The following is a 144,179-nucleotide window of genomic DNA, read 5'->3' as shown; positions in this document are numbered from 1 at the left end:
TCTATTCGTTAATTTTGACGTGATTTACTGAATGTAATCCCCTTAAGTCCGAGGCTGACCTCCACAGCATTCAAGCTTCCTGTGAGATCAAAAGGAATAATAAGAAACATGTTACTACTGTAAAATAAGCAAGACTGGTGGTGTGTGCAGGTTTGTTCCGATGTTGTCAAATAGACAAGCATGCAGCAAATACTCAGCAATAACAAAATAGATGTCCAGAGACCTTTTTCCAACCGACAAGCAGACAACTCAGCAACTTCAAACAGATGTTTTTTTCTTTGAGAGCCAATTCACTTGCAGTGTAGGCTGATAAAGCAGTATTAATCTCCTGCTTTAAATCAAGTTTCTGTCACTGGGCTCCATTAATCTCCCCCCTGTTATCAAGTGTGTCCATGGCAGGAAATTATATTTCTAAATTGAATTTTGTTCTGTTTCGATGTAGTAAGAAATATTTTCCAGACTACTAATAGGACGCATAAAGATTGTGACTCCGACAATACTGTTAGATAAATAAAAGCTATAAATTAAAACCACCTTCATTCACTAGCTAGCATAATAGCAAAATAGAAAGCATTGATTACCTGGAAAGAGTAATCAAATAAAAGATTTTAAATGAAAAGTGAGGTAGCAGATGGTTAACTTTTTAATTTACCTTTTTATAGCAATTGCCCATAAAGGTAAAAAGAAAAAAAAAATCAATCCAATGAGTCTCTTGGTGCTATTAAAACACATATTGATTCTTAGTGTGTATGCTTACTCTACAAAATGCTCAAACTTGGTTCTACCGTACCACAGGTAATGAAAGCAGATTCTGTTTACGAGCACCTCAGTGCAGGCAAATTTACAGTAAAGAAATGTCTTTGGGCTAGATTTATTATGAAAGAACAAAAACTTATAACCACAAGCAAGGAAAAGATTTCATTTTAGGGGCAGAGATTCACTCACAGTGAGGCCAGGGCAATTCAGCCAAATGGCAGCTCAGTCTCTAGAAGAAGTCTTCAAAATGACAGTCTACTTTTTTTGTTGGAGAATAATACAGTGATTTCAATGAAGTTCAGATTTCTTTTTCATTGATATAAATTGCTTTGTCTTTTCTTTTTTCACATAGGATTCTCTTTGACAGTAGCAATTTGGGGAAAGTCTCTTCAAAGTGTAATTGAAGGCATGGTCCCCAATGTCCATTTAAAACTTCCTACATTTAAGGAAACATTGCATGAAAGAGGCTTTTCATTGTGCACCAATGTAAGGAGTTGTAGAACACACGATTAAGGGTTCCAGTGCACCAAGATGCATGAAGGACAAGTAGGATTTGACAAATGTACAAAGGAATAGGGTCAGAAGATTTCCAGACAGAAGACAGGTGAAAAAAACACCTCTACCCTTTTCCCACTCTAACCTCTAAGCTACAGACCTTGGTCTGAAGAGGTGAGCTATATGGATCAAATCATCACGTTGTACTTAACTTCACATTCAGAACATCTCGAAGTTAGAATGCATGGTAAACAAGCCATGCTAACTTCATCAATTTAAGTATTTTGATGCTCCAGTAAATTAAACACTTAAAATTGATATTTATAATGGGCCGGGGGCGGTGGCTCATGTCTGTAGTCCCAGCAATTTGGGAGGCCAACTCGAGTAGATTACTTGTTGCCAGGAGTTCAAGATCAGCCTGGCCAACATGGTGAAACTCCAACTCTACTAAAAGTACAAAGTTAGCCGGGCATGGTGGTGGGCACCTGTAATCCCAGCTACTCGGGAGGCTGAGGCACAACGATCACTTGAACCCGGGAGGCAGAGATTGCAGTGGGATGAGACTGTGCCACTGCATTCCAGGCTGGGCGACAGAGCAAGACTGTCTCAAAAAAAACAAAAGAAAAAAGATTTTTATAATAGGTAAATGAATAATAATTTGAAGTCACAGATCTTAATGTTTACAAAAAATAAACTAAGACTTTGAAAAAATAAATATTAACCAGAACTGGAAAGCAAAATCAAGTGGAGTTAGTGACTTTCAGAAAAGAAGGAACTACAATGTGCTCTTTGATATAAATACAAACAGATAGTAAAAGAAAGTCAGCATTTGAAAAACACACATCCTCCTCCTTTACCCTTTGAGCAGATCTTACCTATATGCGTGAGAAAGAAGGAAACTGCCGCATGCCAAAGTAGAGGTCATAAGTCACATTCCTTAAGAGCAACCCACTGAGAAAGATAAGTTTAGAAAACTGTGAAGCGTAGTTTTTATTTTTACTGTTTAACATCATTTCGACAAGAGAGCAGACAAAAACACACTCCTGGGAGGAATGTCAGCAAATGAGAATGACAATTATTATTTTTCTATATGCTACAATGTGACAATGTATTTTGTATAAACAACCACACCAGATGTCTAGCCTCTGGACTCACTTTTTATTAGGATGGCCAGCCATCTCATCAAGTGCAATGTACACATCGAGGATTTACACCATGCTCTGTTTAATGCCTAAAGGTTTGGTAGGGTTCCACATGGAATTAACTTGATTCTGAAATTGGGACTGTTTACGGCCGTCCTAATTTTAAGCTGAGTCCATCTGCCAAAATGTTGCTTCAGACATGAAATGTACTTGCCAGTGGCCAATTTTCAAAAGCATCTGATAGATCTGATAGTCACTTACTGGTAACGTAAAATGCACAGCCTAATTGCTATTCATTAAGAGGGGAAAAAATCAACATTGCCTAAACGGATTAAAAACAGAAGTCACAAACAAAGGTGTAAAAGCACTTTGATTTTTCAATAGAGAGATTCTTATACTATATTTATTGGAGTTCTCCAGCATCAGTTAAGATTTTCATTTTCACCATTAAATGGTCCCTGTTTAAATGGATTTCCTTACTTGGCAAAACATATTTACACATCCAGTTGTGCTGGCTCAAAGGCTTCTAGTTCTAAACGTCTATAGGGAAAAAAGAGAAGTATGAAGAGGTGACTTCACCTTGCCTTTCCCTGAGATCTGAAAAAAGCTTCTCAACCACACACAAGAACAGCAGGATGTGGTCAGAAGCGTCATTCCTCCCCTGTGAGACAGTTTCCTCAGGAAGGAAATCTTAAGAAAGGTATCAGGAAACTATGGACTATGCCATTCAGCTGTAAAGGGCTTAAAACTCTTAAAAGAGCAAAATGTGGAACCATGCTCTTTTTCTGAATAGAGAAATCAAATCCCAAGATCAGCAAGTGAGAAAAAGAAAAAGATCAAAAGAGATATTCTATCTCTATCTCCAAAACAAATAACACTCATTTTCAATTTTTAAAATGTGAGTGTCTTTAGTCACTTCCCAGGATGGCTTTTAGACATGTTGACTGCTTTGCTTTGAATAATGGTGCTGGACTCAAAGTCATTTTCTTTGAATGTCAGATTGCCCAGGATGCTCCTTTATGGGCACCTCACTTCCAGAAGACACCAATCCTTAAAACTTGAGCTGAATAGGAGAACAGACACTTGATTTTAAAGTATCACTTCAATTTCTAGCTGAGTAGAAGGGACAACTCTCGGGGCTAATGAAAAGTGTCTTTGAAGATCCAACTGCGTATATGACTGGTTAATCACGTGTAAAAGTTTAAGGAGGGAAGAAAGTTCACTCACATAGCTTCTTAATACCCATCTGCTCCCACATAGCCTATATTTATATTAAAAGGCTAAAGCTAATAACTGTTTCCTGTTTATGCCAGTCTTAAGATACAGCAAGACATATAATCTCCTAGAATTACTTCAACTAAACTCTTCAGAAATATCACCAATCCACTGCATGCTGAGGACAAAGCAGGATACAAATAAACTAAAAGAACAGAGTCCTTGACGTTAACAGAGTTTTAAGAGTTTTCAATTCACTGCTTTCATTTAAAAATGTGAAGCTTTCCCACGAATATCCAGACTTATATTTGTTTGTTTATTTTAGTGAGAAGATCCAGCCACAGTGGGTTCTCGTTCCCATCTGGTAACAACTGATTGGCACTGAGTGGCTTTTGCCTAATCCTGGATAATCTCCAAAAGTCTTCCAGAAACAAAATCCTGAGTGTCTAAATATGATTGCAGCAAGTTTGTTGTTGAACTTTGAATTCAAACGGCATTAACAAAATAGACTTCCCTAGAATGAAACTTAGAATACTTCCATGAAGTAAAGTGAATTCCTGAATTATGGTAATTTCAAAGAATAAGGCTGCAGTCAGTAGTGCTACACAAGATTGGGCAAAGACACCAAAGAAACACACACAGACACTGAAATGTACTTCATTGGACCCCTTGATTTGATTCGATGTTGGAATGTGAGATCAAAATTGTGTCCTGAAGGACAAAGAAGAGGATGGACATAACCGGGGGATAAAAGGAAGGAGTAAGCAATCCTTATAAGCATGTAGAGAAAAAGAGGGGAAGGTTACATCCGGGAAGACCAATAAATGAGAAGAAATGCCTTCAGGAATTTTTGTTTGATTTCTGAATTAAAGCAAACTCTACACATAAAAATCTTATAGATAAATTATTATTATAACCTTTGTGTAGACTGATAAAGAAAGGAAAGACTCAAACTGCTAAAAATAGGGGGAAAAAAGATCACTATCAACCTTACAGAAATAAAAAGGGTTATGAAGGAATACTATGAAAAGCCATATACCAATAAATTAGATGACTTAGATGAAATGAAAAAATTCCTGGAAAATACAAACACAAAACAAGACTCAAGAAGAAATAGAAAATCTGAATAAATGTATAACAGGTAAAAAGCTTAAGTTACTAATTTTAAATTCTCCATGAAGAAAATCTCGGGACTAGATAGCTTCTCTGAGTGAATTCTATCATTAATTTAAACAATGCCAATTCTTTGCAGTTTTCTAAAAAGAACAAGAGGGGACACTTCCCAATTCATTCTATGAGACCAGTAGCATTATGATACCAGGATCAGGCAAAAGTGTCACAAAAAAGAAAACTATAAACCAAGATTCCTTGTAAATATAAGTCAGAAAACCTACAAAATACTAGCAGACTTATCCAGCAACATATAAGAAGGATTATATACCATAACCAAGTGGGATTTATCCAAGGAAGGTAAGTTAACAGAGTTTGTTTGCAAACAAAAATCAGTGTAATAAACCGTTTGAGTAGAATAAAGGACAAAGACCTCATGATCATTTCAATAAACATAGTAAAACTATTGTATCTAACATCGCTTCCGGATAAAACCACTTACCAAACTGGGAATAGAAGGTGTCTTAGTCCACGTGTGCTGCTATAATAAAATACCACAGACTGGGTAATTTACAAACAATAAAAAATTATTTTTCACAGTTCTGGAGGTTGGGACGTCCAAGGAGTCTCATAGTTCTGGAGGTTGGGAAGTCTGCATTCAGTGTCTGCTGAAGGCCTCCTTGCTGCATCCTAACATGGCAGAAGAGGTGAATACTGTATCCTCAAATGGTAGAAGGTAGAAGGGCAAAAAGTCCTGAGTGAGATGTCCCCCGGCCCTTTTATAAGGCACTTATCCATTCATGAGAGCAGGGCCCTCATGATTTAACCATTTCCCAAAAGGCCTCATCTCTTAATACCGTAAGAATGGAAGTTAAGTTTCAACATGAATTTGGGAGGACACATTCAACCCATGGCAGAAGGTATCTCCCTCCACTTGAAAAACAGCATCTATGAAAACCTAAAGTTAATGTCATATTTAATGATGAAAGACTGAATGCTTTCCCTGTAAGAGCAAGAACGGATGAAAATGTCCATCCAAGAAGAGGACATCCACTCTCACCACTTCTATTCAACATCATAATGGAGGTTCTAGCCAGGGTAATTAGGCAAGAAAAATAAATAAGACATTCATATTGGAAAGGAAAAAGTAAACTATCTCTCTTGACAGATAATATGATCTTGTATATATAAAATCCTAAGGAATTCACAAAAAGCTATTAGAAATAAAAAATGAGTTCAACAAATTTGCAAAGACTCGAGATCAATATACCAAAATTGGTTGTATGTATTTCTATATACTAGCAATAAGCATTCTGAAAGTAAAATTAAGGAAAAATTCCATTTAAAATAGCACCAAAGGACTAAAGTACTTAAGAATAAACTTAACAAATGAAATGTAACACTTGTACACTGAAAAACTACAAAACATTGTTAAAGAAGAAATGGAAAGACATCCCATATTTGTGGTCACTAGAAGATTTGTTATTGTTAAGATGGCAATATTCCTCAAATTTATCTACAAATTCAGTGCAATGCCTGTCAACTCTCAGCTGGATTTTTGGCAAAAATTGACACGATAATGCTAAGATTCATATGAAAATGCAAGGGACCTAGAATAGCCAAAACAAACTTCACAAAGAAAAGCAAGTTTTGATGGACTAACACATCCTGATTTCAAAATTTTCCACAAAGCTACAGTAATCAAGACAAGACTGGAATAGGATAAGAATATAGATCAATGGAATCGAATCGAGAGTCCAGAAATCAAATCATACATCTATGTATTGAATTTTCAACACAGGTGTCAAGATGATTCTATTGGCAAAGAACAGTCTGTTCAACAAATGGTCCTGGGATAAGTGAATATCCACATGTAAAGGGAAAGAAGTTGTACTCCTTCCTTAAAACACACCCAAAAATTAATTCAAAATTAATTAAGGGCCCAAATGTAAAAGCTAAAACTATAAAATTCAGAAGAACACTTAGATATAAATCTCTGTCCTTGGTTGACAATGGTTTCTTAGATATAATGGGTACAATGCCAAAAGCATAAGCAACAGAAGAAAATATAAATTGAACTACATCAAATTTTAAAACTTTTATTATGAAACCAATATCTTCAAGATAGTGAAAAGACAATCACAGAATGATAGAAAAATACTTGCAAATCATGTATCTGATAAAAGGACTGGTATTGAAGATATATAAAGAACTCTTTCAACTCAATAAAAACAACTTGGCTTTAAAACAAGCAAAGGATTTGAATAGCAATTTCTCCAAAAACAAAGATATAAAATGGCCACTGAGTACATGAAGAAATGTTCAACCAATGATATAGTTTGGATGTTTGCCCCTCCAAATCTCATGTTGAAATGTGATCCCCAGTGTTGGCAGTGGGGCCTGATGGGAGGTATTGGGTCATAATGGTGGATTTGTCGTGAATGGCTTGGTACCCTCCCTGCAGTAATGAGTGGTGATGAGTTCACATGAGATCTGCTTGCTTCCCACCCACCCCCAACCCCGTGCTTATTCCATTTCTTGCCACGTGACACACTGGCTCTCCTTTGCCTTCTGCCATGATTGTAAGCTTCCTGAGGCCCTCACCAGAAGTAGATGCCGCCGCTATGCTTCATGTACAGCCTGCAGAACCATGAACCAAATAAACCCTCTTTTCTTTATAAATTATCCAGTCTCAGGTATTCCTTTATAGCAATACAAACTGTTGTGTCAAGACTAACACAACCAACCTCATCAGCAACGAGAGAAATACAAATCAAAACCACTATGAGATAACAGTTCACTCCCACTAGGGTGGCTATAATCGAAAAGACAAATACTAATAAGTGTTGACAAAAATATGAACAAATTGGAATCCTCATACATGTAAAACGCTCTACCCCTTTAGAAAACAGTTGACCACTGCTCAAAAAAGTTAAAAATATAGAGTTACTATTAATATATGACCAGCAGTTACATTCTTAGGTATATGCCCAAGAGAAATGAAAACATACTTCCACACAAAAACATGTACAGGAGTGTTTGTTGCACCATTATTCATCATAGCCAAAAGTAAAACTAATATAAATTTGTATTAGCTGATAAATAGGTAAATAAAATGTTCTCTAATTCATACAATCAATATATAATTAGCAACGGAGGTGAGGCACTGTTACATGCTGAACATGGGTGAGTTATAAGAACATTATACTAAGTAAAAGACAGTTGTATCAAAAGGCACATCTTATATCATTCCACTCATGAAATGTACACAATAAGCAAATCTATGGAGGCAGAAAGTAGATTAGTGGTTGCCTAGGACTGGGGGAGGAGGATGGGGGTGACTACTGATGGATACCTGGGTTTCTTCTGGATGACGAAAATGTTCTAAACTTAGATCTCTGTGATGGTTGCATAACTCCATGAATATACTAACAGATGGAAACAGTAACAATGCTCTTGGTTGTGAGGGTAATGGATACCAAATTCGCTACAATAAAATTCTGTATAACTAATGTTTTCTGTAGTCTTGGTCCACGCAAGGATTATACTCCGGGGACCTTAGAGGAGAGGAGACCAACAAACTTGCTTATCTTCCCCGCTTTGAACATCCCAGTTAGCCTCCAGACCCAAAGAGATAAAGAAACATAAACATAAACGAAGGCTGTGATGAAAATGTGGCTATGTATGAAATCTTGCTCATACTAGTTTCAAAGCTCTGTTTATTTGATGATCCACTGCAGATAAGTTGGATGTCAGCTTAATGTCATCTCAGCTTCCATTTCATCTACAGCTCATGCAGGCCAGAAATGTAATTTCAGGCATTAGGCTTACATTTCACTGAAATCAGATGTTCCACTCAGCTTTTTAAAACAGGGATTAGATTTTAGCATACTGCTGTTTCATTCCCCTTGATGCTATTGTTTCTTCTATTAAATTCCTGAGTCCATTCAGAAAGAGGAAAGAGGGGATGTTTAGATTCCAAAATACCTTTCATTGTTCATCCCAGAAGACAAATCATTTCTATCCAGATTCTACCGGTGGTCAATGTTACAGGAACGTAGAGCAGAGTGGTACCTCAAACACTGTTATTGACTTAGCAGTACATTGGGCACAGATCAAGTTGCTATTAAAAGCAATGTACTCCCGCCTCCTTCACATATGCCTGGGGTCACTTGTGTTTGGCACTTACACTTCCTCATGTGATTATAAAATCATGCCCTGGAGTCTTGCTAACTCAGTTTTTTTCTTCACTACATTCGATGTAATTTTCACATGAAGGTGTTTCTATAGACTAGACAGAGTTAGAGTTCAACTTCTTCCACCCAAAGTGTTTAAATTTGACTAGACAGCAGCAATTGCTTTTTAATCTAAGCAAACTGATCTGTCAAAGACAATCAACTCAGGGAAGTTATTCCAGGAGGATCCTAATAATCCCGATGAATCACGCTGCCCTATGTGAAACTCAGCCACTGAACTCTTGACATACCATGTCACAAGTACTTAGCGGAATAAGTACATACAGCTGAACTCTGTGTTGACACACACACTCTAGCCTCCTGTGCATAAGTTAATGATCACTGCATTTAGTCTGGTGGAGGGGAAAAGTGTTGTGTGATGATGTCAATTCACGTTTAATGACGTTACAGCAACTAGGCTTCATGTTGCATAACCCAGTGTCCTCACAGGCAAAGATCAATAGTATGCTTGATTCCTCTAGATGAAAATAAACGGTGTGGTTGTTTTTTTCTTTTTTTTTTTTTTTTTTTTTTTTTTTTTTTTTTTTTTTTTTTTTGAGACAGAGTTTCGCTCTTGTTACCCAGGCTGGAGTGCAATGGCGCGATCTCGGCTCACCGCAACCTCCGTCTCCTGGGTTCAGGCAATTCTCCTGCCTCAGCCTCCCGAGTAGCTGGGATTACAGGCACGCGCCACCATGCCCAGCTCATTTTTTGTAGTTTTAGTAGAGACGGGGTTTCACCATGTTGACCAGGATGGTCTCGATCTCCTGACCTCATGATCCACCCGCCTCGGCCTCCCAAAGTGCTGGGATTACAGGCTTGAGCCACCGCGCCCGGCTGTGGTTGTTGTTTTTAATGATCTCCTGGCTTTTATTTATTTATGTATTCATTTCGAGGTGGGGTCCCACTCTGTCGCCCAGGCTGGAGTGCTGTGGTGCAAGCAGAGTTTACTGCAGCCTCAAACTCCTGGACTCAAGCGATCTGCCTCAGCTTGCATAGGTAAGATAACTGGCATGGGCCACCACCCCTGCTAATTTACTTATTTTTTGTAGATATTGGGGTCTTGCTATGTTGCTGAGGCTGGTCTCCAACTCCTGGCCTCAAGTGATCCTCCTGCCTCATCCTCCTAAAATGCTGAGATACTGTTGAACTCATGCCCAGCTGAACTACCATGCCCAGCCTCACCGCCTATCTTTTAAACAGCGTCTCCAACCTCTTAATAAAACCTGTATCGATGTAGGGCTTTATACTTACCAGGAACTTTAGGAACTTTACCTTGTTTAATTATCACAACATTGAGAAGTGTGTAGATGGTTACATCATTTACATCATTAGTAAATGACAGAACTAAGACTCAAATTTTGATCTGACAGTTTCAGATTTTAAGGTTTTTCTGATGCTTTAAATCATATTATTAAAGCTTTGGTTCTATTCTTAGGGTTATTGGATACTATGGTTTGAAGTTTGTTCTCTTCAAAACACGTGTTGGAAACTTAATTACCAATGCAACAGTGTTGGGGGTTGGAGGTCTAATGGGTGGTGGTTAAGTCATGAGGGTGCCTTTGTAAGTGAATTAATGCTGCAATAAAAGGGCTTTTGAGGGTGAGTTCATCCCCTTCTGTTCTTCTGCCATGTAAGGAACAGCATTTTCCCACTTGTGGAGGACAGAGCATTCAAGGTGTCACCTTGGAAGCTGAGACCACGACTTACTGGACATCAAACTTGCCAGTACCTTGATCTTGGGCTCCCTGCCCCTGTAACTGTGAGAAATAAATTTCTATTCTTTATAAATTATCCAGACTCAGGTATTCTGTTAACAGCAGCACAAAACAGGATAGGACAAGGAGGTAGGGAACAGGTAAGGGGATAGGGTGGGCTAAGAGTGTCAAGAGTCCTGTCCCTCCCACAGACAACCCAGTCAAATGTTAGCTTAGGAAATGAAGAGAGTGAATGGGGAGACAGCTTTCTGAGTGGGTTCTGGTTGGGGGCAGAGTTGAAAATTCTCCCTAGGAGTTGGGCTAGGTGTTATTTGAGAATGACCTCTTCTTATTAACACTTGGAGGATTGTTTTAAGAGAAATAATGATATATACTTAGTTCAATCAAAGGGTGATGAAAGAGTAGATTGGTTCAAAGGTAATCTTGAAAGAATAACAATAATTATACTAGCTAATTCATATGGAGCACTTAATATTTTCCATGAGTGTGGGTGCTTTCTATATATTAATTTATTAAATGCTCATCACAAACCTATGAAGTAGGTACTATTGTTCTGCTGACAAAACTAAGACAATGGGAGGTTGATCAACTTACCTATGACCACACAACTAGTAAACATTAGAGCCAAGTTTCCAACCTAGGCAAACCGATTAGCCAACCTGTGCTCTGATGATGGTATGATGCTAATAACGAATTTGAGATGGCTTTCTGAATTATGAGAAATTTCATTAGTTTTCCGACAATACAATAATGAACATTTTCATTTCAGGCAGTATTACAACTTAGATAGTCTGATTGACGCTTCCACTAAAAGCACCCCAAATTAAAGCACAAAATTAAAAGAAAAAACTTTTTAAAATGTACTGATAAGCTGGCAAGAAGGTAACGAACACTGAGATGCCTAAAATTACATGAAAATGTGGACCCAGAGAGGCATGCTGAACACCGAAGTCAGTTTTCACTCTAACTATGTGCATCGATGCATGATAACCCTGGCTCTTGTTTCTCATAAGGTCATAGGATATGGGGACACAAGGCAAAGTCCAGGGCCTACCCAAGCCAGGAGTCTAATAAGAGACCTCAATGTAAAGAATTCATAACAACAAAATAGACCTTCATTTGGGTTTCTAATGCAAATTCCCCCCAAAATTACAGATTAAGAATGTGGTTTAAAATGGTTCTTTGTTGGAAATGCACTCAGATATGTGAAAGTTGTCAACATCAAGATGGAATCACTTGTGTCAAACCCAAATAAAATAGGAGGTTAAGAAAAGAGAGCCTTGGATGGGAGCGGTGGCTAATGCCTTAATCACAGCAGTTTGGGAGGCCAAGGCAGGTGGATCACGAGATCAGGAGATCTAGACCATCCTGGCTAATATGGTGAAACCCTGTCTCTACTAAGAATACCAAAAAAAAAAAAAAAAATTAGCTGGGCATGGTTGCACGTGCCTGTAGTCCCAGCTACTAGGAAGGCTGAGGCAGGAGAATTGCTCGAACCAGGGAGGCGGAGGTTGCGGTGAGCCGAGGTCGCACCACTGCACTCCAGCCTGGGCGACAGAGTGAGAAAAAGAAAAAGAAAAGAGCACCTCATATACACAAGCCTATGGTAAGACTGAGGGATCTCATGCACATATACCTGTAACAAAAACTTTTGCCAAAGACTTTCAAAATTGCAGCTTGCTACATGTGTCACAGGACAGATAGTAGGATGCAAAAGAACACTTACCTGACACAGCATCTCCACTCATGAACTGACTTTGACTCCTAAAGTAAGCCCCAGTAACCAATGTTCTCTTTGTTTCAAAACAAAAACAAATTATGTGTACTCTCTCTTTTACCTTTAAAACCTTCCCCTTGCCTTAACCACTTTGGATATGACTTTGGCCCCCACAGGCCACAGATCCCAAATTTGCAAATCCCCTGCACATTCCCAAAAAAATCATTGTCTTTGGAGAATCTCTCTCTATTATTAGGTTGACAGATATCTGGCAGAATCAAAAAGCAAATCCACTGTAAAGGAGTCACACTTAAAATCAGTCATCAAACAATTCCCACAGATACACCACAAAAGAATAAAAGCTTAGAAAAGAATAAGCTCTAATAAAACACACAAATAAACAAAGCACCATGTGTAGAGCCAACAGAAATTATAATATAAGAATCAAACCCCTATTCAATTACATAATAGAGAATGAGAGGCATGACCTGGCAGTGCTTTGCACTTATTTCTTGCTCTGACCCTGCACTTCTCTGACAGCAGTTAGGAAGCCTTCAGAAATAATTAGGCACTTATACGTGTATTATCTGGAAGTATGGGGACACTGTCATCCCTAGGGCAACCTTTGATTGATGGGCTACGAAAGTTAATAGATAAGTTCCATCTTTCACTCTTGGTAGACAGTTCTGAGATGTCAGCTCTTCAAAAGGTCCTGATGAAATTAAGCCCCACTTGCCCATAGTGAACAATACCTATGTTCACTATGTGAACAGACTCATGTTGGCTTTCTCTTCTTGTTTCACTTTCTCCAGTCCCCTACTCCTGTTCCCTGGGATTACTTCAAGAAACCACCTGCTTGAGAATTTAAAATATGAATAAGGAACAGGAGACTATAAAACATGAACAGGAGTATCTGGAAAAAAGAACCAAATAGAACTTCAAGAAACGAAAAATCATTTTCATTTAAAATTCAAAGGGTGGTTAAACAAAAGAATAGATACAGCATAAGAAACAATTAATGAACTGGAAGGTATATAAAAATACTTTGCATAATGCAGAACAGAGACATAAGCCTATGTGAAATATGAAAAAAGTGGTAGAGTGCAAATATCTACAAAAGTCAATTTCTGTCCTTCAGGAATTCCATCACCCAGGTGCTAAGCCTAGTACCCAATAGTTATTCCTTTCTAATTCTCTCTAAAATATGTATATATTTTCATCCTTCTAATTTCAGCTATTTGTTATTCTTACGTCACAGGCTTCTTTTTAAAATACTTCATTGGTGGATTTAAAATTTTTTATTCAATCTGATAATTTTAACTTTTAACTAGGTTTATTTTCCCATTTGCATTTATTTATTAGACGTTTATATTTATTTCCACATCTTAATTTATGTTTTTTACTTGCTCAGCTTTTCTATGTTTTTTTCTTTAGCAATTTAGGATTTGTCAATCTGATGATTTGAGTCATTCGGTCTGGAAGATTAATCCATTATTTCTTTGAATATTGTTTCCTCAAAATTTCCCTTTTTTGTCCTTCTGGAATTCCAGCTGATATTACTATATTAATATCAGACAAAATAGACTTTAAGGCAAAAGGCAATGAAACTAAATAATGAAAAAAGGTTAAATTCGCCAGCCAGATATAAAAATTCCAAGCTAAGTTTTAAATAATATAACTTTAAGCTATATAAAGCAAAACTTAAAATAATTACAAGCAAAAATATATACATACCAGTAAAGCTGAAGATTTTAACATACCTCAGTGGTTGACAGCTCACTCAATCAAGCAGAAAAATATCAAAAGGATATGGGAGATTTGAACAATACAGTTAACAAGTTTTACCTGTTGACATATATAGAACATTTTTTTCAAAGAGTGGAGAAGCATTTTAAGCTGAAACAGTAATTTATAAAAATTGAATACATTTGGCCGGGCGTGGTGGCTCATGCCTATAATCTCAGGACTTCGGAAGGCCGAGGTAGGTGGATCACGAGGTCAGGAGTTTGAGGCCAGCCTGGCCAACACGGTGAAAACTGGTTTCTACTAAAAATACAACATTAGCAAGGCATGGTGGCAGACATCTGTAATCCCAGCTACACAGGAGGCTGATGCAGGAGAATTGTTTGAACCAGGAGCTGGAGATTGCAGTGAGCTGAGATCACGCCACTGAACTCCAGCCTGGGTGACAGTGCACAATTCGGTCTAGAGGGAAAAAAAATATTGAACACATTCTGGGTGACAAAACAAAATTCAACTGATTTTAAAGGTTTGATATCATACAGATTATATTCTTTGGCACAAAGCACTTCATAGAATGAAGCACAAATGGCCAGTTAATTATAAAAACGCTGTTTAACATTTTAGTAATTGGGAAAATAAAAATTAAAACATACAGAGATGCCAACTGTATTGGCAAGATTTTGTAAATCTGAGAGCCTTAAGTGCTGACAAGAATTTAGCAAAACCATGTCTCTTAGACACTGCTAGAGAGTATCACCACGTTGGAAAACAATTGGGATCATCTATTAAAGTTAGTTGGTGATGTACATTAACTAGGACTCAGCAATTCCACCAGAAAAACTCTGGCATGTATACAGATATATAAGAATATGCACAGCAATATTGTTTTTCTTTTTTCTTTTTTCTTTTTTTTTTTTTTTCAGATGGAATCTCACTCTGTTACACAGGCTGGACTGCAGTGGCATGATCTCAGCTCACTGCAACCTCTACCTCCCACGTTGAAGCGATTCTCCTACTCCAGTCTCCCAAGTAGCTGGGACTACAGGCAAGTGCCACCACACCTGGCTAATTTTTGTATTTTTAGTAGAGACGGGGCTTCACCATATTGGCCAGGCTGGTCTCAAACTAGTGACCTCGTGATCCACCCGCCTCAGACTCCCAAAGTGCTGGGCTTACAGGTATGAGCCACCGCGCCTGGCCACAATATTGTTTTAATAGTAAAAACAGGAGGCAATCTAAATGTCTGCCATAAATAAGGCCTCAATATACAAATAATAGTGTCCCCCTACGAACATGTGTAAAATTTCTCTGGGAAATGTGAAGCATGAGATGCTGGATCATAGGTACATACATGTTTAATTTCACTAAACTTTTTCAGAATTATTTTTAGAATGTCCCTACCAGTTAACACTCTAAACAGCGTGGCTCAAGACTTCTCATTGTGCTATCTCCTCACTAAAATGTGGTATTTTCTATTTTCTAATGCTGTATTTGCTATTCTGATATGGAATCTCATTTTTATTTTAAACTTCTTTTTTTGATTTGCATTTTTGCATATACTTGTTAGCCAGTCAGACTTATCCTGCTATAAAATGCCTAGCCATATCCTTTGTCCATTTGTCCGCTGAGTTTCCTTTCTTGTCGCTATGCAAGATTTGTTTATATATTCTGTATGTTAACCTCTCATTGGACTTAGACATTATAGATATCTTGCCCAAACTGCCAACTTCTGTTAACTTTGTGATATCCTTCAAGTGAGAAAAACAACTTACAATTTTGTAGTAATCAATTTTCACCCTAAGGTTTATGCTTTTAAAGTCTTATTTGTTTTTCCCCACTCTCAGGCCATAATTCCTTTAAGTAGTTTCAAGGTTTTATCTGTAGATTTTTTTTTTTGCATTCTTTGAGAGGTTATTTCTTACTTTACAGCTTTAGCCCCTATTGTAGGTAGTATCTAATTTCCAATTACATTTTCTGCTTGGTTACTGCCGATAAAGATGAATGCTATCATTCTTATCTCCCAACAGTTCTAACAGTCTGTTCATTCCACATATTTCTTATATATATAAAATCATAACATCTGCAAAGAATTTCAATTTCATCTCTTCGTTCCCAGCTCTGATAATGCTTAATTCTTCTTACATCATAGCATTGGTCAAACCTTCAGTATTATGTAAATTGGTAACAATCTAAATGAGTAGGGCAGTTTCCCCATTAACATGATATTTGCTGAAGAATTTGTGATACATTTTCTTTATAAAATCAAGGAAATACCTTTACATTTTGAATTTTATTATTTGAATTTTATTATAGTTTTATTAAGAGGGATTGAAATTTTATCAAGTGTTTATTTCTACAGCAATTGATGTAATCATATGATTTTTCTCCCTTATTCCAAAAATATATTAATAACAGACTATACTGATTTTCCAATGCTGAACCATTGTAAACTTCTAAAGTCAAACCTAATTCATCATTATTGGATTCAATTAGCCAATATTTCACTAGAATTTTCATAAGCATATCCATAAGTATAATAAGCATGCAGTCTTTTAAAATTAACCCCATTGGAATTTGAATCCGAATTGGCCTAGCCTCATAAAATGAGTCAGCACTTTTCTACAGCCCCTCTTTTATGGAATGACTTGAATTGGCTGTTTGTTAAATGTTTTGTAAGTCTCACTGTAAAACAGGATCATCTGTGAAATTTTGCAAGCTGAGTCTAAAATTTCTAAGGAAACACAAAAAGTCAAGAAGATCCCAAGAAAAAGAAGACAAGCGTATTTGCACTACTAGATATCTAGACTTACGTGGCTCTGGTAATTAAGACACTGTACAAGGCCAATTAACCTATGCAGCACAATAGAAACAGACCCATGCACAGATGGACACTAAATAAGATGACAGATCGATCAATCAATAGGCAGGAAACATGCTCCTACCTCACAAAAGATATAAATACCTATTCCAGGTGGATTATAGATCTAAATGAGAAAACCAAAACAATAAAGGTTTTAGAAGATAATATTAGAAAACATGAGTAAATGTTTTTTTAGAAAGATTTCTGACATAGGACAAAAAAAGCACTAACCACAGGGGTGAGGGGTACGTGGAAGTCATGGTCAAAAGGTACAAAGTTTCAGTTATGCAAGATAAAGAAGTTCTGGAGATCTACCAGACAGTGTAGTGTCTATAGCTAAGAGTATCCTGCGTATACTTATATCTGGTAAGAGGGTAGAACTTAGGATAAGTGTTCTTACCACACACACAAAAAAGTAATAATAAAGAGACAGCAGAAAACTTTGGGAGGTAATGAACATGTTTAAAATCAATTGATTTTAGGTGGGTAGGTCTCATTTCTTAACAATTTTGTTAACAAGGTGTTAATATTTTATGCGCAGAAATCCTGTCAGACAGATGTTACAAACTTCCTTTCTAGCTTATGGCTCACATTTTGCCCCTGTATACCTCTGAAACTTGCAGGCTTTTTCTGTTAATTGAGTAGATAGTTTTCTATTTTTTTTTCTTTTTTTTTGCTTGAAGTATAATTTATAGAAATAAACTTTACCTTTTATAGTTTAGTTTGATATCTTTTTACAAATGCACACAGCCATGTGACCAGTACTACGATCAAGATATAGAACATTTTCATCATTCTAAAAGGTCCCCTGTGTCCTTTTGTAGTTAAAGTACTTACTCCCCTCATCTTGAGGCCCTGATGGCAACTGATCTGGTTTTTGTTCCAGTGATTTTGCCTTTTCTAAAATGTCATCTTTTGTGCCTTGCTTTTGAGGTTCTTTTATGTTGTTGCCTGTATCTTTTTATTGCTGGATAGTATTCTGTTACACTCAGTATCTGTGGGGAATTGGTTCCAGGACCCTCAAGGATACCAAAATCTGTGAATATTCAAGTTCTGCAGTGGGCCCTGTGGAACCTGGGGATATGGACTTGGTGGACCGCAAATGCACTCCGGTCTTTAGAGGGAGCTGATGTCAAACTCAGAAATTCCTGGGCAGCCACGCTCTTATACACATGTATTTGCATTCCTAGCCCAGGCACCTTCCATTCCTAAGCCTCTTTATCTGAGACCTTGGGCAAAGATCTTCAGGTGCGTCTGTAAAAGCCTCCTTATGGGGAATAAGAAGGAAAAATCTTGGGCGGGGTGCGGTGGCTCATGCCTGTAATCCCAGCACTTTGGGAGGCCAAGGTGGCAGATCACCTGAGGTCAGAAGTTTGAGACCAACCTGGACAACATGGTGAAACCATGTCTTTACTAAAAATAAAAAAAATAGCTGGGTGTGGTGGCACATGCCTGTAATCCCAGCTACTCAAGAGGCTGATGCAGGAGAAACACTTGCACTCAGGAGGCGGAGGTTGCAGTGAGCCGAGATGGCGCCCCTGCACTCCAGCCTGGGCAACAGAGCGAGACTCCGTCTCAAAAAAATGGGAGGGGGGATCTTGAAAATATGTTCCCCCACTTTGATTCAGTCCCCAGTAGTTTTCAACTCCCGGCCCTCCCCCTTCACCCTCTTGCTCAACTTCTCACTCACTATCCCCAACCCCAGATTCCATAAAACTGCAGGGACTCCTTCAGCAATGAGACGACCCTAAGTCTGTACTCATCTACCTAATCCTCAAGCAGTGCACTGTTCCTCGAGGGAAATGGAACAGGAAGTCGGTGCCTTCTCCAGTTTTAGCCTCTTGCTTATACCGTCACAGTGATTTAAGACTTAACTGTTACATTTGTGGCTTGTTTTTTTTTTCCCCCAATTATTTATTTTATTGCATTTTAGGTTTTGGGGTACATATGAAGAACATGCAAGATTGTTGCATAGGTACACGTGTGGCAGTGTGATTTGCTGCCTTCCTCCCCATCACCTACATCTGGCATTTCTCCCCTTGCTATCTCTCCCCAGCTCCCCACCCCCCACCCCTATTGGCTGCTCTAATACCTGACAGCTCCTCTCTCTGGCAGCTCAGCTGAGCCCTTGACTACAGCTAATAGAGTCAAAGCCAGAGTTCAAATCCAGGTAGTCTAGCCCCTCCAGTCTGTGCTTTTACCCACGGTTCTCTACTGCCCTCTTTTGTGTTAGACTGTTGCAGTCTGAGGAACTGAATGTGGGTGGCTGGGACAAGGGCAATAAAGGTTGACTAATTTAAAATATATACTGGACAGGTAAGTTCAACAAGACTTGGTGATGGGTTGGACATACTAGATGAGAGAAAGAGATGTCATCTCAGTTTTTGGCTAGAGCAATTAAGTGGTACCCATTTGCTGAGACAGGAAAGATTGGGATGGGGTGACAGATCGCAGCTGACCACAGGGAAACAAAAGCTCCTCTCTGGACATATTTAAAGTCTAAGATTCCCAAAAACACATCCAAGTGAAGAAGTAAACTAGGCCACTGTATAAACAACCTTGGAATTTGAATACCAACTTATTTTTTTCTCTATTCCTAGATATTAGGGAAAGAGAAATATTACATAAAGGAATACTGTACACACACCATTTTAATTACTCCTCCCACTCCTGCAGGAAGCTTCTTTCAAAAAATAAGATTTTACCAATTTTCTAAGAAAAACATACAGCCAGCTCCAAATATGATTGCAATATGAACACAAAAGTCTCCAAATCATGAAAACTACCAGGATATCGAATTCTCAAGGAATGACCAGAATCTAGAACTCAGAAAGCTAATAATTCACCAATGAAAAATTTGAGAACAATTTGATGAATGACTGCCACACATTGGCCTTATTTTACTATGGTTATCATTTTTTATCCGTTTCAGTTATTTGTCCCATCAACAGGCTGATCAACTTATTTGTCTCTAGATCTAGAGAATAATGTAGTAATTCATTTATGCCAGATATCTGAAGCTGCACTGGACACAGCTTACATCAAGCCCCTCTTTCCCGCACCAGTGTTTCTGTAGCTGGTTTTTACATTTAAACATTTGCTATACTGCACAGTTTTTAAAACTGTTTCAAATATACTTTTCATCTACCCAGGTGAATTTTATTTCCTTTAAGGGTAGAGACTAAACTAGGCTCAAGTACATGGGAGGCATTAAATGGAATTTGTTGATTTGAAAAGTTTCCTGCACTAACTATGTATCCAGCACCCCACTCAGGACCGCTTTCCTCCATTTCAGTCAACTAGACCCGATTCATTCACGCAAGCACTACATATAGTAATAGTCATTAGATTCTCAGTTTATAGTTTAATGGTTTTGCAACATCAGATGCACATTATATTTTGAAGCATCAACTATGCTTGAAATTGAACATTTTTATAAAGATAATAAAAGTTAATGACTACCCATGATCTATGATCTGACAATACATCTGTTCTTTCTCATTTTGAGATGATAAAATACCCACCCTAGCTTGTTGTGGCACAATAAGAGAGAAGAAATACAGTCTATTACTCACTCTTAAGTATCAGCTTATTAAGTTATAGTTTCTCAGCAGGCTTGTCATACATGACTATTAATAGGCTGCAGGTGTTTCTCTAAAGTCTTTTTATAATGTAGTTATGTCATAAAAAGACAGCATGGAATAACAGAAACCCTAGTGGACTAAGAATCAGAAAATCTAAGTTTTAAATTCTGTTTGGTTAACAAGTATCCCAGAAACCTTGCACAAGTCACCACCTCTCTGAGTCTCCAATTTTCTCATCTGTAAAATGAAGGGACTAATTATAAATTGAAGAAGTATGTGCCAATTAACACCAGACCAGTAGGCAGGTTACAATAACTCAGTACCTAAGACTTTCACCAGAGACATTCTAACAGAAATCTGCTCACATTAAAATAGCTTAAACCAAACCATAAAATGGGGATTTCTGTTGCTATTGTTAACCTTAAAAGCGAATTTTGTTGCCCAAGAACTGTGGCAGTGCAGGAGACCAGAGAAACATGTTTCACATGAAAAAACCTTGACTACTCACACACACTGATATACCTTAAATTGTGAAGAAAATAACCACATTTGTATTACTTTTTTTAAATAGAGACAGGGGTCTCATTATGTTGCCCAGGCTGGTCTTGAACTCCTGGCCTTCAGTAATCCTCCTGCCTTGGTCTCCCAAAATGCCAGGATTACAGGCGTGAGCCCCACTGTGCCTGGCCTCAAAAATTTCATTATTAGCTAAGCACCTATTGATAAAGACAGCTATTAAACACTCTCCAATTGACAAAAGTGTTGTACCCCAAAAGCTTGTAAATCTAATTTTTGGAAAAATTATAAATGAAGGCTAAGTTCCTAGTTCAACTCACAAAAGCATAAATGATCCTTGACATAGCTAACTATACAATATATTATAACAGCAAATGCTCAAGTGCTGAGTCCTGTGAATGGGGCTTGTGTCATACAGATGAGTTTCCTGCCCGGTTCTTGGGTAAGAGACTGGAGGTTGGCAATGATTAAAATAACTGACTTTCATCCTGCAGCTTTGGCTCCCTTTCTAACCTAAACCCTGGTAGGGCACTCAGGCCTAACAGTGCTGCTGTCCTACCTAACAAAGGGTTCCTCCTTCCAACACCCCTTTCTTGAGCCTTCAAGCAGTAATTCTATGACCACAGAGCAACTGATGGACATTTCAACAAATAACCCAGGCACCATGATCACTCCTGTTATGTATAAAAGCAACAATATTAGAAATCTAAATGTTAATTTTAGAGACATAGTCAAATAAATTATGATGCATCCATACAACAGAATATTATACTACCATTCCACAAAATGTTTACAAACAAGCCAGGCACAGTAGCATTCGGCTGCAGTCCCAGCCACTAGGAAGGCTGATGTGGAGGGATCGCTTGCGCCCAGGAGTTTGAACACAGCCTGGGCGACATATAGAGAGACCTCCATCTCTAGAAAAAGCATTTTTTTTTAATTAAAAAAGTTTTAATGACTGAAAATGTTTAAAACAAAATGCTAATAAGATACTAAGTGCTATGTTCTTTATGAACTCAACTGTGTAAAAAATACATTGCTATAGAAGCAAATATAACACAATTGTGGGGTTAGAATTATAATTTATTGCTTTTTACCAGTTAGTACACTAATCTATGCTTTCCAGATGTTCCCATATCAGTTAAGTACCCCTTTTGTTATTTAAAAAGTTAAGAGAGAAGTGTTCATAAATCTTTAATTGGTAGAATTATAGAGAGCTAAAAACATTGCTCATTATCAGGCAATGTGGAAATGACCTTGTGGCCAAGAGAGCATTCCTTTTTTTTTAACTGTTTACAAAGAGTTTAATTAGACTTGTTTTAAACCTAAAATTATAAGTTTTATGACTATAAAAATACTGTTTATCACTGTTACAGCACTTTATAGATTCAAAAAAACCTATTGATATTCCTTTCTCGATTAAAGATAGTGGAAATTTATACACACACACACACACACACACATATATATAATACAGAAAATAGCAGGTATATAATTTAGAGAAACAGGGAAAAAAGTTATGAAGTGAAAAAGTCCATCCCACTACAAACTCATTCCCAGATATAGCAATAGTCTTATTCACATTCCCAGAAATTTTTCTTGCACATAATCCCATATATATTGTACTTTGCATTAGTCATTCTGCTATATACCTTATTTCATTTATACCTGAAAAACATTTATATATCAGTATGTATTAATCCATTGCATCCTTTGTACATACTTATTAGTATTCTGTTCAATGGTTGTAACACATTATTAGTCAGCTCCCTACTGATAGACACTGAAGTTATTCTCAGTTTTTCTCTATGATGAACAAGGCTTCAGTGAATATTACTGTACAAATATCCTTATGCACATGAACAAGTGGATCCCTAAGATATAAATTCTTAGGATTTTTGGGTCAGAGATTATGTGTACATTTAAAAAATCTGTGGTGCTACCAAATTGCCTTCCAAAGAATCTGTACCAATTTACACTACAAGGGAACATTTTTGATCAACATAGATTCTTTAAAGCAGACTCCAGTGCTTTCAATGGCTAAGAAGATAACATAAATTAGGGAAGCACACTGAGCTAAGAAAATGGCAAACTGGTTGGGCGTGGTGGCGTAATCTCAGCACTTTGGGAGGTTGAGGTGGGGGGAATCACTGAGGTCCCTAGGGGTTCAAGACTAGCCTGCCCAACAAGATGAAACCCATCTCTGCTAAAAACACAAAATTTAGTCAGGGGTGGTGGCGCACTCCTATAATCCCAGCTACTCAGGAGGCTGAGGAGCAAGAATCGCTTGAATCCAGGAGGTGGAGGTTGCAGTGAGCCAAGATTATGCCACTACACTCTAGCCTGGGTGACAGAGTGAGACTCTGTCTCAGAAAAAAACAAGAAAGAAAGGAAATGGCAAACTGGAGAGCACATTCAGTTATTCAAAGCAGCAGCATTTACTCAATTGCAAAGTACTAATAATGCTTTGTAGGAATATGCACCCATGTGCTCAATATTGTCTCATTGCTCAAAAGAACCCAAAACTACTGACTTCTGCATGAAATCTTCAGGTTTTGTAAAATGTTGGTAACTCATTCAAAATTTTAGAATTAGTACGACAAACAAAACGTAAGTAGGAATCATCTCCTGGGCCTCCAACTTGTGACCTATCTTTTAAAGCCTGCATTTCCCCCATATCCAAAAGACTGCCTCAATAGCAGAGCTGCATTCAGCAGATTATTTACAAGCTGGGATTTCCTTCTATTACATTTTGCTTTTGGGTTAACTAGAAAATGGATTTTATTAACTATGTGGTCACTATCCCCTCAAACTATTGAGATAACTTCATCTACTCCGCCCAGATATTTTTATTAATCAGTTTCCTGAAATACATTCCCTTGCTTTATATTTTTATTCCTTTCGAGTATTTTGTCTTCCTCTTTATATGAAACCACATTTTAAGAATTGAGTCATTTTCCTATTAACATAATCTTCTTTTACCCAAAGGAAAATAAAATCTTTCTAATCATTTTTTAATACTACCTTGCATTCAACATATCCATCTACATATAGAAGAAATTGTGGGAATGGAGTAAATTAAAAAGATGCTGCCTCTAAATAGTATTTTTAATCTTTGTAAAATCTCTTTATATTAACTGTACTCTTATTTTTAAAATGTGAAAAAATAAATCCTGAAACAACTAGATCTGTATTTTAAAATATTCTAATTTGTGGTTAAAATATATTTAATTTTTTTTTTTTTTGAGACAAAGTCTCACGGGTTGGAGTGCAGTTGCACAATGATGGCTCATTACAGCCTCGACCTCCTGGGCTCAAGCGATCTCACACCTAGCCTTCCCACCAGAGGCACATGCCACCATGCCCAGCTTATTTTTACGTTTTGTAGAGATGGGATCTTCCTAGGTTGTCTAGGCTGGTCTTGAACTTCTGGGCTTAAGCAATTCTCCCAACTCAGCCTCTCGAAATGCTGAGATTGAACAGACAGAAGCCATCACACCCAGCTATTTAATATTTTATTATCTATCTCTTTTATGCAACTACTTGTAAAATGACTAATATGAAAAAACCAATGTATTGTATGGTTAGAAACAGATACCTATAAACTTCAGTATTATTAGCAATGTAATATTAAAGGTGGTTATCTATTTGAAAACTAACATGGCAGTGACTTACAATTAAATTTTTAAAAATCAAAACTTTATACATTATTGGCTTCAGTTACTATAAATAAAGCATCTGAATCTTAATTTTAGAGCTAATGGTAATTTTTAAATAATGCCTAAATTTCATGTAATCTGTTAAGATATATTTTGTTAACATTTAGAAAAGTCAAGAGGAACAAGATAACCAAAACCAATGTATTAAAGAAGCTTTATAATTTAGCAAAACTTTCAACTTAAATGTCTCTCAAACATTACTGACAAACATAATGACTGCTTATGAGAAAATCTGTGTATGTCATTCTACAAACAATAATGTCATTGAATTTTCTATTTTTAGTTTACAAGGGAAGACCCTAAACATTACAAATCCTTCCGATGGCATTTCTTCACGTGTGCATGTTCCTACTTCCTGTTCAAACATATGCTGTAACTATTCAAGTACGTCTTTTCAAAAGAAAACTGATTAAATCACCCAAAAATTAAAAAAAACAACACTCAGTATTAGGCACATATCACTTGAACTTGACATTTTAATGACAAAAGCAAATTTAAGAAGTAAAAAAAATTAACATATTTAAATTGTAATCTGCACATCAGATTACTTCTTCAGATGTGTCAGAGCTCACAGATAAAAGTAATGAAAATAAATGTGGTAAAATACATTTTAATTTTACCTTCATTATAAATTAAAATGAGGCATCAGGAAAACATTGAGACCACAATATATACATATGGAAAACTGGCCACAAAGATGCAAATAATTCATACAATATACTGTAAGCTTTAATATATAAACTAGATGTCATTTCATCAGCGGTTAGTACCATCAGTCTAAATTTTACAATATATATTAAAATATTAAAATGCTAAAAAAATCATTGTAATATAGAATACACTGTGGGAAAATACATATTTGTGGCTTTATACACAATCTAAATTAATCCATTCTATACAATAGCTTTCTAAAATATAAATGGCACTTTACATGCAAAAGAACATACCAGTTGGATGAATTCATTTATCAGAAAATTAGGAGAAAACACCCTTTAACAAGACAGTTACAGAGCAGAAGTAGAATGTAGAATAAGATTTTGCCTTAATACAATCTTGGATAAAATTAATTACGAAAAAGAACAGTCTCTACTACTTTCAATTAGCATTTTAAAAAATAAAGTCTACTGTGATTGTGTATTTTCTAATTGTATCACAAACAGAGAAAACATAAAAGGGAAAAGAGAGAGAGAGAAACAGAAAACCTGATGATCCTTTATAAATCTGAAGCGTCAGCCCTGCCTATGGGTTGCATTTAGGCTGCTTTTCCGTTGACATTTTCCCAAATTACTTCTGCCATTCTGAATTGTGCATCAGCAGTCAGATGAGTTTTCCAGATTTCATTATGCCATTGTATAACCATAGCTGCCACAATGTAGTGCCACAAGAAGTCTGTCCTTGAGTATTTCTTTACTTGGGTATTCAGGTAACTTGAGCATGTTGATGCTTTAAAAGAAAAATACACCACCATTAAACAGGAAATCTATAAAATTTCTCATTGTTTTGTCTAGCAGTGAAAACACTCCTCATAATTAACATAAAACCATCCTCTCAAATTTGCATTCAAATTGAAAAACCCTAAAGTAGTATTTAAAAAGAAGAAAAAATCTGCTGCACTGCAGTTTCTTTCAGCATGCAAATGCAGTGGAAGAAAGTAAGTTCCTTACAGCTTAAAATAAATAAGCAATAGGGCAATTTCATTTGAAATGATGGTGTGTAACTGAGTGATACTTATGATAGTGTAACTTTAGTGATACTTGAACTATAGTCAACTAAATTGAATAGGACGTTAGGGTATCCACAGCCATTTTCCCTACCAAAAACAGGGGCCCAAAAAGCTACATAATTACTTATCGGTGATGCCAAAATCCTGGAGAGAGATCACAGCTGAGGTTTTCCTCTCAATACAGCAATAGTTAGACCTCTGATCATTCAAAATTAATCAAAACATTTGTAATGCATTTAAATAAACAAATTCAACATACCATGTGCTTGAAGTTGGTAAAAGATTTGGAGTATATGGTACAGCAGCGATTGTAAAGTTCTGTAATCCACTTCCACCCATGATATTAGCAAACCCTCCATGTGGGACCCTGGAACTAAGAGTTTATATCTTAATACATTGTAAGCATGAAAGAAAGATATCTGGGACAGATAAATTTCAAGTTTTAAGTTAGTGTAGGGATATATCCAACTCTAGGACAATGACAACATGACATTTTTTAGTCTACAAAACTCCAACTCATTACTGTAAGTTCCTTTGTGATGAGTCAGTAAGCTTTCATGGAGACATCCCTCAGCATTTCCATAAGCTATAGTATGCTTGCAGCTGGACACAGCACATACATCAATATTGCACTTAGCATGCTACATTCACAACTCTTTGCTTTCATGTATCTCTCTATTGAAATGGGGCTGATTTGAGGGCCCAAACATGTTATATTTACATCTATATCCCTGTGGCTAGCAAAATGCCTGGAGTAGACATTATTAAGTGTTTGCTGAATAGATTAATATTTGATTGATTAATTTGAGCAAGAAATGCTCTGACATGTAATCCAAATGATTTCCTTGTTTGTGAAAAATATCTAGGCCCTAAGGGTTTTTTGTTTTATTTTGTTTTTCATAGTGAAAAAACGGAAAATTCTTTATGTTCCTCTTTGATATCCAGAATATCAAGTATACTTTTCAAATATCAACTAACATAATGAGGCCACAGGAAGGCTAACATATAATGTCTAACACATCAGTAGAAAATTAATCTTGGGTATGTGGCTGTAGAGGACGTAATGACAACCTCTCAAGTTCTATACACATCAAAAAGAAAATTAATATTTCTTCTAAAGTTAGCTTGTGTATGTATCATGATTAAACTGATACTAAAAAATTCTATTGCTTTTTAAATGAGGTGCTGTAGTGCTTTTCGGGTAAATTAGAATAATGACAAAAGAACATTTAGTGTATAGATTACTAAAAACAGACTTGCAAAGATCTGAAGACTTAAGAGTATTTTCTAAAAAATATATGATTTGTAACATAAAGCATAGTTTAGTTCACTTAAAATTCGACTAGCCTAAACAGTCTTGAACAAAAAAGAACAAACATGGCAGACTCGCGTATCCTGACTTCAAAACTTATTACAAAGCTGTGGTAATCAAAATAGTGTGATATTGCCAAGAAAAGAGATATACCAACCAATAGAATAGAGGCCAGAAATAACCCCTCACATACATAGGAAATGACTTTCAACTAGACTGCCAACAACATTCAAAGGGGAAAAGACAGTCTTTTCAATGAAGTATGTTGGGAAAACTGGATATTCACAACAAAAATGAAGTTGGACCCTTACTTTATACTAAGTTGCTTAAAAACTAACTCAAAATGGATTGAAGACCTAAATGTAAGCGATAATACTATAAAATTCTTAGAAGAAAATATAAGGGAAAAGCCTCTTAACACCAGATTTGGCAATGATTTATTGAATATGACACCAAATTGATACCAGAATATATAAAGAATTTCCACAGCAAAACAAAAAACAAAACAAAACAAAAAAAGCCTGATTAAAAATGGGCAAAGAATTGAAATAGACATTTCTTTAAAAAAAAATGCACAAATGCCCAATAAGCACATGAAAAGATGCTCACATCACTATTTACTAGGGAAATGAAAATCAAAACCACTTCACACTCATTAAGATGACTATTGGCAAAAAATTTAAAAAAAGACAAAAGACAGAAAATCACAAGTATTGGCAACGATGTAAAGAAATTGCTGCTGGGAATGTAAAAATGAAATTTCCACAGAGGCTTTTCAGCCTCTGTGAAGAGTATGCCAGTTCCTCAATAAAATTAACAAAATTACAATACAGAATTACCATATGATCAGGCAATTCCACTTCTGGGTATATATCCAAAAGAACTGAAAGCACGGACTCAAAGAAGTATCTGCGCTTCCACGTTCATAGCAGCATTATTCACAATAGCCAAATGGTAGAAGCAACCCAGGTGTCCATCAACAGATGACTTAATAAGCAAAGTGTGGTGCATATATACAAGGGAGTATTATTTAGCCTTAAAAAGGAAGAAAATTTTGACCTGTGCTACAAAATGGATGAACCTTGAAGAACTTATGCTAAGTGAAATAAAGCAATCACAAAAGGGCAAATATTGTATGATTCCACTTATATCAAGTTCTTAAGAGTAGTCAAATTCGTAAAGACATAAAGTGGAAAGGTGGTTGTCAGAGACAGTGGGGTAGAAAGGAGGATGGGGAGTTGGTGTTTAATGAGTACAGAGTTTCAGTTTGGAAAGATGAAAAATGCAGGAGACGGATGGTGGTGATAGTCACACATTAATGCAAATGCAGTTAATGCCACGAAAGTGTACACTTAAAAATTGTTTAAATATGTTATGATATGCATTTTCACAAACATAAACCCCCCCACACACATACACACACACCCACCAACAGTTCAAAAAATGCACCAAGATTGTCTATTTGAAATCACTGATGATATGTATACATCCACAGGGGAAAAAAACATTTAACAATCCAATATAAAGCATCCCTAAAAACAGCAATTTTCTCTTCTATCTGGGAAGTCGTCTGGTTTGGTTTACTGATGAAATTCCTGAACTCACCTTAGTAAACCACGTCAATATTAAAAGTATGCCTGAATCTTGCTTATAAGACACTAATGCAAAAACAATTCCTACTTGCAGCAAGAGAATATATAAAGAAGACCTGGCTATATCTCTTCGTTAGTTGAAATAAAATTTAACATTAGTTCATTTATATATTTAACTTTTGCCTAAAAAATTAACAAGGTGACCAAACATGAAAAGGGATAAAAATCAAGCTGTTCTGAATTTCCTAAGATATAGAATTTCAAATTAAATGTAACTATTTTATCAAGACAAGATGAGAAAATAAATGTTGACATTGATTTTATACAAATTATGGCACAGTATTTCAATATCAGTATGATCAATCTAATGTCCTTCACACAAGTAAATTTTGAAAGGTAAGTTAAAAATTCAGAAGAGCCTCTAGTTTTAACATCTTAATTAAAATTATTCTATAAGCTGATATTCATGACCCATTCCTGAAACCTTACTCCTCTTTTCCTGCACTATGAGTAAATATGGCTGGCCCCATACTTATATCATCAGATCTTAGCATGTTAAGATCATAATTTACCAGGCATAAGTATGTATGAGAAAAATTAATAAAACAGTTTGGTTGAATATTATGACACTTAGATTATACAGTATAAAATAAGAGTCAACAAAAATGGCATACTTCTATTGTATTTCAAAAGAAATAGGGCGAGTGTGGTGGCTCATGCCTATAATCCCAGCACTTTGGGAGGCCAAGGCTGGTGGATCACTTCAGATCAGTAAGTAGATAGAGACCAGCCTGGCCAACATGATAAAACCCTGTCTCTACTAAAAATACAAAAATTAGCCAGGCATAGTGGTATGCGTGCCTATAATCCCAGCTACTTGGGAGGCTGAAGCAGGAGAATCATTTGAACCCGGGAGGTAGAGGTTGCAGTGAGCCAAGATGAAGCCACTGCACTCCAGCCTGGGCAACAGAGCAACTTCATCCCAAAAGAAAAAGAAAAAAAAAAGAAATAAGCCAGGCACAGTGGTTCACGCCTGTAATCCCAGAACTTTGGGAGGCCGAGGCAGGTGGATCATTTGAGATCAGGAGTTCGAGACTAGCTTGGCCAACATGGTGAAACTCCACCTCTATTACAAATACAATTAGCTGGGCATAGTGGTAGGCGCCTCTAATCCCAGCTACTGGAGAGGGTTGAGGCAGGAGAATCGCTTGAACCTGGGGGGTGGAGGTTGCAATGAGCCGAGATTGTGCCATAGCACTTCAGCCTGGGTGACAGAGCAAGACTCTTTCTCAAAAAAAAAGAAAAGAAAAAGAAAAAAGAAATCATCAAGTCTGATTCTTAAGGGATAATAAAACAGTAAAACATTTAAGATGGTCTTATAGAGTAACAAAATATTAATGTCAATACTAATAAAATATTTAAAAATCACTTTTAATTGTTGGTTCAACAATTGGAACACATTTGATTTTTCAGCAAGATTTCACTAACTTATACTACAGACCTGTAGAAAGATACTTCAGTACCCAAAATATAAACAAATACAAAATCAGAATTTTCCAAAAATTAAAAAAGAAAAAAATTTACACTTTTGGTTTTGAACAAGTACTACATCTATACTAATGACTCGGGAGTTCAAGGTAAAAGTTAAGATTTTAAAAAGCTTAAAACTTTCTCAGTCTGAACTTAAAATACAGGACTCTAATTAGACTCAATGTTGAAGAGTGGATTCTTCACTCTGAGGGTGGAGCTAGCTCTGTGGTTTCCCGCAGCTTCCTTGGCTTCTACTCATCACCCACATCTTTCACCTCTATTCAAGTGGATCTGCCACACTTGATGACCTCAGCATTGCTAACAATGACTGTTCTAGTTAAAGAGGAGAAGCCTTGTGCATTACTGTAAATTCTAGTGGTTTTTGTTTTTTGTTTTTTGTTTTTTTTTTACACTTTAGGAGCAGCCACCTAAGAGACAACTTAGTACTAAAAAATTTCAATAAGTGATTTCTGCATCTTAAAGACTCATACTGACCAAATCATGCGGAAAATATAATTCACTAGGTGGTGTTGAAGTATAAACCATTTAGGAAAAAATACTTAACAACATAAACCAAAATAAACTCCAGATGGCTTAAAAATTGGAATGTAAAAACAAATTATAAAAACTTGCATTAAGAAATTTATATAAACATATATATAAAATCTTAGGAGTAGGGAAGGGTTTACAAAAACCACAAAGGAAAATAATGATAATCAACTTGGCAATATGGTAATTTAAAACTTTCAAATTATAAATTTAAAACACATGGAAATCTGTATATTTAAATTTGGTAAACGAAGAAAACTATTTGCAGAGTTAATACCCCTAATATATAAAGAACACTTAAAACTGAATTTTTTAAAATAATTGTGGAATACCAAAGAATAAAGAAAGGTAATTTATACCACACACAAAAAAATTATATAGAAGAAATTATATGAAAATGAAAATGACTATACCCTGTGCTGATAAAGGAATAAGTTATCTCATTCTCTACTGATATCAATACCCTTCTTGTAGAAGATGAATGAATATGTATCAAGATTATAACAATTTACATATTCTCATATACAAAAATTTCCCTTCTAAGAATTTATGCTCTATAATCAGACTGCCCTTCAAGGATAGAAGCACAAGAATTCCTTATTTGTACAGCATTATTCATAAATAGGAAAATTTAGCAATAAAGGATCAATTAAAGGAAGCCCCTAAAAGAAAACTAGACAGCCATTAAAAATTACATAGATCTATAAATGGAACAATTTTAATAACATATTGCTAAATTCAAAAAGTCATAACAATGGTTTTTAAAGTAAAAATTATATATGTGGTAAAAATTCTAGAAAAATAACAAAAATGTTATCAGTGATTTTTTTTTTTATTTATTGCATTTTAGGTTTTGGGGTACATGTGAAGAACATGCAGGATTGCTGCATAGGTACACACATGGCAGCATCATTTGCTGCCTTCCTCCCCTTCCCCTATATCTGGCATTTCTCCCCATACTATCTCTCCCCAACTCCCCAGCCCCCGCTGTCCCTCCCCTATTTCCCCCCAACAGACCCCAGTGTGTAATGCTCCCCTCCCTGTGTCCATGTGTTCTCATTGTTCAACACCCGCCTATAAGTGAAAACATGCGGTGTTTGATTTTCTGTTCTTGTGTCAGTTTGCTGAGAATGATGATTACTTTTAGGAATACAGATTGGAGGTGATTTTTTTCTCTCCTATGTGAACTGTCAAATTGTCAACCTTCTTATATAGAAAATATAATTATTTTTTCATCCTTTTTATTAAGTTATTCAAGGCTCTGAGTATTTCTTGGCATTCAGAGGCAAATAACAAAGTAACAAGTTTTTCTTTTATATATTTAGCCCATAACCTGTTAATAGTTGTTTTATTTATTTATTTATTTATTTATTTATTTTTTGAGATGGGATCTCACTCTGTCACCCAGGCTGGAGTGCCGTGGCACAATCTCGGCTCACTGCAACTTCCACCTCCCAGGCTCAAGTGATCCACCCACCTCAGCCTCCCAAATAACTGGGACCACAGGCATGTGGCACCATGCCCTGCCAATTTTTGTATTTTTTGTAGAGACGGGGTTTCACCATGTCACCCAGGCTGGTCTCAAACTCCTGAACCTAAGTGATCTGCCCACCTCAGCCTCTCAAAATGTTAGGATTACAGGCACAAGCCACCATGCCCAGCCTATTTATTTATTCTTTAAAATTAGATCTATAGTGTGACTCCAACTATTTTTCTAATTATACAGCAAAAAGCCTTTTAAAAAAATGCAAGATATTAATTGTAGTTATCTCTGAATAGTGGGATCACTTAACAGGATTTTTATTTTCTTCTATTTTCTCCATTTTCCAAATTTTGTACAATGATTAAACACTACTTTTAAAATTTAAAAATATGGTTTTAGAAAATTATATATATAAGCATTCTAGATAGATATATAGCCACAGTTATGGTTTTTAAATATGCAGAAAAAAACACAGAAGTAAACACATCAAATTGTTTATAGTGGTTATTATTGATGGGCTGTGGTTTTTCTTGTTTTCTAACTTTCCTAGGAAAAATATGTACATTTATAATGAAAAAAGTGAACTAAGTTTTCACAAACAGCAGACAAAATTCTGTTATCAAAAGTGAAAATCAGAATATTTTTTACATCTTTCAGAAATATAAGCTAAAAGATGGTTAAATCATCTAGTTTTCAAATATCTATTATATTTAACTGCTTCTAAAAGTGGACTTTTCAAAGAAGTATAGTACCACAAATCATTTTTTAGGCCATGAATCTTGACACTTTAAAGTTTACTATGAATTACAGAAAAATAACTGTGTATGGGTAATATAAAGTATATGTATGAGTTAACCAGGATAAACTGAATTGCCTTACTATTAAACCAAACCAGTAATACACAGATGTTAAAAATTTGGCTACTATCACTGACCGACAGGCACAGCAAAAAGATTTCTAAATTATAAAGTACAATATTCTGATAGTCCTGATTGGAGATGCTTTTTAATATATTAAATAAACATGATGCATCACTGCTATAAATGTCTTATCTTTAATACTAAAATAAATCTTTCTTTAATACCTAAAACAGTGGAAAGAGTGGTAAGTTACTGATAACTCAGAGTAATAATTCCTCATTTTAGTCATTTCTAAGCCATTAAAAAACAGAATATATTGTTATTTCCACATTATCTATAAAAATACTTCTTACCTGCCAGTAACAAACTGCAAGAGAAGAACTCTCTCCTCTTGAGTAATGTCTTCCACAACTTCCCAGAACCACTAACAACAAAAATAACAACAAAAAACCCTTAGCTCATTTCAGAGCAAAATTGGTGGATTTCTCAATATCAGATAAATATGCAATATTCATAAAGCACATTTTATTCTATGAAACTTGTTTATCAAAAATGATTTCATGCAAAGTTTTCATATGCACTATTCCCACAAGAATAATTTAAGGAAACACTTTACTTTGTTAATTAATGTTAAGTTTTCATCCAACAGTGCTGAAAAGCTTACAAAATTAAATGGCAAAACTTAACTTCATTCTAAACTCTAGAGAAATTTTACCTGAATAACTGGATCTTCTCTTTCATAGCCACTTGTGTATTCTGTATTTTTTATCCAATCACTCACATCAATTTCTGGCATACCAGAAAGCAGTAGCTCCTTGGGGGTAGAAAAAATATTTCAATAATCTTCTTTGGGGAAAAAAGTTATTACATTTTAATGGTAAATTTGCCTTAATTAGAAACTAATCCCACGTAAAACTGATATATTTTTGTGACAGTTCCTGCATATCATCAGTAACAAGCATTACATGAGAGAGAATCCTTGAGGCTAATAATCTCAAATTTTATAAGATGCGGAGATGTTTCCACATTGATATAATTTCATTAAAACATGTTTATATGCAAACATATACAACAGTTTATATGTGCAAAAGTTTTATGAACATTATCTTTGGTTTACTTTATATTTTTACAATTCTTAGCAAATTTGTTAACTTCTGTAAGGAGACAGTATCATCAACATGAAAGTGACAACAAAGACCTGAATACATACTTGACTAAACAAAAGGAAAATCATCAAGAAATCCTTATCATGAGGAAAAAGGAGGTAATACAAAAATAGTTACCATTTGTAAAAAAGATTTAGGCCTTTCAGGAATTCTATTCTGGAATAATTTGGATCCTTTAAAGTCAATTTTCTCCAGTCAAAAAAATAAGCAATTTTCCTAATGACTAGGTAGGTTTGTTTTTTCTAGGAAGATCATCAAACAAAGGCACAAAATCTCAACCATATAAGTAAAAATGAAATTAAGAATGGCAATGTATTTACCTTTTTGTTTTCCAAGGGAAAAGAGGACATGAAAAGAGCTTGTCCACTTGTCTGAATCAGTCCATATTTCACAGTTAGATACATTTACATAGTCAGGGGAGGCAATGATTGGACTACATTTACACCGATAAGCCAGAACATCAGGATTTGTTATTTCAGGGACGTAGCTTCCCAGGGACTCAAAATCATGTCTTCTATAGTAACTACTCATAACATATACCTGACCTTGTACCTTGAATAAGATTAATATAAGGCAACAACTGAGAACTCCTGAGGGTTTCTGAGATCTATTCAGTGGGTCCATGAGGTTCTCCCTTTTCCAGCTTATCTGTATGAGGTTGGATTTTCTTCATATCTTCCAGCCAAACAACATATGACAATATATTGTACACAAAAGCAGTTATGAGGGCCCATTTGTCTTCTATTAAGCTAGACATTAAAGAAATTTGCAAAAATGTAAAACAGTACCAGTCTTCCCACTATTTTTGTTTTTTTCTGGAAAATGCAATTTTAGTTTTTCAAATGTTATCTATGTTCATATATAATGGATTATTTCATGTGAATATTTTACATTTCTGTTTTAATTTCAAGTATAATAAATATCCACTGACATAACCCACATAAACAAAAACTTTTTAGTTCTAAGGGTTCTGAAGACCAAAAACTTTTAGAACTGCTAGTATAGGGTGTGTTTTAGTCCTCCTAGTCAGAGTACTACAGAATCCTCTTCCTAGATGGTCATTAGTCTCCACTGTCCACCCCAAATACATTCTCTACCTTCCTTTGCACTTTGGACTGCCTGCCTTTTCCTGCTGGCCCTCTTGCCTGCTGATTTCGGGTTGGGTTTGGAGCCTGGGAAACACAGGCAGTTAGGCAGTTAGTCTGGAGGCGAGGGCATTCTAGGCTCCCTCACTGCTTCAGCACCTCTTTGCAGTAGCTACGGCTCCTCAAGTATGGCTACTGCCAGGTGGCCCCTCCTTGGTGGGTGAAGCTTCCACAGAGCTGTTCACAGGAATTCCTCTACCTGTCTCTTCAGTCCTAAGGATGATAAAGGCTTTCCCTGTTGCCAGTCTGTGGATGTCTCACTAGACCTTGCTTATTCTTAACACTGCCCATATCTCTATAATAGTCCCTTTGTTAAAGTTTCAATATTTGAACCATCTGGGGAAATTCTGTTCTCTGGCAGGACTCTGATACAGATCTGTTAAAAGGGAGTGGGATAGGCTTTACGCATGTCTTTTAATTCATGAGTTTAATCCTTTTCCCTTCTAGGCTGAAGATAAGCTTTTAATAATATTAAGTATGCTTTCATTATTCATAATTATGAATAAAAATGACTAATATTATATTCTCTTAAGAAATTTGAAGCACTTCATGAATATCACATTACTTGTTATGATTTTTTTTGAAGAAGAAAGGATCTTTATTATCCCATCCAACAACTGAGCAAAAAAGTTATTAAACTGACCAAAAACAAATAGATGAAATGAGAATTCCAGAATAAAAAGTACATAAAACAAAAATATTTTAAGTCCCAATCAATGTTTTTAAATACAAAAAAAAATTGAATTCTTCTGTTGGAACTGTGTGTAAGGTATATAACTCATACTAATAGAAACTGAATCATGTAAGTATTCATAGCCTTCAGCTTACCTAGTATTGCACGACTCAATGTTTTTATATTCTGATTCTATCATGGATAAATTCACAAGCAGCACAGTATGGAAGAACAGTCTACAATGGATGACTATACCTCCAGTTCAGGACAGTGGAGTTACTCGATACCTCCTCCTCACTAAAACTCTAGAATTTAACCTGAATCCTTTAACTCAGATGCACAACTAGCTTAGATGTTTACACCAAATTTTTTAAAAGGTTCCTTTCTCAGTGTAGCATAGCCCTCCCCTGTGAAAGACACAAAGTCACACAAAAAGTTCAAAAGCCAAGGCCCTCTGATTTCTCATGCCACCAAGAAGCAGACTGGCAACACTGATGGGATCTGGGGTCAGGGAACATGGGTTTGCAGCCTAGCACTACTATATTAAGATATGCCATGAGTGATAAATTAAAAATACTGATACATATGTAAAATTAAAAGAATATATCAGTATCTGTATCCATTTACTAAAATGAAAGGCAAAGGGCAAAACTAATTTTCTAACAGAATAAAAACCAAAGAAAACGTTTCCACAGATCTGGAACTTACTATTCCAAATTATAATTTTTTAGATAAGAAAGCAGCTATATCCTATTTAAGATACTGGGTTTTATTAAGATTTAGATAACTCAAAGAGTTTCAAAATAATTCTCCAAATTACCAAAAGAAAAAAAGAAAAAGAAAATGGAGAAAAATGCAGACATAAATCATATAAAATTAGAAATCCTGTTGGATCATAGTATAAGAAAGGCAAATTAAAGCAGCAAAACCAAACATTCATTAGGGACTAGAGGACAGCAAAGATGATGAACTCTATAGGTTTGAAATGAAGAATTATAAAATTACATATATGGCAATATAAGAAACTGAAGAAAATAATACTATACAATAAGAAAAACCTTCTTAATTCTTTTTAGAAGTTTAAAGAAGTTAGTATCAGCATCCTTTACATCATGTGGTCAAAGAAAGGATTCAGAAATAATGTAGAATACTGCATATAGGAAGGCTGGCTTTCAACATCTCCCATACAGAAGAAATAGAAATACATTTCATTTTTGTTCATCACCACCTCAATCATTTCACATTAAGGAGTTGTTAATCTGGTTATTAAGCTTAAGAGAAGCACATCCATAATCTTATATCAAATCTCTAAAAATGAGCATTCAACCATTTTGTCTCATTTATACATTTTTTTCATTCATTATAGTACTCCACAATTATTTCTGAATTATATCAACTAGAGTTTTGTGTTGTTGTGTAATGACATAAGAACTAATGTTTTTCCTTACCAATTCATATTCATCAAAAAGCTGTATGAGGGAAGGTGGAATGAACATATGAAAGCCCTGTAAAAAAGCATTGATCTGAGGCTGAATGGCTCTTGTCATTCGAAGTTCAGTAACAAGCTGGACGTACTCCGCCTATTGAAAAAGAAGTTTTCATAATGACTTTTTAAAAACATCTTACATACTTAAGATAATGTTAATATAATTATTTCTTATTTAAGACGTAAAAGTTTAAAACAAAATTGACACCAACACTCATACATCTCAGCAAACCAACAAGCCACCATTCGCTAAGCTGTTTAAGCAAAAATTCTAGGGAATCAAATCGTCCATGATTTCTCTCACGCTCTATTTCAGCTGATGCTTGCTATCAGATCTACCTTTAAAAAAAATTCTCAATCTGATCTGGTCTCACTACCACCATTTCAGCACCCTGGTTCAAGCCATCATCATTTCCCATCTGGATTACTGCAACATCTGGTATCCCTGTTTCCATTTTTGTCCCTGTACTGCTGCTTCTCCACACCTTAGTCAGAGTGATTTTTAAAAATATATATGTATATATAGACATAGAAATATATGTGTGTGTATGTATATGTAAATAACTCAGATCAGGCAGCTCTCTTGCTCAAAACCCTATAATGACTTCTCACGACATCTGGAGTAAAATCCAAATTCCTTCCCTAGTCTCTAAGGCCCTCAATGATCTGGCCTCTGCCTTGCTCTCTGATCTCATTTCTTTCCATTCTCTACCTAGCTCATTCATTCACTCAATTCTAGTTTCACTAGCTTTCTGGCTATTCCTGAAACACAGGCTTGTCCGGGCCCCAGTATGTTTATACTTCTAGTCATTCTCACTGAAATGTCTCATTAGAATGCAATCACTCTGTAGACAGGGGCTTTGTTTTACCAGTATATATACCAAAACTCCTAAAAAGTGACTCCCACTTTGTAAATATTCAAAAAGTATGTGATGAATGAATGCATACAATCATCAAGTTCACTCAACACATACTTAGAACTTGACAAAATGACTGTAGCATAGCCAATCCAATTCTAAGTTAAGCTATATTCACCCACTGTATTTTAAAATACATCATAATCACAGAAAATATTGTTACTTAAAATTTAACAGGTAATAAGCAGGGCATGGTAGCCATGCCTGTACTCCTAGTTACTAGGGGAGGCTGAGGTGGAAGCATTGCTTGACCCCAGGAGTTCAAGTCTGCAGTGAATTATGACCGTGCCACCATACTCTAGCCTTAGCAACAGGGCAAGACCCCGTCTCTTAAAAAAAAAAAAAAATGAACTGGTAATTTAAAAAATGTATTTTGGCTTAGAACAAAATGAATTATATACAGAAAGAGGAAAAAAAGTATCTGTGTTTATACATATATAAACTATCAGATGTTATCATTTATATATATTTTTAATTACTTGTAAGTGAAACTTTGTGAGTTAAAAGCAATATGCTGTAGAAGGTATATAGCTCCCACCTACTAGGAATTAATACTCTAACAGGGAAGAAGTCTGTTTTAGCCCTCTTCCTTTGTTCTTTTTTGGCACTAATCTGATGCTCTGTTCAAAAACAAAAACAAACAACAACAAAAACAAACCAAAAACAGGGAAAAAAAGACCCAAAAAAGGCATTGAGCCAGCAAGTTCTACATGACTGCTAGCTATGAATTCTCCATTGCTCTCAGAGCTACAGACCTGTCACAGTAGATTCCTCACACCCTCCTGAAACCCTGTGTGGCTCCTTGTACAATTTAACGCAAGGAAAGCTACCATCTCTGCTATCAATCTCCTCTCACCCCAAATCCTACTTCCCACCAACCAAAGGTGCAAGTTTTTCTCCACTGTATAGGAATTAATCAGTTACAAGTTACATACAGGTAGTTATTACAGAGAGGGAGACAGAAATGTGTGTCCAACAGTCAAACAGAAACATACACTAAATTTCCAGAGTCCAGCCCAAGAAATAACATATATAAAACATTTTATAGTGATTACAGAAGTATCTGCATTAGCACATGATTATGTTTTAGTTTACATCTACTCTCACTAAAACTGTTGACTGGATGCACTAAAAATTTTCTGCCCCATTCATATAATTATAGACCCACATTTTTTAAGACGCCAGAAAAGACCCTATTCTTCCCTAAAACTGACTTTTTTCCAAGAGGTTCTGGCTTTATAATCTTAAAGTGCGACTCAATAATCTCTGTTGAAGACTTTAACAAATCATGAATCATGAAAATAAAAGATTTTTGAATTGCTCATGTAAATGTTACCTATTTTAATTGCATTCCGTATCTATCAGAATAGTATATATTCTTTTTACTATTATTTCCTCCTACTTTCTATTTTTAAATTAATTTTTACAAATACACTCTTTCATCATACTTTTTCTTCTATTTCTTTTAATATTTATTATTTCCACATGTATTGCAGTAACTCAGTTCATAGTTATTGATACCAATTTGTGAAAATCAGCTCTTTCACATCCCAGTCTTCACGCTAATTAAGTAATTTAAATGTGGATGGCAGTTAAACAAAATTATTTTTCTTTTTTGTTTTTCAAGATAATTAAATAGTTTATTGATTACACACAAGCTTCATTCCCATCTATAATTTTATCTGGTACCATTATTCAATTTAGATATATTGCATAGGATGTGCCAACAATCATTTTTATAACCAATAATTCCACGATTTTGCTTGGGTAATCCCTTTTAATGGTGAACTTCAGGTCACAACAGTAACTATCAGTTTAACTACATCAAGGTTTCTGAAGACAATGGCTTCTCTATGCAAGCAGGTTGTATATAAATTCCAAATAGAACCTGGCATCACCCTGAAGGAATTCTAACTTCACACTGTTGGGGAAATTTACCAAGATGGCTTCAGAGTAGACTAACTTTACACTGTTGGGGAAATTTACCAAGATGGCTTCAGAGTAGACTAACTTTACACAGCACGTTAAAAAAAAAAAAAAGACATTTATTCAGTGTCATGATCAGATTATTACATTTGGCAATCAACAGCATGGGTGCAAAAAAAAAAAATCTGCATTAAAACCCTTTGTTGGAATGCTTTATACTTTCCACAGAACAGAAACTAAAATAACCTGTTATACAATTAGTCACAAATACAGTCCTCGAATTTTTTGCCCATACACATGAGTATTTGTCAAACTCATGTCTTCTTTGTAGTAGCTATGCATCTGTTGCAACCTGTAGCTTCCCTGTCACTTCTCTGGCTCTCCTCTCCTGCTAAAGCTTTGTTTCCTAATTAAAATCTTCTGCCACTGTCATAGCTACTACTGCTACTGGAACCGCCACAGTGACCTTGGTTTCATGGTTTGGCAAAGTATTGGCCATCACCACCATAGGGGCCATAGTTTCTGCCTCCAAAGTTTCCTCCTTTCATGGGTCCAAACTTTGAAGGCTGATTGTTGTAATTGCCAAAATCATTGTAGCTTCCACCACTTCCAAAGTTGCTTCCATCACTACCAAATTCATTGTAGCCATCCCCACCGCCACCATATCCACCACCGCCACAGCTGCCACCAAAGCCACCACAACCACTGAAGTTTCTTCCAAGACCAAAGTTGTCATTCCCACCAAATCCACTTCCATGACCACCACCAAAGTTTCCAGAACCACTTCAGCCTCTTTGGCTGGATGAAGCACTAGCCATCTCTTGCTTTGATAGGACTTTCCTAACTTCACAGTTGTGGCCATTCATAGTATGGTATTTCTAAATGGCAGTTTTATCCACGGAGGCATGGTCATCAAAGGTTACAATGGCAAAGCCCGTTTTCTTGCCACTGCCAAGGTCAGCCATGATTTCAATCACTTCAATTTTTCCATACTGTTCAAAATAATCTTTTAGGTGATGTTCTTCAGTGTCTTCTTTAATGCCACCAACAAATATTTTTTTCACAGTTAAGGGGGCACTTGGTCTTTGAGAATCTTCTCTTGAGACAGCTCTCTTTGGTTCCACAACTCTTCCATCCACGTTGTGTGGCCTTGCATTCATGGCTGCATCCAACTCCTCCACAGTGGCATACATGAGGAACCCAAAGCCCCTGGAGTGCTTGGTGTTTGGATCTCTCATTACCACACAGTCTGTGAGCCTTCCCTTTTGCTCAAAATGGCTCCTCGGACTCTCATCAGTTGTTTCAAAGCTCAACCCTCCAATAAACAGCTTTCTCAGCTGTTCGGGCTCTTCAGGAGACTCTGACTTAGACACGATTACGGGGAGAAGAGAGACATTAACAATGCTTCTTCAGTGGCATCCACAGGCAGAAAGGTATTTTTCAATAAAATAATGAAATCTAGCTATCATAAACCGTTCTTAATTTTTCTGTAATATAAGAGTTTTTCAAACAGTTAAAAGATAGCTGTGTTTAACAGATAAATCTAAGTCAAACTCTTTCTAAGATGTTTCCCTGCCTCACTAAACAGCACACCTTCAAACAGAATAAAACAAATTAATATTATTATGAAAATACAAATTTTACTAAGTACACCCAGTACTTTTACCCAGTAACACTTCAAGCATTCATGTTGTGTAGAAATACACTGGCTAATGGTTCTAAGAACAGAGTTTTGCTATCTCACTGGGACCGAGTTCCAAGGGTGAGGGGTGACTGCCTGATCGGCGGTTCTCCAGCCTGCTGGCTTTGGAGAATACAGGCAGTCCAGCAAGGAAGGGTCCCCCTCAATGTAGCACACGTGCTCTACAAAAAAGCAGCCAGACTGCTTCTTTTGGCAGGTGACTGGTTGAGATCTCCCAACAAGGAGTCTCCAGCCACCGCTTAAAGATGTGTGCAGGCCAACAACAGGTAAGTACCCCGTAGGACAGAGCTTCCAGAGGAAGGATCTGCCTGCCATCTTTGCTGTTTCATGGTGTTCACTGCTGATACCTCCAGGTATGGGAGAAACCAAGGCAACTGGGGTCTGGAGAGAACCCCCGGCAAACCACAGCAGCCCTACAGTAGAGTGGCCAGACTACTAAAAGAAAAACAAACAAACAAAAAACAAAAATATCAACAAAAAGACCTCACAAAAACCTCAGAGGTCAGCAATCTCAAAGATCAAAGGTAGATAAGCCCAAAAAGATGAGAAAGAATCAACACAAAAATGCTGAAAACTCAAAAACCTCTTTTCCAAATGACTGCAACACCTCTCCAGCAAAAGCACGTAACTGGTCTGATGCTGAGATGGCTGAACTGACAGAAATAGGCTTTGAAAGGTAGGTAATAACAAACTTCACTGAGCTAAAGGAGCATGTTGTAACCCAATGCAAAGAAGCTAAGAATCATGATAAGACAATACAAAAGCTGACAGCCACAACAGTCAGCTTACAGAGGAACATAACAGACCTGATAGAAGTGAAAAACAGAACAGGAGAACTTCACAATGCAATCACAAGTATCAATAGCAGAATAGACCAAGCGGAGGGTAAAATCTCAGAGATTGAAGACTATCTTTCCAAAATAAGACAGGCAGACAATAACAGATAAAAAAGAACAAAAAGGAATGAATAAAACCTCCAAGAAATATGAAACCATGTAAAGAGACCAAACCTATGTCTGATCAGGGTACCTGAAAGAGACGGGGGGAATGGAATCAAGTTGGAAAACATACTTTAGGATATCATACGGGAGAACTCCCCCAAATTATCAGGACAGGTCAAGATTCAAATTCAGGAAATGCAGAGAACCCCAGTAAGATACTCCATAAAAAGAACAACCCCAAGACATATAATCAGATATGTCTTCACATCAGGTTCTCCAAAGTCATCAGGTTCCCCAAGGTCATCAGGTTCCCCAAGGTCCAAATGAAAGAACTGTCTTATCAGCTGTTGTCAGTGTGTTTCTGAGGCAACAGCAACTAAACAGTGATGTTTTAACAGCAATACAGACTTGTTCTGGCATCAGATTTTCATCAGCAATGACCCTGGCAAATTCATCAATGAATTTCACCACTGTTTTGTGATCAGCAGATGCTCTATTGCCACAAATCTTTAAAAATTTAACATATCTTTTCTTAAATTACTGCAACTAGACTACTGAAAAGTCACAGTTCCTTTCCATTTTCACTTCATTATGAGGGAATCTTGGTGTGTGAAAAAAATATATACATGCAGCAGAAGGGGGCTAGGAGGGTTTCTTTTCCTTTGGGATACTGAATCAGCTATATGTTGTATGCTTGTGTTCTGAGTGCCCACTGGTCATATGAGATCAGAAATTTACCACTTATGGTTTCATGTCAGTACTCAAAAAGTTTCAGACTCTGGGGCACTCTGAATTATGGATGTTCAAACTCTATAATTTTTTCTTCCTTTTTTTTTTGAGACAGTCTTGCTTTGTCGCCAGACTGGAATGCAATGGCATGATCTCTACTCACTGCAACCTCCGCCTCCTGGGTTCAAGCAATTCTCCTGCATCAGCCTCCCAAGTAGCTGGGACTACAGGCACATGGCACCATGCCTAGTTAATTTTTTGTATTTTCAGTAGAGACGCGCACTGCACCATGCCTAGCTAATTTTTGTATTTTCAGTAGAGACAGGGTTTCACCATGTTGGTTGGCCAGGATGGTCTCAATCTCTTGACCTCACAATCCATCTGCCTTGGCCTCCCAAAGTGCTGGGATTACAGACATGAGCCACTGCACCCAGACCCTGTATACTTTTGTAGAGATGCATATAAAGAATCCACTTTAAGTCAATAATCTATGGATAAAAGCCTGTGTTTTGTGCTTGTATGTGCATTAAATGTGTATGTTAAATAAATCAAGCAAAACTAGCCATAAAAACTTAACCACATAAAACTAGCAATAAAACCATATTAAAATGAAATTGATAAAGTATACTAAATTTGTATTTGCTACTTTGTTGATATTCACTGCCTTAGTAAACGAGAAACCTAGCAGTTACACTGTTTTACAGATGTCCATTTAAAATAAGAAAACATCAGTTACAAGTTTTGTGTCCCTGGGCAGTTATTTAACTTCTAAAGAAATGTAGTGTTGTAGTTACAAGCAGGCTTGAGTGCTCACCTTGGCAGCACATATACTAAAACTGAAACGATACAGAGAAGATTAGGATGGCCCCTGCACAAGCAGTCTTGAAATGTACAGACTGCACTGAGAAAGCTATTTAGCTCCTATATGCTTCCATTTCCTCACCTGTAGAAAGAGGCATCCCCACCTCACAGAGTTAAGCACAACACCCATAAGTCATGTCAAACAGTGCCTAGCACATTATAAAAACCTAGTATCAAAATTTTTTAATATTAAGGCTATTTCCACACTGCAAAGAGAAACAACTATCTCAAGAGGCTGTTACAAGAAATGAGAAACACAAAGAACATAGTTCAGATACACGAAACACATAAAGTACTCAATAAGTAGTAATTACTATCACTAGAAAACAGAACTAATGATAATGAGGTTGATGAAGCATAAGAGGGCAACACTATCAGGCATTAGGTCGCCCAGTCCACAAAAGTGGCAGTCATCCTTGAGTTCTTCCTCTTTCACATCTTCCCAATTGATTACCAAGTTCTATAAATTATATTATTCTCATAAGCTTAAAAGCTATCCCATTTTCTCCATCGTCACTGCCACTGCCTTAATTCCTCATGCATGCTTCCCCAAACCAAAATGCCACAGCTTCCTCTCAGTTGCCCTAACTCCAGTACTGCCCCATTTCAACCCATTCTTCACACTCTAAGCTGATTCAGTTGTTTCTTGGGTTTTTTTTTTTTAACTGAAATTTGATCATGTCACTTCTCTCTTTAACATCTACTGTACCCCAAAACCATTTAATAAAAACAAAAAATCTGCAATCATCCCTACAGACTTCAGAATCATTTTCAAATTACTAATTGTGGATGCAAAGTCTTTCAGAATTTGGCCACTTTCTCCCTTCCCCACATCATCTTTTTCTACTTGCTTACTTTGCAACTTAAGCTAAGCTCCACAACTCTGATCTACTTGTGGTTTCCCAAACACATCATGCTCTGTGTCACCTCTGTGCCTTCCTGTAAGCCCAGAACATTTCCTTCTTCCCATCCTTACTCCTACCTGACCACTCAATGCTTCGCCTCTATAATTTAACTTCCATATCACTTCATTCATTCCCTGATATCCTGGTCCCACTCTACTATCTTCTTTTTTTTTCCTCCCAGCCTGGATGAACTTTATGACTAGTATTATAAAAGTGATGCAAACATTTAAACTCCTATAGCTTCAATTCTAAAAACTAGAACTGAAGATAAGAGCAAAAGAGGCCACATCTAGCTAACTTAAGAGCATAATATTTCAAATGTGGAACTAATATATATATACATTTGCCTATATTAATTGCATTTATTTATATAACATGCTGCTTTTTAAATTTAAGATATTTTCATCTATTTGGTTTCACTTTATAATCACCAAAGCCTTTTTAAAAAATTTGGGAATAAGTGACTCCCCCACGTGGAGACTGGTTTACATAGGCCCTCTAACAAGTTTAGCAAGTAATTTAAGTTTCACCAGCTCAAAATTATAAATTAAGTTTATATTTCTAATCAGATTTCTCAAAATGCATATGCCTAATTTATACTATCAGCTGAAATGCTCTAGACATTTTTAGGAATCACCTCAGCATAGCTAGCACAATTAACTAAATAATCCTTTCTAAATCAAAATTTAATATTTGATGGTTTTGTTAACTTAAATGTTTTATCTGTTATGAAACTATAACAGTAAAAGTTTTTCTACAAATACCAGAAGAACTTAGAGTAACTAGCAAACTATCAGGGCCAAGTTACAAACCATGGTTAAGGTAAAAACTGAAGTACTCACTTTGTTATTCTGTGTCACAAGAATACTCCCACCTCCAGGTTTCAAAGGCACCTCTTCCATTGCTCCAAACACATCAGTCTCAACAGAAAAAGTTAGTTCTAGACCCAGATCACTTATATCATTATCTAAAATCCATTGCAAATTTTTGGCATATTCTGGATCAATGGATGCCACATCTTGGTAATTTACAGGAATACCTACAAAATGCAAACATACAGTAGTTATAGTCTAAGTATTTCTGCCTCCCTTCTCTATTTAATGGTAAAATACTGCCCTCTACAGATATTCTGAAAAACTGCAAAATATTAATATAATCCTATTCACAGCATGTTTCAAATGGATTCCTGAATTTGAAAGTCTGTTAAATTAAGCCTGTGTTTCTTTCACATTGTTACAATGTAATCTTTCTTTGAAATAGCCATTCAGGAAGTTATTATAAACTTCAAAAGTGCCAATTATCTTAAGTATACTCATATTGGAATATATTCTTAGCATAAATATACACATACTAAAATTAAAAAAAAAAAAACTTAGCTAAAAATGTTTGGGGAAAAAAAGGTAGGTCATTTCTTTCTCCCTCAAACCCGAATGCCTTATATATACAGATGGCCTCCAATCAAAATAAAAACTATCTCATCCAAAATGCCACTGTTTATCTAGTTTTCCTCAAACTGAAAGAAAAACAATATAAATAAATGTCTGCATAAATAATACTGGAGCCATACCAAGAATGTGCTTGTAGAAGGATCGTGTGAAGTAAATATTGACCAGCTGCCTGTGGTTCAAAGCTAATCCCAAGATCTGCCCAGCAAAACGAAAATAGTTCAAGTGATCAGGATTTACGTAAGAGTTGCTATTAGGCTGAAAAGTTGTTCCTATTGAAGTAAATACAAAATATTATTAAGAATCTATATGCAGAAGAAAGATAATTTCAATCCAGATAAACTAATTCACATACAACTTCAGCAAAGCTAAGGTTTCATTATGTATAAACTTCCAGAGAAATGTTCTTTGTGGAATATTTAACAGGTGGTAAGCAGAATTGTAAGTACAGATGATAATCATTAATTCATACATATTTATCACAGTAAGTCTATGGCAGAGAGAAAATTTTAGAGTACTTTTGACTGAAATTAGTTGGAAGATCATCAGAGACACCCTGGAAATAATACAGCAAAAGATCATATGCACATGTGTGCACGTGCACATACACACACTTGTACACACATGCACATAGATACACAATTTCCTAGGCAGTATGGCAATAGGCTGTTCACTAGGACAGACATTATCCCATTCATCTGTATATGCCAGTGCAGTGAGTATTTGCTAGTTTCTGCTTCTTTAGGAGTAGAACACTATGAGAATAACTAAAAATTTTAAATTTACAACTGTTCTTAAGTGACAGACCTAGTCAATGAACTTGATGCCTGTTAACAATGATTAGAAAATCACCCCAGTCCACAAGGTAACCAGGTCTTCCTAATGGCAAACAATTAAGTTTAAACAATTACCTCAGGTGAAAGTAAAAATGGCAAGGGCAATAGTTACCAATTATTGAAAATCTAGTGCAATGGAATATGAATTCAATTTTATAAAATATCTAGATTAGGGAAATTTATAGATATGTAAAGTAGATTAGTAGTTACCTAAGGCTGAAGAAAGGGGAAATGGGAGATATTGCTTAATGGGTATGGAAGTTCTGCCTGGGGTGATGAAAAAGCTCTGAAAATAGATAGCGGCCAATGGTTACACAACATCATTAATCTTCTAATCATTAATCATTTAATCTTCTTAAATGCCACTGACTGTATACTTTCAAATAATATAAATGATAACTTTTAATGTGGATTTTACCACAGTAAAAAAAAATTCTCAAAAACAAAAAACTACTACTAATTAAATGTTAAAACCTAATGCCAAAACCTCAACTTTAAATAACTTTCTGTTCCTATTTTTCCTACTTTTCTGTGATGGCCACTAATTCATATTACGAATTCATTCAACAAACATATCATGAGCTTATCTACATACTACTATTGTAAACAACTGGGCTAAAAGAAAGAATAACTGATAAACCTAATGAAATAGTATCAAAGAAAAATAAAAGGTAGAAATGAAAAGTGAAATGTTTAGCCATTTAGCATATATATTTTGACAATAATTCACTCTGTGTTTCATTGGTCTTTGATTTCTCAGTGTTAACACAAGGTTAAACTGCTGACTAGTTTATTTAGATATAAGGTACCAATTTGGAAATCTATGGGAATAACTTCAGAAAGTCATGTGAGTCTCACCATTCACTGTTAAGGACCTCTGGAGAATAATTCCCTGTCATGAAGCAAGACCCGATATTAAAATCCAAAGCAAAGCTTTGTGAGATAAAGGCAGACTTCAAAGACAAATATAATCATAATCCCAAAAATATAATATTCTGAGAATAATCACAAATATTTTTTACCTGAAAAATAATGAATGATTAGGGCTATGGACCAACAAAGATTTCTGATGCCTCTATTTTCCTCCCCTGGCTCTGTGTTTAATTCCTTCTCTAATTACTTTCTGAAAAATCTAGATTCTTAAAAGTATAGATAAGAGATCGAGACCATCCTGGTCAAAATGATGAAACCCCGTCTCTACTAAAAATACAAAAAAATTAGCTGGGCATGGTGGCGCGTGCCTGTAATCCCAGCTACTCAGGAGGCTGAGGCAGGAGAATTGCCTGAACCCAGGAGGCGGAGGTTGCGGTGAGCCGAGATCGCGCCATTGCACTCCAGCCTGGGTAACAAGAGCGAAACTCCGACTCAAAAAAAAAAAAAAAAAGCGTCGCAGGAGTATAGAAAAGAAGAATTTAAAAAAAAAAAGGAAACAGGGAGAAAATCTTCAGAAAAGGAGTAACAGTTTTTAACTTGAAAATTAGTTTAAATAGAATTAAAAGTTTATGTCAAATTTTAAATTAAAAAAATACATAGCTATGACCCTCCCAATTATTTTCATGTTCTCAGAAACACACACACACACACACACACACACACACACACACACACACACAAAATTACAAAATACAAAAACTAGCTGGGCGCCATGGCAGCTCTCCCAGCTCAAGTGATCCTCCCACCTCAGCCATCCCAGCTACTCAGGAGACTGAGGTGGGAGAGTCACTTGAGCCCGGGAGGTCAAGGCTGCAGTGAGCCAAGATCATGCCACTGCTCTCCACCCTGGGTGCCAGGGCAAGAATCTGTTTCAAACAAACAAACAAACAAATCTTTATGGGTCTATGTACTTCAACATTTGCTCTGCTATAAATCTGTTACATTAAGGAAGTGCCTCAACTAATGATTCCACACCAAATCTGTTTTTGAGATATTGAACTAAATTGGCTTAGAATAAAGGATATAAAGAGAAGAAGTAAGTCTAAAATATAATGCTAGATCTAGCTTCAAAGATTAGGCCTAAATAATTAAACTCAGGGCTTAACTGAACTTGTCATTCACAAAGACACCAAATTCACCTCAGAGCAAAGAATCAAAGGTTACCAAGTTAAAGCAGGCAGTTCCATGTTCCTAGGTGATTTCAAATACTCAAGGTGTATCCAAGAAGCCCATCACAGGGATGAATGCCTGCAGCTGCCTAGCTCTATTGCAGCCCACTCCCACTTGCCTCCCCTAAAATCACCCTTCTTATCAAATGGGGATTTACTGCTAATTTGATTGGAAGCAATCAGAAGCTACAATTAATGAAGTATTCTCTCCTGATAAAAGAATGTAAACACTGGGGAAAGAAAAGATTTTTAGGAAAAACAAGCAACTGTACAGAGCATTTGAAAACTGAAATCCCACCTTACTCGGAATATGTCTTTATTAAAGTTAGAGAGTTCTCAAATATGCCTCACACAAATGAGGTGATAACTAATTCCATTTAGTTTACAATATCAAATTACAACTCTATAGGTCACAAGCACCATTTCAACAAAGAGAGTCAATTATCTGCATGATACGGTTAAATAAGAGCTTTGTAGTAGCCAGGTCTTGATCTCTTTAAATGACTGAAAATAGTTAGTATACATAAATAGATTAAGAGTTGAAATTTTACATCATGATTTCTAGGCTTTGGTTTTCCTAAAACCAATATATTTTAAAACTTGAAAACTCAAATAGGGTTAGCAAATTTTTATTTTTCCAAATAGGGACTTTTGTTTAAGTCCATCTACAAGCACCAAGAATCTATGAAAAAAAAATTTTACCTCAAAAAAGTAGACTAAAGAACAATACTTAAATTGAACAAATTTAGTTTTATTTTACAAAGGACTGACAAGAAACCTCCTTGGGGCCAAGAGTCAAATTTCACTTAGGATTCTACCACTTATTAACTCTGTGAATGCAGATAAAAACTCCGAATTTCGGTTTTCTCATCTATAAAATAAGAGCATCCTGCCTAGCTCACAGGTCTACTGTTCAAATCAAAGATAAAGTGTACTGAAATAATATGAAAAATGTGACTAGTTGCAGAAAATGTCATCTAGACTGTTCAACTTACCATCAGCTGACTGGGTAAACAATGCATAATCAGGATTGACTATCTCATTGGACAGAATATCAAACCATTCACGCACAACACCTTGACCCTAAATTCAAGAAAATAAAATTCAGCATCAACAGAAATATGTTATATCAGGAATTTTTTTCTAAATAACAAAATTTAAAGTTTTCTTCCTTTATCAACTAAATATCAAACTTTATTCAAAAGGCATTTCAATCTTTCTTCATATACAGTGATTTCTACATCATCTTCCTTTGTACCCACCATGCCTTCTTCTCCATGGAACCGTACAGCAATCCCTTGCTTTAGCTTTGCACAGTTTGCTTTTGACACAACTTCACAGCTACTCCTAAAAATAGAATCTAAATATGTAGTATTGGTTAATTTTACGTATTAAAATTTACAATAACAAGCACTTTGTGCTTCACACATATATCAGTGTCTTTGTTAAACATACCTCTATGAACCAGCAGAATATCATTTTCATTCACTGGCCTGTGCACCATGTCTGAATCTGGTTGGCCTGAATGCAAATGTTCATAAAACCATTCACAGCGATCTTTAAAAGGCTAGCTCAAAAAATAAGAGTAAAATATGTTAGCAATATATCAGTTATCTAATTACCAGATTTTGCTAGCATGCTAAATGCCTTTTCTACAAATAATCATTCTTAGATCTTTATGTATAATAAGGAATTACTAGATAATGTTTTAACATTTCAATAACTATTCACAAAAAGGCAGATCATAGCTGAAATAGTTGACTACCTAGAGAATGTATTTTTTTTTAATTCCTTCATTTTCAATACAAAAGGCTTGATACATTTGGTTATGTCTAAGAACTTAATATCAGATACATAGTTGAACACATTTATTCTCAATTTCTTTTAAATCTAAGTCTATTACAATGAATTTTCACACCCAGAAAAATCACATTGCATGTTTCATTTAATTTTTCATGAAAATAATCTCTTACGCCTAATTTTATTCTTTTTCCAGTTTGTTGTTGTTGTTTTGAGATGAAGTCTCATTCTGTTGCCCAGGCTGGAGTGCAGTGGCATGATCTCCACTCACTGCAACTTCTACCTCCTGAGTTCAAGTGATTCTCCTGCCTCAGCCTCCTGAGAAACTGGGATTACAGGCATGCACCACCATACACCTGGCTAATTTCTGTATTTTTAGTAGAGATGAGGTTTCACCATGTTGGCCAGGCTGGTTTCAAACTCCTGACCTCAGGTGATCCACCCACCTCAGCCTTTCAAAGTGCTGAGATTACAGGCGTGAGCCACCACACCCAGCCTATTACTCCTAACTTTATTCTTATTTCTATCCTTTAGAATATATGCAGAAACTGGAATGGAATTTGTTATCCCTTTTCATTCTCTACCCTAAAAATTAAAGAATAAGATCTCTTGAATAACAAAGGAAGTCTCTCCCTTTTGTTCAACTATCAGGTAAGCAAATTGTAAGTGATCTATAATTTTTGATTAATCAGGAAGTACTGACTACCTAGTATGTACCAACACTGCATGTAACATATGAGCAGTAAAAATCTCCATGAACTTGCTAAAAACTGTTTAATACAAACAGATGAGACTAACATAGAATAATGCAATGTGTATATAATATCAAGTTCTAAACAGTGAAGCATGAGCTACAGAAGTCCTGGGTACAGCAGCAATGAAGGGGAACAATGAAGTCAATCTGAGATACTACTCCTTTGAATAAGCATTAAAAGTAAGAGAAGAGGCCAGGTATGGTAGCTCATATGCTTGTAATCCCAACACTTTGGGAGGCCAAGGCAGGAGGATTGCTTGAGCCCAGGAGTTTGAGACTAGCCTGGGCAACAGTAAGACCCTGTTTCTACCCAAAAAAAAAAATTTTTTTTTTAATTAGCCAGGCATGGTGGTATGTACCCGTATTCCTAGTTACTTGGGAGGCTGAGGTGAGAGGACCCTTGAACCCAGTAGTTCAAGGCTGCAGTGAGCTATAACTGTAGCGCACTCGCTTTGTCACTCTAGCCTGGTGACAAAGTGAGAACGTGTCTCTACCAAAAAAAAAAGTAAGGAAGGATCTCTGCAGATAGAACTTATTAACAGAAATAACTTAAAGGGGAAAATCCCTTTCCCCACAACTTATCCCCATACTCCTAGAAGGTACTGGTGGAGATATAATAAGATTTTAAGTATCATGAGTTTTAAGATATTGTGGGATGTAACTATTAGGGATCTAGAAAGAGATACTAAACAGTGCTGCAGCTGAGACACTGGAAGTAAAGCCATGAACAAAGGTAAAGCTGGGGACAGGATAAGGTTTAAGAGATGAAAGATACAGAGAACAAACACCAAGAACAAAGGAGTTTATGATCACAAGTCATAACTGAGAATTTGCCTACAAATGTTACAGACAAGAAAAGTCAAAGGAGAACTAAGGTGGTGCAATATCATCACAAAAGCTAAGAGCTTCAGGAGATAAATATGATGAATACCATTTAACACCACAAAAAAGTTGTCTTCCAGGTAGCTTTTAGGACACCAATAAACTTCTTCATCTGAGCTAAACTAAACAGTTTTGCTTTAAAATATTCAAATATCACTTGTTATTAATTCTTAATAAAAACATTAATTAATGTGATTGAGAGATAAACTTCTGCCTTTTAATATTTGCTCTTTCAGTAAGAAAAGAATAAATGCTACTTTTTTAAAGTTAAATGTGTAATTTTGTCCATACTTTTAGCAGTCTTCCACATTTTTAATAAAGCACTCGTTACATGTTATATGTACTATTGTGCATATAAATTAAATATTTCATTTTTATTTAACAGACTGGAATATAAAGTACTTGAAATTCTAATGCTAATTATTTCTAAAAGTTTGGTATAAAAGGAGAGAAAAAACATTACACAGAAGCATATGGGCTTTGAAGTCAGATAAACAGGGTTTGAAATATTCTGTCACTTACTAGACTTAGCTTAAGGAAATTACTAATCCTCAGAGAATTTTAGTTTTCTCATCCGTAAAACAGAAAAGAATACCTACTTCAAGAGCTAACTGTTAGAATTAAATAATGCAAATAAAGAACATCATTACAATAATTATAATAATCATAATTATAATCATAAATCAGCAAACATTTATTAAGCACCTATAAGCCAGGTACTTTTCAAAGCACTTCACAATGCATTACCACATACAACCCTCACAACACTATGAGAAAAAGGGACTTTTGTCCCCATTTTACCAAAGAGAAAAATACACTAAAAGCATTTATACTAATGCTCTAATACTCAATACCTAGAACACTCAATAAATAGATATTGTTCTTACTATCATTCATAACAGTGTTAAAATTATTGTCAATAACTATTTAAAAGAAAACTTACTGCCCACTATAAGATATTAAACTATGTCCTTTACCTATGAAATGTGAACCAAAAAATAAAAACAAAAGGAAATCTTTTCAAGCAATTCAAGTGGACCATTAAAAGGTACAAACTGCTACCTTCAAAAGCTAATACAGTATCTCTAACATCAAGACACACACGCGCACACACACACACACACGCACACACACACACACACAAACACCTACATAGCCAAATGACACATTTTTGTATGTAAACTTTCTAGAGTACCTGCATTTCCATAAATAATTCACAAAGCAGGACTGATTATATAGAGGCTCCTCTTAATAGCATTCATACAGCAAAACAAAACGTTTCTCCCTCTAACCACTGGCCACCTGAAAACCACTAACAGAAGAAGTCAATCCCTTAGCAGAGGTAGTTGTTCTTTTTAACTTTCTAAAGGAGGACAATCTCCAAGTTCCAGAAAACTTCCAAGTACAGTAGAATATAAAGTACCTTTTTTTCCTCTGATGTGAGAGTAAGTTGCCAATATAATGTCCAGTCCCCATAAACACTTAGGTGTTTATTTCCTACAAACAAGGGAATTTCTCCTCCATAACCAGATATCAAAACAAGAAATTAACTCTGATAACGTTACTACATGTAATCCTTAGACCACATTTCAAGCCTTGCCAATTTTCCAATAATGTCCTTTTATTGCAAAATGATTCATGAACTGCCTTCAATTGTTTTGTCCTGTCTCCTTCACTCTGGTACATTGCTTCAATGTTTTCTTAATTTTCATAACCTTGATAGTTTTAAAGACTGCAGGTCGGTTAATTTTGTGCAAAGTCCCTCAACTGTATTTAGTCTGATGACGCCTCATGATTAGATTTAAGGTGTGCATCCTTGGCAGGAATATCACAGAAGTGATGCCATGGCGTCCTCAGAGCATCCTATCAGCTGGCACATTGCAATGTCTGCTTTCATCACTGCCAAGCTTCTCTACTGGAAGACCCCTTTTTTCCCTTTGTAATAATTCTGTTGCGAGATAACCTGAAACTGTGTAAACATCCCATCCTTCATCAAACTTTCCATTTATTCATTAATTTTTTGTGTGTGCAGATTCATAGGTTCCTATTTATAACTATGTTGCCATCATTATTTATTTTCATGTTCAAATTCTTCCAAATTTGGTAGTGGGAGTCCATTCAAGCTGTCCTCTGAGTCACGTTAACATAAACCCATCATTTGTTGAATGCCTTCTTACTTTCTCACACAATGTTTCAGGCTTATTTTATACTTTCCCTGATCTAGTCCTGGAATTGGCCATTTCTCCAAGGAGCCCTGGTTCATTGAGAATGGCATTGAGAGACGAAGAGCTAGATGCCAGGTTTGCTACATGTATCTATGTAGATTTAAAACTAAATTCAAACTGATAACTCCAATTCAAATACAACAGCACGAGATTCCTTTCTAGTTTCCTCCATTTTGTAACTCCTTTCGCCAACAATGAGAAGTCAGAATCTCACACTTGCATATTTGATCAACCTGCAATCCCAAATGAAGTTAGACTCTCATACTTGCTTATTTGATCTGCAACCCCACTCCCTTGATATGTAACCAATCTCCAGTCGCTGACATGGCTCCTCTACTGCATAGATGCCCTCCATCCCACTGGGGCTCCATCAGACAGCACTGTTCAGCTGCCACCACCCCCAACATGGACATGCTTATGCCACTCTAGCCCACATAACTCACACTGGGAACCTCTTCTACTCGGACACCCTTCTTATCACACCCAAACTCCAAAACCCCACATTAGGCCACCACTACACATGTAGACACCCTCCTCACCCTGGTCAGGCAACAAAACCCACCTCTCTGAGTCAACAAGGTGGATACCTAATACAGATGTTTTTTGACTAAATTGTTCAGGAAGGGGAGAAGGAATAGAAAGTAAAAAGTAGAGACAGTATTACGTTGGTGCAAAAGTAATTGCAGGTTTTGCCATTTTAATTTAACAATTTTAATTTGGCAATTAAAAGTAATTGCCAAAAACCACAATTACTTTTACATCAACCTAAAACAGCAGACTATCTCTCAAAAACTAAAATCTTCTTTCACCTATTCTCTCATTTGCCCACAACAGTATCACATACTGTAGGTTAACAAATTGAAGTTGGCCAGGTGTGAATTTGGCTCACACCCATAATTCCAACACTTTGGGAGGCTAAGGCGGGTGGATTGCTTGAGCTCAGGAGTTCAAGGCCAGCCTGGGCAACATGGCAAAATACTGTCTCTACAAAAATTAGCCAGGTGTGGTGGTGTGCACCTGTAGTCCCAGCTACTCTAAAGGCTGATCTGGGAGGACTGCTTCAGCCAGGAGGCAGAGGTTACAGTTAGTTGAGATCATACCACTGCACTCCAGCCTGAGTGACAGGTGAGACCCTGTCTCAAAAAAAAAAAAAAAAGGCCAGGCACGGTGGCTCACACCTGTAATCCCACTACTTTGGGAGGCCAAGGAGTTCAAGACCAGCCTGGCCAACATGGTGAAACACTGTCTCTACTAAAAACACAAAAATTAGCTGTGTGTGGTGGTGCACGCCTGTAGTCCCAGCTGCTCAGGAGGCTGAGGCAGGAGAATCACTTGAACCTTGAAGATGGAGGTTGCAGTGAGCCAAGATAGCACCACTGCACTCCAGCCTGGGCAACAGAGTAAGACCCCATCTCAAAAAAAAAAAAAAAAAAAAAAAGAGACAAAGAAATTGAACTTGAGAACCAGACAGACTTTTAAATTCTGGTTCTCCCACTTAGTAGCTGAATGACTTAAGTTACTTAACCACTTCAGCTTAGATAAAAAGAATAGCCATCTTACATGACAGTTAAGAAAATAATTCATGGAAGCAAATATATAGTACCTGACCTAAAATTAGCATTCAGTGAAAGTTATTACTACTGCCTTCTCTTGTACATTATCTTTATTAAAGATGTCAGAAGATCCCTCTATATAATTGTGTATAATTTTATAAAAATTAGTTCACAGCTTAACTTCTGAAAAGATAAATGTCCCTAAGAACATTAAAAACCACGTATGGTATTTATTATGACTACTAACCAAACCATTGCCTATAGTCTATCCTACATATCTGGCAAATTATTTTCTAAAATTTTGCCAGAATTATGCCTTTCTCCTAAAGTAAGCATACCAGTGGCTCCTAACAGTCTACCAAACAAAGAAAATTCTTCAATCTGGAAATCAAGGCTCACCATTGGATAAATTACCCCAATCTACCTACCTTTCCAGAACTCTATATTGCTCCTATCTACACAAAATTTCTGCTGCAACTACTGCAGTTTTATATACTTTCTGTTTACATGCCCCAGCCCACATGTTGGTTAGAATGCTCTCCCTCATTTATTCCCATCAAAATGTTGCATATTTTTTCAAGCTTTCTCAAGGTAACTTAAAATCCGCCTTCTCTGAAATTTCCCAACTACAGATGCCAGAGTCAGTTCTTCCTCCCTTTTAAACTCCTAAAGAACCAGGTAATATTGTAGTTACTATTTTACAGATATGTTTATTGTATCTACAGCTAGACTGAATCAGAACCCTCTTAAAGGAAGGGAGTAAGGTTTCTATCTCCAAAACAACTACCATTTATTGAGCATTTATCACAGTTATTCTTGACAATAGTTCTATGAGGCTGCTGTCATTATCTCTATTTTGTAGGATGAAGCAAACAAGGCTTCAAAGATGTTAGGAAATGTGCCCAAAGTTCACAGAGCTGGTAAGGAGCAAAACAAGCTTTCCTCCAGCTACCTTCACATAACATGAGATATATGGAATGAACAGGTACAAATCTGGAAGGAGAAAGGTGGTCAGGTCAAATAATTTTGGAGGATTAACAAAGCTAAATCACTATTTTTACTAAAGGGCTTCTCAAAGCCTTTTAACGTGCTGCCAATGTGATTTACAAATTTCCAAAGGGCATATGTTATGTAATTTCCCAAGTGTATTTGGGGCTAAAATCATTTTTCAAGAAAACAATCAGCCTTATAGGACTAAGGAGTTTCATTAAACTCCTTTCAGGAAATGTGGCAATGTGTTCTGCTGTTTTCGTACAGACCTCTGCACATAGTAGGCACTCAATACATATTTCTTGAAGAAAACTTACTCCTCATAGTAAAGTAACATCCAATCATTCCTCTTACAACAGAATTTCTGAAGTGAAGTGTAATAATTATTCCACTAAACAATATTAGAATTTTATAAATTAATTTCATTAGATAGAAAAAAAAGATGAAGAAAAATTTCTACCTGTGCTTTTATGATATGCATGAATCTTGACATCAACTCAGGACATTCAAGGAGAAAGTGAAAGTGGTCAAATATAATTTTGGGATTTCTAAAAGAAAAATGTATTTTGTTTAAGTGGACAGGAAGAATAAGTAACATTAAGTGAAATGCAAATTCAGATACACTGATACTGAAACAAAAGAAAAACACATAATAATCCACATTTATTAAAGTTTCATTTGTAATGGAGTATATTTTGAATAGTAAGAGAAATAACATTTTTTCTGTTTAGAAGAAACTGTAGGTAAAGAGAGGAAAGACTACCAGGGTAGTCCACAAACCCCAGAAAGCTTACCTATTAACAAAGCATTTTAAAACTTCATCATGTTTGCAGACAAATTCAATGAAACGAGGTGAAGTCATTCTGTCGGGGGTAAAAATCCATCAGAATACACAGGCTAAAGTTCGTGATATAATATAGCAAATTTGATAAATACATATTGAATTGGACTGGCTTCTAAACCAAAAAGAATTTGGGTTTGGGTCTTCTTTCTAAGTTTAGAAAACCGAAGCATGCCTAGCCAATTTGTAAAATGATTCTAACTTCTCATCAGTAGATGGTATCAAAAAGTGACTTTTAACATCTTGAAATTTGGTGCATTTCTGCTCTACACATTTTGAATACATAGTTAAGAGATTCTATACAAGATGACATTCATAATTCTTATCATATAAATCAATAATATATATCACTTGTTTAAAATTTAAATATTCCCTACTAGATCTAGATTAGTATATCTTAAAACAAGAAGAAAATAGATCTTTAAGTCAAAAAATTATTATTTGTTGTTTCTGAATTTACAAAAATCTCACTGCTTTTCATCATCTATCAGAGAAAAAAAAAAATAAGCCAAAACTTTCTTACCCTGGAGGCATCTGACAAGAACAGCACATGTAAAAAGCTTGAATGACAGCACTTAGCCGGTTAGCTGTCATAGAAATAACATCCTGACAATCTGCACTGGCTTCCTGTTTCCCTGCAAGAGCATCTGGTTTAGATTCCCTTGTGCCAGTGGACAGATTTTCATAGCTCCCAGGTCCTGAAGGTTCAAATGGAGGAACAGAAGCAGCATCTTGATCTTGGCCTTTTTGTTTCAGTAAAATAGAAGTGATCTCTGTTGAGTCTCTTTTGTTTTTCATCAATTCTGTAGCTATTAAAACTAGCCATTCATCTAATGAGTGCCAAAGCAATTCCAGCGGCTGCAACAAAAGTGTTTTTTAAACATCATTCTTAAACTACAGGATAAAACACACACACACACACACACACACACACACCCTCCTACCTCGACAATTATTATAAAAGAGAAAATTTACTGTAGTTATTTCTATCTTTCCAAATTAATGTGATGGTAATGCCTAAAGGTAAGTAACAAAATTATATGAATGCTATATAAATAGCATATATAAATGACAATTTCTTCATTTATGGCAATAATTTAGTTTGTATGTATGTATTCCTTGGAATAAAAAGAAAAAACTAAATCTAACAAAAAATGCACAATCTTTCTTCTTTTAATTTTCAAATGTTTAGTTTTAAAAGCACACATTACCATTATACATAATCATTCTTAACATTTATTGTATTAATATGATCAATGTCAACAACTTTCAATTAAACAAATAAGACTTTTTTCAATTAAAAACTGAGAATCCCTAAATATATATATAATCACTCTTAATATTTTCTGCATTAATATAATCAGTGTTAACAACTTTCAATTAAACAAATGTCTTTTTTCAGTTAAAAAATGAGAATCCTGGCTAGGCGCGGTGGCTCATGCCTGTAAACCCAGCACTTTGGGAGGCTGAAGCAGGCAGATCATGAGGTCGGCAGATTAAGACCATCCTGGCCAACATGGTGAAACCCTGTCTCCGCTAAAATAAAAAAAAATAAAAAATAAATTAGCCAGGCATGGTGGTGTGGGCCTGTAGTCCCAGCTACTCAGGAGGCTAAGGCAGGGGAATTGCTTGAACCCGGGAGGCGAAGGTTACAGTGAGCAGAGACTGAGCCACTGCACTCTAGCCTGGAGACAACGTGAGACTCCGTCTCAAAGAAAAAAAAAAAAGAAAGAGAATCCCTAAAGAAACTAATGAACAGGTTAGTTTACTGTACTCCTTTCTTTACATATAATTCCTAGAATTTTGATAATGTTTGACAAGAAATTATAAAATGTGGCAAATTTGTGTATATACACACACATATATACATACATTTACACACACAATCCATCTCTAATAACTACTGTTTTTTTAAAACAAGAAATATAATTACCAAACTTCTATTAAAATACTGACTAGCAGCTTGGGGATGGTGGGTAGATCACTTGAGGTCAGGAGTTCGAGACCAGGCTGGCCAACATGGTGAAATCCCATTTCTACTAAAAATACAAAAAATTAGTCAGGTGTAGTGGCACACACCTATAATTCCAGCTATTCGGGAGGCTGAGGCAGGAGGATCACTTGAACCCGGGAGGCAGAGGCTGCAGTGAGCCAAGATCACACCACTGCACTCCAGCCTGGGTGACAGGGTGAGACTCCATCTCCAAAAAATCCCTAAATATATATAATCACTCTTAATATTTTCTGCATTAATCATTAATATAATCTCAAAAAAAAAATACTGAGTAGCAAATTCTTAACTCCAAGTAAAGATCAACAGCTTTAAAAGAAAAAGAGATAGAATAAGCTATTTCCTATTATTATTATTCTAGCTGGGTACAGTGGCACGCACTTGTAGTCCCAGTTACTTGGGAGGTTGAAGTGAGAGGACTGCTTGAGTCTTGGGTCAAGGCTACAGTGAGCCATGATGGTGCCACCACACTTCAGCCTGGGCCAAAGAGTGTGACACTGTCTACACTGCCCACACCCCCAGCCAAAATAAAAGACCTGCTAGGATATTTTTAATACCAAATAAAGATTAATAGTTTACAAGTGGTATAGTGGTTAAACAATCCCTTCATCCTACACTATTTTAAATATTCTTATTGAGATGATGAGACATCTTTCTGCAAATAAATATAAAAGTTAATCTCACTTTTTGAATCTTATATGATCAAAGAATGCTACAAACTAGACCATGTGCTACAGAAAGACTCACCTTTAAAATATTTCAAGGAAAGAAATAATCTTTCTTTTAAAGACCACTATGGAAGGAGATTATAAAACCATATTTGGAACCTTAGAAAATGTTTGAATAACCATTATCTAACAAATATCTTCACTGTCATTTTTAGCCTTTCTTCAGATTTCTGTAACATTCCCTCTTTGAAAATATTTTACTTACTAAATTTGCAAATAATTAAATCACCCAGGCCTTCATTTACACATTAAACCAAAAGGCAGAAAACACAACAAAACAAACAAAACCACCACTACTATAGTCAACAAAAACACAGTTCACTCACTCAACCAGTAGTATGCACTAGGCAGGCAGGTAAGTACAATGTTTCCTTTTTTAAAATAAATTATACCCTCCTTTGAAGTTGAAGTAAATATCCCTCTCAGCCACAATAATGGTTCTTCCCAACTTATAAGGGCTGACAGATTTGGGGTCCCTGAACTGCTTAAGTAAGGGGAAGAAGTACCAGCTGCCATAAATACTGACAGATACCTTCACTGCAAATTCTAATCATGATCCATGAAACTATAGTTTCTCTTTATGAGCAAAACACTGAACCTGCTGTAGAAGATGAAAAGAACTATGTCAGCAAAACTATTTAGCTTTATAACAGAAAATGAACTTCTGAAATGGAAAGAACAGGTGGTGATATAAAACCGCTTGAAACAAAAAGAAAAAAGAATAATTGGCCTCTAAATGAGAAAAGATAAAACCTAGAAAATCAACACACTGAAAGGAGGTAAGGCCTAAGGCAAGAAATGACACAGCTGATCATGCAGATGAGCACTGAGTCTCAACCAACAGCAATCCTATTTTCAAATACTGACAATGTGTAAAAAATGAAAGGCAAATTTTGAGTGGTGTAGAAATAACACCAAGGAAAAAAAACATGGTATGTGTAAAAATGACAATAAAGGTATCAAAAGGCCAGAGTTTTTAATAAAGGAACACAGCAAAGAATTAGAAGAATGAGAAAAAAAAAATAAGTAGTAAGCCACATTGGGCCTTTCTTCAGTTTTCTCTTTTCTCATCTTTTATTTCTTCAATCATACATGCACTAAAACTAAATCCCAACCTTGAGGTGAGTTTACCTAGGGTTTTCTATTTGAAGATCTGTTCAGAAAATTCATTCTTCAATTACAAAAAAGAATGCTATGAAAATAGCTTTAATTTCTAACTGTGGTAGCAGCCACCAACAAAAAGGATTCAAATACATTTTAAAATTAAAAATAAACCATTGCATACTATATCTATAATGCTTTCTGCATTCATAAATAATGAAATACATTAAATAAGAAATACCATACATACCAATTGTTACTGAACAATGAGTCAATTACTATTGAAAATATTAGCAGGTTTCTTGGTACTGAGAAAATACTCCTTCATTCATTATTATTGAGTGATCCTTATCAAAGAATTATATTGTACAATGATATGACAATCATAAATGATTTATAAGCATTCTAAGTCATATTTTGAAACAATAATATACAATCTCAAACTTACTGAAATATTTTTAAAATTTCAAGGTGCTGAAATGAGGAATAAATCTGGCAGAAAAGTATTACTAACTTATGTTCATTAACAGCACCTTGATAGCCTGTTAATCTGACTATTCTTAACTTGTGATAATGTCAAATGCCACAACCCACAAGATAAGATCTTGAAGTTAAAAGTTTCACAATCTTTCTTGGTTACCAAATTTTCCAAACTGTAAGTCTATGTAACCATTAATAGTCACAGCCTACTATTCACAAAAAAAGAACACAGCAAGACTCAGGAAGCCTAAATTGTCTTCCCCATGTTCACTGTGCTTCGAAAATAAAAATGACCTTCTCCTTCAAATGCTCCAAAGTTCCCAAGGCACTAGATAAAAATCTCTTAATGCTCAAAGAATGGCTATGTGTTAAGACTAACTTAAAGAACTTCTAAAATAAATCAGAAAAGTAATAACAGGAAGTTAAACAATTTCACCTACCAAAAACATATGGCCTATAAACCCACTCATTCTTAATGGAAAACCCATTAGTTAATTTGAACAATAAAGTAGCATTAGAGTACCTTGTTAATGAAATGGAAATTAGGGATCAATTGCTACCTCAGACAAAATCTGGTAAGAATTAAAATGGTATTTCCAGTCTAACATCACAGCAACTCAGTAAATAGCAAAGATTTTTACAACTTGAGTCACCCCATAATGAACAGGAGACCTAACTCACATGGATGACAATGTATAGTTTCTATTTTTATCCTTGTAAATGGAAGGGCAGATCATTTTGCCAATCCCCAAAGATTCCATGTTTAATTCATAAAACTGGATGAAAAGAGACAGGTAAATTCTTTAAGAGTTAAAACTTATTCATGTGTTTAAAAACTAGCTGAGTTTTGCAATTAAAGTGTTTTACCAAAATGAAAGTTCAAAATTTAAGAGAAAATAAGTGATGAGAAGAAATTGTAGTTGTGAATGCTGTAGAAAGTACTACCTTAAAAAAAAATGAAACAAAGATACCAGAAGTATTTACATATTACATATATCATAGATATGTGACAAAACATAAAGTTTGGGTTCTATTTTTTAAACATAAGCTAAAAAGGAAAAACAGAGATAACCTCTTCTACTCTGTTATGTCTGTACTGACTGTGTAGGTAGAAAACTAACATTCAAACCAAGGATTAAATACCTACAGAGAGGCTACTTAACATATACTTTCTGATATCAGCTAATAGCAGATTCAAATTTTAACCAAAAACATCAGACAAAATTGAATATAATCCAACGCAATTTGAATAATGGTGACCACTTCGATGCCTGATTTGATTTTATATTCATTACAGGTCAGTAGAAAGGATGAGTCAAAGTCAAATCACGAGTAGATTCCCTCACTATCAGAGTGAGCCATGCCAGAAAACATTAAAAACAACTTTGTAGGATATGAATGTTTGAGCAGTAAAGCTTGCTTAAAACAGTACTGATAAAAAAAAAAAGTGGGTCAATAATGTAGATCAAAATTTTACAAAGACAGTAAGTTGTCACTCCTAAGTTCGAGGAAGTGGTATGTGAAAAGCCACAAGAATTACAAGAATGCATAACTTCATTCTTCCAGGAGGTGGCACAATAAGAAAAAAAGAAAACAAAAAATGCACACACACGTGCACACACAGGCATACATATATGGCTGAAAACTTTCCTTCCTAGACTGATTTTTTTAAAGGGAATAAAACAGATGGACAGACATTTATACATACTTTTCTAAAAGACTACCGTAAAGTATTAATCTATAGGGGCAAAGTTCTTGCAAACTGTTTATTTTTACCTTTCTGCAAAAATTCTCCATGTAAGAAATGAATCATTTAGTATAGAACATTAATTTAGCTTTGAATTTTACCTACAGCAAAGCTGTCAATCCTAACTAGTTTTCAAGGAAGTAGCACATAAAAACACTTATATCGCTGTTTTGATAAATAACCTGTATTTTATACTCAAATCATTGTTTAAAGAAATATAAGTTGGTTGGGTGCAGTAGCTCACACCTGTAATCCCAGCACTTTGGGAGGCAGAGGCAGGCAGACTGCTTGAGCCCAGGAGCTCGAGACCAGCCTGAAAAACACAGAAAAACCCGATCTCTACCAAAAAATATAAAAATTAGCCAGATATGGTGGCATGCACCTGTAGTCCCAGCTACTCAGGAGGCTGAGGTGGGAGCATCACCTGAGCCCAGGGAGGTTGAGGCTGCAGTGAACCATGATTGTGCCACTGCACTCCAGCCTAAGCAACAGAGTGAGGCTCTGTTTCAAAAATAAATACATGAATAAATAAAAAAATGAAGTTATTAAATTAAACATTTTTCTAAAATCTGTTTTTAAAATGTCATCCAGAAAACAGTAACAAATGTAATTATAGTCATATTCATTTTGTTTACTTCATAAAATTATAATTTAACATGAGTAGCAACACTCCCTTGGATTTTACATGAACTCATTCTTCCAAAGACTTAATCCATATGTGCTTATACAGAAAGGCAGCTGGAGCAATACAAAATGTTTTAAGAAAGTATCTCAACAATTCTTCCTTGCAGTGATCTCAGAAATTAACTGTTAGTAAATCCGGTAAATGAAAGTAACCTTACTTTAAAAACACATACACAGACACATACCTAACACACATATCATATTAAAATCTAAATTAAAACTGCATTGATTTCCTTCCTGATAAGACATACATTTCTTTCAAAAGCATGCTGGCTGCATATTATATTAAAAACCTATAACTTAATAAAATTAAGTTTAAACATTAAATATCTCTACCCTTTGAATAAAACACTAATGAAATTAAAAAGTTTATTTGTAAGAAAAATACAGAAAGCTCACCAACTTGCTGTTATTAGACAGAGAAAAGAAAGGTATGCCTAATTTTAAAAGTGATATGGCTATAAACCAAACTTACATCCTGTTCATGAGGTTCCTGATTAATGAATGCATGCTTTGTCAAATTCATCTCTTTTACGTCTGTCTTCCTAATAATGTCATCTACTTTTCTCACCTTGAACACCTGGCTTCTTGGAGTTTTATTCCCATTGTAGCCCATATCAATTCCATTACTGGGGGAGGATGGACCAATTCGAAAGACGTGACAAAATATTCTCACAATCCTTAAAAGGCTCTTCATTTGAGCATCATAATTGCTAGATAGGCTGAAAATAAAAATTAAAATATGAGATTAGATGGAGTAAAACAAATTACATCTTAAAATGCTTATTTTAAAACATTTTCATCCCACTGACCATCTGTTTCATATTATAACTGGAGTAAAATTCCTTTCCTATCATGATAGGAGATAGAACGGTTTAACAAGAAGTTACATTATTTGAATTGCATATAAATGAATTACTATTTTTTAAGCACCCAAAATATAACCAATGATCAAAACTTAAAATATGAAGAAAATCACTCCTTTAGAAGAGTTGGTTTCTTGTGGCAATAACTTCAAGGCAACTCCTAAACTTTTACTTTCAAAAGTATATTTGTAAATTAAATGTATTCTTTAGAACTCTTGATTATATTTCACAGAGACACAATGGTATAAATCATCATATTATTAGGCCAATCCACAACTGTTTTAACAAAGAGGCTAAACTGAACTGTCTGCCACTATATCCCTAATCTCATATCCCCTTCCCAACCCAGAATAGTAACCAATTGTTCACATATAGAACATTCACAAATTGAATAATTTTAAAGTTGCTGTTTACATTAGGTTTGTTCTCTATATAATGTGCTGTCTTAAGACTCTACATATAGATAGGAAATATACCCCTACAATGAAAAAAGAAAAGACTAAAATTAATTAACACTAAATCATATTAAACATAACATAAACTCACTTTTACTAATCAGAAAGCCCTAAGAATCCCACAGTACCTTGGGACTGAATACCAATCATTACCCTTCCACAGAAAAACTGTAGGAGCTAGGCTAAATTTGTATTGAATTTTATTTTTGTTGGTTGATGGTGGTTTTATTTTGATATCTCTAACATCAGTTATCTTATATAACAAATGTTGGAGCAAAGTAAAGAGTTGCATAAACTTCTGGGCAGAATGGCAGAAGCTTCTGCCCTTTTTAAAAATTTAATTATCAAAAGCTTACTGTCTCTTCTCTTATATATTTTACCCAGTTCACTGAAATCTTCCTTTATGATATTTATAGGTATTAATATTAAAAAAATAGTAAGATGATAATGGCAAATGTCTACTTTAAAGTATTTGTTTGATAAATGTCAAATTAGAGGGCATTTTCAATCCTGGTGACATGAATCAAAATTTCTTGACATTTTCACTTTAATATTCATGCTATTTTATCATTGTAAGACTCATGAAATTGTTTTAAAAGTCAATAAAAATTAGCTGTCAGCTACCAGTGTTCACAAATTATCAATAGCTATTGCTGTCCATACAGCTATAACACATTAGCAAAGCCTTTTTTGCTTCAGTAATTTTGAATCAAATGTGTACAGAGTGATTAATTTAGCTTGCACTGATTTTTACATATCTGTCTTTATGAAATAGTGATTCTAATTGTATATCATATGGAACTAACAAAATTAAAATGTAGTTTGGTTGTAACCATCGCCTTTTACAGTGTTGCAGCTTTTGGAAAAGTTAACTACAATGACTCTCAAATTCTGTAAGAGAGGTGTGAATTTGACTTTCTTCTGCAAAATTACCACATATACAAATATTTGTTTTAAATATCTGATCTAGGAAATACATCAGGAGTTATCTTACTTTAAGGTAAAAAGTATTTTCTTAAACCATGGAATCTGATATTATTAATTATAAATATAGTCTAACAATTTTGTATTACTTTACTCAATTGGAACTTCTTCCAAGCTGAATCGCTGCTGCAAAAAATATCATTTCCTCACTTTTCAACCAGTGAAGTGTCTCTTTTGTATTATATAAAAAGACTATAAAATCTAAACCTCATATACCCTTCTCCAGTTGATCACAAAATGATCATTTGTTCCAAAGTTAACATGTTTTAACAGAAAAGTTTAAAAATTAATTTCCTAACTCAAACCCCTATCACTGTAAAATCCTCACCTTTGGTTTATATGGGTATCTTCTTAGTGTCTTACTTAGCATATTGCTATGATTTTTGTGTTCATTTCCACATCATTAACTACCTTTACTTTCAATCATAAATATAGAGAAAGGAAGATAAATCTTTCATTTCAATATAAATATAACATTATATGCAAAAGTCTCAGTAATGTTTATTATCTTTAGCAAATATCCCTGAAATCAGTTAGATAATAGGCTACCAATTTTTCAATAAGTATGCTGGATAACACCTTAGTTGTCACTAATTAACATATATTTGAATCAGTTACTTTCTTAACGAAAATTTCTGTTAAAACAAAGGTCAAAATTACTTCACATAGTGGGTTAATAAACATAAAATGATTCACAAATAAATGAACAAAAGTGAGATCCTCTACAAAATTCATTAAACATAAATCAGCAAGGGGAAACAATCTGTATTTGAAATCATCTTAAGACATAACCTTTTTAACAGTACAATAAATTCTAACGAATAACCAATACTCACTACCAATCCCAACAATGAGATATTTACAGGCCAAAAATGGCCAAACTAATAACAGATTCTATAAAGCATTTGGAACACAGCATTGTAAGTGGTGAGACAGTACAGTTAAGCAGAGGAATTTTTTGTTTGTTTGTTTTTTGAGATGGAGTCTCACTCTGCAGTGGCCAGTCTCGGCTCACTGCAACCTCCAACTCCCTGGTTCAAGTGATTCTCCTGCCTCAGCCTCTCGAGTAGCTGGGATTACAGGCATGTGCCATCACGACCAGCTAATTTTTGTACTGTTAGTAGAGATGGGGTTTCACCATGTTGGCCAGGATGGTCTCGATCTTCTGACCTCGTGATCCTCCCTCCTCCGCCTCCCAAAGTGCTGGGATTACAGGCATAAGCCACCACACCTAGACAGCAATTTTTTAAAAACTACTATTGTTGGCCAGGCACAGTGGCTCATGCCTATAATCCCAGCACTTTGGGTGGCCGAGGAGAGTGGATAATGAAGTCAGGAGATCGAGACCATCCTGGCCAACATGGTGAAACCCCGTCTCAAATAAAACTACAAAAAAATTAGCTGGGCATGGTGGCACATGCCTGTAGTCCCAGCTACTTGGAAGGCTGAGGCAGGAAATTGCTTGAACCCAGGAGGCAGAGATCACAGTGAGCCAAGATCACGCCAATGCACTACAGCCTAGGCGACAGTGCAAGACTCTGTCTCAAAAAATAAAAACAAAAACAAAAAACAGCTACTACTGTTTTGGCCACAGATTCCTTTTTCCTCCCGTTTCCCCTGTCCCACTAACCACCCCGCAGCCCCCATCATTTTTAGAAGCTATAAATAGCAGATTTAGAACCCAGAATCTGCTATTTACTACTGAAGATACAAATCCAGGTTTATTATTAGCTTGGCAAATCATTTAACTTCGATTTTTTTATACATAAAATGGAGATTACATCTACATTATAAAGTTACTGTAAGGTTTAAGTGAAATAATATATTTCAATGTTCCTTAGCTTAGTACCTGCTTAATAAGTGATTAAAGTAAACTTTCATAGATACATAAAAACATATATGCTTTCTGATTACTGTGGAAGTATAAACAACATGACAAATATTTAAGAAGAAAAAATAAGTTTTCTAATGTAGGAAAGCAGGCTAAATAGTATTACAGGTGAACTTAAAATAATAACCATCATCACCTCTACTATATCATGGACCCCCTGCTTTGCATTTTACAGCATTATCTTATTTCATTCTCACAACTCATTAAGATATTTATTACCAGTTTCCAACAAAATGGAGTAAAATCCTGACTAGAATGTAATTTCAACACAGAGATCTTGTCTGTTTTATTCATGATCACCTCACAGATGGTCTAATGGATGGTAGGCCCCACAGATGGTCTAATGGATAGTAGGCCCTCAAAAATATGCATTTGGCTGGGCGCAGTGGCTCACATCTGTAATCCTAACACTTTAGGAGGCTGAGGCAGGTGGACTGCCTGAGTTCAGGAGTTTGTGACCAGCCTGGGTAACATGGTGAAACACCAACTCTATTACAAATAAAAAAAATTAGCCAGGCATGGTGGTGTATGCCTGTAATCCCAGCTACTTGGGAGGCTGAGGCAGGAGAATCACTTGAACCTGGGAGGTGGAGGTTGTAGTGAGCCAAGATTGCATCACCGCACTCCAGCCTGGCCAACGGAGTGAAACTCTGTCTCAAAAACAAAAAAAGAAAAAAAAGTATTAGACGGATGGGTGGATGTTGAAAGGAAACTCCAGAAAGTTAGTTGATAAAGTCACACAGTAAATGACAATATCTGGATTTAAGCTTGAGTCTGGCTGACTCCAAAGCCCATGCTTTTAATGAGCATATCTGAATCTTACAAGGGTTCCATGAAATACATAAATTACTGGGAATAACTAAGTGGGAGCATTATGGAAAGCTGGAATTCAATGACTGTTATAGACAAAGTCTATAGGTAGTCTCAAAGGTAGAAAGAAATAGAGTAATTTTTTAAATGAACAAACGGTATATTGGGTAGAATTGCTGAAAAAGGCTAAATGGTTAAAAGACCAGAAGAAGGTGACCTTGGAATCATGAAGCATAAGGAACCTAGCAAAGGTTCTTTTGAGTAAATAGTACAAAACGGGATTCCAATCTGAAATACATGAAACGTCCCAAAGAAGACGGAAACAAATGGCTAAAATAATAAATTTAATAATATAGCTGATTTAAAGAAAAAGCATGGCGTTGGGAGGAAAAAATTTCAGTGGCAACTACAGAGGTGGGATAAGATCATGACATGTCAATCCATTAAGAGTGGAAGTAGTTAGTAAAATGAATAATATGAAGGGGAAAGCATCCATATCAGAAAGGGGTCAAATTTGTAGGCTAAGAAATAATAAGACAATAATCATTTCTCAATGGCTGCTTATTCCTAATTGGGGTAGCCAGCCACATAGACAGAAGTGTAGCTGCAGGAAAACACTTCATATATAAAGTCAAGTAATATAAGGCATTAACTCCATGAACTTAGTGATGAGCCATTAAAACCACAGGACCTTTCAGAAAGAAGAAAGAACTTAAATGAGGGGAACAGTTCAGGGAAAAAACTTTATAAGGAGTCATGAGGGTACACTGAAAGGTTAAACAGTAGTTTATACCTAATTTTATTTTTATTTGATTAATTAGCAGTCAAGATTTCTGAACTTTCTTGATTATTCTTCATGTACATTTACTTACATGTCTAGTTAAGTAATCATTTCACAAAATTCTAGACGCATATGCTCAAATTCATTGCAGTATGTTCTATTTTTAGTCTCTTTATAGACACTAAAATCTCTTTAGCAATAGTTGATTACCCTGGTCCTTTCAAACAAAACAAACCAGAAGTCAGCAAATTTTTTATAACATGGTATCACTGACAAAAGGCATCCCGCAGAATAAACTACTCAGGAGGTGAAGCCAATAGACACTGCTACCTGTTGATTTCCTCCTATTCAGAAACACTTACCTAAGCAGTTTATGACCATTTGTTGTAGCAACTTCAGCAAGGCTTGTTAGAATCTTTAGGTACTGGCTTTCACTTTGCTGAGACAAATGCTCTAGAACTTGCCGTAACTAAATTTTTTACAAATAAAAAACCGTGATTGCATAGTAATCCATTAAATCTTATCAAACAATTAAGTACCTATTAATTCAGTAAGTATCTTAAAGCCAATTAGTCAAAATCAAGTCCTTTAGTTATTTTGCCTCACATACATTTAAAAGCTAATATAGAGATATAATGATATATAATAAAACCTTTGTTGAAAATCACCCAGGTACAAAACAATAATAAATATAGATAAAATTTAAAAATCAAGTATAGTTTTGGAAATTTAATTCTAAACTTCTAAAATAAAAGAGAAGTTTAAACTCTGCAATTTTTCTAAGACTAAAACTATCACAAATACATAGCTCAGTAAACTAGTGATTACCAATCATAACGATATTCCTCCGCAAATTATTTTCCTCTTGCCGTGGGAATATTCTTTTTTTAAAAGACAGAGAGCATCATGGTGTCGCCCAGGCTGGAGTGTAGAGGGCAGTAGCATGATCTTGGCTCACTGCAGGCTCAGCCTCTGGGCTCAATCCCTCCTCCCAGCTCACCCTCCCAAGTAGCTCAGACTACAGACATGTACCACTACACTTAGCTAATTTTTTTTTTTTTGTAGCAAATGGGTCTTTGTTGCCCAAGCTGGTCTCAAACTCCTGGGCTCAAGCAATCCACCCACCTTGGCCTCCCAAAGTGCTGGAATTACAGGCCTGAGATACCATGCCCAGCCTATTCTAGTTATCTTAAGGAGAGACCAAAGACCCAGAGGGCAGATTTATATGATCAAATATTAGCAAAAACCATATTAATTATTATCTAATATACCCTTATCTTATAATGCAGATAATCTAATTATTGGAACATTTGTGACAATAAGGAAAATTACTAAGCTAAGCACGTTTGTAAAATGTCACATATGCTAAGCATGAATAAAGCTTCTTCATCTACAAGCACAAACACATTACCATGTTTTCTCGGAGGTCTTCATTCTGTGTCATTTGAATAATAGTCTGAAAAAGCCTAGGGTGATATTGAATTAATACTTCACAAGTCTCTCCATAACCACCCTAAAAACAAGAATTAAAGTTATTCGGGGTTAAAAACAGTCCCTTTTAAAGTTCATACTTTTCACACAATAAAAAAACTTTGCACCTACCCTTTCATTGAAAAAAATAATAATTTTACCACTCTCAGTTTCTATTAAAGAGATAAGGGGCTCAGAATATAAATTAAAAGCATACCTGTACACATAAATCCAGAGGAGTTACTCCATTTTTATCTGGCAGATATTTGGCTCCTCGTAACAATAGAATCTGTGCTGTATCTCTCTGACCATGACTGTGTAGAAATAGAAACAAATTAAAAATACAATCTTTTTAAAGTCTTTCTCTATACATTGTGGATAGTTAATATGAGTCAATGGAAGAGTAACAATTTTAAAAATTAAGACAGGAGGATGTGAAACACAGAAAAATACTTTTCTCAGTGTTAAGCGCCATGCTTTCACTATGTAGACCAAAAAGTGACCTATTACATTTTAGAACTGAATTTGTGTCACATTTCCTAAAATAAGTCATAATATTTCGGGGATAAGTAACTACTACTCAGGCTTCTGCTTTATGTTTTTCTTACACTCACTTCCTAATCCCTCTCTCCATCTTAGCTTGACCATTTGCAACTCTAGGCTGACCTTCTTCCTACCACACACATCCAAGTCTCTACGCTTGCTAATCCAAAAGAACCTCAAGAGTCAAAACAAGAGAACATGTTACGGCATATGTTAAAAAAAAAAAAAAAAAAATTAAAAGGAAGGAAGGACAAAAGTAAAACTTTTAAGATTTGGGGGAAGGGGAATATGAGACAGGGTTACTACTCAAAAATACTATCTAACTTTCCACCTTCATTTTATCAACCCACTCAGTTTGGCTTCTGGAGATAGGTATTCAGTCTGTCCTAGAATGAACTCTCCTATTCACATGCCTCATTCCCTGATTGCTCTCTTTCTTATAGAAGCAGAATTGGTAACTATCACTCTGAGAAAAGACCAAGCTACTTAGGGGGTAGTAGCCACTGACTTCTACCAGTCTCTTATTCAATGAGCTCATCTGATCCTAGATAAAGGCAATAAAAAATAAGCTTAGAATCCAGGGAGATTAATGTTAAAGGCTGATTCTTTGGAAATGCCCAGGATCGGGCGCCATGGCTCATGCCCATAATCCCAGCACTTTGGGAGGCCAAGGTGGGTGGATCACCTGAAGTCAGGAGTTTCTATTAAAAATATAAAAATTAGCTGGGCATGGTGGCAGGTACCTGTAATCCCAGTTACCTGCAAGGCTAAGGCAGGAGAATCACTTGAACCTGGGAGGCGGAGGTTGCAGTGAGCCAAGATGGCACCACTGCATTCCAGCCTGGGTAAAAAGATCAAAACCCCAAGAAAGGAAAGGAAAGGGAAAAGGAAAGGAAAAAAGGAATGGAAGAGGAAGGGGAAGGAAAGGAGAAAAGAAAGAAAAAGAAGAGTAAGAAAAGAAAGAAAAGAAAAGAAAGGAGAAAGGGAGGGAGGGAGAAGAAAAGCAAGAAAAGAAAAGGAAAAGAAAACAAAAGCCAGGCCTAAATAAGTTGTACAGTTTGAAAGAGCATGAATCCAAAAAGTACTTTGTAGGTGAGAAAAGCAAGTAATCAAACACAGGTGAAACTACAACTCAGGCACCTGGGCTTCTAGACCAATACACTTTCCACAATGACACTACCTGAAGAGGCATGTCATGTCACAAAGAAAAAGACTACACATATTTCTCAGACACTTACCATGCCCGAGAAAAACAAAACACCATTTATTCTCTTTCACAAAATGGCACAATATGAAGAATAATTTATAGCCAATTGGAATTAAAGTTTTTTTAAAAAAAGAAACTTAATTAGTATCCTACTATGAATCTAGTGCCAGAAAACCATGCAACAGTTATTATAGATATATCACTCTCTTGATACTTTATTACACTGATTATCTTCCTTAATACCAATAAGACAGAACTTAAGAATACTATCTAATTTATTTTAGAAAAATCAAAAAAGTAAGTAAATCAGCAATCCCTCTGAAAGCAACAATAATCAGCTTTACTAGTATCAAGCAAGAAGTCCTCATCAAGCATCACTTGTCATTAAGCTGATAGTGTTGGTCAAGACGTTATAAACTATAGCTAATGGTTATTATTTTATAATTTACACTGTTCCATTCTTTAACGTGCCTAAAAATAAAGGCCAAGTGAAAAGCAACTAACTTGAGCTTAATTTACTTAGGGATATAGTGATACTTCTGCTAGTAGCCAAGGTTCTGAGGAATCCATTTTATAAAACTGCTGTGTTCAATTTTAATGATATCTCTTTCACAGTTCTTTAATATCCATGTGTCCGATTTTTTCCAATTAAATTGGAAACTTCTTGACAGTAGATTTGTTCCATAGTACCAAGCATTGCAGTTGTCTTATAACATGCACTCAGTACATTCAATGAATTATACTACAGGCTTTAACTTTCACCATCTATTTGACAAATAAGTATTAAAGACAGCACTGCACTATAGAAAACAACAAGAGACTTGAAACACAATTTATTTAAGATATACTAGGTCACAAGCATTATGCTCAGTCCTCTGTCCAAAGTCTAACTTAATACTGACATTGTTAATAAGCATCGTTAAATTAAGCAAACAGGAGGCCATTAGCCTGAGATTGTCACTATGCTTTTGAGTTCCTCTGTAACAAACTGCAACCTAACTTGGAAGTGTATATTTTGCAACAAAGAGTAGGTTTCAGCCAATCAGACAGCTAATGTGTCACACCACAACCAAATTAGGCAAACGTCTCAACACATCATGCCCAAATAAGGCAAATACATGCATAAGGGTAGCCATTCACATGATTTCTCTACTTTGCTTCCATATTCAGCTTATAAAAGCTCATTACTTACACACGCTGGGAAGACCTCTTTCAACCCCTTCTGATTCTGAATGATTCATGAATAGTTTATCATTTAAATAAACTTTAAATTTAACTTTTCTAAGGTTTTTCTTTTAAGAGTATTTACTCAATTTTTCAGTTGAGAAAACCATGGCTCAAGAGTATAACGAAGTTGCTCAAGATGAACAGTTACATGGCAGAGCAGAATTTAAATCTGCACCTGTTAGAAATAACACTTGGAGTCATAAGGAAAAATGAGCACTCAGACAAAGGATTTTTTAGCAAAGTAAATTTACTTTTGTGTAGAAGGGTGTCTTGTATGGCTGGTTGTCATGAGACTACTTTGAACAAAGCAGAGTAGAAGTTTTTATTTTTAATGTGACTTTTGTCTCTGTGTCTTTTACTTACTGGCATGTATGGGCATGTAGTAAAGTCAGAAAGAAGAAAAGGAGAAGAAAAAGTGGGGGTACTGGAAATTAAAGAATAAAAGGTTAAGCAGGCTCTTTGAAGAGAAAGTTTGCTTTATCTCACAGCACCAGTCTGACTCCAAAATCCTTCATCTATATCATGCTGCTCTAGCAAGATAAATAAACATAGAGATTGCCCTCTATGTTCTCTGCCCTCTAAAAGTAAACAATCTAGTACTCAAAAAACTACGGTATCAGATACAGGAGAATATGTGCTACGAGAACAATGCAATGGGGATCAGATAGGATGAACAGACAAGATCACCATGTATAAGCAGGACAATGTTAAATATACAAGGTAAATAAAAAAGTCTCAAAATAACTCTGTACCATATATAGCAAAAAAAGGATAATCAGCAGGACGAAAAAGAAATACTAATATAACATTTTTAGAAAGCCAGAGTCATTTCTAAAACTACACAGAAATCTCATTTATGATCAGTTGACATTTCATTTCAAAAATGGATTAAGAGCCAGGTGCCATGGCTCATATCTGTAATCCCAGCACTTTGGGAGGCTGAGGCGGGAGGATCACTTGAGGCCAGGAGTTCAAGAGCCACCTGGACAACATACCTTAACTTTATTAAACATAAAAATTTTTAAATTAGTTGAGTGTGGTGCATATCTATACTCCCAGCTACTTGGGAGGCTGAGATGAGAGAACTGATTGACCCCAGGAGTTGGAGGTTGCAGTGAGTTATGAACACGCCACTGCACTTCAGCCTGGGTGGCAGAACAAGACCCTGTCTCTAAAAAGTAACAATTTAAACATAAGAATAAGTTTTAAAATAGATTTTAAAACAATAAACAATAGCTAATAATATATAAAATCTGCACAACATGGTTAGGAACTCAAGTGCCTCATCTGTAATTCAATTAGAACAATCCTCTTTCAGACTGCTCAAAGTGTTGCATAAAAGATTTTTCAGTTTAAATAACTGTAAAACATTACTCAACAGATAATCATTCTTTATAAATGAAGTTAATATTTTTTGAGACAGTCTCAATTTTTTAATATTGATTGAGATAATACTCTCTTCAAGAAAATGCCTATGTATTTCATGAAAACTAAAAAGTTGACAAATATTTAATAAGAAACCTGTGCTGGCTTAGAACTAGTTTCTCAAAAACTTTCAGCCTCCTAACTTTAGACTCTTTCATCATTATAAATTTGAGAATTTGGCCAAAGTGTAAATAGTACAGGCAGTTCAAATATTTATTATTGGGAATGCCTTACGAAACAGAGTTCATATTTTCTAAAAGTCCCTTCCTATGCTAAAAGTTTACAATTTTAAGTCTAAGAACTCTTTTACATGGCTACTTTGATTTGGAATACTCTAATTGAAAGGAGTTGCTTCACAGTAGCTACAAATCCACATTCTGAATCTTAGCCCTTTCTGACTCTATTAGAGACCTCTAAAACTCCACTAATGTCTCACTAATTTTCTGTATCTATACAATTCCAACTAACCTTGCTTTTCCTAATAGAATAAAAGTTATCTACAGGTACAGAAAATACCTGAAAACCATTATACATCCCAACCTTCATTTGAAGAACCTAGTTGAGGGAATTGGGAACATCAGGATTGAATATAAAACCAATCTAGTAATTTCAGGATTTGAAATATTGGTAGCAATCACATAAAAGACCTAAAAACAAAGGTGTGTAAAGATGACAGAGAGAAAAAAATCAATGTGTGCCTAAATTTTCCTAACAGAAAGCATGAGGTATATAGTTTACATGAGTTACAATGTCCTGCCTGGAGTATTCAGATAAGAAAAGTGGCTGGAAAACACTTTCTATCATAACTTTAGGTCAAAATCCATCTGCAAACGACTCACAGAAGCACTACATTACAAAACAGGGCCAGGTGCGGTGGCTCACACCTGTAATCCCAGCACTTTGGGAGGCCAAGGGAGGCAGATCACCTGAGGTCAGGAGTTCGAGACCAGCCTGGCCAACACGGCAAAACCCCGTCTCTACTAAAATACAAAAATTAGCTGGGTGCGGCGGTGCACACCTGTCCTCCCAGCTACTCAGGAGGCTGAGGCAGAAGAATTGCTTGAACCTGGGTGGCAGAGGTTGCAATGAGCTGAGATTGAGCCAGAAGAAGAATCATTTCTTAGAAAGAAAACCCTGTAGAGCAAATAAATTAAATGAAGACAATACGATTTTATGAGTGAAAGAAGTGTGTGAGAGCTTAAGGAGCACCTTTCAACTACTAAGTGTTGAATATTCTGCAGAATATTAAACATCTGTAAAGATGACTTTACAGAAGTCATCACATTTAATCATCACAATAATCTCACAAGGCAGATATCTCTACTTCCATTTCACAAACAGAGCTTCAGGAGTCAAGAATTTTGACTAATGTTGTACAGCTTTGAGGCAGGGATTTGAATCTGCCTCCACAACCTAGGTCTTTCCCTTGTATTTTAATACCATTCGAAATTTAATTGCAAAATTCAAATACAAAGGAAACAGTTTCAGTAGCTGACACTTAAATATGACATAATATATTATACCTAATAATACTTCTCAACAAATAAAAACCATATATTCCATTTAACCTTTATCTTAGAGCCCTCTAATTTGTCTTGGGGGTTAACTTGTTCTATTTTCTATATTCCTTTCCCTTTAATTTATCAGAAACAATACATTGGGAATAATTTATATTTTTAATTTACACCTATAGCAAGATATCACAAGTAAAATTAAAAGTGTTCCTGCAAAAGAACTACGTTCCATATGTATTATTCTTCTACAACAATGAACTTGGTTTTTGGTTTCACATTTCATCACAGACTTACTTAACTATTTTTATTCAAAAAGATCTAATATTTGCTAAACTGAAACTAAGTGATGGGAATGTTAGGAGAAAGTATTTCTTAAAAATCCTTTTGCTATATCCCTAAGCTCAGACTAACTATTATAGGAATAACCCAGTTCTGCACAACACTAATATACCTCTATTCTTTCAACTATTATAAATGGCATTGTTTTTTATAAGATATTTTTCACAGTGATTCATTCATTCAAAAACATCTACTAAGCATCTAATTGCAAAACACTGTACCACACTTTGACATAAAGTAGTAAACAAAATAAATACAGTTCCTGCTTTCATCAAGTTTTCAGGCATGTAGGGAAGACAGACTATAAACAAGTAAATAAACAACTACAAAATAGGAAGTGCTATGAAAGAAATGACTGTGATACTGCAATCAAAAATTTGGGGAAAGGTGTACCTAGATTGTTCACTAAAAAGTAACTTAATTTAGCAATAACATGAATAAGAAGCAGTCAGCTCTGTAAAAAGCCTAGGGAAGAAGATTTCAGGCAAAACAAACACCAAGTAGAAAAGCCTGCTAAGCTGGTTGCATTTAAGGAACTCAAAGAGAATCAATGTGGTTAAAATACAGTGAGCTAAACAAGAGTGAAATCATGGAGGTCTCACACGCTGAGGTAGAACCTGAATATATCTGAAATGCACCAAAGAGGCACTGAAAAGTTTTACGTACAGGGCTTAAATACAAAGCGACTAGAGTCGGTTCTTTTTTTTTTTTTCTTTTAAGATCACTTTGACTGCTGAGCAAAGAGGTTAGAGGAAAACAACATAGGAATCAGGGAGTCCAGTGAAGAGATTATTGCAGTACTCCAGGCAAAAGGTAACAACTTTAGGGTGGTTTAGGTTGAGTTAGAAGTTGAGATTCCAAACATATTTCGAAGGCGTAATTTACAGAACTTTACTAATAAATTCCAAGTTGACAGAGAAATTTAAAAATAATAACCTAATCATTTCTAATTTAAACAACTGAGAAGATAAGGGTTCTACTGATTAAGATGAGAAAAAACTGGAGGAAAAGTTTGACGAGGAAAATCTGAAGCTCTATTTTGACACGTAAATATCTGAGATTCTGTGGTATTTCTAAGTGATGATGTAAATCAGACAGATGGACATTCAAATCTGGAGCTTCAAAGAAAGGTCTGATCTAAATAACCCTTCAAGATAGAATATGGTTTCAGAGAATCAAACGATTATATTATTCATAAATTCAGGACACTATGGAAGGAACAAGTTTTCTAGCCAAGCAACCAAATCATAAATATAAAGTAAGAAAATAGCTGGTATTGGATAAGATCTGGGAGTCTAGAAATCCAAAAGCCCCTGAATTCTTATACAAGATTATTAAATAGATGATCTGAATCGGTCTCATCAAAGGAACATCAGAGACCCCAACAAGACACTAAACAATAAAAAAGCAGATCTTTCAACCTAAAACCAACCTCCAATAAAATAATACAAAACAGGAAAAAAGAAAAAGAGAGGAGCTTTCTGGAGAGCTCTATATCTGAATATAAAAGCCTAAATAAATATTAAAATTGATATAATTTAAATCAAAAAGAGGAATCACTATACTGTTCTGTGAACTGCTCCTAATTGCAAACTACATTTACATAATATATAATATATATGTGTGTACATATTTTTATATATGTGTGTGGGTGTGGGTGTGTGACTGTATGTGTATAATTATACTGTTAGCTCCTTAGGGACTAGAGTTTATTACTGTATTATAACACCTACAACAATGCATGACACAGTGAGTGCTAATTAAACATCTGCTGATTACATGAATGAATAAGCAAACGAAATGTACACGTCAAGAAAATGAACCAATATGGAAATACAAAAATAACTTCATGTATAACAATATCTAACAAGACTGACTCAATATTTCTTTTCTTTTTTTCTTTTTTTTTGGTTATAGATACAGAGAAAGAAAAGACATGGCTCTGGAAGAAGATATATTCCAACAGCTTATCCCACTGGAAATGACCTGGTTACACAACAGTAAACTGTGGGAATGACCAGATTACTGATTTGTCTTTTGTTAATAAGTACTTAGTCTAAAATTGAAGTAATCAAGGAAATCAAAAGCTCCCACATATAACATAAAAACAATGGCAATTAAACATAACAGAAAATACTTTTCCTCATGCAGTTAAGTAATAGAACCATAATATCTCATTTTAAAAGAGAGTATACTTCATCTTAAAAGAGAGCACAGTATTTGTGGGACAACAAGAGAGATTTAGAAAATACAAAGAAATGTGTGTGTCTGGAAATAGAGTATATATACAACATTCTTTAATAGGAGCATCTGGAAATATAAAATATCATACCTGCAAGCAAAGTACAATGGAGTGGCTCCTGATACATTTGGCCTGTTAATATCAGCACCACTGTCTAGCAAGCATTGCACTGTCTGAGGGGAAAAAAATAATTAAAAGTAAGGCCAGAAGAGTCAAACAAAAGATACAGTTACCACAATTTTATTCCTTATAAGGAAAGTTCTTCCCACAACTTGAAGCTCTACATAGGAACTAAGTGAGCACGTGACAATTATTATAGCTGGGCAAACTCAACTTTCTGTAAGCTCTCTTAGTTTCTCAGGCACAACACAATATATGTGGAATTAACAATGTAATAGAAACTGTGTTAATCTGGAAGTCTTTAGAGCAGCACGGTATCATAAGTAGTCAGTAGTCACATGTGGCTACCAAGTACTTGAAATGTGGCTAAGTACAGCTAAGAAACTAAGTTTTTAATTGTATTTAATTATAACTAATTTGAATCTAAACAGCCACATGTGTCTAGTGAATTAGACCCCATTGCTTTAGATACCTGAATTTAAATTGCTTTAAATACCAGAATTTTTCACCTCTAAAACAAAAAATAAGCACCAGAGTAACAACTTTCCCAAAGTCAAGAGCATAATTTTTTTTTTTTTTTTTGAGACGGAGTTTCGCTCTTGTTACCCAGGCTGGAGTGCAATGGCGCGATCTCGGCTCACCGCAACCTCCGCCTCCTGGGTTCAGGCAATTCTCCTGCCTCAGCCTCCTGAGTAGCTGGGATTACAGGCACATGCCACCATGCCCAGCTGAATTTTTGTATTTTTAATAGAGACGGGGTTTCACCATGTTGATCAGGATGGTCTCGATCTCTTGACCTCGTGATCCACCCGCCTCGGCCTCCCAAAGTGCTGGGATTACAGGCGTGAAGGAGCATAATTATTAAAGTACAACATTTTAAAAAGCTAAGACGCCCTTCTGATATTAGCAGTAGCATATACAGGCTCAATTTCACTGACTGCCATTAATATATGCTTAGTCCCCCAAGCTCTACTCCTCCAATCATTTAACTCATACTAAGAGAGAGTACGCTAACATAAAATCTTAAAAATACATATCTGATGATTAAGGATCAGTTGAAAACCTTTTAAAAACACTTTTATGGTTTTATTCCTAAAATCCTCATTGAGTTTTTTCTGCTAAAAGGAAGAAAATGTAAAAACATAAAACCTGAGAAGGTAATAGGTGGCTTGAGACCAGTAGTTTGAGACCAGTTTAGTCTATACAGTGAGACCCCATTTCTACAAAAACATAAAAAAAATTAGCTAGTCATGCATGGTAGCACGTTATGGTAGTAGGCCTAGCTACTCAGGAGGCTGAGGCGGGAGGATCATTTGAGCCCAGGAGTTTAAGGCTACTATGAACTATATTACATCACTGCACCCCAGCCCGGGCAACAGAGCAAGACCCCATGTCTAAAAATAAAATAAAATAGTTTGAAATTAGACTGTTTTTTACTTCTGGATCGAACACATCTCTTCATCTTTATTGCTGCTTTTAAACAAAGCACAATATCCGTAAAATAATAAGACTAAATACCCAAAGGAAGAAGAACAAGAAAGAAAACAACAGCATACTAGGTAAGTCAGTAAGTTTTGGAAAGACAGCAAGCAAATGGAGAAATAGTAACTGACTTAGCAGATCAAAGAAAGCTAAAGTCTAACTGCCTACAAATGGAATTTCAACAATAAGCAACTAAATTCTTACTACAAAACATACACATTAAGGAAAAAAAAAGGAACAGAGGAATTGGAAGTACCAGGTATCTTGGAAAATAGAAATCGTTATGTAGAGCTAAAAACAGAAGGAATAGTTGAAAGCCAATAAAAGAAACAGACCCTCCCCTAGGACCTTTCTTCCCATCCTATCCAGTTAGTTATTATCCCTCTTTATACTGTCTTGGAAGATGGGAAGTTTATTCTCTGCACAAAGTGAACAGGGAGGCTCTAGACTGGTAGACAAGAAACACAGGTAAAGCAAAAGATGAGAAGCCATGGTAAAAACAACTAATTAAGTGAAAACCTTCAGCCTCCATGTTCTACTAGGCTCCCAGAAATCCAGCAGGCAGGCTTAAAAATCTCAAGTAGAAGGAATTAAAAGCTTCCTCTGGAGACTAGCATAAGAAAAGAATCTTAAAGATACTGGCATTAGAAAGTCCCCAGTGAAACAGCTCAGTTCGGCCAGGCATGGTGGCTCATGCCTATAATTCTAAGACTTTGGAAAACCAAGGTGGAAAGATCATTTGAGGCCAGGTGTTCAAGACCAGCGTGGGCAATTTAAAGAAATTCCATTTCTACAACAAAAGCTTAAAATTAGCCAGGCATGGTGGTGTATGCAAGACCTTATCTGAAAGCAAGACCCTATCTCTAAAAAGAAATAAAAATAAAAAATAAAGAAATAGCCCAATTCAGGACAATGGGTCTAGGGTAGTAGTCCCCAACGAAGGCTAAATTTTGCCCCTGGGGACATGAGGCAACTTTATTTTTATGACTGGGGAAGGGAGAATGCTATTGGCAGCTAGTGGGTAGAGGTCAGAGTTGCAGCTAAACATCCTAAAATGCAGCTGACAGCCCCCGCAACAAAGAATTATCAGATCCAAAATATCAACAGTGTTGAGACAGAGAAACCTTAGTGTACAATCAAACCAAGTAGTCAACAAACAAACTCAACCCATGTACATAAGGCTCCCAGTCAGCATTTGAGTACCTCACCATTACACAAGAATGAACAGACAATATTTAAAATACAACTGAAGCAGGCCTCTAACCTGAAAAACAAAAATTACAACAAACAGAAAAATGAAACTCAGAATAACAAAGCCAATAAAGGGAACTAAAGAAAACAACAAAAATTAGAAAAGTAACTGATAACCTCAAACAGAAAAGAAATTATACTATGGAATGAGAAAAGGATGTTGGGTAGAAAATATTCAAAGAATGAGAAATCAAAAATACAATGGAATAAATAAAAATTCAACAGAAGTTTAAAAAGAAAATGTTTAGGAATTCTACAAAGTAGAATAAAAACACAAAAAGTAAAAAATAATAAAGATGAGAAAATTTGTTAATCAAGGGAGACATATTGCAGAAATTGAGAATAAAGAAAAGGAAGCGGGTGAGGGACAAAAGGGGAATAACCAAGAAATAATACCAAAAAAGTTCCCGGAACTGAAGGACATGTGGTGCCAGGTATAAAAGGCTCAACAAGAGTACAGTCTATTAAATTAAAAGATCTTCAACAAGGTAAGTCAAAGTGAAATTTCATAACATCAGGGATAAAAGATTCCAGAGATAAACAGAAATCAGGTGGGCACTAAACTTTTCAACAGCAACACAGAAATCTAAAATGTGAAAAGCCTTCCAAATTGTAAGATAAATTACTCTATATGCAGAATTCTATAGCCAACTATACTATTATTCAAATAGATGGTTATAAATAAAAAACATGTTTATTTTATAAGATGTTAAAAATTACCTTCAATGCACCTTTTCTCAAGAAGCTACTGAAGTATCCTCCTACAAAGCAGAGAATAAACCAAAATAGAAGACGTGGAATCTAGAATATGGAGATTCAAACATGGGAGAGACACTAAGATTATTTCTAGATTTAGAGGGTGATATGGTTTGGATTTGTGTCCCTGCCCAAATATCCTGTTGAACTGGAGGAGGGACCTGGTGGTAGGTGACTGGATCAAGGGGGCAGATTTCCCCCTTGCTGCTCTCATGAGAACTGATGGTTTAAAGACGTGTGGCACTACCCCCTTTCACACTCTCTCTCTCTCCTGCTGACATGTGAAGAAGCTGCTTGCTTCCCCTTCACCTTCCACCATGATTTTAAGTTTCCTGAGGCCTCCCAGTCATGCTTCCTGTTAAGCCTGCACAACTGTCAGTTAAAACTCTTTTCTTCTTAAATTATCCAGCTTCAGATAGTTCTTTTATAGCAGCGTGATAACAAATTAATACAGAGGAGAAAAAAAGATGGAACTAACAAACTAACAAATCTGACTTTGTAAAAGAGAGGATATAGGATCATATAGAAGATGCTGATTCGTACAAAGAAAACTGAGCAAAGCCAATTATTAACTTCAAGAAAAATAGTTGAAGAAGAATATTATAGTTCACTACTTGACTGAGGAGTAAATAATACTTTCTTAACTGTATATATAACCAATGTTGTCTAATCAAAACTTATAAATCGTCATTTATGATAATAAGAAATGATTAAGTAACATTTAAAAGCCATAAACTGAGAAAGAGCCATGGAAGCTTATCATTTGGAAATACGTACCAAAGGAAAAGTTTAAAAAGTTGAAAGTTGCCTCTGCTGATCATGACTTGACAAAGAGGACGGCTGGTTTAAGGGACTAGCAATCTTATTAGAAGATTTTAACACTAATAAAATATTTTTTTAAATGGTATTCACATGTCCACCTAAATTTACTTCTATCCCAACATGAATTCTATAATCTATGTAATAAAAGCAGTATTATATAAAACTATATTATTAGCTATGTCATTCCTTTAAACTGAAAACAAGTGGTCAAGTATAGCTTTCAAATATAAGAAAAACACGTATTTAGGTCACTATTTTATAAGAGAAGGTCTATGTGGGCCTTCTAATTATGGCTTTCCTCTGATTATTGACCTAAAAGCTGTGTCTGTAAGGTCCCAAAATAGGAGTGAGATGGAAAGTAGCAACAGTGTTCACTACTGTTATAGAAATTATAGAAAATAAGTCTGCCAACCAAAAAAAAGTCAAGGACCAGATGAATTCACAGCTGAATTCCACCAGATGTACAATGAAAAGCTGCTACCATTCCCATTTGAAGTATTCTAAAAAATTGAGAAGGAGGGACTATCCCCTAACTCATTCTACGAGGCCAGCATTAACCTGATACCGAACCCTGGCACAAATACAGCAAAAAAAGAAAATGTCAGACCAATATCCTTGATGAAATTGATGCAAAAATCCCTAACAAAATACTGGCAAGCAGAATCCGGCAGCACATCAAAAAGCTTATTTACCACAATCAAGTAGGTTTCAATCCCAGGATGCAAGGTTGGTTCAACATACACAAACCAACAAATGTGATTCAGCACATAAGCAGAGCTAAAGACAAAAGCCACGATTATCTCAATAGATGCAGAAAAGGCTTTTGATAAAAAGTCAACATCCATTTGTGTTTTTTTAAAAAAGACCTCTAAATAAACTAGGTATTGAAGGAACACATCTCAAAATAATAAGAACCATCTATAACAAACCCACAGCCAATATCATACTGAATGGGCAAAAGGTGGAAGCATTCCCTTGAAAACCAGCATAAGACAAGGATGCTTTCTCTCACCACGCATATTCAATGTAGTATTGGAAGTTCTGGCCAAGGCAATCAAGGCAAGAGAAAGAAACAAAAGGACAAACAAATAGAAAGAAATCAAACTATCCCTGTTTGCAGATGACATAACACTATACTTAGAAAATCCCCAGAGTCTCAGGCCAAAAGCTTCTTAAGCCGATAAACAACCTTAATAAAGTCTCAGGATACAAAATCAACATGCCAAAATCATTAGCATTCCTATACACCAAGAGTCAGGCCAAGAGGCAAGTCAGGAATGAACTCCCATTCACAACTGCCACAAAAAGAATAAAATACCTAGGTATACGACTAACTAGGGAGGTAAAAGGTCTCTACAAGGAGTACTACAAAACCACTGATCAAAAATATCAGAGATGACACAGACAAATGGAAAAACATCCCATGCTCATGGACAGGAAGAATAAATATCAATAAAATGGCTATACTGCCCAAAGCAATTTATATAGATTCAATACTATTCCTATTAAACTATAATTGACATTCTTCACAGAATGAGAGAAAACTATTTTAAAACTCATATGGAACCAAAAAAAGAGCCGAAATTGACAAGACAATCCTAAGCAGAAAGAAAAGCTGGAGGCAACACGCTACCCAACTTAAAACTATACTACAGGGATACAGTGAGCAAAACAGCATGATACTGATACAAAAACAGACACATAGACCAATGAAACAGAACAGAAAACCCACAAATAAGATCACACCCTGAAAATTATCTGATCTTCCACAAACCTGACAAAAAAAAAGCAATGGGGAAAGGATTCCCTATTATTGGAATAACTGGCTAGCTGTAGGCAAACAACTGAAACTGAAACCCTTCCTTACACCATATACAAAAATTAACTCAAGGTGGATTAAAGACTTAAATGCAGACCGGGCACGGTGGCTCATACCTGCAATCAGAGCACTTTCAGAGGCCGAGGAGAGTGGATCATGAGGTCAGGAGATCAAGACCATCCTGGCCAACATGGTAAAACTCCGTCTCTACTAAAAGTTTAAAAATTAGCTGTGTGTGGTGGTGCATGCCTGTAATCCCAGCTATTCAGGAGGGTGAGGCAGGAGAATCGTTTGAACCAGGTAGTCAGAGGTTTCAGTGAGCCAAGATCACACCACTGCGCTCCAGCCTGGCGACAGAGGGAGACTCTATCTCAAAGAAACAATGTAGGCAATACCATTCAGGACTTAGGCACGGGCAAAGATTTCCTGACAAAGACACCAAAAGCAATTGCAACAAAAGCAAAAAAAACTATCATCAGAATAAACAGGAAACCTACTGAACAACAGAAAATTTTTGCAAACCATGCATCTGAAAAAAGTCTAATATCCAGCATGTATAAGAAACTTAAACAAATTTACAAAAAAACAACAAGCCCACTAAAAGTGGGCAAAGGACATAAACAGGCACTTTTTACTACTCACCATTTTGCAGTCTGCTAATTGTTGAGGTGAGTACATCTTAGGTTCCTTCTGTATTTGAATTATCTCTACTTGCTGTCCTCAGAGAAATGACTGGAGAGTTTTTTAAAAACTGTGATTAAGGCTGTCTGTGACTAAATTATACTGTTAAAACTATACATAAATAACATAAATAACACTAATATACACCAGTGTGCTAATAAGCATTTATCATTTCATTTACTGCACCTTGTGCATTAAATTTGTACCTCTTGTTACTTTTCTAGCCGATTTTAACAAATAAGGAAATTTTGTAGGTAACTCTTTAGATTGTAATTTATTTGTATTCCCTGTCTTTGTCTTTTTTCTTGCAGTATAAAATTATAAGGTCATAAATGTTTTGGTACTTGTAGATATTTATGTGCTTTTTGTATCCTAACTTTTAGAATCTCAATAAAATCAGAGGTAAATGTTAAAAAAAAAAAAAAAAATTGCATGACCTCTGCCAAGAGATCATACAATTTGTACCCCAACACATAAATAAACAGTGAGGCAGGGATTAAAGCCTAAGTCCAGCCAGGCGCAGTGGCTCATGCCTGTATTCCCAGCACTTTGAGAAGCCAAGGCGGGTGGATCACAAGGTCAAGAGATCGAGACCATCCTTGCCAACATGGTGAAACCCCGTCGCTACTAAAAATACAAAAATTAGCTGGGCATGGTAGAACGTGCCTGTAATCCCAGTTACTTGGCAGGCTGAGGCAGGAGAATCACTTGAACCGAGGAGGTGGAGGTTACAGCGAGCCAAGATCATGCCACTGCACTCTAGTCTGGGCCACAGAGTGAGACTCTGTCTCAATTAAAAAAAAAAAAAAAAAAACCTAAGTCCATGTTCATAATCACTATTCCATTTATCAAAAAATAGGCATTAGAATTCGTCTGAATTCAAATTACTATAGTATTATGGATAATCTGGCATATCTTCATAAACTACATTAATCATAGACAATCTACTAACTCTCTACTAAATAAGTATTGCAGAGTCAAGCTTAAGTGCCTAGACAGCTATTTGTGTATAGCTTTAAAGTAATGCTATTTTTATGCCTGTAATCCCAGGGCTTTGGGAGGCCAAAGTGGGAGGACTGCTTGAGGCCAGGAGTTTAAGATCAGTCTGGGCAACATAGTAAGACTACTATCTCTACAAAAAAAGTTAGAAATTTGTTAAAAATTAGCCAGGCATGGTGGTGTGTGCTTGTAGTCCTAGCTACTTGGGAGGCTGAGGCAGAAAGATCACTTGAGTCAAGGAGTTCAAGGTTACAGTGAGCTATGATCGCACCACTACACTCTGGCCTGGATAACAGAGTGAAACCTTGTCTCCAAAAAAAATAAACAATAAAAAAAAGTGGGCCAAGTGCAGTGACTCACACCTGTAATCACAGCACTTTGGGAGGCCAAGGTGGGCAGATAACTTGAGGTCAGAAGTTAAAAACCAGCCTGGCCAACATGGTAAAATCTCGTCTCTATGAAAAATACAAAAATTAGCCAGGTGTGGTGGTGCATGTCTGTAATCCCAGCTACTCAGGAGGCTGATGCAGGAGAATCGTTTGAACCCCAGAGGCACAGCTTGTAGTGAGCTGTGACTGCACCACTGCACTCCAGCCTGGGAGACAGAGTAAGACTCTGTCTCCAAAAAAGCAGTAATGGTATTTTTTAACCATATACTTTTTGTAGTGTTTCTGTATTTCTATTTATACTGTAGAGCTTACAATATAAAAACAATTTAGCCATTAGACTAACATATTCCTCTACTGTTCTCAACAAAGTGATGAAACAAACTTCAAACAAATCATAGAAAAAAAAGCATTATTTGCAATATAAACGGTCACAGCCTGCATTGTGAAAAAGTAATTGTGGTTTTTGCCATCACTTTTAATATATCCTACAAAGAAATTAATTTTTTTAAGAGAGAAACACTTGATTAAAAAATCAGAGACCGGATGTGGTAGCTCACACCTGTAATCCCAGCATTTTGAGAGGCCAAGATGGGTGGATCACCTGAGGTGACGAGTTCCAGACCAGCTTGGCCAACATGGTGAAGCTTTGTCTCTACTAAAAATACAAAAATTAGCTGGGCGTGGTGGCGGGCGCCTGTAATCTCAGCTACTTGGGAGGCTGCGGCAGGAGAATCGCTTGAACTTGGGAGGCGGAGTTTGCAGTGAGCCAAGATTGCACCACTACACTCCAGCCTGGGCAACAGAGTGAGACTGTGTCTCCACAAAAAAAAAAAAAAAAAAACTGAAATTACTTGTTCCAGCACTTTATTTTCCATTCATAAATCTTTCTACTTTTCTATTTTAACAGAATTAGCCCAATTAAGATCCTCAAAATACATACCTATTAAAATAAATGTATTTTTTAAAGTTTTCAATAATGCACTTATAGATTAAATGTTGCTCCCATCCCCCTAATAAAAAACAAAAACCAAAAACCAGAAAAAAAACCTACTTCCCTTAGAATAAGGATAAAAATGTATAAAGGAATTTGAAAGAATAAAAAATTGCCTTGCAGCACTGAAATGAGTGCAGTCATCTATCTTTGTGACTAAAAAAAAAGATGTTTGCTTGCTGTTTTCTTTTTGTAAAAGCTTTAAAACAGGAAGGGAAAGGACAATGCAGAATTCAGTCAATATTGATTAAATGACATAATAAGAAAAGCTGCTAGAAAGTCACAGACAACCTTAATTACAGTTTAAAAAAAACTCTCCAGTCATTTCTCTGAGGACAGCAAGTAAAGATAATTCAAGTACAGAAGGAACCTAAGACGTACTCACCTCAATAATTAGCAGACTGCACAGTGGTGAGTAGTAAAAAGAATAAGGAATATCTACCTTGTGTTAGGCTGGGGGAAAGAAGCTGTAACGCTTATCCAACCCACCCTATTACTATTCTGGCTGTTTCTACTGAGCCATGTTCAGAAGGTGAGAGTTCCTTATTACTGTTTAATTAGACATAAACTAGTGGGCAAAATGGATTCTCATTCTCAGATAATCCAGAGTAACAATATTTCAATGGTAAATCAAAAGGTCTAACCACAATAACAAATTATATTCTCTCTGACAATACACACATACAATATTGATATATCGTGAACGATAAATAGCTATATAGAACTGGAATAAGGTATTTACTGCCTGGTCTTAACAACTGGAATTTAACAACAGAGTTTCAAGACTCCACATATACTCTTCTGAAGTGCTACAAAATAATAAATGTTTTCCACTATGTGAAAACTGCTCATGTGTGTCCAAAGGTTAAAACTTAGGTAGAAGAAAATGTACCCTTGAGCATTTATTAAGTCATAATAAATACATAAAAGCTCTTGAATAAACAATACTACCTGAGAATTTTAAATTGTATCAAAATATAAGGTACAACATAATTCAAGAGAATAAATTCTGGATTAAACTTTTAAAATCCCTAAGGATTCTCAAAAGGAGAGATTTTCATCAATAGATACAAACAAATCAGATACAAACTTTTCCAAGAATCAGCACTATCAATATACACTCCACTTAAAGATACAAAAGGAAAAAAGTGGCAAACAAAATATTCAGAAACGCAAAGAAAATGGCAGAAAATATTGACCAAAATGATACTGCATTTGAGTGGTTTTGAGGCAGGAGAACAGGGTCTGGAGGCAGGGAACCGAAGGCCATTTCACGCTGACTTCCTAGAAACAAAGTGAAAGGAAAACCCTAACTTTCCATGCCTAAGTAACAAAAGGCCCAGAGACTACTCCCTATGCAAACCCCCACCTCTTTTTTGAGGCAGATGGGAAATGGAAAGTACCACTGATTGGTTGCAAAAGGCAACCGATAGGTATTTACTGCCTGGTCTTAACAACTGGAATTTACAATCAGACGTTTGCAATATAAGCGTAATCTTGTAATTTCATTTCAGCCCCTGATTGGTTGCAGATATCAACAATACAGAATACAGACTGACTGAGGGCCAAGTCTTAGATTGCACAGAAGTACAACTTTGTAACTTCACTTTAGCCTCTGATTGGTTGCTTCCCATAACCAATCAGATGTTTGCACAGGGTTATGATCTTTGTAACTTTCCTTCGGTATCTGATTGATTGCAGGGCCACCACTTCATTTACATGAGGTGAACACCTAGTGGCCAAGGGGAAACCTGTAGTGGGTATTTGGACCCCAGAAGATTCTGTATCCAGACGCTTGAGCAGCTGCTCAGGCCCGCTCCCACGCTGTGGAATGTACATTCATTTTCAATAAATCTCTACTTTTGTTGCTTCAATCTTTCTTTATGTGTTTTGTCCAATTCTTTGTTCAGAATGCCAAGAACCTGGACACCCTCCACTAGTTTCTTCCACCTTTCAACAAAAATCTGTATCTATTATGTGCTATGTCCGCCTCTAGATAATGTGTTATGCACTACTTTAAATCAGGGGTCCCCAACCCAGGGGCTGTTAGGAACTGGGTCACACAGTAGGAGGTGAGTGGCAGGCAAATGAGCAACACTGTCTGAGCTCTGCCTCCTGTTGGATAAGCAGCAACATTTGATTCTCATGGGAACACGAACTCTATTGTGAGCTGCGAGTGAAAGGGATCTAGGCTGCAAGTTCCTCGTGAGAATCTAATGCCTGATAATCTAGGGTGGAACAGTTTGATCCCGAAACTAACCCCACAACTTCCCACTGCGGAAAAATTGTCTTCCACGAAACTAGTCCCTAGTGCCAAAAACCTTAGGGACCACTGCTCTAAATTATGTGCTATGAACTACTCTAGATACTTGAGTTACAACAATGAACAAAACAGACAAAAATCCCTGCGTTTACAAAATTTATAGTGGAAAAGGAAGATAAAGTGACAAGATGTAAATAAACAAAACTTGTAATATGCTAGATGGTGATCAGTGCTATCCAGAAAAATAAACCAGAATTTTCTAGGATTTTGATTCAATTTATTATAGCAAATTTCTTGCCCCTAAAATCCTACACAAAATAATTTTGTGAAAACTGTGCACTGATCTGTAAGCCATGAAGTCCATAAAAAGCATAACAATTGTGATTTAAAATGATGCTCATAACTTCTACTCTTAAAATGTTATGGCTTCTTATTTACTTGCTAAAATTTAGCACAGTTAGCTTACAATTTACTAAATGTAAACATGTAAAGCATGCCAATATAAATATGTGACTGACAGCTGATTACCTATATATTTTTCGAGTTAATATAATTTTAAGAGCTACACTGAACTGAAATCATTTTATATGCCTAAAACCGGATAGACGAAAGACACTTTTTTAAAAATTTAGAATTGCAAATTCCCTGCCCAACTCCACCCCTCCACTCCCTACAAAAAAAAATTGTTCTCCTAGTCATTGATTATCTAGAATGGGGTTTCTCCCTCCTCCTTACAAAATAAGAAACCGTCGCAGAGGAACCAAAAAAGAAAAACATAGGGATTTTCATATGGCCCTCAAGACATCCTCAAGAAGAAACAACATATTTCAACAGACTTCATAACCTTTCAAGTGATAAAACAATATCCTGAGTGGAAAATGAACGTACAAAACTAATGTGTAGGTCAATCTCAAGTCATTTAATTGAAAGCAGTGACTAACCAAGACCACCTGTGCCCAATACACTGATAAATTACAAAGTAAGAAATCCAAGGCAGCCCTACTTTATCAATGTCAACTCTCAAAACACTGATCACAGTAAAAAGGAATAGATATTCAATAATAAAACTCTAAGTAAAAATCAAAGTTGTGGTATTATCACTAGCTAAATGGAGAACAAACAAAAAAAGTGTCCTTAATTTTTTTATTAAAAATAATTCTGATGACATGAGTTATGGCAATGCACACATAACTTATACACTAACAAAAACTCCCAACTCATTAATCAGTGACTGGTTTACACAGGTCTCTAGAAACCTGTCCACCTTCACCTACTGAGAACTTTGAACTATTACACAGCATCCATCAAAAATCACTATTGTCTAGTTGTGTTATAAAAGTAACAGTGTTACCACTTTACTTTAAAAAAGAGAACTTTCTACTATTGCTTCAACTTCTTAGAAGTGATTAAAGGAGAATTCTAGCACTAGAATAAATAAAATTACTCTGAACCTAGAAATATACTCTGAAATGTTAGTCTACCTACCTTTGTGGCTCAAGGCTGAATCTAATTAATGTCTGGAAAATGTTTTCAATTAAGTTTGCACGGCTGTCTAGTAACTGGATGAAAAACTTGGAAGCTGGCTAAAGATACCAAGAGAGCTGACTGAACATAGCTGAGCACTGTTCCTTAATAAGCCTATGATTTTAGTAAAAAAAAATGCAGTCAGTTCTAATACTAAGATAGTCTAATACTAAGAGTTCAACTATCATTTTATATTACTTGTGAAGCTTTGTATTTAGTTAGATAAACTTAAGAAAATAAGGTTTATTCTGATAAAAATGAAATTTATTTTTAAATAAATTACAGATTAGTCCCTAACTAATCCTGACATGCAATCTAACTTACAGAAATTTAGACTGAACCATTTGACAGTTCTCTAGGGTTTCTAAATCCATGTTATTCCAAGAAGACTGTAATCAATCATTTCTGGCATTTCAACACATTCTTATAGAAAAAGTTACCAAAAACTAGGTTTAATTTATGGTCCAAAAAGTGTTAGTAAGTTATACCTACAGAAAACAGTGTTAGGTTTTACTCAACTTTCTAAAACTGAAGTTAAAAATCAAACAACACATTGGGCCCAGCTTCTTGTATAAGCATAAATGAATAAAAGGTCTAGATAGTAATCTGTGTACTTTTACAGAATGACATCATGCATATTAATAACAATCATAATAGCAGCCAGTAGTTATTATTGCTGTTAAATGCCTTCCAAAGGATTCACAACATTTTCTTAATATCACCAGTAAAATTATATCATCTCCAGTTGAATAACCAAACTCTGAAATGATGTTTTGAAATTAGTATCCGAAGACACATCAGTACTCTGATATTATACAGCCAAGAATGGAGTTAAACAGTTGATCTAAGAAAAGTTATATAAAAATAAAATTATTAAGAATTTGTGATTTATTTCATCCCATCATTATTTAAATAAGGATAGAAGTAGTTTAAAATAATGGTACTATTATGCTACAATGACAAAAAACAGAGTTCACTCTTCAACTGCCCAAACAACTTCCTTCCAACAAGAGGAAAATGAGATCTTTATTATCTTTACCTCTAACGCAACAGTTGCATATATATAAAATCATAATATAACTCAATTTCTTAATTATGACAAAAAATTAATCTTTCTTCCAAATCTTTTATCCTTAAAAAATGTAATATAAATTTGAAAAAGCACTTCTTGTCATTGAAGCAAGAATACAGCATTTCATTATATATTCTACAAAGCTTCAGGGCGCTTAGCTAGTTGCTCAAAATGTTTTCATGTACTCCTCAGATTTACTCTAAAATGAGATTAGAAGGCAAACTTCAAAGGATTTATCATCCATGCCTCTTTGAAAAGAGCTGATGCGGTTTATTTTTTAATGGAGTTTCTTTCCCATTTAAAGTTTTCTATCGTATTCTATAAAATATATATAATCAGAATTATGTAAACTTCTAAGCTTAAAAATAAAATCTTGAAACTTACATGCACTGGTATATATCTACATGGACATGGGTTCTGAAGACTTTTTGATGAATTTATGCAAGAAGTGGCTACTCTGAGACAACAGAAAGGCCATTCGACTTGCCATGAGTCACTAGGATACCTGACAAAGCATTACACACTCAGTGTTCAACTTATGGAAAGATATACAAGGGTTTCTAAAAAATCAGTAATGCTTATCCTATAATAACATCATATTTCATAGCCCAGTAAATCACATAAAACAATACACTTATACACTGAGATGTGAACGTGTCCTAGAAATGTATGAGCAATTCTGAAACAGCCAGTATTAGCACAACTATGACCACAGATTTTTAGAACTATAATTCAGCCAGGAGGCAAAGAAATAGACTAATTTTTCAAGATTCCCTCTTGTCCTAACTGAAAAATACATACAATGATTTAAAAAATAATCAGTGCTAAGCATTCCCTTTACCTTTATATGATCATTATAGATAACAAGGATTCCGAAAATAATCAGTGCTAAGCATTCCCTTTACCTGCATATGATCATTGCGGATAACTATAACTGACCAACTATGACAGAATGAATCCCATTGGTAATTATAATCAACCACAAATCAACATGACTTTTTGGACCCTTCCTCCTGTACTCTGCCTGCAAAACCTCATTCTGTGAAACTCATCACCATAATGAAGTCAGGCTTCCTATAAATCTTCTGAGAATACAATTGTTCAAAGGCATCTGACTATGAGGAATTCTCCATTACTTTACCACACTTGCTTTAGGTTGTAAACCATATGGAGTATATTATACCACCTAATTTTCAATAACTTCAGAAGGCAATTCTAAAGTTTTAATGCAGCCTGTAATGCACATGTTTTGAACAAGGTTTTCTTAGTAATTCTTGCTTCTATACTAGTTCAAAGCAGCTAAGATTAGCTTTTATAGATCTTTTTCTAATCTGAATCCCAGTATTTTTCCTATCCAAGTTCCTGGACACCAGATAGGGTGTGCAAGTCTTACTAAATGACACTCTGCTTATCTGTTATAGCTGAGGGTATTTATGTTAAAGTAGGTACTCTTCTGCCTTCTGAGAGCTATCAGCTAGACTCATTCTCTAATATGCAATAGTGCCTTAAAAATCTGAAGCACTCAAGATTAGGACATTTCAGATCTTTTTTTTTTCCCACATATAATAATTTTTAAATTTAATAATGTTGACTCTAGTAAATCTAATGAGAAGAATATACTTGAAAATACTGGGTTAGTTTTCAGATGATAAAAGACAAAAAGTGCACATGAACACTGGTATTCAGAAAAAAATCCACGAAACAGAAAAAGAATCATACATCCCTCCATTTTTCCAACAACTTGTCAAACATAAGACAACGTCAACCTGTCTTGAAGAAGTCCAACATTCTGTGAATTTGTGATTATACATCCTGAAACAAGGTTAAGGAAAAAGTGTTTGAAGAGATAAAAACCCAGATTCCACTAGAAATTCTCCTAACAAGACATAAGACTCAGAAAGTCTGTAACAAAAATAAATAAACAAACTTTGTATCCTTGCAGTTAATGGTACTGATTTTGTTTTCAGTTGGTTTTGTCATTATTATGGTCAGCAAGAAAATAAATTACATTCTCTTTTTTTTTTTAAGAGATGAGGTACAGTGGCAATTCACTGGCATGATCCCAAAAACTGACCAACATGAGGTTCTTGACGTGCTCTGTTTCTGACCTGGTCTGGTTCACCTCTCCTCAGGCAACCTAATAGTCCCTTCTCCTGAGAGGTCACCATATTCACACAAATAGAACCTTAAAAAGTACTCTTACAGAATTTATCTTGGAGATTGGTGAGGATTGGACAAATCTCCTTCCTTTAGCCCTTCTTGGAGTCAGATATACCCCTTACAAGGCGGGGTTCTCTCCTTTTGAAATCATGTATGGGAGGGCTCCCCCTATCTTGCCTAAGCTTAAAAAATACCCATCTAGCAGAAACAACCCAAGCTAACTGGTTAGTTCCTACAGTCTCTCCAACAGGTTCAAGACATCATCCAGTCACTCGCCCAGGGAGCACACCCTAATCCAGTTCCTGACCAAAGCAGGCCCTACCACATTTTCCATCCCAGTGACCTGGTGTATGTCAAAAGTTCCCCAAAGAAGGACTCACTCCTGCTTGGAAAGGGCACTCTCCCCATTCTCTTACACTAGGGGATGTGGCAGGAAACGCCACCTGCCTAATTAGCAATGGGTATAAACTGTCTGCTTCTCCTTTTCAGGCTACATGTAACGAGTCTCTACGTACTTCCCTAAACCCCTCAGTCTCCTACCAGGCACCCAACAGTACTTGGCTGGCCTGCACCTCAGGCCTCACCTGCTGCATCAGTGGGTGGAACTGAACCTGGACCTGTCCTATGCATGTTGGTTCACGTGCTTCTCCAGGTCTATGTGTACAGCAGACCAGAAGGACAACTCCTCATCGCTCCCCCTGAACTGCATTCCAGGACCCACAGAGCTGTCCCACCCCTTGTGCCCCTTCTGGCTGGCCTTAGCGTAGCTGGGTCAGCAGCTATTGGCACTGATGCTCTTGTCCAGGAAAAACTGGACTAATGTCCCTATCAAAACAGGTAGATGTTGATTTAAGAAATCTACAGTCAGCCATAAATATGTTACATACCCAGGTAAAATCCCTAGCTGAAGTTGCTCTGACGAGGTTTAGCTTTACTGTTCCTCGCTTAAGGAGGTTTATGTGCTGCTTTGGGAAAAAGCGCTTGTTGTTTTTATGCTAACCAATCTGGAGTCATAAAAGACACTCTTAAAAGAGTTCAAGAAAATTTAGATAAACGCCAACAGGAGCGGGAGAACACCCCATGGTACCGAAGGATGTTTAACTGGAGCCCATGGCTAGCTACTTTAATAACTGGGCTATTAAAGTTATTAAACTTTATTAAACTTTAATAGCCCAGTTATTAAAGTATTTAGCCATGGGCTCCAGTTCGTCTTCTCCTCCTATGAGGCTTAATCTTTGGGCCCTGTATACTAAACTGGCTCCTCGCTTTCATAAGGCAGTGTATAAATTCTGTCAAACTTAGGTATCTCAAAAGCCACTATAACCACCTTGTTGTAACTGAAGAGTCAATGCTTTGACTCTCCAAAACCACAAGTGGGGACTGTAATAGCCTAGGCTGTGTTAGCCTAACTGACTCCATCTTGGCGGTAGGCTCCCACTTGGCTTCTCCGTTCCTGCCTCGGCCCCCTCAGGTACATTACTGGGTCACGCTGCACTCAAAGCTTTGAACCATTAAGAGTGGTTCACATTGTTCATAGTACCTGTAACCACTGTAACTGCATCCTGCTTGGTGAGTCTACCTACTATTGTGAACACCTTCCTTGGTGACTGATTGTATGAAAAGTTCCCCCCGCCACCCCCCCTTGATGATTGTATGGAAATACCCTTAGCAACCAACAATCCTGGGAATCTCCTGACCCCTGGTTACCAGCTTCCTTATCTAACTTGCTTGTTCCCTTCTGTGAAATTCTGCTTCAGCTAAGCTCCCCCTCCCCTAACTAAATGAAGGTATAAAGAAATCAAGCCCCTTCCTCCAGCCGAGAGAATTCTGAGCGTTAGCTGACTCTCATCTCTCAGTCACCAGCTAATTAATAAAGGACTCTTAATTTGGAACTCAGAGCATGGTGCTTTCCTTCTAACTCGCTTGGATACAACAATGCCAAACTTAGTATGGACATCCAACCAGCATAGCATACTATAACCCACAACTTCTGGGCTAAAAGCATCCTCTCCACCTCAGCCTCCCAAGTAGCTGAGACTACTGGCACACACCTGTACATTCTATTACCAATAATGTTAAATGTCAAAAAAAAAAAAAACCTGAAAAATATAAACAGGGTAGAAAATTATAGCAAAGCATAAATTCAATCTAAAACTTTAAATTCTCAATCTTTATATATGGCACTAAAGTCTCCTAATGAGAGAGAAATAGCAATTTCAAAAGCCAAATGTCTGGACACAGGAATAACAGGAAAGCATTGTCAAAAAACAAATACATGATTTTAGAAACCTAGAGTAAGAAAGAAAATAGCCAAGCACAGTAGCTCACACCTGTAATCCCAGCATTTTGGGAGGCCGAGGCAGGCAGATTGCTTGAAGCCAGGAGCTCAAAACCAGCCTGGCCAACATGGAAAAACCCCGTCTCTACTAAAAATACAAAAATTAGCTGGGTGTGGTGGCACACACCTATAATTCCAGCTACTTAGGAGGCTGAGGCACAAGAATCACTTGAACCCAGGAGGCAGAGATGGTGGTAAGCTGAGATCGTGCCACTGCACTCTAGTCTGGGTGACAAAGCAATATTCCATCTCAAAAAAAAAAAAAAAAAAAGAAAGAAAGAAAAGAAAGAAGTAAAGCAAAGAAATGAAAAAAAACAGAAAAGGAAAGAACTGTTACTTGTACCATATACAATGAAAGTAGAAAAATAGGATAATCTGACTCATACTATTCAACCAGTGTCACTGCTCACTTTCCTCACTATCTAAACCCCAAAATTGAGGCTTAAGGGCAAAAGATAAAATACAATATGAAGTTTTATTTGCCAAAACTGAGAACAGAATAAATATGATAAATTTAAAATTAAATGTGAATATACTACATTTAAAATTTTAGTATATTCAGCTATTAAAACATAGGAATCAAAAATAAAATCAAAATACAAATTATAAATATTTTGAACAGATATAAAAGCACTATTTTTTTTTTTTTTTTTTTTTTTTTTTTTTGAGTCAGGATCTCACTCTGTCACCCAGACTGGAGTATATTGGCACAATCTCAGTTCACTACAACTGCTGACTCCTGAGCTCAAGCGATTCTCCCACTTCAGCCTCTGGAATAGCTGGGACTACTGGCACATGCCACCATATCCACCTAAATTTTTTTGTATTTTTAGTAGATGGGATTTTGCCATGTTGCCCAAGCTGAACTCCTGAACTCAAGTAATTCACCCGCCTCAGTCTCCCAAAGTGCTGGGATTACAGGTGTGAGCCACTGCTCCCAGCCCAAAAGCACTATTTTCTATTTCCTCTACTCATTATCAGAAGTATATAATATATTAATAATAGAATATATTAATCAGACGTCTATATGGGCCAGGTGCAGTGGTTCACGCATGTAATCCCAGCCACTCGGGAGGCTGCGGCGGGAGGACTGCTTCAGCCCAGGAGTTTAAGGCTGCAGTGAGCTAGGATCCCACTGCTGCACTCCAGGGTAATAAAGTGAGACACTGTCTCAAAAAATAAAAAGTCCATATAATGCAGAAAATAAGATTTTGCTATAATGTTTCATGTAGCCAAATATGCATAGTAAAAAGCTTTTCATGAATTCAATTTTTAAAAATTAACACATGCAGCTTAAAGTCCTCATGGCTGAACTTACCGTCTTGTGACCGTTCTGGCAGGCAACATGCAGTGCTGTCTGCCCCATGGCATCCTCAACATCAACATCACTGACATGCTGCACAAGGTCATGGAGTAGTTCTGTCCGCCCATTCACAGCCAGCCAGTGTATCTGTGAAGCCATTTCATTACTTAACATTTGTGTGAGAGTGTTTTATATAAAAACAGCAGATAAATAATGTTATTTCTCAGCTGAGCATGATTTACTCATGCAAATCTAAAGGTATTTTAAGTCCATGTAATTGTTTAAAACTAAAGATATTTTAAGTCCATGTAATTTTTCCCTTTTTAAAATTTTTTAAAATTTATAGGTTTGGGTTTTTTTTTAGAGTTGGGGTCTTGCTATGTTGTTTAGGTTGGACTCAAATTCCTGGGCTCCAGTGATCCTCCTGCCTCAGTCTCTTAAGTAGCTGAAACTAGGTTTCACATGAGGAAAATTTCTGTATCAAGATGCAGATTACACTACATATTTCAAAATCAAGAACCCAATGGGGCTGGAAGTGGTGACTAATGTTCGTAATCCCAGCACTTTAGGAAGTTGAAGCAGGAGAATTGCTTGAAGCAAAGAGATCAAGATCAGCCTGGTCAATGTAGCAAGACCTGTCTCTACAAAAAAATTTTTAAAACTTAGCTGGGCATGGTAGCATACACCTATGGTCCTAGCTTCTCAGGAGGTTAAGGTGGGAGGATCCCTTGAGCCCACAAGTTTGAGGCTGTAATGAGCTATGATTATGCCACTGCACTCCTACCTGGGTGACAGAGTGAGACCCTGCCTCAGAAAAAGAAAAACTGTTTTAAAATAACTCACAATGGTTCAAAATAATAAGTATGCCCAGCTCACAATCATCAAATACTCTGCTTCTTAGATAATCCTGGACCCTATGGCATAGCTTATCTCTGGAGAAAAGGTGTTAGATATTTTTCCTTCCTCAGAATCAAACATAAGTTAAAAAGTAGTTAACATAGTAATGCCACATTCCTTACTTCCTGTATTTTACAAGTAACACATGTATCTTACATAAATTTAAAAAAGGAGGATAAAAATATGCATAAAACACCTATAAGTCTACCACTCAAAGATAATCAATGTTAAAACTTTGGACTATGCTATCTATGAATTTTTCACAAGATTTTTTTTTCTTTTAAAAGAAAATCATGAAATCCCTGTTTTAAAATGGCAAGTTTAATACATGCATCAGCCTCTTCTTCCCTAAACCCCACTGAAATAATAGGAAAGAGTATTTCCTTAAAGAATCCATAAAGATCCGTAAAGATACAGAGAAGAGAATAACAAGTTTTGTAAGCAAAGAAAGTAGATGATGTTTTTATCTTGTCAGATTACACTTGTTGACTTGTCAGAAAGCTACCCCAGTACCCTCAAAAATGTGATTCAGATCATAGGACTCCCAAAAGGATTAAGAATCAATAGTAAGAACCATGCACCCCTTGAAAAGAGGTTGAAAGTTTATTGAATAAGATTTAGAGCCTCATATCTCTATCCCTCCCCAACTGTGCAAGGCCACTAACAGCCCCTCCTCAATCAGAGAGAATGCAAGAAGCTTGAAAACAGTATCTAGGTAAGAGACACCAGGCACACTGAACCAAGAATACCACACTAAAAAGGGCAGATTAGTGCAAGTTTAAACACTGAATATTGATTTTACAGAGCAGTCTTCTCTAACCAGCACCCAGACCGTTAACATCTTGCAGGCAGTTGGAAGAGTCTTCTCTGAGACATCTGACCAGCTCAAGAGTAAATGCCTAAAGAAATCAACACTGGAAAAGTCCAAGAGGCAAATGCCCAAGGAGATCACCCTACACTGAAGCCCCTAATGAACAAACCTCACTCGTGCTGACAGCCTTCAAATAGCTTTTTTCCATTCCCATCAAACATTTGATAAACCCATCTAATTTGAAAGACAAAATACAATTTTTTTTTTAAAGCAAAAGGTGGGGGAAAAAAGAGCCATGAATATTCAAGAAAACACTATATTTAATACTGTCAGAGAGAGAACATACTGATGGCATCCCTGAAATGAGAACAGGATACTATTTTTTGAAAGAGACAAGGGAAAAAAAAACTCCTGGAAATTAATACTATGATAGAGACATGCAAACTCATAAGAAGATTTAGATAATACTGAGGTAGTCTCCCTCAAAGTACAAAGATAAATGAAGAAATGAGAAAAAGTAGGAAAAGTAAAGGGCTAGTGTGAATAGGTCTAATATTCAAATAATAGAGGTTAGAGGAAAAAATAAAACAGAGAAAGTCAGAAAAGGAAATGATGAAAGTAATAATTTATGAATATTTCTCATAAGTTCCTATTATATGAAATTCCAGGTTGATAGGGTCTCAATACTCTTATCCAGCCAAATGGATAAAATAAATCCAAACCAAGACATAATAATCATAGGATTTTAGACCACTAAGGACAAAGTAGTTCTGTAAGTTTCTAGAGAGAAAAATCAAAACAGGTTTCATATAAAGAATCAATAATCAAAATAGTACTAAACTTCAAAACAAAGCTAGAAGACAACAAAGCAATGCTTTCAAAATTCTAAGGAAAAATGATGTCTCACCTAGGTTGTCAGCTAAACTGTCAATTGCATAATCAGACAGACTCAAAGACGCAAGTCATATTCAAACATGCAAGGTGGCAACACATATCCCATGCACCCTTTTTCTCAGGAAACTGTCCGGGTTGCGCTCCATCAAAGTGGCAGGTCAGTTATCAGAAAAGACAGATATGAGACCCACATAACAGAGAACCCAAAGCAAGAAAAAAGCAAAGGAATCCCCAGGATGATGATGAGGAGACGTTCCAAACAACTGTGTGGCCAGACCTAGGTACAACCAATCCAGCCAAGAGAGCACAAAAGTCTCCTTAAGAGACTCCTCCAAGACATAATCAAGGACATGAAAGGTACTGACTACATATTAAGAGGATATTTACAAAGCTGAAAGAGACTTTGGTAATGAATTAGTAAGTTACGAGAAAACTTTAATAAACCTGCAGTAAGGCAAGAAATAGATATAAAAGACATACAAACTGGAAAGAAAAAAAATAAAAGCCTGGCATGGTAGCTCATGCCTATAATCCCAGCACTTTGGGAAGCCAATGCGGGTAGATGACCTGAGGTCAGGAGATCAGGACCAGCCTGGCCAACATGGTGTAACGCCATCTCTATTAAAAATATAAAAATCAGCTGGGCATGTTGGCATACACCTGTAATCCCAGCTACTCAGGTGGCTGAAACAGGAGAATCACTTGAACCCAGGAGACGCAAGTTGCAGTGAGCCTAGATGGCAACACTGCACTCTAGCCTGGGTGACAGAGTGAGACTCTGTGTCAAAATAATAAATAAATAAATAAAACAGTCTCTACGTGCAGAAAACCTGACTGTCTATGAAGCAAAACCCAAGCAATTTCCCAAAAATCACCTAGAACTAATAGGTGAGTTCAGCAAGATTGCAAGATACATAACACACAAAAACCAATTGCGTTTCTATCTGAACATGCGTAAACTCAAATTAAAAACACGTCATTTACAATTATGCCAAAGAAAATGAAATAGTTATATGCTTACCAAAACATGCACAAAAGCCCTATACTGTGCTGTATAAAATTCTAATCAAAGAAATCAAAGACCTAAGTAAGTGTGGAGATAATACTGTGCTTATGGATTGAAAGACTCAATCAATACGGTAAAGATAACAATTCTGCCAGTTTAAAGCAACTCTAATCAAAATCCCAGCAAGGTTCTTTTGTAGACATAGACAAGTTTATTCTAAAATTTATACGGAAAGGCAAAGGAACCAGAATAGCTAACACAATCTTGACAAAGAAAAATAAAGTGAGAGGAATTATTTATTCTTCTTGGTATTAAGACTTACAGCTACAGTAATCGAGACAGTGTGGTATTAGCAGAGAGACTAGCAGAGACACACAGATCAGTGGAACGAATATAAAGTCCAGAAGTGGGTCCACACAAATATGCCCAACTGATTTTTGAGACAGATGCAAAACCAAATTCATGCAGGAAGGACAACCTTTTCAATAAGCAGGTACTGGACATTCACAGGCAAAAAAAAAAAAAAAAAAGTAAACCTTGACCTAAGCCTCATATCTTATGCAAATATTAACTCAAAAGAGATCATAGACTTAAACGTAAAACACAAAACCATGAAAATTTTAGAAAAAAAGATAGGAGAATCTACAGGATCGAGGCCTAGACAAAGAGTTCCTGATACCAAAAGCATGATCCATAATGCAAAAAACTGATCAATTTGGCTTCAAAATTAAATTTTGCTCTTCAAAAGACCCTGTTAACACCATTATTAAATACTGGAAGTCCTAGAGCAATCAGACAAAAGAAAGGAAAAAAGGACATTCAAACTAGAAAGATGTCAAATTATTCTTGTCTGCAGATGATAAGATCTTGTATTTGGAAAAACCTACACTCCACCAAGAAACTATTAGAACTGGTAAATAGGTAGGTCGCAAGATATGAAATCAACATACAAAAATCAGTGGCATTCCTATGTCAGCAGCAAACAACCTGAAAAAAAAGAAAGTAATCCCACGTATGACAGCTACAAATTAAATTCCTAGGAATCAACTTAACCAAAGAAGTGAAAGATCTCTACAAAGAAAACTTAAATCTACTAAACACTGATGCAAGAAACCGAAGAAGTACACACACACAAATTGGAAAGATATTCCATGTTTAAGGGTTGAAAGAATCAATATTGTCAAACCATCCATACTACTCAAAGCAATCTATAGATTCAAAATATCTATCAAAATACCAATGATATTCTTCATGGAAATAGAAAAGATAATTCTAAAGTTTATATGGAATCACAAAAGATCTAGAATAGCAAAAGTCAGCTTGAGCAAAAAGATCAAAACTGGAGGAATATCATTACCTGACTTCAAAGTATACTGCAGAGCTACAGTAACCAAAACAACATGATACTGGTTTAAAAACAGATACACAGACCAATGGAACAGAACAGAGAATCCAGAAATAAATCCACGCATCTACAGTGAACTCATTTTCTACAAAGGTGCCAAGAACACACATTGGGGGTAGGGACAGTATCTTCAATAAATGGTGCTGGGAAAACTGGATATCCATACACAAAAGAATGAAACTAGACCCTGTATCTCTTGCCATATACACAAATCAAATAAAAATGAATTAAAAACGTAAATCTAAGACATGAAACTACTAAAATAAGACACTAAAATAAATCCTGGGGAAACCCTCCAGGACATTGGTCTGAGCAAGGCTTTCTTGAGTAATATCCCTTGAGTGAATTTGCTTTTGACTAAAAGCAAAAGTAACCAAAGCAAAAACAGAAAAACAGGATCACTTCAAGTTAAAAAGCTTCTGCACAGGAAAGGAAACAATCAACAAAGTAAAGAACCTACAGAATGGGAGAAAATACTTGCAAACTATCCATCTGACAAGGGATTAATAACTAGAATATATAAGGAGCTCAAACAACTCTATAGTAAAAAAAAGGAAAAAGAAAAAAAAATCATTCAATTAAAAAATGAACAAAAGATCTTAGAAACTTCTCAAAAGAAGATATATCCATGCCCAGAGCTGTTTACATTCAAATAAAAAAAAAAGATATAAAAACGGAAAACAGGTATATAAAAAGGGGCTCAACATCACTGATCATCAAAGAAATGCAAATCAAAACTACAATGAGGTATCATCTCACCCCTGTTAAAATGGTTTATATCCAAAAGACAGGCAATAACAAATGCTGGCAAGGATGTCAAGAAACAGGAACCCTTAATACACTGTTGGTGGGAATGTGAATTAGTATAGCCACTATAGAAAACAACTGCATTTCTGGACATTCATCCCAGAAAAACGAAAACTTATGTTCACACAAAAATGTGTACCCTAATGTTTCTAACAGCTTTACTCATAATAGCCCCAAACCAGAAGTGACCCAGATGTCTTTCAATAGGCGAATAGTCAAACAAATGGTGGTGCATCCACTACTGGATGGAATACTACTCAGCATTACAAAGGAACAAACTATTGATAAGTATAACCTAGATAAGTCTCTAGGGAATATGATGAACAAAAAAAGCCAATCCCCAAAGGTTCCAGACAATATAATTCCATCCCTGTAACGTTCTTGAAATGACTAATGGAGAGCAAATTAATGGCTGCCATGAGTTAGCCATGGGATGTGAAGGACAAAGGGAAAGGTATGGTTGCAAAAGGGCAACAACACATATCTTTTGTGGTGTTAGAAATGTTCAGAATATCGACTATGGTGGCAAAAACCTACCATGTACACAGGTAATAAAACTAGATAGGTAACCTACACAGGTAATAAAACTGAATAGAACTTAATATACATAAACATACACACACATACAATTAAAACTGAGGAAGGCCAGGCACAGTGGCTCACACCTGTAATCACAGCATTTTGGGAAGTCAAGGCAGGTGGATCACCCGAGGTCAGGAGCTGGAGACCAGCCTGGCCAACATGGTAAAACCCCATCTCTACTAAAAATACAAAAATCAGCCAAGCATGATGGTGCACGCCTGTGGTCCCAGCTATTCAGGAGGCTGAGGCAGGAGAATCACTTGAACCCAGGAGGTGGAAGTTGCAGTGAGCTGAGACAGTGCCATTGCACTCCAGCCTGGACAACAGAGCAAGACTCTGTCTCAAAAAAATAAAATAAAACTGAAGAAATCTTATTAAGATGGATTGTACCAATGTCCATGTCTGTATTGTAATATTATAATACAGTTCTGCAAAATTTTACGGAGGAAACTAGGCAAAAAGTGCAGGGGATCTCTCTGCATTATTTCTTAGAACTTCATGTGAATTTACAATTATCTCAATTTTTTTAAAAAGGCAATCATTAACTACAGGGAAAATAAAATGTTATACAAGAAAAGAAAGCAACTATAACCAACTATTTGGCTTAACTATGAATAGTTTTCATGTAGTCAAAAAAATAAAAACACACACCAAAAATGACCTAACTAAAATTACAGTGATTTTATTTCAAGGATTCAAGGGAAATGTGCTTATATACAACAGGATGGGAGGAGGAGCTGAAAAAGAGAACAATAATTTCATCTTCCAGAAAGTCAATAGGTGATGCCTACAACCAAAAAACCAAGAAGTAACATTTAGCATATTTAGATATACAGAGATAACACTTTTAAATCCATTAAAATAGCTGAGAGAAGTTGTTTAGGGAGTGGGAAGTTGGGAGGTTGGGGAGGAAGTCCAAGAGACTGTTTTCTATAAGCCATGTAGAATATTTGATTCTTTAAATACATACATGAATAATTTTGTTAAATAAAAATTTAATTCTTAAAAATTTTCTATTCCACCTCCCCTAAAGTACAAGAGGGAAGGGAAGAATTTAACAAATTAAAAACTTACGCAATTAAAGCAGATTATATTAACACTGAACATCTTATCATGCCGAAACTGGTTAGTGTCCTAAGGAAAGATCGATGTCATTTCTAAGGTTTCATAAGCCTCTGTTGCACCTACCGTGTCACTATGCATCCTATGGATATTCAGAATACAGACTTCCCTTACAGAATAGATGGTATATTATTACTAATATATAACAAAATCTGAATTTTTACAGGAATTGTAGATGCCATACAATTATTATGATTGAGTTTATTCTATAATAAGCCATTCAAAATCTTAGGAAAGTTGTTTTTCTATGCCTCACCCCCAAATTTTTTATCATAAAGGCCTTGAAAACCAGCATGGTAAGTAAATATTCAATATTATTCTTTATTCATAAATTAAAAGATTCAAAATATATAAATAGTATTCAAAGGAATGTATAATTTAATAAACAAAACTTAACATGTGCCATGATTTCAAAATAACTGCTCAATAGTCACATCATTCTATGTTATCTCTACTTCTAAAATTAATAATGCTCTATTAAATAATGACAATTTGTTTAAAACTCTGGGATTTCAACAATCTCTTCAGCAGTATCCCATACCACCTCCATGTGAATAAAAAATATATAAACTTATTTTTGCAAAGAAAGTGATACGGCAAAATGGCAAACACTACTTTATATAAAATGTAAGTCTAATAATAGGACAAAATGTTAACAGTGATTATATCTTTGGGAGGCAGAAGCAAAAGGATTGCTTGAGGCCAAGAGTTCAAGACTAGCATGGGAATCAAAGCAAGACCCCACCTCTACCAAAAAACGTAAAATATACTAACCAGGTGTAGTGACACACCCCTATAGTCCCAGCTACTTGGAAGGACGATGCCAAATAATTTCTTGTGCCCAAGAGTTTGAGGTTGCAGTGAGCTATGAACATGCCACGGCACTGCAGCCTGGGTGACTGTGGAACCCTGTCTCTAAAAAAAGGTTTTTTGGGCCAGGTGCAGTGGCTCACGCCTGTAATCCCAGCACTCTGGGGAGGCCGGGGAGTGGATCACCTGAGGTCAGGAGTTCAAGACCAGCCTGGCCAACATGGTGAAACCCCATCTCTACTAAAAATACAAAGTTTTTTTTTTAAACTGTGATTATCTTAGAGTGCAAGGCATATAGGGAGTGTTCATTCCCTTTGTCATCTTTTTTCTTCCTTTCTGACTAGCCATCTAATTCTACAATGAACATATTAAAAGTTCTTAAAAGAACATAATGAAAAACAGCTCTCTAATAATGAACACCTAACACACCTCAGCAAGAAAGTCAGTGACAAAGGCTAGAGGAATAAGTTTCAAAATAAATGAAAGTCATAAACTTAAAAAGGAGAAAAGAGAAATATGGTGAGCCATAACTTGTCTTAATTTAGCTAAAACCTGTTTTTTTAATATAGCTAAAAACTTTATCTCAAATCATTCTGCACCTTCTTAATCACTAAACTTACAGGCCAGGGGTGGTGGCTCATATATAATCCCAGCACTTTAGGAGGGTGAGACAGGTGATCTCTTGAGGCCTGAAGTTAGAAACCTGCCTGGCCAACATGGTGAAACCCCATCTCTACTAAAAGTATAAAAATTATCTGGGCATGGTGGCACACACCTGTAATCCCAGCTACTTGGATGGCTGAGGCACAAGAACTGCTTGAACCAGAAGGCGGAGACTGAAGTGAGCTGAGATTATGCCACCACACTCCAGTCTGGGCAACAGAGCGAGACTCTGTCTCAAAAAAAAAAGTAACTTGCAGAAACACTTGTACTACACTTTGCCTTACTGTCACATTCAATATCATTTTCTAAAATGTAATTTTAAAATATCAAATAACATTGATAGCACTTACTGCTGTAAGGCCTTCGTTATTACAAATGTTGACATCAGCGCTATATTCTAATAATTTACTCATACATTTCTTCTGCCTGAAAAGAAAAGAGAGTCATGGATAACTGGTACTAAAAAAATATGCAAATGACAATTAATTTACTGAAATAGTAACTACAATCAATAACAGCTGATGACATCAAAACATATCTTTATCTTCAATATCACACCATATCTACAATATTTAAACAAACACTATTTGATATAAAATACAAAACTGCTTCTATGACTCAAAGATAACAGGATAAAACAATGGCACAATCAGGTTTTCATATCATTGGGACAAATCATCATTCGAACTGCAGAGAAACTTCTAGTATTGGCTAAGTTTATGAAATAGTAATATTCATTAGAAATATAACAAAATATAAGACTAATGGAAGGGAAATGGAGAAAAATTATGTCTCAACATTGTATCCTACATTCTTGACAGCTAAATATTTAAAAGATAACACAAAAATGTTACAAAAACATAATCAGAATATCAATAAAATGCATGTCTAGGCATCCCTCTACTCACTGGGGGTGAGAAGGGGGATGCATAGACTCATTATTTTTTCCATTATTTGTATTGTGGTAAAACACATATAAAATTTGCCATCATAACCATTTTTAAGTGTACAGTTCACTGGCAAATAGACCAGTGAGTAAATAGTAATATATACAATACAGTGTATATATAATACATGTGTATTGTATACATATTATACGATGTAATAAATACAGTAGTAATATAGTAAGAGGTTGATGCAAAACTAATGGCAGTTTTTGCCATTATTTTCAATGGCAAAAAACCGCCATTACTTTTGCACTAATCTAAATCATATGCTACACATAGCATATGGTATATATAGAGTATATTTTATATATACATATTACTATTTATTCAACTAGATCATAAACATTTTCATGCCATGGATTATATCATATTTCTTTAATCAACTCAGTACTAAGCATAGCCAGGCTCATAGCTCTCAATAAAACTTTTGATTATTAATATTTAATATTATAATAGGTAAAATTCTCATTGATTGAATACAACTTTTAAGAAAAAAGAACTGGCAAGTTACTTTTCTTGCTTTGATTTTTGAAATACGTCATTTAAAATCAGCATTAAAGAAATGGAGGAAAATAAAGCTCGGGTAAACTTTCAAAATCAAACATTTACAAAGTTCCTTTGTCTGATACATTGTTAGGAAAACCTTAAGAAATATATATTCAATAATCATGAGACCACAGATGAGATAGTCCCATTAAAATAAATGCACTGTTTAAATGTGTGTTCATGTGTCTATACCAGTATGGGTGGATTTCTAAAACCTTTCAAATGCCTATCATGGACCACTGGCCTAAAGCCAAAATAAATTGTTAGTTAGGAATGGGCCAGGGAAATAGACCCAAAAAATGTTTAGGGTAGGGGTTGTGGAAGAAAAGCAGTAATCTATAATGCTTCCCCTCCCAAAAATGAATTGCAAAAGGTACAGGGCAATATCAGAGAGAAATATATCCTATCTTTCTTATTGAGCAACCATTATCACTACTTTCCAGATCTGAGTAAGTCAAATCAACCCAATAAATGAGCGGCTATTTTGCTAACAGGAACTAAAATACTATGTAATACATGGGCCCTACCCTTTATGAGCTCACAATCACCTAAAAAAATTTTTTAAAAATTCTTCTTTCAAATCTGACCAAAATGCAACTAAGAATACACAATAATTTCAAAGCCTCTCCTTTTAACATTCTCACATAAGCATGAGCAATGCTGAATCACCCTGTACAAGGAAGCAACTACATTCCTGTTCAGATAGTGCACCAATTATAGGGAAATTATGGTAACCCGAATGACACAGGGACCAGTCACCCAAGTGCTCTGTGGAAGCTTAAGGGGGCTTCTTTTGGAAAGGAGGGCAATCCAGTACAGCATTAATGGCAAAGAGAAAAATGCTAAAGCAGGCCAAGAGAAATATAGCAGCCATCTGATGACAGCTGAGGGAACAAAACAAAAAGCTGGCCCCAAAACACAGACAGACCGCAAAATGGGCAGGACTCTACTATGACTTCTACTTCAGTATGAATAAATATGAACTCACAAAGAAATTATAGTAAAAAGCTATTTCTGAAAACATCAGCCACTACAGGAAGTACTCAAGTCACTTAGCAAACACTGAGCACCTCTAAGTTGTACAAGGCTTCCACTAAATAAATAATAAAAACCAAAATATTTAAGTATTAAATGTCAAGAGTAATCTTTATAGAAATAGAAAAGCATGCAAAGTAAAGAGAGGATCAAGAATTCTTTTTATTCCTTTTCTTCTTGCTGAATGGCTATGTGAATCTGCCATATTTCTTCACCTTTAAAATATAATGGTCTTCAATTACTGTTGACAGAAATAGTGATCAAAACTATTTATTGTCTCTGTGCCACTTTATGTTTCTGAAAAACAGTACATGAAAATTCTTTTTAGCAGATCAAGAACATCCTGTCTTTCAAGTCTCACACTGAAGTCTTATGACTAAGTTGCCTAATGAAATGATAGCAGTTTTTAATCCCTGCTCTGCGCTAATCTCTCTTTTCTTCAACAGTTGTTGAAACAGAGTACTAAGATATTTTCCTACACGTAACCTTTTCAAGACCTTTGTCACTACCCTATCAACACCTGGGATAATGTACCTACACCTGAGATCAATTCAGCAAGGGAATGAATGATTTACTCTATGACCTTGGGTGTAACACACTACAAGATACCTAACATGGCTAATTATAAAAACAACTGTTTATTCAACACATTGTTAACCTATGAGAACTGTGGACAATTAAACTGGCTCACATGCTAAATCAGGAAATGGGGCAGATCAGAGAGGGTCAAAGGACTATGCCTTTCCCCTCTCCAACCTAGGCACTATTATACTTGTCTTTTTTGTTGTTGTTGTTGTTCTGTTTTAATCTTTATATGCAAAAATTTGGCCTCAGATTGATGTAATGGACAATTTTAGCTCCATATCCATCTTATTAGGCAGCTAATACAAATATCTAGAAGCATGGTTCTGAATAGGAAACAAAAATATCTTCAAGAGTAATAGAAAAAAAGACACAGTGCATTTGTACACCGTACCCATAGAGAAGTTTTTTTTAGTTTTTGTTGTTTTTGAGACAGAGTTTCTTCTGTCATCTAGGCTAGAATGCAATGGCACAATCTCCACTCACTGCAACCGGGCACTCAAGCAATTCTCAGGTCTCAGCCTCCCGGGCTCAAGCAATTTCCACGCCTCAGCCTCCCAAGTAGCTAAGCTTACAGGCATGTGCCACAATGCCTGGCTAATTTTTCTATGTTTAGTAGAGACAGGGTTTTGCCATGTTGGTCAGGCTGGTCTCAAACTCCTGACCTCAGGTGATCCACCCGTCTTGGCCTCCCAAAATGCTGGGATTACAGGCCGGGACTCCATAGAGAAGTATCTGTTTGAAAGGGTTTATAAAACATCAGTTCTTCAAGTCCTGAATCAAAAACTACTTGTTTTCCTTTTAAATATAATTCCAATCATTTTAGTCTGATTTGTCAGACCAAATAAAAACTAATGTTAGCACTAAAAGGAGTAAGCTACCCTACTATCTAGGAAGATTACTGTGGTACATTACATCCACAAATAATTACAAATAAACTGTGTACAATATATTAAGTCTGTGTATAATTCCATTAATAATATTATCTAAGCAAGCAATTTGCAAAGTGAGCCATGGAGTTAGGAGTGACAAAAGATTAGCAGAAAAAAAGCACACTAAAAAAGAGATGAAAATTATGCTTTTCAAAAACACAATGTCACTGTAATACAAGTAATAATAAACTTCTACATACTCATTTTCAAGAAGAAATTAGTGAGCAATCTAATGAATTACTAAATATGATAGCTATTTTAAAATTCAATATAATGACTCAAGATCCACTATAAAGAAGAACAATCTCATCAATATCTTTGAGAGACAAAAAAAATTATAGAAAATAAAATATGCACATCATTATATTGTAGTTCTTCCCAAGGTAAATATTGGGGGTGTAGGAGGAATCATCAAACCAAGGCAAACTGCGTTGAATAACTGATAATACAACTTAAGCCACTTAAGAAAACTAAATAGTTACCCATTTCTTGCTGCCAAATGAAGGGGTGTACAGCCTGAAATATCTTGATAGTTAGGATTTGCTCCTTTCTTTAACAGCAAAACCAAGCATTCCACCGATCCACAACTACAACAATATTAAAAGACAGCTCAGATACATTCAATGTACAGCCATATTTGATATAGTTTAATTAAAAAACAAAATATTCTATTAAATACATTTTTTGTTGTTGTTTTTGACACAGGGTCTCACTCTGCTGCCTACTCTGGAGTACACTGACACCATCATGGTTCACTGCAGCCTTGACCTAGTGGGCTCAAGCAATGCTCCCACCTCAGCCTCCCAAGTAGCTGGGACTACAGGCATAAACCACCACACTTGGGTAATTTTTTTTTTTTCTATAGAGTAGAGGCCTCATTATGTTGCCCAGGCTGATCTCAAACTCCTGAACTCAAGTGATCCTCCCACCTCGGCCTCCCAAAGTGCTGAGATTACAGGTGTGAGCTGCCATGCCAGCTGCCATGCCTAGCCTTAAACAATTTTTGTCTTTTTTGAAATGGAGTCTTGCTCTGTCACCCAGTCTGGAGTGCAGTGGCATGATCTTGGCTCACTGCAATCTCTACCTCCCAAGTTCAAGCATTTCTCCTGACTCAGCCTCCCAAGTAGCTGGGATTACAGGTGCATGCCACAACACCCAGCTAACTTTTGTACTTTTAGTAGAAATGGGGTTTCACCATGTTGGCCAGGCTGGTCTCAAACTTCTGACCTCTAGTTATCTGCCCACTTTGTCCCCCAAAAGTGTTGAAATTACAGATGTGAACCGCTGTGGATGGCCTTAAACACATTATTTTTAACGTCCTTTTTTACCTATAATTTGATTTAACTTCTGACACAAATAGTAAACATTCCCTACTTTCAAGATGGTTCATTTTACTATGAAAATTATAAAGTATTTGAGAAACTCAAATACTTCAAAGAAACCATATGGTACTTTCAAATTTCTGGCCTTTCAAAGCCAAATTATTCAAGGACAACTGATTTCTACACACCTACCTAAATTCTGAGGAGGATAGGTAGCAATTAGTTAACTGATTGATTACACACTAGAAGACTGTAAATAAAAATCATTTTCCTACCTATGTAAAAAACATAAGGCCAGTGACTTCATCTGCAGATAGCATACAAAAATCTCATATTGGTGGGATGGAAAGAAAATTTTGGGCCGGGCGTGGTGGCTCACACCTGTAATCCCAACACTTCGGGAGGCTGAAGTGGGCAGATCATGAGGTCAGAAGATTGAGACCAGCTTGGCTAACATGGCAAGCTCCATCTCTACTAAAAATACTAAACATTAGCTGGGCATGGTGGCACATGCCTGTAGTCCCAGCTACTTGGGAGGCTGAGGGAGGAGAGTTGCTTGAACCCAGGAGGCAGAGGTTGCAGTAAACTGAGATTACGCCACTGCACTCCAGCCTCAGCGACAGAGCAAAAAAAAAAAAGAAAATCTTGGTGAACTGCACCATTGAGTACATCCAGGAAAGACAATCTCCATGCCTAACCTACTCTGATCCAATATAAAACACTCTAAGACAAGAGGAACATGAGGCTTACATACAATCCCAAAATTAGCAGTTTATCTAGAAAACAAACAGCACACCACACCCTAAAACAGTATAAGGAACTACTCAGCTGTCTGTGCCCATCTCTCCCCATAAATATTGTGTGACAACCCTGATTCAAAGCTTACTAATCCATGCTCTAGACCAGAGTTTAACTCAAAATATCTTTCATCTTACTTTGCTGCAATGTGAAGCAAGCTTCTTTTCACACGTCCAAATGCATAATTGACATCAAATTTTGAATTTGATAGTAGTTCAGAAACAGACCTATGCCAAAATAAAAAAAGGAATCATTGTGTAAAAAAAGCTTTCAAAAACATAATAAATCAAGCTAACAGCTCTTTAGCTACTCTTACGGATTCTTCAGATTTTGTCCCACACCCACCACAGAACACTGCACTATTCTCAGTATGTTAGCCAGCACATTATCATCCATAAACCAAACCCCTTGACCAACAAGGGCGCTGAAGGTTTCCTCATCTGCCACTGGATCATCCTATGTTACCTGCTCAGGATACACAACAGAGTAAGTTGGCTTTAGCTCTCCTTAGATTGAGAAACAAAGGGTGTAGGCCTGGCTGTTCCCCTTGCCAAAAGCTGAGCCTAGCTATATTAATTTTGGCCAAATAAAATCAGACGAAAACATTTTTTAATTATACCAGATAGGAAATTTAAAAGAAAAAAAAATTTTAACTTGTTTCAAAATGGTTACTTTTCACATTCTTCTTCTTATATCAAACTATCCAATAGCTAGCCACAGCAGAGCTGACTAAGTATAAAGACCCCCTCACAAAGCCAAATAATTGTACTTCATATATGCCCTGTAAACGAGTGTCAACACTACATCAATAAAAGAAATATCAAAGTAAGTAGCACATAAGGGAAATAAGCTGTCCCTCAGCCCTCATCTTTTGCTATAAGATCAGCAGTGACCTCTGAAAGAAATCACAATGTATTTTTCTATGTCAGTGACCAACCAAATATCTGAATATTCATTAAGAAAATCTCTCACCATAAAATTTTACAGCTCATATGGATCTTGGAAAATTTTATTCCCTATTTCACACACACAAAATTATAACAGAAAAATTAAATAACTTGCCCCAGGACAAAACAACATCTATGTCCAAACTCTGTGTGTGTGTGTGTGTGTGCGTGTGTGTGTGTGTGTGTGTGTGTGCAGGCGTGCGCATGCGCATGTGCACATGCATGCATGCAGGTACACATTTAAAAAGCATAAATTTAAGAAAGAAGCACTCACCTGTGTTGATCAGCCATAACCATTGGCATTAATGTATAAACAGCAGTTTCATTATCTGAGTAAAAAAAAAAAAAAAGAGTTTATTTATCCCCTACTTTGTCCAAGTGGCGATACTTAAAATTAGTTTAGAATTTTCCTAACTCTATACAAAAAGCGAAAAGGAGAGGAAGGAGGAGGAAAGAAAAACGCAGAATATCAGAGGTATTTCAAAATTTATGGTAGTGCAGAATCTTTCACCCCCTCTACTGCTTATCCCTTTACATTATCACAAAAGAGCTTAGCTTCTGGATGTAAAAGGAAAATTAAAGACTGATTCTTCAGAAGGTTTTGTCCCATTAGCCATCAAAAAACAATTCTCTAAGCATAGTATGGTAGCCTGCACATCATCATCCAAAAACCTTCCTGTAGCTTTAACAACTGAAATTTCTTTTACTTCCAAAGAGGTGTTTACAGGCATCATGTTTTATCATACTTACATGTAGTCTGGGGGAACTGTAAATATACATAGATATTATATATATGCTAAAATAATTTTAAAAACCTTAAATATACATAATACTGGCTTCTTGTCAATATTATTACAAAATAAATTAGTTTAGAAGCTTTTATGAAAGAGCACCAAAGTCTTCATTGTACTTACCACTTTACTCACAACATTTTTATTCATATGTGCTAAGGTTTGAATGTGTCGCCAAAAGTTTGTGTGTTGGAAATTTGGTTGCCATTATGATGGTGTGAAGAAGTGAGGCTTTGGGGAGGTAATTGAGACATGAGGGCTCCTCTTTCATTAATGGATTAATGCTGTTAATGCAAGTGTGGCTTAGTTATAGTGGAAGTTCAATCCCCTTTCCTTTAGCCCTTCCTCTCTCAAGTCTTCCTTTCTCACCCTTCTGCCTTTCACCATGAGATGACCCTTACTCGATGCTGGTGTCATGCTCTTGGACTTCCCAGCCTCCAGAACTGTGAGAAATAAATGTGTTTTCTTTACAAATTATCCAGTCTGTAGTATTGTTATATCAGCAGAAAACATACTAAGGGAGATAAATTCACAAAAACATGACCCAAAAGAAAAGGTTAAAAATCAACATCTATGATGTCATATACTTATGTACATTTCAGCTAGTATTTTGAATTGATTTTTATATATTACTAAGGGTCATTTATCAATTCAATGTATTTTGGAGGTTTCTGTTTTTTAATAAATCATTTACAGAGACAAAACCCTGATAGCCCTCACTCAGCCCTTTAAACGTTAATGCTGATGCTCAGTTTAACCTAAAGTTTGAGGATAAACAGGATATTTACATACTATCAAGTACCTCTCAAAAATATTGACTAATTACAAAGGAAAAAGAAAATTTATAGTAAAGAACCCAGCAGACACTATCTTAATCAACTGACAAAGGGTAATATAACCACAAATAATATATGTATCATATAGCTCCTGGTATGATCCACTGAGAAGGGCACATCACTTTTGCAGTACAGCAGTCCCCCCTTATCTGCAGGGGATACATTCCAAGACACTGAATCAATGCCTAAAACTGTGGATAGTACCAAACCCTATGTATACTATTATTTTCCCTATATGATAAAGTTTAATTTATAAATTGAGCACAGTAGGGCTAGGCGCGGTGGCTCATGCCTATAATCCCAGCACTTTGGGAGGCCAAGGCAGGTGGTTCACAAGGTCAAGAGATCGAGACCATCCTGGTCAACATGGTGAAACTCTGACTCTACTAAAAATACAAAAATTAGCTGGGCAGGGTGGCATGCACCTATAGTCCCAGCTTCTCGGGAGGCTGAGGCAGGAGAATTGCTTGAACCCAGGAGGCGGAGCTTGCGGTCAGCCGAAATCACACCATTGCACTCCAGCCTGGGTAACAAGAGTGAAACTCCGTCTCAAATGAATAAATAAAAAATAAATTGGGCACAGTAAGAGATTAACAACAATAACCAATATAAAATAGGACAATTATGGCAATATACTCTAATAAAAGTTATACGTATGTGGTCTCTCTCTCTCTCAAAGTATCGTGCTGTGCCTCCAGCAACTAACTCAGAAAGCAAAGCTGCAGATAAGGGTTAGACTACTGTTCTTGCCAAAAATCCAATCATGAGAAAATATCAGAGAAGCCCAAATTAAGAGTAATTCCACAAAACACCCGATAGGTCCTCTTTAAAAGTTCTCAGGACCATTAAACACAAAGAAAGACTGAAGAACAGCAGGGCACAGTGGCTTACGTCTGTAATCTCAGCACTTTGGGAGGCAGAGGTGGGTGGATCACCTGAGGTCAGGAGTTCGAGACCAGCCTGACCAACATGCTGAAACCCCATCTCTACTAAAAATATAAAAATCAGCCAGGTGTGGTGGCACATGTCCATAATCCCAGCCACTTGGGAGGCTGAGGCAGGAGAACTTCTTGAACCCAGGAGGTGGAGACTGCAGTGAGCCAAGATTTGCACCACTGTACTCCAGCCTGGGCAAGAAGAGCAAAACTCTGCCACAAAAAAAAAAAAAAAAAAAAAAAAAAAAGACTGAAGAACGATCACAGTTTGGGGGAGACTAAAGAAACATAACTAAAGGCAATATGGTATCCTGAATTGGATCCTAAAAAGGACATCAGTGGGAAAACTGGCAAAATTTTAATAAACTCTGTAGTATAGTTAATAGTATATGCAAATGTTAATTTCTTATTTTCGACAACTGTACTATGGTTGTACAAGATGCTAACGTTAGCAAAAGGTAGGTGAAGGGTACATGGGCAGAACTCTGTGCTATTCATGCAAGTTTTCTGTAAGTTTAAAATTACTTTCAGAAAGTTTTTTTAAAAGGACGAGAAACTGTCATAGAATAAGAGTCTTAAGAGTTAAATCAACCATATATAATATGTAGCCCTTGTCTGGATAGTGATTTAAAAAAAAAAAAAAACTGTAAAAGGAAATTTTTGAGATGAAGACGAACTGTATATGGGCTCAGTATTTTATTTCAGGATAATACAAAATTACTGCTAATTGTATTGGCTCTAGTAATGGTATTATAATTGTGTTTGAAAAACATAATTCATGTGTTTAGAAATATAAACTGAGCTGTTTATAGGGGCAATGGAGAAAAGTTATTACCATTCCTTCACATATTTTACCATTTGTGAGTGTAGACATGAAAAGCAATTTAGTCCTTGTCAAAATTCACAAGTTCAGTATGCAGATGCAACAACTTATTCACTATAAAAGTAAAATACTAACAGATCCTATTAAAATTGACATTTAAGAACCATTATCTTAAAGGCACTTTTCTAAACATGGTGTATATACCGTTGCTTTTCTCCTCACAACCACCTTAAGAAATAGGTACTACTAACCTCATTTAACAAATGAGGAAACAGAAGTGCCAGTTAAGTAACAAGCTGTGTAATGGTGGCATTAAGTGGCTGATTCCAGAGCCTGCACAAATAATATATCCTACAGTGCACCCAGTATATACCATATAACTAGAAGGTTCACAATATAATAATATTCTTAATATGTTAAAAAGACTCTCTTTTATCCTCTTATTTTCTTTTTTTAAATGCTGACTGCAACCCACTAATTGCTCTCAGAAATTACCAATGAGTCACCATCAGGAGTTGAAAATACTACACCATTGACAATGACAACATTCTTTATCGCGCATATAATAATACATGACTCAATAAATATTGAACTTCTAAACCATGAGAATTTCTATTAAATCACTCCATAATAAAGTCATAAAAAAACAATTACTTGTGGGTTTACACTTAAATCAAGATAAACTTTAAATCAAGATAGTGCATAATTTTAAGTGAGCATTAGACAGCATAAGGTTCACATTGGTTTTATTTGTAAGGTTTTTATTTTTTAGATAAAATTTAGATTTACATCTTATTTAAGTCACATCTAAGCTTAAAAAAAAAAAAAAAGGTCACATACATTAACACGTAAATATGAAGGAATAAATCTAACCCCAACTGTGGTGGTAGAAGACTATCCAAGAAAGACTATACTAAGAAAGGACAGAATAAAATTTGTTGCCAGATACTTCCTTCTCTACTCTTGAAGACACCTTCAAGATTAGGTATATACTTAAAGTCTCCAGGGTGACAAGAAAAGTTTAATCTCTCACTTTATTAGACATGCTGGCCCATTTTTATCACTACAGTTTCAAAACCAAACTATTCCAAAAAAAAAGAAAAAGTGCTCAGAGTATTTAATTATATGCAATTTCTCTTCAAAACATCAGATGGGAGTAATTTTTTTAAACACAATTATCCTGATCACATATGCTAAAATAAAATGGGCTCAAATTTCATTATTTTATTAAACAAATTGCATTCACTATATAGTAATTTAAACTTTTCTCCACATATACTAACAACACACACCAACCTTTCATTTTTATTATTTATTTATTTATTTTGAGACTGACTTTCGCTCTTGACTTCCAGGCTGGAGTGCAGCGGCGTGATCTCGGCTCACTGCAAACTTCATCTCCCAGGTTCAGGCAATTCTCCTGCCTTAGGCTCCTGAGTAGCTGGGATTACAGGCACCCGCCACCACGCCCACCTAATTTTTGGTATTTTTAGTACAGCTGGGGTTTCACCATGTTGGCCAGGCTAGTCTCAAACTACTGACATCAGGTGATCCATCCAACTCGGCCTCCCAAAGTGCTGGGATTACAGGTGTGAGCCACTGCGCCCAGCCTCAACCTTTTAAACTCTACTAATAATCCATATCCCTAAAGTAATTTCTTACTCTTCACCTCTTTTTTCCCTCAAGAATCTTCCTGTGTTAGGCCAGCCTAGGATGAATCAACTACCTGCACTCCATTACTTAGGGTAATACTCAGGTTTTCACTATCTCAAGGAAACATAGCATACAACTCAGTTTAACCAAACATCTATGGTTTCAACCTTTGCAACAAAGTTAATTTTAAAGTACAAGCTGACTAAGATGTTTACAAGCTTAGTAATCTGTTGTAATTAGATGCTTATTGATTATCGAATTCTAACAAAGCAAAAAAAAAATCTGATTATTTTCTAAACTTAGAGAGATTTCAGAGTTTCCATTCAGCCCTTAAAATGTAAGCACAAAATGTGAGTTTGTAACAGTAGGAAATCTATCTATCTATCTATCTATATATACATACACATTTCTCTCTCTATATATATATGATATACTCGAAAGAACCAAGCTCAGAGAATTCAAAAAGACTCATCAGAACTTACAAAGGTAAATTAAAATCAAGAAACAAAATGAGCAAATTCATTATAATCAAAGAAAAGCAAATGCAAACAAGATGCCATCTTTGCCTATATGTGGAAAAGTTTTGCTTTTACTTATAATACTCTGGTTTCTGGGCACTCTCAGACTGCTGGTGGAACTTCCTAAGTGTAAGTTGAGAAACTGATATGTAGAGCCTTAGCAATGTATTGTAGATATTGTTCTTCTAAGAATTAACCCTAAGGAAACATTTAGGGGCAAACAATGTCTTAAATACAAAGCTGTTTCTCATAAAATCAGTTTAAAACCTATTTAGATTCAACATTTGTTACATGCATCCTATGAAATCCTGCACTCATTAAGCCTGTTGAAGCACATAAAAAAACATTTGGGATGTTTTCTAAACACAAAATAAAAGACTATATGCAATATGATCTTAACTGGTTAGGGAGAGAAAGAGAAAGAAATAACAATAATAACAATGTTTATAACTGGGTGGTGGAATGACAGATTTCTTTTTCTATTTTTCTTTATTTTCCAAACTTTCTACAGTGAAAGTATATTACTTTTAAAGCCAAGTAACATTATAAAAGTCTTCTAAATCACATTTATGTAAAAAAACGTGGGGATTCAAACTAGACAATATAAATTATACATGCAGTCTTCATCAACCTATACCAATAACGTGACTACAGAAAATAAGAGCAGCACTTAAGAAATGGATTCAAAGGTAGAAGTTGGAAAGAAAATACAGAAAAAGTTGAAGCTATAATCTAGTTACTAAAATCTGAATTCTACACAGGGACTAGAGAACATTTTTTCAAGATTATCCCCAGGCCAGGCGCAGTGGCTCATGTCTGTAATCCCAACACTTTGAGGGGAGCAGGGTGCGGATCGCTTGAGCTCAGGAGTTCAATACCATCCTGGGGAACATAGAGAGACCTCATCTCTATAAAAGGAAGGAAAGAAAAGTATCGCCAAAATACCCATTCCCACATTTCTTTCATGACTGTGTGCCAAAGTCTCCTTCCCTATCCTACAAACCACCCAGTAGCAATTCAAAAAGATTTTTTAGAAAATAAGATAAGCTACTACAATTAAGAAAAAAGCTATTCACCAGCCATAACCTCCTCCCAACCCTTCTCTCACTTGGGCATAAAGAGCCAAAGGCAGATTCTTAGAAGCAGCACTGCCATCTCCCATCACCAATAAAACGTCTGAATTCACGACACTGCAAACAAAACTGCTTATTTTCTCTCCTCTGTTATTAGTAGAGTTTTGCCTGTCCTGAAGGAACCCTGGTATGCTGAACTAAAAGTCCTGAACCTCAGGGACCATGCCTTATTCCTCTTTGCAGATGCGTCCTAGTTCCCAGCTAGCTTAATACCAGTCTGACGAATAAATGAAGAATGAAGGCAGGCATGCATATCAAAGAAAAATGTATTGTGTTTGCACACACTGAACTTTAAGAGTACCTGTTTGATGTGTGCCAACCCTTTGTCCGCCTGATATCAAAACAAGGCAGTGCCCATATTTTAAAAAATAACTAAAAGCCCGCCTGGACCCCTGATGCAGCTTAAAGTAAACACTATCTTTGGGGCATCTCTATCCCCAGCGACTGTGAAACGGCCCGCAACTGTGATGTTTTCTGAGTCCGGGTCTCGGGCCTTGGGCTGGTATTCCTGCTCCTTTGCCAAGACCCTCCCTAATCGACAGACGTGAGAGATCTTTGTCTCGCTCCTCCCAGCAGCGGAACCCGCACCAACCCAGTTTCCTCCCGCAAACTCCCACCTGCGGGGGTGGGGCCAGGGGAGTCAGGGGCCTGGGGCCGCCCCTCAGCTCTGGAAAGTAAAAGTGGGCGTTTTCTCAGCTTTGGGTTAGTTTTTCCACCCGACCTAAACGCGGCCGAAGCTCCTGCCCCACTGGCCGCCCCCCGCTCCGCGGCCAGCCCAGCCCCGCGAACCAGCTCACCCTCGGGCAACTCCACAGTGCGCGCGCGGCGCAGCGAGCGCGTGAGACGGTTGAGTTGCTCCATCGCTCTCTCCATCCTCGGTGCGCCCTCTGCGATCCCCCTGCCGCACCGGCGGCCTCCGCGCCCAGCGCCCTACATCTCGCCTGGGCCGGTCCAGCGGGCAGAGGCGCGGGCTTGCCCTGGCCAGAGCACCGAGCTGCGAGGGCTGCCTGAGCCACGTCCTGCGTCCAGGGGCCTGGCTGCTGCCGGACCGACCACCGAGTGGACACCCACTGCCGCCTCCACTCGCGCCTTTCCTGCCTACACCTCCGCCGCGTCCCTCCCGGGCTCGCGCGGCCTTCTGGGAACTGTAGTTTCCAGTTAGCGGAACCGAGCGCCCTGGGCGGAGTCACGCTAGGGCGCCCCGCCACGCCGACGCGGGCGGGGGCTGAGTGCGCGGGAAGCCATGAGGCGACTGGGCGTACTCCCAAGTCCCTGGAAAGGTGTTTTCAGGCCCTGCTCCTCCTCCCCTCCAAAGTTGTACTGGAGCAGCTTCCTCCAATTCTGTAACTGTCTTACAAAGCAGATTGGAATTGTCACTATTGTTCTTAAATCCGTCACGACGTTAATAGTACTGTTTAGTGCATCTGTTCCAGGAACATGAACTTTTTAAGTATGGTATTTTCGTATGTCAAATTTAAAGAGTAATAAAATCAAACAGATACAAAAGCACCATATGCTTTTGTCTTCATCGTAAATAACTTAACAATAGCTTAATTAGTTGTCTTTCCTGCTAGGCGACTTTGAGGTCAGGGGCACCATTTAATGTTGCACTGTATTGTATCCCTGTACTTAGCAAGGCACCTGGCACAAAGTTAAAACTTTGGGGAAGATATGAATGATGACAACCTGAAATTTTTTTTCATTTATTTGCTACAATGCTAAAGTGTCAATGTGATGACAGGGCCTAGTGGGAAATCCAAGGGATTTGACTTCGCAAGTTACAAAAAAACTTGGATACCTACAGTGTGGAAAAAAATGAAAGGAACTCAGTGGCGAAAATCATATTCTGCACAGAAGTTAAACACTTGAAACAACAGAAGTTGAAACTTGAAAAAATGAACCCAATCAAAGGGGTAAATATGAGCCTGGCTAACACCACTGAATATGAATATCTTGGATATATTACCAGTGCCAAGATGATGCTGGAGTTAGAGAGAAGCAAAACGCTTGTTTTTTTTTTTCCAGCTTCTCTTCCCTCAAAGAGGCAAAGCTGTTTCTGTACTGAATGGGCATATGTACCTTGATGATGTATGTTGGCCGGCCAAGAGAAAGAGTCTCACCTACCCATTCAGGATATGAAGGGACAGATAACAAGGTTGGCATGTGTGTTCCCTGCCAATGCCATCCTAAATAAGTTCCATCTAGTGACCATTTGTGCCAGTGATGCCACAGGCTTAGGAAAGACCTCTGTAATCTTACCTAATCATATAATACCTAAACCAGTCTGGCAACAAGGTGGAAGAGGTCAAAGCTTCAAAAGAATACCAGAGGCTGGGTGCTGTGGCTTAGCCTGTAATCTCAGCACTTTGTGAGCCCGAGGCAGGCAGATCACTTGAGGTCAGGAGTTTGAGACCAGCCTGGCCAACACGGTAAAACCCTGTCTCTACTAAAAAAAAAAAAAAAAAAAAAAAAAAAAATTCAAAAATTAGCCAGGCATGGCAGTGTGCCTCTATAATCCCAGCTACTCAGGAGGCTTAGGAGAATCACTTGAACCCAAGAGGTAGAGGCTGCAGTGAGCCAAGATCCCGCCATTGCACTCCAGCCTGGGTGACAGAACAAGACCCTGTCCAAAAAAAAAAGAGAGAGACAGAAAGAAAGACTGAAGGAAAAAAAGAGAGAAAGAGAAAGAGAGAGGGAGGGAGGGAGGAATAGCACACGTTATGGACCAGTCTAGGCCAGGCCCAACCCTTTGCAACCTGGCTTCAACTAAAAATGCTCCAATCTTGCTTGGCCTCTCTATAGTTTTCAAAAAGTCAGGATATCCACTGCTGTACAGAAGTTGGCCTCTCAGCTGCTGTTACCACCATTGCTCTCTAGGCTGTTGCTCTATATAAATTACCTCCAATGTCCTGTGAGGACCAAGCCTGGAGTTTGTGGACAGAGGCAGGAGCCGCAGCAGCCTCCATGGTGGGCATTGCACCTCATGCTGGTCACTGTTCACCACAGGAGCAGAAGATACTGGAAGAACATCTTGGAATGCTGATGTAGATTGTCAGTTCTAAATTCTGCAATATGATGCAGTCTCCCAAATAGCTCTGCTTCAAAAGTACAAAGCTACAGTACTGCTTATCACCTCCTGTCCAACAGAACTTTCTACAATGATAGAAATGTTCTATAATCTGCAGTGTCCAAAATAGCATCCACTAACCAAATGGAGTTATTGGGTGCTTGAAATATGGCTAGTGCAACTCAATTTTAAATTTGCATTGAAGTATAATTAATGTAATTAACTAAGTTAAATAGCTATATGTGTCTTGTGGTTTCCAGGAGAACACCAAAACTGCTAAATAGCTTCTTATAGATTATTATTAGCTAAAGAATAGAAGATATTCTCACCTGTCACCAACACCAGAAACATCAAATGGAAGTTTTAAAAGGTTACTTTGTATCGTAAGTTCCATTAAAAAAAAAAAAGCATAGAGCTTTTCACTTATAATAACCCAGATTCTTCTGTGGCCTTAACTTTCTTTTTTCTATAACTGGTATTTCTTTCTTCCTGTAAATTGGTTTTATTGAAGATTCCCAAGCTTTAAGTTTCTCCATTTGAAAAGAGAAGAGGAAAACAATCTGTTCAACAAAAGGCAGGAAGTGGGTGGGAAGCAAAGAAAAATACTCATAAAAACAAAACATAAAATAACGGTAAAAATAAATCTAAATATATCCATGGTCACAGAAAATATAAACAGAGTAAACTCAATGTTTAATCTAAAAAACAGAGGTCTTAGTGTGTTAAAGAAAAATGAAAATGGAAGCCGCAGTTTAGATATACCCAAGTCCAACTTCATGTAACCACAAACCAAAACTCATGCTGATTTCCCCAAAACAGCATCTGTAATAATAAACACAAAACATAAGGTTTATATCCTTGTCAACATAACTCGGTGAAACTAAGCCAGTCAGCTATAGACAAATCAGCTTAAATAGTTGCCCTAAAAAAATTAATGTATAACAGCCAATCAAGAAAAAGGTCAAAGTACTTCATCTTTATGCTTATAAACTGTACTGGAACTCCAGTAAGGCGATTTTCTCACCTCTGATTCAAAATCTCCTGGATCCTAATTTGTATTTGATATGATTTATTTCTTACATATGAAAAGATCAAACAAAACAGCTATTTGCTGTTTCTAAAGGACCACCATCTCTAAGAGTAAATGGAAAAAAGAGATACCATAGATAATATTAGCCAAATAAATGTGATATAACAATATATTTATTAGGATTCTCTAGAGAAACAGAATCAATAGAATGTGTGTATAGAGAGAGAGAGAAGAGATTTACTATCAGGAATTGGCTCACGTGACTATGGAAGCGGGCAAATCCAAAGTCTACAATTTGGACCAGCAGGCTCAATACCCAAGAAACCTGTTGGTGCAGTTCCAGTCAAAGGCCAGGGCAGCCAAAAAGGCAGATGAAGTCTGGAGGCAGTCTGCTGAAAAATTCCCTCTTGCTTTTTGTTCTATTCAGGCCTTCAACTGATTAGATGAAGCCCACCTATATTATGGACAGCAATCTGCTTTAACCGAAGTTAACCAATTTAAATGTTCATCTCTTCCAAAAACACCCTCCACGTTGACACATAAAATTAACTATCATGAACAATATTAATATCAGCAAAATAAATTTTAAAGGAAAAAACATTATTAGGATCAAAGAGAGTCACCAGAAAGTTTATAATAGTCCTGAACTATACCTAAAAACATAGACTAAAAATAAAGCTATACTTGACAGAATTACAAGTTCTACACCACGGTGCTAGATTTTTCACACCCTTCTCTCTGAAAAGAATAAAGCTAGCAGGAAAAAATAGTTAAGCATACAGAAGATGCAAAAACTTCGACTACAAGTCTCATCCAAGGGCACGTGTGAACATTCACTTCACTTCACGTTCTTTCAAAGCACATATATTACAGTTACCAAAATACAAAGCGTCCAAGTGCCCTTCTTGAGAATAGTGTCAATGAGGTGGCAACTAGGAAGACCATGGCCAAAGCCAGGGGAGGGTAGGATGAAAATTCCAAGAAATGGAGCGACAGAGGAAGCTATCGAAAAAAAACAAAGCAGACTCTGGGTTTGGAAATAGCAGCAGGAAAGGCAGGGGATACATAAGACAGTAGAAGGGACTTTGGAGTTAGCAACGAGAGGCAGACACAGGTCTCACTAAACTGCACTTTCATCCGGTACCCGTGCTGTAGAATTTCTTAATCAAAGTGAAGGATCCTATATTTGTCGTGCTGGATTTCATCTTGATTAGGTTTTTCTTTTTTTCTTTTTTTTTTTTTTTTTTTTGAGATAGGATCTTGCTCTATTGCCCAGGCTGGAGTGCAGTGGTGTGATCTCCACTCACTGCAACCCCCACTGCAACTTCCACCTCCTGGGTTCAAGCAATTCTCGTGCCTCAGCCCCCAAGTAGCTGGGACTACAAGTGCGCAGCCACCATGCCCAGTTAATTTTTGTATTTTTAGTAGAGACAGGGGTTTCACCATATTGGCCAGGCTGGTCTCGAACTCCTGGCCTATGGTGATCCACTTGCTGCAGCCTCCCAAAGTGCTGGGATTACAGGCATGAACCACCGTTCCTGGCCTGAGGTCATTAGTATAACCTGAAAAGATATTGTTGGAACCTGCATCTATTAATCATGTGTCTGGTATCTTCTTTGCTGTATATCATGGGCAGATTTGACAAGCTCCCTCTCTACATAGAGATTTAAGTAACAGATTAAGATGGTGAAACAAAAGAAAGCCAAAAAAAAAAAAAAGACCCGCACTGAAATTACTGCCTAAAACTTTCCCAGATTATCTCTGATTCATTAATGGGAGAGAATATTTCATCACCTATTAACATATCTGTCTATGTACTGAAAGCCATTAGAATTGCTGAGTACTTTTTGATCCATTCATTTCACCTCTGGGCATATAGTCCAAAGAAGCAATCTAAAATAAAGATGTATAGATAAATATTTATTTATAGAGAAGTATTATTAAATTCCTTGTATTTTGTAAACAAACACAAGCATATTGCCTGTAGCAGGGGAATAGAAATGTTTCTTTAATAATGTTTTTCAAATAATTATGCTCATGGACATACAATTATAAATAAAGATAAGTGTTCTGAAAGGCTGGAAAAACCATTCCGTGAAATACTGAGAACTTCTAGAAAGGATTTCCAAAAAAACAGACACTTCACCTAAGAATCAAAAGATAAATAGAAGGTATCTAGGCAAAGGAGAAAGGGTGATAAAAAAATATTCTCAAGGTGAGGCGCAGTAGCTCACGTCTACAACCCCAGCACGTTGCGAGGCTGAGGCAGGAGAATCGCTTGAGTCCAAGAGTTTAATACCATCCAGAGCAACATGGTGAGACCTTGTCTTTACAAAAAAATTTAAAAATTTGCCAGGCATGGTAATTTTTTGAGATGGAGTTTCCCTCTTGTTGCCCAGGCTGGAGTACAATGGCACTATCTTGGCTCACTGCAACCTCCACCTCCTGGGTTCAAGCAGTTCTCCTGCCTCAGCCTCCCGGGTAGCTGGGATCACAGGCATGCACCACCACATCTGGCTAATTTTGTATTTTTAGTAGAGACAGGGGTTTCTCCATGTTGGTCAGGCTGGTCTCGAACTCCTGACCTCAGGTGATCCTCCCACCTCAGCCTCCCAAAGTGCTGGGAGTACAAATATGAGCCATCATGCCCAGCCTTACACATAAAATATTTTAAAAGATGTAATGATATTGTTAGATATCCAGAGAATTTTCCAATTTTCCCAATTGTCTTAGACATTTTTAACAACTGGCTTATTTGAATAAGAATCCAAATAACACTCACATATCACATTTTGTTGTTATGATTGCAAAACCTCTTATATTCTATAAAATAGCTCTCCTCTTCCCTAACCCTCTTTACACGTATTTGTAAATACGTGTAAATACATGAATGAAATACTAGTTTCATTCATGTGTCTACACTTCTGCACTGCCCATATGTTGATTCTAATCCTGACTCTAGGGGCAGGTAGCTCAGGTGTAATCTCATCCCAGGCCACTACTGATAGTCAATAGTTCAGAATTCAGACCAATGAGAAATGAGGAGAAGTTGCTGAGAACTTTCTGGAAAAAAGCTTTCTTACTCTTCTGAGAACCAGAATCTCAATCTCTCTCTCTGTCTCTCTGTCTCTGTCTCTGTCTCTCCCTCCCTCCCTCCCTCTCCTGTCTCTCTCTGTGTGTTATATTTATGGTAGAATATTGATTGCTTTCCTTCTAAAACCAGGAATAAGGCAAGAATATCTGTTTTCATTACTTCTATACAACATTGTACCGGAAGACCTAGTGAATGAAAATGATACTGGAGTAATTGTATATTCATTTGGGAGAAGAAAACACTTCAGTTCCTACATCACATCACACACAAATTAATTCAAAAAGGGTCATAAATCTGAACATAAGAGCCAACTATAAAGCTTCTAGAAGAAAATATAGAATACTATTTTCATGACCTGGGAAAAGTCAAAGACTTCCTACAAAAAGCATAAAAGCAAAAACTTTATATTGGTCTTAAAAACTTCTTCTTAGCAAAATATACCATTATAAAAATGAATAGATAAATTCTCTATCTATTCTGAAGAAAATATCTCTATTCTGAAGAAAATATTCAGAAAACACCTATCTCATAAGGAATTTGCATACAAAGAATTCCTATCACTCAAAACCTAGTAAATTGAAGATGTTCATGCTATAGTACTCAGTAAATATAATATAGTCTCAAGACAATCGAATGCCTCTCATGACACTCCAAGTTAATAAGTGCATATTCTATAAATGCAAAGTTTCTTCTCTGAGACTATGATGAAATAATACAGAGATAGAATGAAAGATGTTCACTTTTGCAGAATTCACATATTGCTTAATATGTAGAAGGGATTTCATACTGGAGAAATGTAACTGTGCTAGAATATTCTTTCTGTTTTCTTGAGTCCTGAGAAAACACACTACAAATACTGAGGACAAATAAATTAAAAACCCATATCTAACACTATGTATTTAAAGAATGATAGATGTCAATCTTCTTCCCAGTATATCAACAATGGGAAGAAGTGCATGCTAACGACAGCAGCTGGTCCTCATGGATATAAATTGCAAGCCACCAGAACTTTCTCAGGAGTAGATTATTGCAAACCTATGTGCCTTTTAGGTTAGGATTTAAAGTGTATTTGTTCCCAGGAGAAATGTAAATTTGGGGATTTCTATGAATCAAAATTCATAAATTGTGATTGCATAAAGTAGAAGCTTTTAACCATGCCTAAATAAGTTTGATGTTTCAAATTTTCACATACCTATTGCAAAAGTTTCATGTTTTATGCTAATATTAAAAGCAGTGCTATGTTTTCTAAAGTGAGGCATTAGGATATCAATAGACAACATCCAAAATGCAACTCATACTGAGAAGTTAAACATTTTAAACCATTAAAACATTTGTAGAAGTCTGTGACTTTCATAATAAATGAAATGAAATCAGTAATTAGTCCTATGAAAGTGTTTTCTGAATTTTGTAGTAAGTTCAGTGACCTTAGTAATCACTTCAGAGAGTAGTATGAAAGGTGTTTCCTACAAAAAAAAAAAAAAAAAAAAAAAAAAAAAAAGTGTCAAGAAAAACAGCATCAGCCAGGCGCTGTGGCTCACACCTGTAGTCCTAACACTTTGGAAGGCTGAGGCAGGCAGATCACTGGAAGTCAGAAGTTTGAAACCAGCCTGGCCAATATGGTAAACCCCTGTCTCTACTAAAAATACAAAAATTATCCAGGCATAGTGGCACATACCTGTGATCTCAGTAACTCAGGAGGCTGAGCACAGGAGAATCACTTGAGCCAAAAGAAAGAGAGAAAGAAAGAAAGAAATGATTTAACTTGTATATTTAAAATTAACTATTTTAATTTGTGTTGAGTTTTTTTTTTTCATTTCAGTAAAATGTTGCCTTCTTTGAACATTCCGTTTGGATTAGATAAAAGGTGTTAGTGAGTTCATTCCATCATCAGTAACTTAGTTTCAAATTTAACACATACATTTATGTGCAAAGTGCAAGGTAGATGTACACTAAAGAATAAAAACCCGCACATGCACCCCCAGAATAAAGACTTTTTTCTTATGCTCTAGGAGTTCAACTTCTAAAAAGAGAATTAAGACAATAATACACAGCAAACTCTGGAGACTCCTTCAAGCTATATCAAAACCCCTGAGGAAGTGAGAAAAAGAATCATCACTTCAGTGTAGTGAGGGAGTAGAATCAGGGAGATTTCATGCCTGAAAGAGGTCACATTTACACATGGGGTACAGAAACAAGCAGGACAATCTGATTAACAACAAATAATAACAGCTGATACTTGTTGAGCATTAATAGCTGATTTAGCTGAGGCTTATGGGTAATTGAGGAATTAAGGCTAACATATTAGTCAGATTTCAGTTAGCCTTGAATGACATGCTTAGCAGCTTGAAGCCAGTTCTATAAGCAGTGAGGAGCAAAATAATTAGGTGGTAGTGGGAGAGAGTGGCAACAGCTGGATGTGTTAAGAGGCTACTGCAATTATACTAGTGAGTGGATACAAGAAACTGTATTAAGGTGGGGGTGAAAACAAAAGATGTATGTGAGGATACTGTTGATTGGCAGGCTGCAGAACCTGGAATCTAGATGATCAGTGGGGTAAGTGGGTTAGAGTTAAAGATGACTCCAAAGTTAGGGACAGGAGTAATGTAGTTCTTTTTTGGTTTTGTTTTCTTTTTGTTTTTTGTTAGTTTTTTGAGACCGAGTCTTGTTCTTGAAGTCATCCATTTCTCATAAAGCTAGGTTATAGGCATTGAAATTAGAATGTTATATGTTTGATTCTGTTTTTCCTCCACTTGAGTGCAGCAGACTTGATGAACACGTGTTACTGTGTATTTCACTGTTTATGTGAGCATGCTATGTTTGTTTCTAACTCCAGATCATTAGGTAGCAGAATTCTGAGGAGCCTTGTCAAGGCTGCTCTGAAGCATGGGATGGTTCTATGCTAGATTCATTTAATAAATGCATCTGTCATCTGAGTACTGGTTTTCCACATCTATTAGTATGGAATTAATTTTTTAATTAATTTTTTGCATAAAATTTTTGCATAAAATCTTCACTTTCAATTGCCAATGAAGAATTGATTTGTTCACTTTTTCTTCAAGACAAGTAGTGCAGTGAAAAAGTAAAAGGTGTAATTGCCCAGGGTACAGTGGTATAGGGGAGTGAGGACATGGACAGTCCAGTGCTGACCCTGACACCAAAAAAACTGTTTCATTTATACTTTCTGGTTTTAAGTTTCCTCCTCTGCAAACTGAGATGTATTAATAGGATTTTTTTTTCAGCTTTAACTGACAGAAATGCAATTTCAGCTAGCTTAGGTTAAATAAGAAATTTATTAATGAGTAAGATGGCTCATGAATGCCAAGGGCAGGGGGCACCATCACAACTCTCTGGTCTCTGTCAGAGTTATCTTCCTATAGAACAACTTAAAACATTTCATTTCCTACCTCAGAATCTCTGCAGCTGTCCCCTTTTCTCCATCATTTAAAAATCTAAGCTTCTGGCTGGGCTCAGTGGCTCATGCCTGTAATCCCAGCACTTTGGGAGGCCAAGGAGGTGATCATGAACGAGGTAAGGAGTTCGAGACGGAGGTTGCAGTGAGCTGAGATCATGCCACTGCACTCCATCTTGGGCAACAGAGTATGATTCCGGCTAAAAAAAAAAAAAAAAATCTAAGCTCCTAAGAATGCCATTCAAAGTCTGGCACTGTCTGTTTTTCAATTAACCTTTTCAGTCTTATAACAATTGCCAGTTTATTGAGCCCTTTTAGTTTCAGAGGAAAACAGCTTAGATTAGAATTCCTGGTTCTGCCTCTACTAATCTTGTACCTTGGAAAAACTTCCTTAACCCCTGGAAGCTTCCATTTTTGTCATTTGCAAAATGGGAATAATAACAGTATCTGTCTTATTTCCCTTATTTCATTTTGTATTTCATGGTGACAAACACAGTCTCGAATTGTGCATCTTTTCTTCATTACCCATTCTTGAACCATAATGCAAGATCAAACTGTTTAAATAAGCTCCTCTCTTAGGAAACATATGCATGAGAGATGCAGTTTCCCAAAAGGTAAGAGCCTACACATGTAAAATAATTTGGCTAGTGCACTGGATATGCACTTAGTTATCCAACTCTAAAAGTCTGTGTCTAGAAAATAACATCCATATTTAGCACAACCTTTTTTTTTTTTAAGACAAGGCTCACTCTGTCACCCAGGCTGGAGTGTAGTGGCACAGTGATAGCTCACTGTATCCTAGCTGCTCAAGAGACTGAGGCTGGACTCAAGCAATCCTCATGCCTCAGTCTGTCGAGCAGCTAGGATTACTGACATTGGCTCTCACACCCAGCTAATTTTCAAATTTTTTTTCTTGTGTAGAGACGAGGGTCTTTTTTTTTTTTTTTTTTTTTTTTTTGAGACGGAGTTTCACTCATGTTACCCAGGCTGGAGTGCAATGGCGCGATCTCGGCTCACCGCAACCTCCGCCTCCTGGGTTCAGGCAATTCTCCTGCCTCAGCCTCCTGAGTAGCTGGGATTACAGGCACGCGCCACCATGCCCAGCTGATTTTTTGTATTTTTAATAGAGACGGGGTTTCACAATGTTGACCAGGATGGTCTCGATCTCTTGACCTCGTGATCCACCCGCCTCGGCCTCCCAAAGTGCTGGGATTACAGGTGTGAGCCACCGCGCCCGGCCGAGACGAGGGTTTTACTGTGCTGTGAAGGCTGGTCTCAAATTCCTGGCCTCAAGTGATCCTCCCACCTTGGCTCCCCAAAGTGCTGGGATTACAGGCATGAGCTATTGCACCCAGCCTTGACATATTGTTAAGGCATAGCCTTGACATCTATCATTTTGAAATCATCTGCTAATATTTTTTCTTCTTTTATTTGTCCTTCCAGCCTTGCGTTTATCTCCTGAATCCTTCGTTTTTAGTATTACCATACTTCCAGGAAGTCTCAATTAATTGAGTATCTTAGCAATTGTTGCTTTTAGGAAAAAATAAGTGGATATAACAGAAGCTGCTGTTTCCTATGTCCTCCACAATAGCCACCATCGGAGGCTGTGCTTCCGCACAACTGTCTTGACCCAAATTGGCCATTTCAGACAAGGCCAAGACTACTTGACGAGCCCCCCCACTCTGAGTTTTGACATTGGTGAACTTCAGGTTACTAAAAAAAAAAAAAAGAAAGAAATTTCCTTAGCAGCTTTATTTCAGCTAAATACATCTCACTATTCCAAAGTCCTTATTTAATCTCAGCTCTACAATAATTAATCATTGACTTCTGTTCCTCAGCCTTCTCCCTGTCTATTCCCATGCTTCAAGTTTAACCCTGACATTTCAACATTTTGGGCACTCTTTAAAGTTTCACCTATGACTTAACATGCCTGTAGCATTTACAAAGCCGGAGGCTCATCTTCTTATGCAAACCCATGTAGAAAGACAACAGAGATAGTTGGGTTCTTTTCTCTGCAACTACATATAACAAGTATACATGGGAATGCAATTATACAGATTTATAAGTAGAATTTGCAAAGCTTTGATGCTTCATGGTACCTTCTTGGTTGAGCACTAAAGAGAAGTGATTTTTCTCTCACCTTCCTAAATAATCTATAAAGAATCTTTAGTTTTTCTCTCCCTGAATTCCAACACAATAGATCCAATTATACTTCCTGAGTCATTGTGGGGAGAGTTTAGGTGAGGATGGGCACAGGAGGGCAGATGAATGGAGAAGTGGATGCTTTAGATCAAATGCCTGTGAAACAGCAGGAATCATAATCAGCTGCACTCCTATGCTCAGATCTAGTGCTGCTTGGAAGAGCTTTATGTTAGAGGATTCTATGACCCTGACCACCCTGTTTCTGGAAGGAAATATGCTCAGGAACATTGAGGGTGGGAAGGGCTCACTGAGGGACCACAAAGCCATGTACTGCTTACACTCATGCTCAGAGAAGTGCTACTAGGCTGGCACATGGGCTTAGGGCAACTGCATGGTTATTCTATTTCTGAACAGCTTTTTATACTCATATTGATTATAACTTTAAATATTTTTGGAAGATATCATCAGACTGTGAGACTAAAAGTGGGATTTCATCCTTTTGACTCCTCTTTATTACTCCAAATCTTTATTTCATCATGTAGTCAACGGATGAAACAGGTGCAGAGCCTGTGCTTCAGGCTGAAAGAGATTCTGATACATGTAAGGTACTGTCCTTGTCCACAAGGAAAGAACAAATCAGGGCTGGCAGTGCAGATGGTAAAGAGGCAAAAAGATACCACAAAAACAGTTAAGACATGTACATTTTTATTCGCTGAACACATACTTATTGTGTATTTCATTCCAGGCACTGTTCTAGTTATTGAGAATATAGTAGTAAACAAGACAGATGGCTGGGCATGGTGGCTAATGCCTGTAATCCCCGCACATTGGGAGGCTGAGGCAGGCAAATCGCTTAAGCCCAAGAGTTCGAGACCACCCTGGGCAACATGACAAAACCCCATTTCTACAAAAATAAAATATTGAAAAATTAGCCAGGCATGGTGGCGCACACCTCTTGTCCCAGCTACTTGGTAGGCTGAGGGAAAAGAATCACCTGAGCCTAAGAGGTCGAAGCTGCAGTGAGCCATGATCATGCCACTGCACTCCAGACTAGTGACAGACTGAGGCCTTGTTTAAAAAAAAAAAAAAAAAAAAGACAATATCCCTGTCCTCATGGATTTACATTCTAGCAGAGAAAACAGAAAAAGAAAAATAAATAACACAATTTTAGCTACTCAAATGTACTGTAACTAGTTACATGGTGATACATAATATGCTTCCATGTGTCATAAAAACAATGAGAAAGCTACTTCTTTGTATGACATAGAACTCTCCACTGATACAAAATAATCTACAAGATGGATTTTTACGTGAGAAAAAAATCAAGGTGCAGAAGAGAATTTAGAATATGTTAACATTATAAGAAAATAAGGGCCAGGCATGGTAGCTCACACCTGTAATCTTAGCACTTTGGGAAACCGAGGCAAGCCTGAGCTCCGGAGTTCGAGACCAGCCTGGGCAATACAGTGAAACCCCATCTCTACTAAAATAAAAAAATTAGCCAGGCATGGCGGCACACACCTGTAATCCCAGCTAGTTAGGAGGCTGAGGCAGGAGAATTGCTTCGAGCGGGGAGACAGAGGTTGCAGTGAGCTGATATCACGCCACTGCACTTCAGCCTAGGTGACAGAGCAAGACTCCATCTCCCCTCACCCCCAAAAAAAAGAAAAAGAAAAAAAAATAAAGATAAGACTACATATTTGCTTGTATATGTTTGTACAGCTGCTGACAGTTGCCTCTGTGTTGAAATACGAATTGCTTCAGAGACAGAAACACTGTGTACACTCTTTTAGCTTCTGAATTGTGAACTTATATAAATGAATTGCTGGGGCCAGGCACGACAGCTCATGCTTGTAATCCCAGCACTTTGGGAGGCCAAAGCAGATGGATCACCTGAGGTCAGGAGTTCAAGATCAGCCTGGTCAAAATGGTGAAACCCCATCTCTACTAAAATTACAAAAATTAGCTGGACATGGTGGCAGGCACCTGTAATCCCAGCTACTTGGAAGGCTGAGGCAAGAGAATTGCTCGAACACAGGAAGCGGAGGTTGCAGTGAGCCAAGATCATACCATTGCACTCTAGCCTGGGCAACAAGAGTGAAACTTCATCTCAAAAAAAATATATTAATTAATTTAAAAAAATGTATTGCCTAATGACTTAAAAAAAAAAAAGACAGGGAAGGTGAGAGGTGAAGTGGTGACAAACAGAAAAATAATTATTTCACAATTAGCTTTATTTTATTTTACTTGAGACAGGGTCTCCTCTGTCCCCCAGGCTGGAGTGCAGTGGCATGATATCAGCTCACAGCAGCCACAACCTCCCCGTGTTTAGGTGGTCCTCCTACCTCAGCCTCCCAAGTAGCTGAGACTATAGGGAGGCACCACCATGCCCGGGTAACTTTTGTATCTTTTGTAGACACAGGGTTTCACCATGTTGCAGGTTGTTCTCAAACTCCTGGGCCCAAACAATCTGCCTTCTGTGGCCTCCCAAAGTGCTGGATTATAGGCACAAGCAACTGTGCCCAACCCAATTAGTTTTATTTTAAAAGAGACTAGAGAAATGAGGGTAGCAGGTAGGCTCCATTTGGGGAGGGGGCAGTGGCAGGTAGTTTTTTTTTAAGTTGGACAATATTGTAACATGTTTGTATACTGATAGAAATAATAAATATAGAGGAAAAAATGGATAATACCAGAAAGAGGGGACAATTATTTGTGAATAGGGAAGTGAGGATGGAGCCCAGTGTTTAAGAGCAGCCTCAGTTAGGAACATGAACAGATACCATATGTAACAGGAGGGAGGGGTGCAAAAGTCATCAGTAGAGGAGCAGTTAGTAGATGTGAATTTAGGAACATGCAAATAATCTCTTCTTATTACTTCTATTATATCATTGAATAAATAGCAAGCTGAAAGTAGAGCACAGTAAACAGCAGTTAGTAGATGTGATAGTGGGAACAAGCAGATATTCTCTCTTCTTATTACTTCTATTATATCATTAAATTAATAGCAAGCTGAAAGTGGAGCATGGTAAACAGATACGGGAATTTGTAGAAAGAGAAGACAGTATGGAGATAGTTACTTAGGAGAATAAGAGCAGGGATCAACAGGAAGTATACTAGTTCTCTTAGGACATGCATTTAATGTGAAACCAGTCAGGGTTGTATTTTTATTCAGCCAAATTCTGCTGCTTGGGTGTAATTTCAGAGCAGTGGAAAGTTGTATTTAATCAAGCCTCAGGTATTGCTAGTGGGAATGATGAAGGAAGAGACAGGCAAAGAAGTTCAAAATAGGTGCAAGGGAGTATCTATAGCGATGAACTGAGTAGTCAAAACCGAGTAAGGAGCTTGGCTGTCTAGCTCCCACCAAACCAACATTCCTACAAAAAACTCTGGAAAATATATATAAAAAGAGCTGGCTGGGTGCGGTGGCTCACACCTGTAACCATAGCATTTTGGGAGGCTGAGGCGAGTAGATCACGAGGTCAGGAGATTGAGACCATCCTAGCCTATGTGGTGAAACCCCATCTCTACTAAAAATACAAAAATTAGCTGGGTGTGGTGGCACACGCCTGTAGTCCCAGCTACTTGGGAGGCTGAGGCAGGAGAATCACTTGAACCCGGGAAGCGGAGATTGCAGTGAGCTGAGATTCAACAAGTGCACTCCAGTCTGGCAACAGAGAAAAACTCTGTCTCAAAAAAAAAAAGTCTGGGTGCAGTGACTCATGCCTGTAATCTCAGCACTTTGGGAGGCCAAGGCAGGTGGATCATGAGCTCAGGAGTTCAAGACCATCCTGGCCAACATGGTGAAACCCTGTCTCTACTAAAAATACAAAAATTAGCTGGGTGTTGTGGTGTGTGCCTGCAATCCCGGCTACTCGGGAGGCTGAGGCAGGAGAATCATTTGAACCAGGGCAGTGGAGGTTGCAGTGAGCCGAGATCGTGCCATTGCACTCCAGCCTGGGCAACGAGAACGAAACTTTATCTCAAAAAAACAAAACAGACAAAAAAAAGCTACCTAAAGGCACTAGAAAGGGAATAAACCAGGCAGAAATGAGAAATGGAAAGGGAGTCAACATTTGGAAGAGGAGATCAAAAAGTGAGTTTCCTGCTCTTAAAGGAACCGAAGCAGATCCCAGTTGGCATAAGAGAGCTAAAACTAAAGTAGAAAATCACTGCCTTACCAGCTTGAAGAACCAGAAAACAGATTATAGACAAGCTCAGCTGCTAGAAAGTTAATAGGGATATTCTGGAAAGGATGAGCCAATGCAGGAGAGTCCCAATTTGTGTTTAAATTCTGCTTATATCTCTGGCTGGTCTGTGAGCTACAAACAAGGGCAGCTAAATTTTTTTGTATTTTTAGTAGAGATGGGGTTTCTCCATGTTGGCTAAGATGGTTTTGATACCCTGACCTCATGATCTGCCCACCTCCACCTCCGAAAGTGCTGGGATTGTGTCATTTTCTGGATTCCTCATCCTGTTTTATTTTTTCCAATTATATTAACCTCTACTTGACACATACAGTTGTATATCTGTCACCTCCCACTCAAATGTATGATCTTTGAGAGCAGGACATTTGTTTATTTTTGTTCACTGCTGTGTCTTCAAAACGTAACATAGTAACTGGCAAGTGCAGGAGCACAATTTGGTATAAATGAGGTTTAAGGAGAAAAGTGTTCATAGTCTAATTTCCTGGTTACTGGATTAGAACCTATCCTGGAGGATGTGTATTCTCCTGCTGTTGAACTCTCAGTTCTTTTCTCCTGTTTCTCCCCAGCTATCAGTCCTCAACCAATACAACTTCTTTCTTAGCACAACTTTGATTCTATTTCTTCTAGTTTATTACTACTACAAATTCTTAATCTGAGTTTTAGTCCACTTTGTTTTGCTATAACAGAATACTACAGACTGGGTGATTTACAAAGAAAAGAAATGTATTTCTCATATTCTGAAGGCTGGAAAGTCCAACATCAAGATACCAGCATCTGGTGAGGACCTTCTTACTGTGCCATCCCATGGAATTCTCTATTTAATTAGCCATAAATTACTTTTCAAGCTTGTTAGAGCCAAGTTTCAGTGATATTTGTTGTGCCCTCATTGTGCAAAAACAAAAAAATATTTTCTCTGCAGGCCCATACCATTTTACCCTCCACGTTTTCTAGTATCTGTTAAAGACCTCGTTGCATGCAATAGAAACGTGCTCTGACTGACTTAAGCTGAAGAAGAGTCACAAGGAAGCCTAGGCAGCCAGGCAGGACAACCAGGCATGTCCCAGGGAATTCGGACAGTGGCTAGGGTTACAATGAGGATTACTCCACAGCAAGTGTCTGATGGGCCTGATGATGAATGCCAGCTACCAGAACCACAAGGCAGCTATCAGCTATTACCTGCTGACAGCAACCCTGGCTGCTATAGCAGAACTTCTACCGCTGCTACTGCCCCCACAAGAAGGGATTAGCTAACCCATTCTTTATATCACTGCTTTTCAGTGTGAACTCTGGAACTAGAGCATCTGATTGGTTGGGCCTAGCACACATGCCTGTGCCCTACCTGCATAGGAGGCCAGGAAAGTGAGTCTGTCTTTTTAGTTTCTATAGTGGGAAATGAACTTTGAGTATAGCTAAGACTTATATTACGGAGAGCAAGCCAAAAACAAACAAAAACAAAACAAAACAAAAACAAAAAAAAGGAGGGAGTTCAGATGCCAGGTAGCCACAAAAATAACCAACGTTCATTTTGTTATTTTTGCTACTCTATCTGTATTTCTTATCTCCGTCTTTATCTACATCCGTCCAATTGAGTAAACAAGAAATCATGGCATCATGATTGAATTGTTCACCCCTACATACAATAGGTCTCGCAGTTCTCTTGCTTCCATTGACCCCCTAAACATTTATTTTATCTATTTTTTAAATCTCCATCCCCATTACTATGACCACAATTGGGCCTTTATCATTTTCTCCCTGGCTAATTGCTATTGTATCCTACTTTACTCGCCTGAGCCAGGCCTTAGCCTCTGCAATCAATCTTCCACACTGCTATCACACAGATGTCTTTCTAATATTTGATCTTATTGTTCCCCTACTTTGTCAGTAATGGCCTTCATCACATTAAGAATAGAATTCAGATGATTGGAATGGCACGCAACATGATTTTGATCCACTCTTCTTTCAGCTTCAACTTCTTCCAATATTCTACTATATGAACCCATCATTCTCATAGTGAAAAAATACATGTTCTCTACATTTATAATGCTCTCTTACATATCACATCTATGTATGTGCTACTATTGCCTCTCCCTGGAATGTCCCTGTACCCTCATATATCTGCACAACTCCTACTCTTTCTTCAAGACTCAACTCATGCTATCCCTGGATGAGTTAGGGGGTGTAGCCTATTCTAATGTCAGCAGAGGCCCATTTGGAGTGGCTGCTA

At 36.6% G+C, this 144,179-nt stretch overlaps 1 protein-coding gene, 1 long non-coding RNA gene and 1 other non-coding gene across 8 annotated transcripts; 1 reads left to right on the top strand and 2 right to left on the bottom strand.

The window, feature by feature from the left end:
- Nucleotides 1-24,591: 24,591 nt before the first annotated feature.
- On the bottom strand, nt 24,592-126,148 carry HACE1 (HECT domain and ankyrin repeat containing E3 ubiquitin protein ligase 1). 6 transcript variants are annotated; one of them, XM_032275161.1, is made up of 24 exons: nt 125,806-126,145; nt 118,594-118,648; nt 117,510-117,599; nt 115,735-115,839; nt 111,561-111,636; nt 102,229-102,360; nt 82,334-82,416; nt 73,964-74,060; nt 73,688-73,789; nt 72,639-72,745; nt 67,061-67,211; nt 60,262-60,596; nt 59,692-59,760; nt 59,358-59,445; nt 52,149-52,260; nt 51,956-52,053; nt 51,689-51,776; nt 47,878-48,027; nt 47,153-47,349; nt 38,292-38,423; nt 34,575-34,673; nt 34,213-34,283; nt 26,793-26,906; nt 24,592-26,253 (listed from the first exon to the last, which is right to left on the bottom strand). In XM_032275161.1, the coding sequence occupies exons 1-24, from the start codon at nt 125,879-125,881 to the stop codon at nt 26,151-26,153; spliced, it is 2,730 nt and encodes a 909-aa protein (XP_032131052.1). In that variant the 5' UTR covers nt 125,882-126,145; the 3' UTR covers nt 24,592-26,150. The 6 variants fall into 6 exon arrangements, with proteins under 6 accessions (XP_032131052.1, XP_032131055.1, XP_032131057.1 ...); XM_032275166.1 differs by lacking the exon at nt 82,334-82,416 and having other exon boundaries at nt 24,938-26,253; nt 125,806-126,148; XM_032275162.1 differs by lacking the exon at nt 102,229-102,360 and having other exon boundaries at nt 24,938-26,253; nt 125,806-126,148.
- On the bottom strand, nt 41,277-44,116 carry LOC116549537. Its single transcript, XR_004267928.1, has 2 exons — nt 41,392-44,116; nt 41,277-41,357 (listed from the first exon to the last, which is right to left on the bottom strand). It is a non-coding gene; the product is annotated as an uncharacterized LOC116549537 (long non-coding RNA).
- On the top strand, nt 45,351-45,460 carry LOC116549815. Its single transcript, XR_004268094.1, has one exon. It is a non-coding gene; the product is annotated as a U6 spliceosomal RNA (small nuclear RNA).
- Nucleotides 126,149-144,179: the final 18,031 nt, after the last annotated feature.

This window comes from Sapajus apella, unplaced genomic scaffold (genome assembly GCF_009761245.1).
Source record: "Sapajus apella isolate SASKATOON/1434 unplaced genomic scaffold, GSC_monkey_1.0 scaffold6, whole genome shotgun sequence".
NCBI lineage: Eukaryota > Metazoa > Chordata > Mammalia > Primates > Cebidae > Sapajus > Sapajus apella.
Note: the sequence above shows the minus strand (reverse complement) of the source record. Positions and strands in the feature narration are given on the sequence as shown.

Coding starts and splice junctions, on each gene's coding strand:
- HACE1 (XM_032275161.1), bottom strand. CDS start 125,881: ATGGAGAGAGCGATGGAGCAACTCAACCGTCTCACGCGCTCGCTGCGC. Junction 117,600..118,593: donor GTTATGGCTGATCAACACAG/GTGAGTGCTTCT, acceptor ATTTTGGCATAG/GTCTGTTTCTGAACTACTAT. Junction 38,424..47,152: donor TTGTGACACAGAATAACAAA/GTGAGTACTTCA, acceptor CTTTTTCAATAG/GCGGAGTACGTCCAGCTTGT.